The sequence below is a fragment of the Phyllostomus hastatus genome, unplaced genomic scaffold (assembly GCF_019186645.2).
Source record: "Phyllostomus hastatus isolate PE091 unplaced genomic scaffold, TTU_PhHast_1.1 phas_scaffold_585, whole genome shotgun sequence".
Lineage (NCBI taxonomy): Eukaryota > Metazoa > Chordata > Mammalia > Chiroptera > Phyllostomidae > Phyllostomus > Phyllostomus hastatus.
The window spans coordinates 7742893-7887071 of NW_025334037.1; the positions used below are offsets into that span (position 1 = coordinate 7742893).

General features: G+C 38.5%; 2 protein-coding genes and 2 non-coding genes across 13 annotated transcripts in view; 1 reads left to right on the forward strand and 3 right to left on the reverse strand.

The window, feature by feature from the left end:
• Positions 1-301: 301 nt before the first annotated feature.
• Positions 302-83751, reverse strand: PIK3C2A (phosphatidylinositol-4-phosphate 3-kinase catalytic subunit type 2 alpha). Its single transcript, XM_045825234.1, has 33 exons — positions 83623-83751; positions 66395-67527; positions 55157-55260; positions 49918-50075; positions 47146-47266; positions 46299-46410; positions 45052-45131; positions 44861-44924; positions 36663-36806; positions 33533-33578; positions 33239-33449; positions 31157-31279; positions 30016-30183; positions 25488-25599; positions 24952-25097; positions 23183-23371; positions 22602-22695; positions 21824-21918; positions 21323-21503; positions 20113-20217; positions 18573-18665; positions 18116-18245; positions 15521-15657; positions 12837-13006; positions 12120-12276; positions 11358-11467; positions 8885-9092; positions 7323-7447; positions 6188-6305; positions 6028-6100; positions 5343-5446; positions 5130-5255; positions 302-3367 (listed from the first exon to the last, which is right to left on the reverse strand). The coding sequence occupies exons 2-33, from the start codon at positions 67463-67465 to the stop codon at positions 3185-3187; spliced, it is 5058 nt and encodes a 1685-aa protein (XP_045681190.1). The 5' UTR covers positions 67466-67527; positions 83623-83751; the 3' UTR covers positions 302-3184.
• Positions 27154-27316, reverse strand: LOC123810231. The gene has a single exon (XR_006784200.1). It is a non-coding gene; the product is annotated as a U1 spliceosomal RNA (small nuclear RNA).
• Positions 83752-104198: 20447 nt separating the features above from the next.
• LOC123810234 lies at positions 104199-104367 on the reverse strand. Its single transcript, XR_006784203.1, has one exon. It is a non-coding gene; the product is annotated as a U1 spliceosomal RNA (small nuclear RNA).
• A 23024-nt stretch (positions 104368-127391) lies between these two features.
• LOC123809956 (nucleobindin-2) overlaps positions 127392-144179 on the forward strand; it is a 40399-nt gene continuing 23611 nt past the window's right edge. For 2 of the 10 annotated variants that reach the window (XM_045825194.1, XM_045825193.1), the window contains exons 1-5: positions 127394-127542; positions 129292-129342; positions 132417-132572; positions 139467-139610; positions 140206-140313. In XM_045825194.1, the coding sequence (XP_045681150.1) occupies positions 139467-139610; positions 140206-140313 (252 nt within the window). In that variant the 5' untranslated portion in view covers positions 127394-127542; positions 129292-129342; positions 132417-132572. Of the gene's footprint in view, positions 127543-127696; positions 127785-128083; positions 128218-128580; positions 128686-129291; positions 129360-132416; positions 132573-135355; positions 135430-139466; positions 139611-140205; positions 140314-144179 lie in introns of those variants that run through there. The other 8 variants (XM_045825195.1, XM_045825201.1, XM_045825196.1 and 5 more) reach the window with 8 other exon arrangements.

Sequence of the window (144179 nt, forward strand, 5' to 3'; positions counted from 1 at the left end):
ACTACACTATTTGATATTTAAATAAACTACCAAAGGCCAGGGACTACACTCACAGAAGCATTTCAATTCTATGAAGTGGTGACAGGGCTCTAGGAGAGAGGCAGTCCAGACTTTGTTCAGAGAACTTAGAAGAAATCAAGCACACTGTATTTGAACATTGTTAGGAGCAACCAACAGGTCAGTTCTAAAATTCTGGATTATTTGAACCTAATAAACTCCTGAATGAAATGCAAAGAATAGCAACAGCTCAAAGTTTGGAACCAAAAACATTAATATGTTGATGAGGAAAGAAATGATAGCAGAATTCTTTTATTCCAGAAATATTTTAATACAATCATAGTACAATTATGAAGTCATATCCAATCCACTGAATATATTCAAGGAATTAATAAAAATATTATACATCTTTACTTACTACCTTAATATAATTAAAGTATTTGGTTCTTATAGATCAGACTAAATGCCACGTTCATATTTGCACTGCTAGTAAACAGCATGTAAGTCCACCTATGAATTAAAGTGTGGCTTTACTCCTTATTGAGCTGAAGTCTAAGTATCAAAATTGAATGTTTTCTTTTTTAAATACCACAACATTTGAATCCTAGAAAAGAACGGTTAACCAATTTAAGGCAAGATATTGAAACTTATACAACTTCAATTTGAAAAGATAAAAGAATACTTTTATCAAAGATCATACATGCCTTAACATTTAGATACCTATTGATTCTTAAAAAGGCAGTAATAAAAATGTCAGTGCAAGTTCTACATTGGGTTCCTCAGTAGAGAAAACAATAGGTTTTTTGGAGCAAACCATTATTTTCAAATCCCAAAATACTCCAAGAGGAAAGAATTCTGGTGCAGGACTTACATACAGCATAACTATATTTACTCAATAAAGATAGATATAAAACATGATTATTCATAAAAATTAGTGTCTTGGCCAGTTTGTTTAAACTTTAGTTAGATTTACTTGAATGCAGGCTTTAAAAAAATGATTTGAAAACCAACTGATTTAAAATTTATCGATAGTAGTAGTGCAAAAAGAGGTGTTTCTGTCCCCACCCCCCACTTTTTTTGGTAAGGGCTGAAGATTAGCATCTCACAAAGAAATAACTTATATTAAAATACATGTAAAGTGTTTATGTGTGGTGTTTTAATGACCAAAAAAGGCACAAAATTAGTTAAATTAAGAGAAAACATTACCATTTGTTCTGAACTCTGGTTAACTATAAAATATTAATCATAATATACACTTTTAGATAAGAACCCAGCTTTCTTGTAACTGAAGAGTGACACCACATTTTCTAGCTCTATTACCTGTGCTAACAGACACTGCAGTAAGACTGCAGACAGGCCGTCTATATTACTGACCACACTGTGACAGTGGCTAAGTGACAACTCGTGGAATGGAATTAGGTCTCAAAAACTCAAGTGAAAGTATTTAGTACTTTTACATTTGCAAAGCTACTTACACACTTGAAGAAAATGTTAACAGTATGTGAAAAAAGAAAATAAATGGTGGTGATTGACCTGTATTTTAATTAATGTATTAAATAGACAACACATTTTAACATAAAAAGAAAAGACATTCATATATCATATGGGGTTTCTTACAAATGGACCATTAGTGTTAGGCACCAAAAATTTCAAGTTTTTCTCATTTTTTTTTATTAGCCTGTCTCACCAATACATCCTCAACTATCTATTTCTACTCTGCAGGCATCACCGTGTGCATGAAACATTTCACGCAGTTCACAAAAGTTCTGTCCTGGACCACTGAGCTGCAAACGGCCCTTTCTCTCTTGGTATTTGCATTGCATATTTTGTCAGTTATCTCACAGCACCTAGATTGTTACAATCTCTATTATCATTTAAAAAGTGAATTTCTATTTTAGCCATGAGAATATATATACACATATCTGCCCAAACTAAACATGAAACTATGTGAACTTGAACAACAAATAAAAATGAATCTTACTCTTAATTCTTAATGGTTACTGTAAATAATTTTAATGTCCCTTATGATTCAGAGTCACATTATATTAAGGAAAATAACTTTTGAATGTATGTTTACAAATGTAAGACAGATTACAAGACCAACTTTGCCATAAAGCCTATATAAAAATTCAGTCTGGACCCTAGAATCGTGTCCTGGGCCTGTTGTGAACAGTCGGCCCTCCCACTACACTTCTACCAACCAGGAATGGGGACACAGGTAAACAATTTTCACTTGTTTAATGAGGGAGTGGAGTACAGATACATGGAAGTGAAATTACCAAACTTCAACTCATGCTCCTGGGAATAAAGGTAGGATTATAATGGAATGATAAAATTTAGTGTATTGCTACATTGATGAATCTTAGTTACCAGGTAACAAAAACATAAATGGCTGACTTTAAATAAGTCACATGTCAGAAGTAGAGAAAATGATTCTTTCTGTGTGAAAAACACTAGTAAATGTACATAATGTCTTGAGTAAGTTGAAAGTGAGTGAAAACTATTTACTATTGACTGAGTCAGGAAAAACAATCAGAATGAAGTGCCAGGGAAGCATGTGAAGTCAAGGCACCATTATTTACAACTTCAGTAACTGGCACTTAATTCTGAAAAAGGCTTCAAAGACATGAAAAATAAAAAGCAGTATTATTTCTCCCTACTTCTATAAACTACTTAGTAGTTCTTAACTATCTATAATCTGTGCTTTACTTCTTGGCCCTGTGCATAGCAGCTGCATTGACGGTGACACCCCGCACCTGCCCTGTCCTTTGGTGTCTGCAGACACGACCGTGCTGAAGGCTGCAGAAGGTGCAAACCAGCAAAACAAACACGTGGTGTCTGTGTAAGAAACAGTGAAAAACAGACCAAACTGCAGCTAGTTCTCTGAATTACTCGAGAGGGTTAAACTGTTCACCAGCTAAGTCTTTTTCAGACTTACTATATATTAAGTTTAGGGTTTACAGCATTCTATATAATGACTTTAAAACAGCAATGGCTTCAACAAATTCATAAAAGTTAATTACGTGACAGTTGGTCCAACACGGATGTTGAATCCAGCACGTACATTTTACTTAATAAATTCTGTCCAAGTTTAAAAAGAGTATAAAGAGTTCTCGTGTGTGTGTGTGTGCGCGCGCGCACATGTTTATAACCTTTTTTTGCTTCCAAAGCTCAGAAATTCACTAGCTTACAAATAGGTTGCTGCAGCCAGTTGATACCACTTAACCGTCTCTTTGCTCAAGTTGAAATCTTTCAGAGGCAGGGTTATTCCACCCAAGAAAAAATTCTCCCGGAGAGATTCTGCACTGAGTACACTTAGTTGAAGTTCTCTCTGTCTTAGGGTTTCTTTGTTATATCCACTGTACACAAGCTACAGCAAAGACAAAAAGAAAACAGAAAGGTACACATTATTTGGTTTCTTGGATTATTCTAAGTAGTAACACATAAGTGGTTACTGGTTACAGAGTGACAACAGTTAATAACATTGGTTAGACACATCCTCCGGTGGAATCTGTCTCATGCTTTGGATGCACACTTGGTACTTCAGGGGTCCTGGACTGTATCATCAGTCCTCTGAATGTCTGACACGGGAATGCACAAAGTAGAAAGTTACTATGGCATAAAACCAAAAACATGGTTTTTCTGAAATGGAGGTGTGGGGAAGGGAAAAGGAATTACAAGGCAGCATGCAGTAAGATGATCTAACAGCTAGGAAAAAGGGAATAGAAGGAAGCAAGTTGAGAAAGCATAATTAAAATTATTTTATAAAAAATGACATTAAAATTTTCTTGTTACCTTTTTTCTGTTGAATTTTATCTACCATAAAGTGATACTCTGATTACCTATAATCCAATGCAAACTCACCAACTACAAATGTAATTTATGGCAAATCTGGAATGTCGAAAGCTACCCTCTTTCAAATACTACATTCAACACTTAGAAATTCTTTTTTTCAATAACATCTCACCATAATTTCTGAAAAACATCTCCCTTATGTAGCCCTTCTCACTGTAAGAACTAAAAAACTGACATTTCATTTTCTTGAAAGCACAACACTAACTAGGAAAAAGCCAATACTGCTTTTTGAGAATGATACGAATTGGTCTTCGCCAAACATTTTTTATGCTTTTAATGACTGAAAGGATATTTTATGGTTTTAATAAATTTATAGCCTTGATGAAAATTCAGGACTCTGCTTTCAAATCTCTATCCAGACATTTTTGTTCGAATGTAATGTTAATGTGAAAGAATAAAGTGTTTATCCTAAAGAAGTAGTTGACGAAGAATCAGTGGTTTTCCACAGATGAGCAGGTTTGTAAGTTGCCCGTGACCAGCGGGTCAAAGTCACGGTCCTGCTGCCCACTGCTCAGCTGATGCCCTGCGTGCTGCTTTCCGTTTGGAGCCCTTTATTTCAAGAGGGCTGCTGACAGACTAAAACGAGCTAGAAGGAAAGTGATTTTGAAACTACATTTTATCAAGTGACAGTAAAAGTACTGTAGATATTTTTTTTTAATCCTTACCTGAGGATATATTTATTGATCTGAGAGAGAAAAACATTGATTGGTTGCCTCCTATATGCACGCAGGGACTGAACCTGCAATCCTTTTGGTGTACAGGACAACGCTCCAACCAAGTCACCTTGCCAGGCAGTGCTGAAGATATCTTAAAAGAATGAACTGAAGGGAATTTAAACTTCAATTATGTGAAAGGCTGCTACATAAGTTCCAAGAAGTTCTGTGTGGTTCCAAGAAGTACAACTGAGACCCACCAGTGCAAACTATAGGGAGCGAAGATTTCAGCTCAGTGTAAAAAGTAATCTAAGAGTTGCAGCTGCCCAAAACAAACCAGATGGCCTGGAGGGATTTCAGCACAGATTGACTATCCCCTTTTTGAAAATGTAGAAGGGCTTCAAGCACTGGAAGGATAGTTGAATAATGGCCCCTAAGATCTTTTTAAAACCTAAGGTCTATGATTGCAGGTTCAATTCTACGTCACTTTGTTAAATAGCATTGGACTGCTATTGATTTGTTTTACCAATAAAACCGATATCTAAAAATTTTTTATTTAAAGTGTTTGAAATTTAAAATCTCAAAACAAATCTAGGAAATTTTTAGAGATGATTTTTAACTTACCATTTCATTGAATGTTGGGTTCCTAGTTTTTCGTGAAACTTTGGTTTTACGTTTGGATGTTTTGTGGGGATCTGGAAGTAGGTATGTTTTGACATATGGATTTGGGTCAGCCCCATCTTCAGTGACCTACAAAGAAAAACAGTCCCTTAACGGTGATACTCCCTACCGAGGCATGGGTTTTCTCTGCAATCGCCATTATCCGTAGCCACTCACAAGATCTTTGATGTGCATCACCATGATGAAAAGAGTACCATTTCGGTAAGAGACAGAGAGTTTCACCGATCCTCCTATTTGGCCTGGAGTAGGACTGAAGGGACCTGCATGTAAAAATATAAATATGTTCATCTTCATTTGATCTTGTTTGCAGTGATTCAAGCTACAACAACAACAACAGCAGCAGCAGTAGCAGCAGCAGCAATTTGCTTTAACTCCAGTATCATCACATGCACAGTAAAAAAGGGTAAAGAGCCCTGGCTGGTGTGGCTCAGTGGTTGAGTGCCAGCCTGTGTATCAAAAGGTCACCTGTTTGATTCCTGGTCTAGGGCACATGCCTGGGTTGCAGGCCAGGTTCCCAGTAGAGGGCATGGGAGAGACAACTACACAGTGATGTTTCTCTCTCTTTCTTTCTCTTTTCCTTCCCCTCTCTAGAAAATAAAAACTTTTAAAAAAGGGTAAAGAACCTGGTTGGCCACTAGATATATACTTCTTTAGTAATCACATTCTATCAGGAAAATTATGTTTATCTAGAAATAGACCAGCTTAGAAAGAACACCTCCTCTCATTTCACTGAACCACAGCCAGTAACCTCGCTGTAATCCTACAACATCCACTGAGAAGCTCCGGACTTGCAGGCCGTGCAGAAACCATGAACTATCAATAAAGAGGAAAAAAATCTCACCTGCAGATCTAGCTATTCCTTCAGCTTTCTCATCACGAAGTAAAGGGTGAAAAAAAGTACAAACAAGATCACACTAAGATAGAAGAGGAAAAAGATCCATTAGTTTAACTATTATATAGCACAAAAAAACAGTATGTTATTTTTCGAAGAGGACAGTCACCTCTGCTACATCCGTTGAAGCACTCATCAAACTCTGTAAATAACTATTTAACTCAATTTTTCTTTTGGCTGCTACATCTTTTATGTGTGTTCTTCCTAGAACCATCCTATTAGGAAAGCTACAAAAGAAAAACAAGAACAAGTAGGATTTAAATTATTTCATCTGGAAGTATTTATAGAATCGAGTACAATATTTACTTAGAAACATTTTTTTATTATCTTAAATATAAACTAGAGTCTTAATGCACTACAAAGTAAATTTTGTGATTTTTCTTCTAGTTAGTAGAGATGAAATAGTTCCAGTATCCACTATCCTTTTATGAAACCAGGTTAAAAAAGGTACATAGTTTTGCTAACTTGCTATAATTTTTACTTATTTTCTACTTATCTCTTCTCAAGATTAATCATTCACAGATCTTATGTGCAAGTCTTATCCTCCAAAATAATCATTAAACAGCCATAGCTATTATAGATACCAGTACAATCTGCAAATGACATAGGGCCCAAATCAAGATAATCATAGCTCTGCTTATTTTGGTGGCAGTGGGAAAATGAGAATGCACATTGAAATAACCTCTGATACCCACTCTGCTGCCCCTTGACTGTTCGTATCTAGTTTGAGAAGAATACGAGCAACCTGATGTAAGAAATCTACTGGTCATCAACTACACTGAAACTGAGGCTTTCCAATGGGTATCAGATACAAAACTAAGCACTAAGCTTCTGATTAACAATCTCAATGCCTCAGCTTTTTATTTTTGAGAGGAGCTCAGTGTGATCATAATAGATTATTTCTGCAGTGATTAAAAATCTGAATTTTTAAAACCAAGATTCCAAATTTTATCTTGTGTTGCTTACTGTGGTAGAGACAACAAATTTAAAGCTTCAACTAAAATCAGGAAGCTATGAAATCCCAAAATTTAAGGTTTTGATCATTTGTTCATTAACTCATTCAGCAAACTTACAGCTTCTTGTCTAAGTCTAGTACTGTATTAGGCCCTTGTGTTACAAAGGAAAGTAAGTCACATATGGTCCACAGTATCTTACTAAGTGTTAAGACAAAACTTTTGACCAAAACTTAATAATAAAAACGATTTCCTATAAAAAAGTATTAATGAGTATGAATAGGAACATACCCTGGTAACTTCCAAAGTGGAAAAATAATACTGAGCTTGTTGTGAAGTTCCTGAAACTCGTCAAATGTCCGGAACACAAATGATGGCTCAAGCTGTCCTTCCCTCAAAATTCGGACTACGTAAATCTGAAGAAATCACACCCATACACGTTAGATTCATAATAAGACCTTTCCTGACAGAAAATTTACAGCTCGACTGTTATACGTAATCTGAGTGCTTTTAACTTGGTAATATAGTCACCAACAGGAAAGAGCAAATATAAAACTCATTTATAGCATGTCTAACTACATTCTAAGAGTGATCTTAACCACTGTACAATATAAAAACAAGAACTGGCAAGTGAAAGTCATTTTAGTTCCAGGACTAAATAAAATAACATACTTCCCAAATTTATAAATGTAGTACATTTCCAATGAAAATATTAATCAGTAAGTTCATTAAAGAGAATCAATAAGAGGCAAAATTTATGGCAGCTGTGGCAGGAGAGAAAACTTCCTTGATATTTAAACTATTATAAAGTCAAAGTACTTTAAAGAGCAAAATACTGATGCAGAGCAGAGTCAGATATCTCTACGGAAGGGATAAATTCAGGGATACGGATAAACTTAAGTGTATGTAAAGGTGGCATAATCAATCATTGGGGGAAGACAGATTGCTCCATAAAATGGTGTTAGGATAAAATGATCAGTAAACATACAAAAATGTATTATTAAAATAGGTGAAAATATTTGAAAATAATAGTAAAGTCTCTTTCTAAAATTTATCAATTTGTCAAAAATTTAAAGACTCACAGTGCCACAAAGTATTATTCAACAAAAATATTAGCCCAAGGTTGAAAAGGAACAGCAAAAATGATGATCATGCTGTACTACCAGGGGGCAGGGAGTACACTGAAGACCCTGTTTTTAAAGAACAAACTTTAGATGTCTATGTGTGTGTGTGTTACATACTTCATCATCCCTAGAGAGATTAAGAATTTAGACTTTTGCCCTGGCTGGTGTGGCTCAGTGGATTGAGTGCCAGACTGAGAAGCAAAGGGTCACCGGTTGATTCCCAGTCAGAACATACGCCTGCGTTATGGGCCAGGTCGCCAGGAGGGGGCATGTGAGACGCAACCACACATTGATGTTTCTCTCCCTTTCTTTCTCCTTCCATTCCCCACTCTCTAAAAATAATAAAATCTTAAAAAAAAAAACAAAAACAAAAACTTAGACTGTCACTTTATCTGCTTCTCTACTGGTTGAATTTGTTACAATGAGCAAGCTTTACCTTTGAAATTAAGAACGAACTGAAGATAAGGAAGAAAAAGCACTACCCTTTTAGTCTTGTGTCTGAAAAGAAGAATATCATTAGTCCCTCATGGTTTTGGAGCAAATCTACCAAAAACTAAATACCAAAACACAATTAGGGATGCTCCAAGTACATTTACTTATTTTTGGACCACCCCTGGAAGAAAAGAGGTGTGACAAGAATGAGTGCTTGGAACTGCAGCAGAGTCAGTGAAGGAAGCAGGAAAAGGCGACAACAATGCAGGTGTGTCTCCAAAATCAAACCAAACTTACGTAATGTTTATCCGGGTTGTATTTCTTATGATAAGTGAAAACAGAGACTTCCTTGATTCGGCCATCTTGCTTAAAGGAGTATGTTTTCGGTGAAAATGAAAGGATGGGCTCATCATTGGAAGGAAGACCAGAAAAACGCAGCTGAGCAAGGTTGTGAATGAAGAAGTTAAACTTTGTGGCAATGCTTCCCAAACTTGATTCGATCAACCTACAAAATAATGAGAAAATGTGTTAACAGTAAATGTCCATGAGAACACGTTCAATTCTTTTAACATAATAAAAGATGAAAATACTTGTATTACCTTTAAAATATTAAGCAGATTCTCACTTACCAAAGGATTCCCTTTTTTCTGTAGACCAAAAACTCATTAAAATACATTCAACCCCAGCAAAATATTTTAGCACAAGATTCTCCATTCCATCCCATTCTGCTATCTCAAAAAAAATAATGCTCTGATTTCTTAAGCCCTCTGGAGTCCAATACTAACTAAAAGCTTTTAGGGATAGAAGATGACTGGTATAATGGCAAAAAGATGATTTCATTATTGTACTGCCTTGTAATAAATGGGGGCAGAAACAACTAAACAGGTATAGAAGGAAGCCATCCAGAGTAATTAAAATTTTTAAAAATCTCTCTTATCAAATAGTAAAATAGTAGAACCTGGTATCAAAGTCCTTCAGATAATTATAACTTCCCTCAGTTGAAAAATAAGTTTTGACAGAACGGGAAATTTGGTGAGAATCAATTCGGAAGGCAGGCCTGGATAAAACATTTTCAGCAAGCAAAAGAAATGAGAAGTTTTAGAAACAGGATAAACAAATCCAGAAAATGAAAGGAGATTCAGAAAGAGAATGAGAGAACCTCACACAAAGATGCTTGCCTTGCTATGAACCAAACGTTTGTATCTCCCAAAATTCATGTGCTGAAGCCCCAATAGGCAGGGCCTTTATGAACTTAGCAATTAAGGTTAAAAGTAGAGCCCTGATCCAATAGGATTAGTGTCCTTAAAAGAAGAGACAGGAGCCCTGGCTGGCATAGCTCCCTGGATTGAGTGTGGGCTGTGAACCAAAGGGCTGCTGATTCAATTCCCAGTCAGGGCACATGCCTGGGTTGCAGCCAGGTGCCCAGTGGGAGCCATGTGAAAGGCAACCACACACTGATGTTTCTCGCCACCCCCCCCCGCCCCCACTACTCCCTTCTCCTCTCTCTAAAAATAAATTTTTTTTTTTAAAGAGAGAGGCTAGAAAGCTCATGATTTCTTGTTCCATCTCCCTCTTTCATGAGAAAACATCAGTGAGAAGGCAGTAGCCTGCTTCCTTCCCTCACCAGGAAGCAAACTGGCTAGCACTTTGACTTGGATTTCCCAGCCTCCAGCACTATGAGAAAATAAACTTCTGTTGTTTAAACCACTTCATCTGTGGTATTTTGTTACGGCAGATCAAGCAGACTTAATATATACCTGCTTTACAGCCTTACCCAGAGGAGCTAACGAATCTCTTAAAAAAAGCAAAACAAAACCCAACAATACCTAAATTATCAGGATTAGTTTGAAAGGCTATATAATAGTCAGCTTCCTTCAATGCAATTCAGCCCAGGCTCTCGAGACTAGGGAAATCCAGCCCAGTGGTTCCTACTTCTTCCCCAGGGAGAGAAGAAGGCAAGACAAAAAGGAGAGAAAAAGCATGAGCTCACATAACCCTCCCTGCTATGGCACTGTAGTAAGGTGGTACCACTAGTCACTGACCAATCTGGTCACCAGACATTTAGAACATATTTGCCTTTACCGCAATGACAAGTTCAAATGCAATCGTTGTGTGTTTCAAGTACTACATCATATCATAGCTTACTAGAGCAGTGCTGCAGTTTGCTGTTTTAATCACATACGTATCCATGAAAATTTTTATAGCAGAACCCTCAAAAATAGATTAGGAAAAAAAACCTTGTACTTAGCACTATAGAATATATACTTCACAAAAATAGTTCATACATAGGCCTTTTTAATTGAAATCATATACTAAATAAAATGAGATCATGAGAGAGAGAATAAATATATATATTTTTATTTTTCTTTTTACAGATTTTATTTATTTTTAGAGAGAGAGGAAAGAAGAGAGACAGAGAGGGAGAGAAACATCAATGTATGGTTGCCTCTCACACGCCCCCTACTGGGGACCTGGCCCACAATGCAGGAATGTGCCCTGACTGGGAATTGAACCAGCAACCCTCTGGTTTGCAGGCTGGCACTCAATCCACCGAGCCACACCAGGCAGGGCTAAATTTATTTTCTTTTTAATGTTGCAAATCCTTTATATTTATTCAGCAAATAAACTTTTTACAACCTACTCTTTGCTAATATTCTGAATCAATTTTTTTCTTATAAGAATTTTGATATATGGCATTTGTTTACATGAAAGAAAATAAATCAAAGCTAAACTGTATGTGCCTTCTCTAATATATTTCAGCATGCCTTACCTAGTAAAGAAAATTGTAGCTTCTGCATCTGTAGTTTGGGGTTGAAGTGCATCTCTAACATATTTCAAATCTTGAATGCTTGTAAGTTCTGGTAGCCCTGAGGGAATCATCTATAGAAAGAGAAAAAAAGTTTATGAGTTAATTTTTTTAAAAAGATCTGTTCCCCATCCTTCCCTAAAAGCTGTCCAGGTAATCAGAACTAAAATAAAAATAATCACAGTTTTGGGGGAGTTTGTGCTTTAGAAACCTAAGTGATTCTCTATAAATGAAAAAAGCTGAGGCAAATGAAGGCAATTATTGGAAGTTACAAAGTCAGTTTATGGAATATAAACTATAAAATCCACTTATTTTTGACTAGTACTCTTTTTTTTAAAATACTAATTTCAGTCACAATAATCATAGTGTGTTTTTTTGGTTTGTTTTTACTTTTTATTTTATGTACTTCCAGAAAATACAGAAACCTTCAGCATACAGCTTATTGAATGTACACAATCTGAACACACGCAGGTTAAGACACAATACATCTGCCAGCATCCCAGGTGACCCAGGGTCCCTTCCAGTTACTATCACTCCTCCCCACAGGGTACCCAGCCTCCTGACTGATTTTTTTATGTTTTCTAAGAATGATGCTGGTAACAATACATCTGACATTTGAGAATATAGTAAATCTTATTCCAAAATTACAGAATATCCTTTTTTCATTATTGAAACACAGAAGCATTAATATAAAATCAATTAAATGCTTGTAAAGAACAGCATTACCAGTGAAAGGAGGTTAAGAAAGAGGTTGGTCTGCTTCCTGATCAGATTGTAGGCCTGACAGCACAGGTCCACAAATAACTGGAAACGAATGGTGGGCTTTTCACCCCCGTTGATGACATACGCCATGTCAGAGGTCAGCACGAAAGGAGCCCGATCCCTATGTAAAAGAAAAGTACATACAAAGTATTACTTACGGAAGATATTCAAATAGTGCAATTGTTATCACATGGTTACTGAACTAAACTACAGCAATTTCCAATTGGAAAACTGAGTATCAGACAGTTTTGAATTTGCATTAATTCTTAAAAATTCACATTTTCACGGAAGTAATTGCAAAATCTCATCATTTAGATAGAACTTATACATAAACTTTTCCCCAAGGTAATATTTATAAACCCACACTCTCAAACAGAGACCAAACATAGTTACAGTTACAAACACACAGAGAGAAAAACTTTGTACTTGTTGACATAATACAAATGGGAACATCTGCAGTCAGATACCACTAACTAGACAAAATACCCCTAATTCACCTCAGCAGAGGTTACACACACACACTTATTCTTGTGGTAAGGTCATCTCTTAGGGCTTTTTTCATCCCCATTTATTCCCAAAAGGAACTACCAGGCAAAGAACAGCAAGGAAAAGGAGGAGGCTTGGGAAATTAATTTGTGAAATTGGAAGTGCCTCTCTTTTCTTCAACAACAACATCAGTACCTCTTAAAGCTACCAAACATCTGTGCATGGCCCAAGAACTTCCCAAAGTCGATGTGAAACATGTGTCCTGTGCTTCGAAGCATTATGTTATCATTGTGTCGATCACAGATGCCTAAAACATAGGTAGCCACACAACATCCAGCACAAGAGTAGATAAAATTCTCAGAAGCCTGCAATAAAGATATAAAATGATTTGGGGGAAAAAATTATTTCTAAAGGAGGCAAGATTACAAAGATTAACATAGTTCATCACTCTTTGAAATCACTATTGTAATCCATTTTCTAAACAGCTAATAAGTTGGATTATGGTAACAATCCAGATTATGGTGAAAGCCAGCCCTTTCACAATTCAAAAACAAAAATACCCTTCTAAAGGTGGTTATATTGCCCCTTCTCTCCAGCTTTGTCCTTTAATAAGCAGAGATGCCGCCAAGCCCTGTGTGGGGGGTGTGCTGCCTTTGAGCATCTTTAAGCATCATGTTTGTGGAGCTCTGCTCCTCACAGGCTCTGCTGTTACCACAAGCAGTTACAGTGAGACAAAGACAAATCTGAATAAAAGAATATTATTGTTTTAGTTTTTTGACTTGTAGGGAGGGCATGTGTAAAGAAAATCAGCTTGTATCTTGAAACATCCAATAATAAAATTAATGTATTGTGTTGCCAATTTCATAACTCCTTATGTGTTATCTGTTAAATGTCTCAAAGCTGGAGACATTAGTCCTGCCTGTTCTGGGATTAAGTTACTAACATAGTATATCATACAGAAGGACACAGCAAGATGCATACGATGAAAATTTTAATCTAAAACATGTGCATTTAGTTTATTCTCAAGATACTACACTTCTGAATGAAGCAGTCTTATGGTTCTATCTATTCCATATGGCTCATTTTATTCCGTAAGCTCCCAAAAATTGTTACTGACGGTGATGACATACCAAATGTTTGGCCCTGGCCAAGTAGCTCAGTTGGTTAGATCGTCATCCCCACAAGCCAAGGCTGTGGGTTTGATCCCCAGTCAGGGCACATACAACAATCAACCAATGAATGCATAAATGAATGAAACAAATAACTGACACTTTTCTCCTTCTCTCTCTCTTTCTTTCTCTCAAAAAAAAAAAAAGAGAAAACAATAAATAATTTTAAAATGCATCTTAAAAAGTGTTTACACAGCACTTATCAAAACTCAGATACTGCACTACTCTGTTTCTCTCCCCCTCACACACTCATGGTATAGGAATGTGTATGCATATGTTGTGTGTCTGGATGGATGGATATATATATTAACTCATTTAAAATCTCATACCAAACCAATGATGTAGGTACTATCATTGTCATTTTACATATGAAACTGAAACACAGAGACATTATTTGCCCAGGATCACATAATTGTTAAGAGGCAGAGCCAACACTCAAACCGAAGCAATGTGACTCCTCTGTATCGTATTTCCCACATACAAAAGCCAAGTGCATGAAAGGCTATGTGTGTTTCTTCACCATCATTTTGTGTCAAACAGCTTACCCGGAATCACAAAAAAGCCAGCACTACTATAAACAAGTATTGGCTTCTGCTGCATCGCTTTCCCCAAACCACATAATAAGAAAAGGAAGTGTTTTTAAACATTTTAAAAGACCAATGAAATTCCTCTACTTTACTTTCTTAGGTCAATTGGTAGCATTTGCACATACCCATATGCAATGTGATACATTAATGATTTGACATAAACTAGGCAGGCAAATGACATTGAAACTGGGATCTCTTAGACCACCATTGAAAGTATTCTTGAGTCTCCCTTAGGCCAATTTCAGATCACTGCAGGTCTTATGTCCTAGAGATTTCCCTTTCCTCTTGTGTAATACAAAAGTATTCTAAAACAAAAAAGTGATGTCTCCAATAATAACAACAGCTATCAATTATAGAATTTACTATATTATATATTAATTCCTTCTCTCACACATTATTATATGTTAATATATAATTAATATATTAATGCACATATTGATTATGGTATGTGTGTGTGTGTGTGTATATATATATATATATATATACTCCTGCCATTAACATGTAATATCAATATATTGATTATAATATTGACATTACATGTTAATTACTGTATTGTATACAATTAATTATAGAAAGACATAAATATATTCATTTACTTCTCACTATAACCTACAGTACTTTTTACAGCCATAATATATACTGTAATACCATAAAAATATAATACTATAACATTTTATAACAGACGTCACTGAAGCACAAAGAAGTTAAATAATTTGCCCGAGGTCGTATAGCTGGCAAGTGACTTTGGACCTGAATTCAAGCCCAGAAAGTCTGGCCCGTAGTCTTTGCTCTTAACTACCACACAACATAGCCACTGTACTTATTTCCTTAACTTTTTCCAAGACCTTTGTGAAATATAACATTCTGGGTTATAAAAATACCGGTTTTGCTGGCCTCTAAATACATGTTTGGAAAGTTTTTTTTGTAATTTGACACTGGTTTCACTTAGATTCCTGCCATTAAATGCATTCTGTTTTTACATTCTTTCCTTTACTTGGAGAAAGACACTGCTTTCACAACTTAAGACTAAATAGCTGAAACAGAGCTGGAAAATAAAAGCACTAAAGATCTATGTAATACATTTTTAACCAAGTTATTTAGAATAAGGACACATGCTAGTCACCTTTTCATATTCCTCCTCAGAAGGATTGTACTTCCTCAGCCACTCTGCAAGTGGTTTATCTTTAAAGGACCCGGTTACACCATATTCCACTTGGATTTTCCTGAGGGTATCTGAAGCGGGAACTAGCTCCACCATGCCTTTAACAACAAAATATTAAGCTATGTGAAAATGTCTTCCAAAAATAAGCCTTTAAAAAAATGTGCAGTTTTCAAGCTTTGACATAAGACACCAGCTAGCAATCATCATTTTTTAAAAAATCAACGCTGGCAGCTCATGCTAGAAAATGTGAGCAACCAAAATTGTTTTTTATTTTTGGAAGATCCACAATGTAAAAGTTAATTTAACTATTTGAGACTCTATAATCCGTACATCCATGTGCTATCCATCCCTCAAATAACAGTTTTAACTACAAAATAAACAATATGACCTCCTTAATAAAACTACTTACAGGGTACATGCTGTCACATAGTATTTTCTCATGCTTTCATGAATAGTTTCTCTAGTCATGTATTTGTTGAAGATAAGAGTGTTTTAGAGTAAATTAAGCCCTTTCAAAGGGAAGAGCATATTAAGATTGTCCTTGTCATATGCTTAAGTCTCGTGTTTTTTCTTCCTACTGAAATATATATGTCTGGCTGAACAAATAATTTTTTTTGCTCTACTTATAGTTCCCTTAAAACAAATATCAAACAAATAAATTATGGGACATCTACATAGTGTAATAAAATGGGGTAGATGTCTATGTGTTTATGTAGAAAGATCTAAAAAATCTGTTTTTAAAGACAAAATGCAGATGGAGAGCTGTACACTTTGTGTTTTAAAAAAAAGACTATTATGTCCTGGCTGGTGGGTTCAGTGGTTTGAGCATCTACCTACGAATCAAAAGGTCACCAGACTGGTTCCCAGTCAAGACACATGCCTGGATTGTGGGCCAGGTCCCCAGATGCGGGCACAACTGATTGATGTATCTCTCGCACATCGATGTTTCCCTCTCTTTCTCCCTCCTTTCCCTCTATCTAAAGAAAAGTAAATAAATTTTAAAAAGACTATGATGTATATTGGGATATACACAAAATATTCCTAGAAGGCTATGTGAGTGATTATATTTTGGGAGCAGGATGCATAGGATTAAGGACGGAGGTGTAAGAGGAAACTAAGATTTATTTTTCAATTACATGCTATACAGACATTTTACAGTGTACATATATTATTTATATAATTTAAAAATTAGCTTTATATTTTTTAAAAATCAAGGAAATGAACTGGCATCAAAATAAGATAGGGGTACAAAGACCTGCTTTGGACAAAGAACTGGAAGAAACCAAGCAAGCCAAGGCCTCCAGGCCATCCCAAAAGAAAGTGCACAGGGCTAGGTTGTACTCCTAGTCATCTGGTCACACGTGGCAGAATGAACTCATCTGGATCTTTTTTTTGTTCTGGTTGCATCATCTGATTTATAGTTCATGGTGACATCCTTTTGCAATGAGTACCTGCATCCTGATTCTATGATTACATTTAATCAAACTGTTAACATATATATAAATTTCTAATTTCATAATCAAACATGCATATGTACAAATTACTCAGGATCACAACAGGTCATCATGAAGAAGGATTTGACTTAACTCTGATAATCTCTGAAGAGAACTGGAACTGATGGTTGGAAGAAACCAGAAGTCAGTTCCCATTCACCTGGATACAAGAAAGAATTCTACAGCCATGAGAAGCCGGAACATGAGGGACTACCTTGGAATACACTGAATTTCCTTCACTATAAGCATTTAAGCATAAGTTGAATGGCAAATATTAGAAGGATGATTAGATAAGATAATCTTTTGGGTGACTTCCTACTATGATTATAATCTAGAAAGCATTTCTCATCTTCACTAACTGTAGGTGATCTTTCTGTCCTTTAAAACCCACAGCACTGCTGTTGTCTTCTTAGAACTTTCAGCTTAATAAAGCATTTTCTAATTATTTACATATGTCTTCAATTGCTTCTCTCTAAAATATAAGCACTATATGCTATTAGCATTTTGCAGATGTAGGTACACAACAAACGTGCTGAGTAACAATAATTGGTTGTGATTTACTGAGTGGCTAATATGTATCAGACACTAGGGTGTTTTATATTTATTATCTCATTTAATTATCACAGTGTTTCTATGAGTATAGTACTGTTATTATTCACACTTAACATGTGGAAATGAAAAAAAATATTCCATAAATAGTAAGATGAAGTTTGTTCTTACTGGAAAAAAGCTTTATAACCATTATTTCATTTTGCTGTAATGAAATTTTATATTGGTTTAACTTAGAAATGGCCTTAGTTGTAAGTCAAAAGCCAAAGACCATAAAGTCTTTGTTAGGTCAATAATGGACACCTCTGGTTACTGCAAAGCACTATCAGGGCTACTCACTGAGTTATTTAATCATGAGCAAATGAATCGGTAAAGTAACACTAAGTTAAAAGACAAAATAACTGAGATCACAGTGTGTCAGCATCAGGATCCTTATGGCAGTCATACTCTGAGCTAAGTTCACGAAAAAAATACAAATAAAAATAAGACACCAAGACACAGCTAACAAGGTTACCTCTATCTCTGCCAGTTGAGAGACATTTGAAAATCACCATCCTCAGATCCAGTCCTTCTTTAAGCCAGATTTTGTCCATTATCTTTATCATCTGTAAAGCTAACATATCTTGCCGAAGATCTTCACCAACCTTGAAATCAAGAAAACAAAATGAAACTTGTACCCTTCCCAAACACTGCGTGGATCACACGCCATAAAGCGGGGAAGGGGAGCAGTCTGTGTGGGAGGCTCTGCCTGGAGTCAGGATGTGCTCAGCCAGCACAGCAGCAGGTCAAGCCCAGAGTTACATTCACTCCCAAATCTGTTTGGGAGCAGTGTATGCCAGTGATAATACTTCCCATAATTATTCAATTTAACTAAATACCAAATAAAATTACTTTTGCAATTTTGGAAAAGAAATTTGAAAAAAGAATTTTTAAACTACCATTTAAAAACAAAGTAACCTTATTTCGCTCACCTTAAACATGACATTAATTTCTTCCCCCATTGGATCCGCATTCACCATTGTGACCTTTAGGGGCACAGCATTAGAACTGAAGAAGGAACATGACTACAAATACAACACATTAAGTATTAGAAAGACAACACTGCAATAAAAATGGGTTTAATTTTTTTTTTGTCCTAAGCATTCCTCCTTTCACTTGCTTCTCTAAACTATGGCAAATGGAGTAACACAGGAAAACTGTTTTTTAGATTATCTGGCACATAAAAGGTGTATAAACATACTTTCTGAAACTTAAACATAGTATATGAGTAAAATATCATCTATTATTCTGAGCAGTGAAGCAAAAGCTTAAAAACTTGAGACAAAACTACTAAAAGTTTGAGATTTAAGTATCATAACTCTTCAACAGAGGACAAAAATTTTGTATACTCTTATCTTTCCTCTAAATCAGTGTAATCTGAGATGAGATCTCTACTTCTCTGATTTATAGTACTATTATAATTAGTAATTAGTCATGCAATCAAATAGCAACACTGAATTTAACAATTACATTAGCAAAGACATAATTAATGATTACATCTTCTTTTAAATGAAACTGGTTAAAAAACTAATTTAAGACTGTGAGACTAACTTAAAGGTAAACAACAAACCAAAGAAGACAATGTAATCACTTTGTCCCCCAATGACATATGCATACAAGTCAGGCCCCCACGGCTCAATTTCAAGGAAAAGTAGCTATGTCAACTTAAAAAAAAAATCAAATCTGAAACTCCATTATGAATAGCTATACCCTGGCCTTTCAAAACCACAAACTTAAATGGATGAATTAATTGGTTGCTTTTGCTGAACTCATGATAGAGAAAAATCCCTATTTGTATCACTATTAGTCCAGTTCAAAATAAAATTACACAATGATTATGATCACTCACTATGTTTTGATTCCTCGAAAAAGTGCTATCAGCCCCAACTGGTGTGCCTCAGTGGACTGAGTGCTGGCCTGCGAACCAAAGGGTCGTTGGTTCGATTACCATCTGGGGCATATGCCTGGGTTGCCAGCCTGGTCTCCAATGGGAGGGTGGGGGCATGTAAGAGGCAACCACACATTGATGTTTCTCTCCTTCTCTTTCTCCCTCCCTTCCCCTCTCTCTAAAAATAAATAAAATATTAAAAAAAAAAAAAGAAAAAAGCATGGTATAAATGCAGGAAGAGTTTACCCGACTACTCCCAAGGAAGGGAAAAGTGTCTACCTGTGAGTGGGTAGTTTTACCATCAGAATTAAGAACACATGCCTCTCATGTAACTATTTATACTGCAGTAAAGTATAGTTTAATTTGAGGTAGTAAGTAATTTTACACTTTTTTCTTTCAGGAATGGTGATTAGTAACAATGTTGTAACATAAATATGGGCCTTATACCATAGACATCTACAAATACTTATAAGCAACTTAGGTGGGTTTGATCCTTTTTTGCTTTAAGCATGCCTGACCATTTCCTTTCTTTCTGCACATTATTTTGAAATGTTATATGAACTTAAAAGTATTTTATGCGTAACCTTAATATTTAATTCTTTTGCCACAAGACTTGGATTAAGAGGGAGACGACATTTATTTCTTAGAAAAAAGGACTGTACTCGTTCCATACTCCGTTGGAGGACAACCTAGGAAAAGAGAATGATACTGTAAGTACATAATGGAAATGAATACGTATTTTTAAGACAACAAAATTACACTGTGGACCTGATTTTTTAAATGCCCAATTGTCAAATGTTGCTAAAAACAGTTCATTTTTACTGTAAAAATTAAAGAATAAGCAAAGGCTATAAACACAGGAGGGGACAGTATATGTATGTTCATATTTAACATTTGTTAAAACTCACATTCAAATAAACAAACTGAATAAAAATTAGGTATAACTTTTCATCAGATGAAAAATTTAAGATAATATCCAGTGCTGGCTACAGGGTGGGAAACAGATAATTTCATAATGTATTAGTGGGGAGAAGGATGTATACCAGTCCATATATAAATACATAATTTATTTTTTGGTAGAGCAATCTAATAGAAACTACAACTAAAAATGTACACAGTTCTTAACTCAACTGTTTCACCTGTAGGAATATCCTATTAAGAAATGAGGGGAAAAAACATACACACTGCAGTTCATTGCAGGACTGTTTGAGAAAAGAAAAATATATAAACAATCTATATAGAGGTAATTAATGGTTCATAATTTATGCTACAATTACCTTGTAATATTATGTACCTATTAAGAAATATGAATTGTAGCTATATGTGTACTGACATGAATTCTCCAAGTTAAAAAAAAAAGCAATTTGCAAAAAACAAAAAGTGTATGTGTAAAATCATAAAAAATGATCAAGAAGGAAAGACAATAAACTGTAAGAGATTTATTCTATAAACTTCTTCATTATTTAGATTTTTTTAAACATTGGCATCCAGTCATAGTTTTATTATTCTTACAGTTACAAAAGTTAAAAAGCAAAATAATGAAAGAAATTCAAGATAACAACTTTAACCAGAAAAGAATGAATAAACATGGGAATTAAAGCACTGATTTTCTGTGTTAGGTTGTGAAATCTTTCCCTAAAGATTTTAAGTAACCTTTAAATTCATCTGTCCAAAATGGCATAGGTGTAGTGAGAATTCTATTGGCTATTTATTGACAAAGAATAACGACTTCACTTGTCAGCACTGTAAAGATCCTTTATCAACATGTTTATGTTCCCTCTTATGGGTACATACCTGTCTGGCTGATCCACTAGCCTGCTTGACTTTTTCTGCTACTCCTCCTAAAAGCTGTACAAGCTTTGACTGCTTCAAGAGTTCTTCTCGGAGCCCTTTTCCTCCCACTGACAGGAGAGCCCCCAAAACATGTTCATATCGGGCCCCGAACTGTGCATCATGCAGGGCATCCTTGAGGAGCCTAACAGAGCAAAATATTTGTCAGCCACTTCTGAAAACTGGATGAACATCTCCCAAAAATCAATTTTACAAGTTTAATTGTAGGTCTCCAGAAATTTATTTTAAGTCATATAGGCAAGTAAAAATTCATTATTATAGAGCTCTAACATGCCAAATAGAGAGTTTTGTTATTTTTTGTTTTATTTCTAAGGACATAAAAATTTAAGTTCTTAAAAATAATGCCTTTATAAAACATCTGGTATCCACAGTAAGTGGTCTGGGTGTACCATTTAGACTTTCAGAGAATGTCAAATACAGTACTGAAGAAAATTTAAATCTTACCAATATAAATTGTGCGCTATCTGTATATTTCCCAGTGCCCTGGACAGAAGGAAGCGTACTAATGAACTGTTCAAATAAATTTCATATTTCAAAGCCTACACATAAAAGAAAATAAAGAATTACTAGTGGTCAAACCCATAGGACACTGTTAGGATAAAATTATCAAAAAAAGAAATTATATAAAGCTCACTCCTATTGGTGAAAGATGATACTGATAAAAATGAAATAGATAAATTAACTTAGGCTAAATTAATGAAATCAGGCAGGAAAGCATAGACCTGGGAATAACATTCATTAGCTACATTTAAATGGCCAGTAAAGAAAAATAAAAGCTCAAGTCTGACTTATTCGGAGAATCTAAAAAGTCAAAGAATTAAAAATTCAGATTTATATCTATATACACACACACACGCACGCACACATGAGGCCTGCCCAGAAAGAGTCCAACCATTGTTAATATAACGAGAACGGTTTGCGCGATATCAATGTAACACAGCAGCTGAGGAGAGCAGACTGGAATGTGCATGCGTGAACAATGACGTCTTCACTGTACTAGTCAGTGGGGGTGGTAGATGCCCTTGAGTAAGCATGTGTGCTGTGTGGTCATCACATTCAAAATGACTGAATGACTACAGCAACAAATCTGCATCAAATCTTGTGTTAAGCCTGAACATTCCTCTGCAGAAACTATTCAGATGATTCAGAAGGCGACAGCTATGTGCAAGTGGTGACTGCAACTCCATCACGACAATGCGCCCGCCCATGCATCAAATCTCACCTGGACAAACTGTGGGAGAAGATCTGTCAGCTCATCATCACTAATAGCCTCGATCCAGGTCACAGCTTGGGACCTCACTTCCTGATCAGCAAATCTACAAAAGTATCACAAAAATCAAGATTTGATGGTGACTTCTTTTTAATGAAACTATATTTCCTGAAAACATAATCTAAATTTATTCCTAACAATGAACACTCATATAGCTCTTTATTCAAATGCAATGGGCGTCACCTTCTTTTTTAGGAAGAAAATCTTCCTGTGCTATACAAATTCTGGTAGGGGACTGGTTTATTGGAAATCTTAAGCTTATGAAAATTAATTTTGGCCCACATCATAAAAATATAGCAAATTATTCAAAATTTACAACCTAATTCCGTATTTAGGCTAATTTTCAGTATCACATGTCCTTTTAATAACCTTAATGAAAAGGTATATTAGTAGAAACATACATTTACACATTTATATTGCATCGAATTGCTTTCATGTTAAAGCAAAGGGAAGTACTCCTACAATATAACACCTTACTGGAAAAAATTAACAACAATAAAAAGAGCAAATAAACTCCATCTTAATCGACTTACTTTGAATCAAGAAGCTCCAGTGCAGTCAGTGAGTCTAATGGAGGCCACTGGTGAAGCAATGAGTAAATTTTGGCAAGATTAACCCATTTCCAGTTTGGGGCACTTGCTAGTATTTTAGGAAGACAATTTGTGTGTTTGAGGCAATAATAACGTTTCTCCCACAAAAAGGCTTTGTCTTCTTTAGAAAGTCTGCATACATAACAGGAGCTAAATTACTTCTCAATGCTATAATAACAGTTATGGTCTCAATGATTAAAAATACAAAGAAAAAATGTATTCATTTTAGGACAGCCACTTGTTGGCAGAATCATTAATACTAATTTGGAACAGAAAAACGCAATGTACAGCAAACACCACTAATTTACCCTAATTTGGGGAATAGAAAGAAATCATTTTGCCTTGATAAAAGTCTTAGTTATGAAAATGAAGGATAATTCAGTACAATAAAAATTTATTGAGCTCTAACCAGATGCCATGCACTAGAATCAAAGTTGAATAAGCAAAATCCACCCTAAGAGCAAGGATTTTATTCATTTTACACAAGTAAAATCAAATGTTATGTAATGCACAATTGCTATTACAAAATTTTAGAAGATGATTGTTTATATAGCTCAATTGAGTATATTTAAAGAGAAAAGAACTTGTTTTGGAGATTCTAATTTAGTCTTAATGAGAAATGTTTATGTGAATGAAAGATTTCACTCTTTTACTACCCACCCATGTACTTCTGTTTATGTAATACACACACTGAAATGTATTCATCTCATGTGGAATACTGAAAAAAATTCAAATACTGAAAAAAGTGCACAGTGAGGTCCCTATTCTTCTAATTCCCCTACCAGAGGCAACTGCCTGAGCTCATTTATTCCTCCAGACTCCATGTGTATAGAAGCACATACACAGACATATGTAGAAATTTTTCCTTTAGTGGGGATATACTAATACACTATTCTGCTCTTTGCTTTCTTCATTTAATGTATCTGACATATTGGTACATGGCTATAACTTCATTTTTAATAGTTATATAGGACTCTGTTGGATAAATGTACCATAATCTGACCCCCATCAATGGATATTCCCTATGAGTTTTACAATAATCCAAACTCATACTGCAATGAGTCTCCATAAGCAAATACAAAAGGGCTTCTTTCCTCTAAGACATGTAACAGCCTGGAAGTGGAATTGCTAGGTCAGACTGTACACATTCTGACCTTTATAGATTTTGCAAAATTGTTCTCCAAAGCTTTTTAGAATTCCGCCAACAATATAATCCCCCCTCTTCTGTATTAACACTTTCTATGACGAAACATTCTAGTTTTCAACAATCTGATGTTTATGAAATGGTATCTTGTATCAATTTACATTTCCTTAATTACTGAGAGGCTGACATCTTTTCAAATGTTTAAAAGACATTGCATTCTTTTCCAAAGAATTATGTATTAATATTCTTTGTCTAATTTTACTACTGAGTAAATTAGACCAAGTAAATGAGTAAATGTTGGTTTTTCTACCAATAAGGTTCTTTGTACCTTAAGGAAATTTTCTATAGCTATCTACTGTCCATACAGTTCCCTTTTGAGTATGTGAAAACTTTGACCTGTACAAATTTCTGAACTTTTATGTAGTTGTATAGTCTTTATATATAAAACTTTCCACACCAAGAACATTGCTAAATCATGAACTAAATAAATCAGGGTATTTAATAAACCACTAACTTGAGCTTTACATTGTAAGAGATAAATAGGCAAAACAGAATCAAAGGAGCATACCCAAGTGATGAGTCTTTGTGAAGAATATGGAGCAGTTTCCCTTTTGTATCATTTTCCAATGTTTCCAAGTTGTATTGTTGTACAATACTTCTGTCAACTTGAGGAGTGGTGTAAATGATATCGAATGTGGGAGAAGGAAAGTCGACCTTAAAAATTTAACAGAAGTTGATCAAATTACAGTTGAACAGGCCACATACTGTCCACATTAATTTCTTTCTCTTTGAGAACATTGATTTTTCTTAGTCACCAGGGTAAATTTTAGATTGTATATTAAATTAATGTCCTTTTGCTGAAAGTAATTGCATTATTGGTAATTCACAATAGCACATACATTGCTTGGGATGGGTACAAAGGCATACTTTACTGTTTCTCAGATACAGGAAATGGTTCATTGGCATTTAAATTGAAAACAGACCCTAAAATTGAAACAAGATTGACCAGGCCTCTTTAATAACAACCCAAATCATGGTATACACATACATTTTTATAAAGAAATTTACATATAACCATCCCCATGTGTCAAGAAGTACCTTTACCTGTAACACTATTCTTTCCATCACATATCCTTTTTTGGGGATTGTTCCAGGAATAGGGGTTATATGTGATGAAGTCCAAAGATATAGAAGCTTAGTTCCACATGTTAAAAACCTTCATAATGTAAACAGAAAAATACTGTGGTTTTTATTTTAAAAATCAATCAAAACTTACAACACATAGTAATGAATTTGAAATGTTAGTATTCAAACATTTATGAAATATCCTCTTTCTAAAAAGAATGTCATCTTTAAAAACCTAAAGGGAAGAGTCACTCTCCATAGTGTACTGATCTTTAGGTAACTGGACTGAAGAGCGGGGGTTGGAACAAAGGGAGAGAGAGGAGGGATCATATCTAAGGAGGAATGGGGTTGAGGACAGAACAGAACACACTGCTCCCAGAACAAAGCAAGTCTGGATTACAGAACTGCTCTCTGACTTTTACCATAAGAACAAAAATACATGCCCCCAAAAAACAGAACCTGCTTTATGACTTCTTAAATGATTATTTAAGAAGTTTTATCTGTGCCCTGGGCCAGGGGTCAGTAAACTTTATCTCTGAAGGGACAGACAACCTTTGTTGCAGAGACTCAAATCTGCTATTATAGTGCAAAAGCAGCCATGAACAATACATAAGTAAATTTGTGTGCTGTATTTAACAAAACTGTACTTACAAAACACAGGCAGCAGACTGTAGTATGCTGACCCTTGCCCTAGACAACCAGTTTATGGCCTACTTGCATTAAACACATGTATCAGTAAACACAGAAGAAATTTCTGAAAACATGAGATATTTATAAAAGCACAAAACTATAAACTTCATTAAACTTTGTTCATTTTAGTAAAATATCAAGTATCCTTTCCAAAGCTAGACTCTAGTCCTACTGTTTTTTCTTACAGGTTAACAGCCTTTAAATCTCTGATACATTAAATTCTGTCTTTTTTAGAACCATTCTCACCCCCAAATAGATTATTTTTAAGGTAAATTCCTATCACATTTCATCTATCGATACTTTTATATGCCTCAAAATGGTCAAGTTTTATTTTAAAATAAGTACAATGTCATTACCACTCCTACAGTAATTACTTAAAATCACCAGCTATCTAATTAATATTCAAATTTCCTGGATTGTCTCAAAAAAAATTTTTTAGTTGGTTTGTTCAATAAGGATCCAAGCAAGGTCCAACATTTTCATTTGGTTGATATGTCTTTTAAGTATCTTTAATTTAAGGGTCAACAAGACTCCAGCCTATTACCTGGTTTTGTAAATAAACTTCTGTTAAACCAAACCACACATTGATTTACATACTGTCAATCACTGCTTTTGCTTGTGTGATGGAGACACATGATCCGCAAAGCCTAAACTACTTCCCTCTGTTCTTCTTTACAAAGTCTGCCAACTCTTGTTTTGTTGTTGTTGTTTGTTTGTTTGTTTGTTTTTAACAGCGAGACTATTCTTTTTTAATGATTTTATTCATTCATTCATTTATTTATTTATTATTTTTAGAGAGAGTGGAAGGGAGGAAGAAAGAGGGAGAGAAACATCAATGTGTGGCTGCCTCTAGTGTATGCCCTATTAGGGACATGGCCCAAGGGTTAACAAGCCGGCACTCAATCACTGAGCCACAGCAGCTAGGGAAGACAACTACTCTTGCAATGCAAGTTATCAGGGGAGAGCGCAGACGCAGTCCCTCACTACCACAAACTATGCAGCTGAGTTTCTCACACAGGGGAAATCGCAGGGGTCAGCACACCCAAAGTGCAATGGGTGAGCCTCACCCTGGGAAAACCATCTTCCTGACCATGGTATCTCCCCTGCCAGGTAAGTATCGCCAACTCTTGTTTTAATCTATACATTCTTCCTATCTTTTCCCCCTGCCATTTGTTGAAGAAGTCAATTCTTTTGTTCTGAGAATTTTCCTTACCCTGGATTTTACTTATTGCATCCCTCTGGTCACTCAGCACACCCCTCTATCTCCTGTATTTTCTGTAGTAAAGTAGTAGTTAGATCTGGAGACTTGATCTGATTTGGGTTTAGTTATCTGGCAAGAATACTTACTACTTTTAGGGGGTACTGTATACTACTTTCTTCGGCAGTACATAAAGAGGCACACATTGCTTGGTTTATCTCTCTTTCTGAGGTGTAAACATAGTTTATGTAGGTGCAATCTAAACGTCCATATTATAACAAAGTTCCAGACACAATAATTGCTTAGTGGTTTTAAGCAGGTATTGGTAATCACTATGTTTCAATGGTTCTCAAACAGGAGTGATTTTGCCCCCAGTAGACATTTGGAGATGTCTGGAGACATTCTGGGTTGGTAACTGGGGTGTCAGTGTCATGCAGCAGGCAGAAGGCAGGGACACGGCCAGGCATCCTACAAGGCGCAGGGCAGTCTCCCACAGCAAACCATCATCCAGTACAAAATATCAATAGTGCCAAGACTGGGAAACTCTGGCCTAAATCTAACGCTGACATAAATTATTTCAGTAGAAGCTGCAACCTTGGGATATTCTATCATTTCATCTGCATCTGTTAGCTGAAATTTTTCTATAAAATACTTTCTCACACCAATTATTTGGTAACCCTGAGATGCACCTGTAAGGGGAAAGCAAGGTAAATGCTTGATCCTGTTTGTTGAAAAATGAGCTAAGAACTCACATGTGACCGAGACTGACTGCAGAGCCTTGAGTCATCTGGCTGCCACAGCAGTGACTTCTTCAGGCTGTATGCGAGTTGCACTTTGACATAAATTATTTTACAAGTAATTTCAGGGCCAGGAATTCTGATTACTATGAGATAGTACATTAACTGAACTAAATAATTAACACTTTGTTTCTCTGTATGAATTAATGTAAAATCATCTCCCTCTTAACACCTGAGTATTTTTTTGAATGTTAAGTACTAACATTACCCAGATTAATTGCATTACTTGGCAAAGTCTCAAACTGAATGCCACCTGCTCACTGTTTTAACAGCAGAGTGTTGGACATGAAGTATTTAATCACTACTTACTCAGTAAGTGTCTAAAATCACTTACTCTGTTGAATTCTGAAAGAATGTTAAGTGCTTCACCTAAAAAACAATTCTACTACCACTAATTAGCACAGTGCCGTAGTGCAAGTCACATAAGCTCTCTGTGACAAGTAAGGGCTAGTAACAACCTTCACAGGATTGCTGTGAAGAATACAAGGATGTACACAGCACTCAGACTAATAACACCTAGCACACAGTGAATGCTAGGGGTTTATTACAGAGTGATATGTTATTAAACACAATAGGCTTCTTGGCTGCAAAACTTTAGAGATACTTTAACATGCTAATGTGCATAATCACTCTAAAAAATGTTACCGTGAGCCCTGGCTGGCGTAGCTCAGTGGATTGAGCGCGGGCTGCGAACCAAAGCATCGCAGGTTCGATTCCCAGCCAGGGCACATGCCTGGGTTGCAGGCCATGGCCCCCAGCAACCGCACATTGATGTTTCTCTCTCTCTTTCTCCCTCTCTTCCCTCTCTAAAAATAAATAAATAAATCTTTAAAAAAATGTTACCATGTGTTGAATGAATATCCCAAACTTAATTCAACTGATTTTTTTTATTTAGGAAGACTTTTTTAAATATATTTATTGATTATGCTATTACAGTTGTCCCATTACCCCCTCTTCATTCCCTTCCACCCTACACACCCTCTCCCACCCACATTCCCCCCCTCTGGTTCATGTCCATGTGTCATAAGTTCTTTAGTTTCTACATTTCCCATACTATTCTTGCCTTCTCCCTGTCTATTTTCTACTACCATCTATGCCACTTATTCTCCATACCTTTTCCCCCTCCCTCCTCCTCCCAACTCCCCTGTTGATAACCCTCCATGTGTTCTCCATTTCTGTGGAAGACTCTTGATGGTCTCATGGAACATACTGTTACTAAAAACATAACTAAACCTGTCGGCTAAAAGGTCAGATAGATTACTGGCTACTAGTAGACAAAAGCTTGAAAGGAATTTCTTTATCCCTAAGGATCATTAAGTTTTTGTACTCATGTAGAACCTTTGGCAATTAAAGGCCAGGGGCCCATAGCTGTAAGGGTAGATGAATCAGGTAGCCAGGTAAGGAGAAAGGAATAATGTTCAGTTGCAGATTCCCTGAAACTTGAGAAGTATGGGATAGAGATAAGAAGAGGAAAAATGGAGTTGTTTTAGTAATGCCAAGGGCACCTATAAGACTAAATATTATATCAATAAAATAGTGCTTGAAGACAATGACAGTTTTATAAGTGAACTGAATGCTGCTTTTCTCCTGAAACAGAGGGGCAAACAATCCTTCGACTACCCATACAGATACATTCTAACTAGAGCAGAATAACTGGTTTCCTCTGATCTGTGTCCCTGAAAACTTCCTTTTATCACACTGAAAAAAGCTGAGGCAGCTCATTACCTCATGCTTGCCACCATTCCCTACCCTGTTCTCCAGCCAATTTGGACGCTGAAGACATGTCCATAGAAACTCACCATCACAACTCAGTAACACTTACCGTTTAAAATCAAAAAGAGGTAAAGAAACTTTGCCCAAAGCTTCTGGCCTCTTTCTCTGCTTGTTAGAATCAGGGGAACTTCCACTGCTCTGATTTAAAATCCCAAAAAGAGTAAGGTGAAGAAGAGATTCTAATGGCAATTGTGATATCTGGATGGGAAAAATAATTCTATAAGGGAAAAAAATGTATTAATAGAAAAAACAAATTGGATAGAATATATTAATCCTTTAATGAAACAGACAGTTGTAGGTATTTTAATTGACCCATCAAATAATCTTTAATCCTGAATAACCTTTACTTAAGTAGCCAAGTTTGGCTAACATGTACTATAAAATATCTTAGAAAAATTTTATTGAAATTTCAAATATAAAACATTTCTTTAAAATTTGTTAGTGCATTTACTCAAGACTTGCAATGCCTATTTCTAGACAAAATAATAGTAGTCATTTTTATTTCCTTTAGGAAGAACTAGACGTTTATGAGTATGAGTACTTTTGATTTGGTACATATGTGTGCTCATATACACACAGACATGTGTATGTGTTTGCCAGTGTTCTGCTTTAGGACACAGGAGGTCAGCAGTGGTCACTCTGAGGAGCCATGAGATGGCTAAGTGTTGAAAAGAAAGTGACATTTTCCCTCTTATATGCATTTTATATTATATGATTAGTTCCACAGACAAGTGTTATTTTTGTAATTTAAAAAATAAAAGAATAGGATATCACTCAATAAACGCAGAATAAAAAAGTAAAAAGTTCTGCAATGTCCTACCTGCCTAAATAATGAAAGCATTCCCTTACTGTAAGAATAGTATTTAAAAACACTAAACTAAGCAATGTTACAACATACTACCTTTCTACAATTACATGAATTTATATATTTAACTTGACAAAGTCTAGGAAGAACAGCATATTTCTGCAATTTAACAACATGTAGATTTAAAAGAGCATTTTAGGTTTTTTAAATCAGAATTTCAGTCTGTTCTACAGCATCATATCTAAAAGAGACCTGAAGATGTCAGTAAGAATTTAATGGATTTTAATGGAAACTGTAATAAAAATAAAAAGCAGGATGCATACATGGAGAGAAGTAAACAGGGCATACTGAAAAAAAAAAATAAAAAGCCAGAAACTTCACTTACAGCTCATCCCATTTAATAAGGTAGAAGAAATTCTTATAGGTGCCAACCTTCTTTGATTGAATAGGCTTAAAAAGATCCTTTCCATTGTGAGACAGGGAACATATCAAATAGTATTTTTCATAACTGAGAAAAGAAAGAGTTCAATTTTTATTTGATAATAGAATTTAGTTAACACAAATATATGTCATTAGCCATCCTTCCTAAAAGTGACTAATATCTGAAATAATTGGGTTATCAATCATATGAACTTAAGGAAAAGCACCTGAAACTTAACTATTGCTAATTCTATAAAATAAAGAGGCACAGCAAAGGGAATGCAGAAGTAAACATGTTATCCCCAGCTGTCAGTCTAAGGTGGCAAAATGATACCAGCTGGAGAATTTACCTCAATGTTATTCTCAGCTAGTTTCTTGCTTTAGATTTTAGTTGAATGACACTGAGTAATTATTCATTTTTAGGTAAATTCTAGGAAGAAAGAATACAAACATTATCATCCCTAGGTGCTATTGTCCTTTGCAAAGCCACTGAAACAAGAGTTAGTGAAGCATACAGATAGTGCATCAGTCTGACTTGCACGGAGTCAGTCTTCATTGGGGGGACAGATGCTGTTACATTGTCATTAGACAGCAATAACAGCTCCGAATTGCCCTAAGCACAGAGATGGTCAGATACAATCAGGCAACCTTGTTCGACAGGAGTCTTAGGTTCAGTAAAACTGTATTCTACTAGTATTCTAACTTACTGCTAGGTTTACGTATTAATCACTTTGTTCATATACATAAGTATATTATAAATATTGTTTTAAATCTAATGTCACTGGTTCACAAACACCCCTAGCCAATGATTTGATTGCTTTTCTCAATTATCCCTCTTTATTTAGGCATTTTACTAACTTTATTTCCATCTTAATTAATTATCACTGTAGTTTTCTGTATTGTCTTCTAAGTATTTGTTCCCCTTATTAGTATCCCTAAATTTATTTCTGTGTGTATGGAAGACATGGGGGGTATTATCCCTGCAACTTGCTAAAAGAATGAAACACCTTCAGACAGCAGCAGTACCCATTTAAATGCAAGTTCCAGGGGCAGAGTTTTGCTGCCTTTGGGCAGAGTTTTGCTGCCTTTGTTTACTGCCGAATCCCCAGAGGCACGAAGAACATACCCCACAGATGGTGCTCACTAAATATTTCTTGAATGAATTAATATACCACATTCAACTCATTTTGTTATTTTTTATATTTCATTTGTTTTATATAAAGGTCAATTTAGGCAGAATTTACATTTGATATCTTTTTACTGGACATTACCTTCTTTTATAGCATTAAGCTATTATTATAATACTGCTTACTTGAAAATACTCAACTCAGACTTTTCAGTTTATATTACTTACTTGCAAATAAGTTGAAATTGGCAAACTTTATGGCATTGATGAAACAATCCAACAGGAAAAACCCATATTAAAAATTATAGAAGAGGCTGGTGTGGCTCAGTAGATTGAGCACCGGCCTGTGAACTAAAGGGCTGCCAGTTGGATTCCCAGTCAGGGCACATTCCTGGGTTGCAGGCTAGGTCCCCAGTGGGGTGCATGTTAAGGGCAACCACATGCTGATGTTTCTCTCCCTCTCTTTCTCCCTCTTTCCTCCCTCCCCAAAAATAAATAAAATCTTTAAAAAAAATTATAGAAGAAATCTGCTCTTGCACACTGGAAAGCCTAGCAAGCAGTAAACTATTGTACTAAAAGGGGAAAAAATGTGCTAATGTCAAGTCCCGTTATACTATTTCAAATTACCCTGGTTCTAAAGGAAAGCCAAAAGAATAGCAGTCATAAATTGACTAATTTATTAATCAACATTTGCCCTTTTAATTTTAAATATATTTTCCTGCCTTTTCCCCACGTAGTAGGAGTGATAGTTGTTACTGGAACAGCTTCAAAAATCTCCGTAATTTTTATGAAAACCACCAAGGTATCTGTGATCTTTATCATCCACTAAAATACCAAGATAACAGTGGGTGCTGACATTTTACAAGATCAAAATAACTTCTATGTAAAGCTGTACATATTTTATTTTGAACAGCTGCTTACTTTGATACCCAATTACTTGAAATTCCATGTGCAGCAAAAATAGTAAACTGAAGCTGTTCTGCTGTGGTCCATGCTTCCTTGATGCTCCTGTCACTTTGGACACAGTCTGCAGGACTCCTACCAGAATTCCCATGGAGTCGGAGAAGATCATAAATTGCTGCAGTTAACTGGTCCATGCTTACTTGAACAGGATTTTCAGGATGCAGTGAGCCTGGATGTAAAGAAATAGTTACCACGATTCTCTGAAAAAGCAACAATTAGTGGTAAAATTTAAAAAACTGAAGACATACACACCCCTAGTCAAACTGCTAGCGTCCCCCTCTCCGGACAGGGAAGTCACCTGCATACATATACAAATTTGTCAAAAAATGGCCCATGACAAAACATAAAATGTTAAGCTTTCATTTCAAAACTTTCCCAGGGGAAACTTCCCCAAAAGTATCTGTAGAACCAATAAAACAATAAAAAAGTAACTCCCCCACCAAGTAAACAGATGATTTTTAGTAAAGAAAATCATAATACTATAATTTTATTAACCAATGTCACTCCCCAAAATTTCAACTATTTCAATAATTTTCAAAAGAAAATCATGAAGTAACTGAAAATTACTGCAAAATATACTAACTCAACAAAATCTGCCTCATTAAACTAAATTAAGATTTGATACACAAAGTGATAAACATGCTAATACAGCATTTTATTTTCCACTAGTTGCTCTACTATTTAGCATGGTAAGAATGGCCTTAAAGAAACTAGAACTCCTTTACCATTTAGTGTCTCAACACAGCACTGAGCTCTCCTCCTACTTTCTACTTTACCCAGCAAATTAACATAACGAATGGGGCAAGATGGAGGAATAGGTGGACGCACCGTACCTCCTCGCACAACCAAGATTAGAACAACAATAAAATACAGTCAGCATAACACCCAGAACCGACAGGGGATTCATCTGAATGGAAGTCGGACAGCCAAGAAGTTGAAGTAGACCCGTACATCCAGACTGGTAGGAGACAACGAGCCGAGCAGGCGCGGGGCTGGCGCGGGTCGGCAGCGCACGGAGGTCGGGGGAAATTTGGCGGGGAATCGGCGCGACAGCCATCGGGGCACAGGAACGCAGCGGTGGACCCTGAGTACGCAAGCTGCGGCTGCCGGACCCAGTGGGGCAGCGATTGTGGACCAGGGCAGAGCTCGCAGCCCAGGAGCCCGGGGAAAGGTCTGGGCCCAGGAGAATTGAACTGCCAACATTGATTCCCTCCCGCCCCCGCCCCGCCCCCACATATAACGTCACAATCTAGCGACCGGGCGCCCAGCCCCGGTGAACACCCTAAGGCTCCGCCCCCCACCTTAACAAGAGCGACCAGACCGGAAAAAGGAGACAGGGAAAGACATAAGACATGTGTGCAACAGAGCAGATCAGTCCCCCCAGGACTCATCCTTTTGAGCGACCAAGAAATAGCCAATCTATCAGATGCACAGTTCAAAACACTGGTGATCAGAAAGCTCATGGAATTGGTTGATTTTGGGCGCAATTTAGATGAAAGGATGCAGGTTACCATAAAAGAGATGCAGGAAGATACGCGGAGGAGAGCCAATAGAGAAAGGAAGGAATCTGAGTCTCAAAACAATACAGTGGACCAGAAGGAAGATAGAATCAACCAAGCAGGAAAGCATGATGAAATAAGAATTAAAAAAATCGAGGAGAGCCTTGGGAACATCCAGGACACCTTTAAACGTTCCAACATTCGAATTATAGGGGGTACCAGAAGGGGAGGAGCAACAAGTGGAAAAGTTATTTGAACAAATAATAAAGGAGAACTTCCCCAATATGGCAAAGGAAACAGTCTTCCAAGAAATCCAAGAAGCTCAGAGAGCCCCCAAAGAAGTTGGACCCAAGAAGAAACACACCAAGGCACATCATAATTACATTAGCCAAGGTAAAAACGAAGGAGAGAATCCTAGAAGCAGCAAGAGATAAGGGGACAGTAACCTACAAAGGAGTTCCCATCAGACTGTCAGCTGATTTCTCCAAAGAGACCTTACAGGCAAGAAGGGGCTGGAAAGAAATATTCCAAGTCATGAAAGACAAGGACCTATATCCCAGATTGCTCTATCCAGCAAAGCTGTCATTTAGAATGGAAGGGAAGATAAAGTGCTTTTCAGATAAGGTCAAATTAAAGGAGTTCATCATCACCAAGCCCTTATTTTATGAAATGCTAAAGGGACTTATCTAAGAAAAGAAGATAAAGAAAATACATGTATAGTAAAAGGACAGCAAACTCACAATTATTAACAATTACACCTAAAGCAAAACCAAAAGAAACTAAGTAAACAACTAGAACAGGAACAGAACCACAGAAATGGAGGGCACATGGAGGGCTAGCAACAGGGGGGGGTGGGAGGAGGGGAGGGGGGGAAAGGTATAGAGAATAAGTAGCATAGAATGTAGGTTGAAAATAGATAGGGGGAGGGCAAGAATAGTACGGGAAAGGTAGAAGCTAAAGAACTCATAAGAATTGCACATGGAAGTGAACTAAAGGGGGGGAACGTGGGTGGGAGAGGGGGTACAGGGTGGAGGGAAGGGGGGGAAAGGGACAAATGTAATAGCATAATCAATAAATTAAAAAAAAAAAACATAACGAATGAAACCTCAAACATTAGGACCATGGTAGTTGATCACTTCCAAATGATTTCATATGTATTTTTAAATTTTCAAAAACAAGCACATAGTAAGAACAAAAAGAGAGACCCAAACTTCTATATACCATATGGACAGGTTTTCTAAGAATAAATGGATTGAGCTTTCACCAAGATATTTGTTGAGGGGCACACCATCGACATAGCTTTAAATTTATCGTGTCTTGCAATCCACTTTCTCTCATCCTTCCACTAAGAGCTATGAACACCCCTGTGAACAGAATCAATTAAATGCCCATGGAAAAACCACAGGCAGAGCTTTCACTAAAAGCTATGCTATCAGAAGAGGGCTTTTACCCTGGTTTCCACTTCAGTAGTAAGTCAGTCACTGTTACTAAGGCATTTGGGTCTTCTCAACAAGAAGGAGGTATGGTCCAAAAGAGAACCCCCTGTTATCAGCAGTCCTGGACGCTTCCATCCAGAGGGAGAAACAGTACCTACTACCACCCAGGTCCTTCAAGCCAGCCAACTCATTTATGCCCGAGTTCCTGCTCTATACACAAAAGGTTCACGCTTTGGCATCCACCTGTTCAACATCAATTCTCAGAAAGCTATTCCAACCTCCTCTTAGGAATCCCCCACCTTACCAAGTAAGTTACCCAATCAACTCAAGAATAAAAGCCAAAATAACATTTTGTCCAGAAGCAAAAATCTGTCCGTTTCAGTGACAGATGCTCACTTCAGTATGTAGCTGCATGTAATGAAACGCTAATTACTCAAAAATACTCACATCAGCACTTTTACTCCTTGGAAGATTAACAGCTCTCTTTAGCTTCTTGACTGATTCTGTAATGGCAGGAGTCTCTACACCATCTAAAGTACTGCAGATTTTTCTTACAGCTTTAATAACTTGATCTACTGCGCGGTGCTGGTTCTTTAAAAATAAAAGGTAAAATAAATGTAAGCATTTAGAATTTAAAGGATCAATTTCAGGAATGAAGTCAGAAACTAGACATTTCAGATGTGCCTAAGAACAGATGTACTTTACTCTTTTGTGATGAAAAACAAAAGAGATAAGATTGCATTTCAGCCCTGGCTGGTGTAGCTCAGTGGATTGAGCGTGGGCTGCGAATAGCTGGTTCAATTCCCAGTCAGGGCACATGCCTGGGTTGCAGGCCAGGTCCCCAGTGGGGGCTACATGAGAGGCAACCACACACTGATGTTTCTCTTCCTCCCTTTCTTCCTCCCTTCCCCCCTCTAAATAAATAAATAAAATCTTATTTAAAGAAACATTCTTATATAACGCATTAATCCATCAAACATTTATGCCAAACTTACACGCCAAGTACTGTTAAAATGGGTTGAAACTCAGTACTGTACCATCCTTTAAAAATTTAAATTTTTCCACCGTGAGGCTTGGCTACCAGAAACTGAATGTTCCCTTCATCTTCATGCCTAAATGAAACCACCTCATTTTCTCAAATACCCAATTACCCTGCTGTCCTCCGAGCCTGAAGGTTTATTATCTAGTTCCCCATTTTTGCTTCCTTATATCTATGCTTACTTTTATTCCTCTACCTTCTTGCAAAACCTTTCCAGTTTTAAGGCTCATGCCATTTTTCCTATACTATTCTCCTCATTTTTATGTGCCAATTATCAAATTATTATGTATCAGTTAAAATCTACCCTTTTTTGCTCTACTTTGTGTTACTGGAGCTACTAGACATTTCTCCTTTGCCAGCAGGCAAAGTGCTAGGATCTGTCATTAGAGGGCACCAAAGGGACACTCAATGGCAAAGGCAGCAAGAAGGTAACTCTCATCAGGGTTCCAGTCCTCTATTTTTTAATTCAGGGTAGGAGCCCCGTGGTCCTCAAACACCAGTGCCAGCTGCATGTTCAGGACAGGCTCTCCCTATCTGACAGCTCTGGCAAGTTTCTTTGCCACAGGCAACCTGTGTGCCCCTTCTGTGAGAGCCATAAATTTCAGCATGGTGGGAGAAAAGTGTTTCTTCACTCTCTACTGTTCCTCAGCCCGGAGCTGATAGCTGCTTGGTTGCACCTGTCACTCCGGGACTCCTTTGAGCAGGGGTAGTAAACTTTTTTTTTAAGGCCAAATAGTAAATGTTTCAGACTCTGTGGGCCATACAGTCTGTCACAAGTCAACTCTGCCATGAAGGATGAAAACTGACATGGATAATTCATAAATGAATGAGCATAGTTATCTTCCAAAAAAACTTTATTTACAAAAACACACAACAGGCTTGATCTGACTGTCAATAATATGCAAATTTCTGCCTTAGAGTCCTCTTTAACCCCTTATAGTAATTAACTACCTTTTACTAATTAATGACTCTTCAAATGTCCCTGTTCAAATAACTAGTGTTATAATTTCTGTCTCCTGAGTTGGCCCCTGGCTGAGTGATCTGCCTTGCTACTTACACGTGCTCACCTCCCCCACGGCACGCCACATTTTTGCTCTGGTTATTTATCCGACTTTCTACCCTACATCCTATGATAATCCTCAGTTACATCAATGTCTATGTGGAGAACACAGGATCTCCAATCCCTGAACTGTACCCCACCAGAATCTCATCTACAAATCATACTCTGATCACAATCTCCTTTGCTTGTAGCCCTCACACCCTCAGTCTAACAAAACCTGCTCTTTGAGCTCAGAAACTTTTCTGCTGCTTCTACTGACAGCTGGTTACTTCTAACAAACCTCACAACCATACAGATTCAACAGTCCCCAATTTTAGCAGGAGCCTACCTGCCACTTAACATTCCTTTTACCTGCTCTTGGTCAGCTCTCTTTCCCATTCCCCTTAGAATATGTAGCCAAACCATTATTCCTTGCCTCAAAACCCCTATTGCAACCCTACTTTCATTTTATTAAAATAATTAACATCTTATCTCTAGAAAGCAAAGATGAAGAGGAATTAAAACTTCTGCAACTTCCTGACCTCCCTGCACTCCTACAACCTACCTCATGAGAAATTAAAACATATATCCACACAAAGAATTATATATGAATAATTATAGCAACACTATGTATAAGCAAAAACTATAAATGGTCTAAATGTCATTATTTATTGACTGGATAAACAAAAAGTGGTATATCCACACAAAGTATTCAGCAATAAAAAAGGAACAAACTATGACTACATCCTACAATTTAACTACTACAACATGGACAGAGTTTAAAAACAGTCCAGTATGAGAAAGAAATCAGATATAAAAGACTACATGGGGTATGTTTTCATTTACATGAAATCTCAAAGGCAAATCTATCAAGACGGGAACCAGAAGAGCAGTTGTCTGAGGCTGGGAGCGGGGAGTGGCTGCAAAGTAGCACACGGGAGTGATAAAAATGTTCTAAAACTGGATTGTGGTAACAATTATACAATGCTATGCATTTCCTAAAAGAATCACTGAATTGTACACATCCAGTGGGTAAATTTTATGGTATATAAATTATATCTCAATAAAGCTATAAAATATGAGGAGTAAATATGATAGAGTCACTATTTTAATAAGATGGTCAGTGAAGAGCTCTCAGATAAAGACACATGAGCACAGACCTTGAAGACCTGAAAGATAAGCAATGCAAGCATCTGGGGCAAGAGCACTAAAAGAGGGAAAAAGCACGAGGGTCCCGGTTGGGGAGCACGCCTACTGATCGCCTAAGACAGAGGGGGAAATGGGTAGGAGGCCAGATCAGAGAGGTGGTGGCTCAGAATGTGTAGGGGGCTTGAAGCCACAAGTAGGGCTTTGAATTTTACTAAGGTAGCAAATATTTTTGTGAGCAAAAGAGTGACATAACTTACCATTTTAAAAGGGTTTAAGATGGAGAGATAAAGAAACAGGAAATTGTTGGAGCAGTGGTCAGATTAAGGAACTTGGCAATATTCATAAAAATTAAAGAGAGGGTATTTAACATGAAGAGGGTGTAGTACTGAGGACTCACTATTTTGACATTAGAAATCTGTTTGGGTTCCAATGACCCTGTCTGGTCAATAAATATATTAAATAAATAAATAAATAAAATATATTTAAAGAAAAAACAAGGGTAGAAGCTGAGAGACCAGTGAGAAACTATTGCAACTATTGTAACTAACGAGGACTATAGCCTTGACAGTGACAAAAAGTGGTCACATTCTTAGTATTTTCAGGGCAGAGCAGATAGGAATTAGAGTGAATGTGGGATGTGAAAGAGCCATTTCTTGAGAAATCAAATATGATGCCAAGGTTTTAGCCTGAGCAAATGGAAGGCCAGAGTTGCCATTTATTCAGAAAGGGAATTATAATAAATAAATATGAAGGGTAGTATAAAAAATCAGTTTTCTGCCCTGGCTGGTATAGCTCAGTGGATTGAACATGGGCCTATGAACCAAAGGGTCCCCAGTTGGGGGTGTATGAGAGGCAACCACACTTTGATGTTTCTCTCTTCCTCTTTCTCCCTCCCTTCCCCTCTGTCTAAAAAGAAATAAAATCTTTTTAAAAAGGACTAAGTTACTCTTTAAAAAAATAATAATTAATTTTAAAAAATCAGTTTTCTAAATCTAAATTTGAGATGTCAGGTAGTAAGATACCTGAATGTGGAGTTGAGGGAGGAGTTAAGTCTGGAGATACAAATTGGAACCATGAGTACATGCAGGGTATTTAAAGACATGAGATTAAGTGAGGTCACCTAGGCTGTGAAATAGAGAGAAGAGAAGAGGTCCTAGATCTGGGCATTCTAATGTTAGAAAGTCAGGAAGATAAGGAGTTCAGAGGGAAGCTACAGGTGACAGTGAGGACAGAACAGACAGTGGATGTAGGAGAACCAAGAAAGTGGTAGCCCAGAGGCCATGTGAGTGTTTTAAGGAGGAAACAGTCAACTCTATCAAACACTATAGAAAAATTGAGAAAAATAAAGACTAAGAACTTACTACTGGAAACATGATCATGGAAGTCCTTCATGATGTTCATAAGTGCAGTTTTAGGAAAGTGCTGAGACTGAAATCTTAGCTGGAGAGGGTTCATAAGAGAATGAGAAGAGGAAGTGGGAGCCGCAAAACTTTCAAGAGTTCTGCAGCGAGAGGAATAAAGAAGTGGAGTGGTTGCTGCAGGAAAATGTAGATTTTTTTATTTAGTGTGGGAGCTATATCCAGGGCTCAGTCCTTGAGCTCTTTTTCTCTACCTGCAATGGTGATCTCACCCAGTCTTATGGCTGAAAAATACCATTCATATTTTGATGATTCCCAAGTTTATCATCATCTCCAGCCTGGACCTCCTCCATTAAATTCCAGATTCATATCCAACTGTTTACTCAACATCACTATTTGGATGAATAATAGTCATACCAAACATAATGTCCAACACTGAGTACAGATCTTCCCCCAAAACCTGCTCTTCTTACAATTTTTCCATATCTCACTAAAAGGCAACTCCAAAGTTCCAAATGCTGTTAGAAAATCTTAGAGTTACACGTAACTCCTCTCTCTCTCCTCTCTCTCTCTCTCATGCTCTACATCAGATCTAAATCAATCAGGAGTAAATCTCCCTAGCATAAACTTGAAAATATTCACAGAATTCAACCCCTTCTCATCACTTATACGGTAACCATCCTAGTCCAAGCCATCATCGTTTCTCCTGTAGCAAAACACCTGAATTCATTTGTTTCTACTCTCGCCCCGTCCTTCATTCTATTCCAGCTACAAAGACCTAGTGGACCTTAAATATACCAAGCACACTCCTCCCCCAGATAACCAGTAACATCTTCCTCTCCTTCAGTTCCTGAATCAAATTAATCTGCTTAATGAGGCCTTCTCTGACTACCTCATTTGAAATTGCAACATTACTCTCCTCTTTCATTTTTCTCTATAGCACTTTCCACGTGATATCACATACATTTCCCTACTATATTTTGTTGTCTATCTCCTCCAACTAAAATTTAAACTAAGGGCAGCGATTACCGTTTCTTTTGTTCACTCTTATATCCTCAGCACTTACAACAGTGCCTCACAATGAGGAGATATTCCGTAAACATTTATTGAATAAATGAAGACATGTATGTGCTGGTAAGAATGTATTCATAGCTAGAAATACAGAAGTTATCTTACACTATTTCTTCTTCTCTTACCTCATTACCCATCAAATGTTACCAATTTCACCTCCTAAGTATTGTTAATCAATTCTCTCCTTTTTAACCTTTACCACAGCCATTATCTTTTACTTGGACTACTATTCAAAAAAACCTTCCTGCCCTGGCTGGTATAGCTCAGTGGATTGAGCGCAGGCCTGCAAACCAAAGGGTCGCTAGTTCGATTCCCAGTTAGGGCCTCGGTTGCAGGCCAGGTCCCCAGAGAGGGCCACGTGAGAGGCAACCACACACTGATGTTTCTCCCCCTTTCTTTTTCCTTCCCTTTTCCTCTAAAAACTAATAAATAAAAATCTAGAAGAAAAAAAAGATTAACCTGCACAAACATATTTAAAAAAAAAACAAAAAAAACCCTTCCTAGTCTTCCTAAATCCAATCTTGCCAACCCTAAACCTTACTTCCAGGGTATAGCCAAAGTGATTTCAGAGCTCAGGATTACCCATGTTACCCACCCTACCCCACCCCACCCCACACCACTCCACTTCCCACTCTCAACTAAAAACACTTCAAATGGCTAGAGCAGGCAATCAGCAAACTTTTTCTGTAAGACGGCAAAGAGTAAATAGTTTAGGATATATGCTGTCTTAATTACTCAAATGCAAGCACAAAAAATTATATAAACAAATGGGTATGGCTGTGTTTAAAAAAAGTATTTACAAGAATAGAAAGCAGACTGGAAAGTGCCCTTATGAGAGTCAGGACAGCCCTGGCCTTCCCTCTGCTCTCGGCCACATGATACAAGTCAAGATGTTCAGTCTGCAACTAGAAAGAGGGCTCTCACTGGAACTTGGCCGTGCTCATACCCTGATCTCAGACTTTCAGTCTCCAGAACTGAACTCTATTTTAACGACCTTTCAAAAAGAAAAAAACAAGTCACAGAGAAGAATGGGAATAACTGAAAGCTTCGAGTTTGTGTTGCTACTTGCAACTGTGCTGATTATTCTAAACTCACACCAATAATGTCTGACATTAAAAAAGAACCTGAATTCTTCGACTTTGACATGGTGGTCCTTGGCTCTCACCTGATACGAGTATGGGTAAAACGAAAACAATTTCTTATGATATTCTTCACTGCAACGTGCTGTACTGGAGGGAGAATGGGTCTAGGAACTATGCAGACCTATGTTCTACTTAGTTGTTATGTGGCCTTTGAGAACTTGCTTAGCATCTCTGGGCCTCAGACTCCTCAATCATAGAATGCAGTGAAAACCTATGCTGTATACTATGGTGAAGAATGGAGATGGTGACAGGGAGGATTCATCACAGTGATGCTGCTCAAGAGATGGCTGATAAATGATAGCTATTAATATTATTATTTTTATTACATTCCAGAGAAATGGCACTCATATATTGTATGATATAATAATGTGGTTCCATATAATCTGTTTGTGAGTTCTAATGGTAATTCTACATTAAAACTGGTATACAGATCAATAGCATATAAAGTAGTAAGTATGAAACAAGATGTCAAAAATCTAATTGGTTTACAAGATGAAGTGGAATGTTATATTATCATTACTATTGATATTTATTTATTCTGATGAGATTAGATTTGTAATTGATCAGAGCCAAAATATGAAATGTGAAAGTTGGGAAATCTTTGAGGGAGAAGAACGTATAAATCAAAGATGAATATTCATTTGTTTTATGTAACAAAGTGACAGTTAGTGCACCTTTGTGGCATGAAAATGTTAATGCAACCTCCAAACAAAGCTGAAAACACAATATCAAATATGCAAAAAAGGAAAAAAGTGGACGGGAGGTGCACTCTCCCTCCTAGGAGCATGCACGTCTTTCTCCTCCTCCTATATCCCAGCCCCCACCCCCCACCGCCCCAAAGCATTGCCTTTAACTTTCTCTCCTAAGCTCCAAAAGAAGGGCCCTTCTTTTGTTTCTGTAACTTTCTAAATAAACTTCCTCTTATAGTTTGAAAAGGGGGTGGGGCGCTCCTGGATGTGGCCTCCTAATGTAGAGAATAAAATAAAACTCTTTAACATGAATTATGAGGTGATAACTTAGGTCTGCCTTCACTTCACACTTTGTACTCTATCATATAAGTGCTTATACGTCCACCACATGTTATACAGTTGTGTATTTTCCTTCCCATGTCCTTCCCAACTACCTTCTTCTAGCTACTGTTTAATACTGTTTAAGATGTCACTCAGGCAACATCCCTTCTTAGAAGCCTTTCTTGAACACTTAAGTTGAGAGAAGTGTCCTTTGATCTCCCAAAGAACCTCAATGCATACCTCTACTTTGCATTAAACACTGAAATTTTTTTTAAATCCCCCGTCACTAGTTTTAAATTCTTGGTAGATGAGTACTAGTTCATTCATTTTTGTAACTCCAATAAGTAGCATATAGTAAGCATTCAATAAATGCTTTTTTGAATTGAACTGAAGGTTCTCAGTAATAAAGCTGAAGTGAGAGTACACATGCTGACTAAACATTACTGACAACTTCTGTTAATAAGTTGGGTCAGAAAACAAGTCATCAAACATGAACATCAAGAATATAGTTTGGCCCTGACTGGTATGGCTCAGTGGGTTGGGCACCATCCTGCAAACTAAAGGGCTGCTGGCTCGATTCCTGGTCAGGGCACATGCCAGGGTTGCAGGCCAGTTCCTCAGTTGGTAGTATGACAGGAGACCAACGCTGTTTCTCTTCCTCTCTTTTTCCCTCCCTTTCCCCTCTCTCTAAATGAATAAAATCTTAAAAAAAAAAAAAAAAAAGAATATAGTTTAAATAGCCCATCAATATTTTATCCAATACCAACACTAGTATTTAAAATAGGACAGAGACAAGAATCTTTAAGTCATCATGTCAAAATGTGAATTAAGACTTACTTCAACTTGAAGAGCCAACTCCACTTGGTTGTGATAAGAATCTAAGAGTTCTTCAATAGGGTGTCTGAAATAAAGAACAGTTATTGTGGCTGAAGGATACTATATACAAAAATGACTGTTTTACTTGCCAAAATAAATGTATTTACACTCAAAAGTATGAAAAGCTGCAATTAATGCTTTAGATGCCACACCTTGTCATGACTTCTTTATAAGGTTTTTCTATTTGATGCAGGTGTTTGTTTAAATCCACTGGTGTTTCATCATCTTCCGCCTAAACAAACATATATACACAAATGTTTACCAAAAAAATCAAATCTATTCTTTGGTCTTTCTATTGCCAAATTAAATATGGTTAAGTGTATGATAAATTCTTAAAGCTAAAGTGATTTTTCAGAACAAAGGAAAATATCAGAATTATGTTATTTATAATTGACTCTAAAAAAGTGAATAGTCTGAAAATTTTTAAGTGGAAAACATAATACTTTTAAGTCTAGTTTCTAATATATAAACAGCTCCCAATGCCAAAATTACTTCTGTTTTATATAGAGACTGGGAAGCTAAAAATACTTTTAAAGATGGCTGACAGCCAAATGAAGGTGGGGTGGGAACCAGATGGGGAAGAAATCATTTGAATTTCCGCATTTTCTTTCTAATGATAATCAAGTTTCTCTATATCCTTAACACCAATACATGAGGCACTAGTCTCTCCCACCATAAGTCCTTACTATGTAAATATATTCAGGAAGATCATTCCTCAAGAAATGAAAAGAGAAGTTACTAATGACTGCTAAAATATACTGAATTTTGTGAAATAGTTTCCACTACCTAACATAGCATCAAAACCTAAAAAAATTGAGAGTAGAAATGACTGATATTTTCCCACCCAAAATTCTACCATGTGAAGAATAATTTTCTTCAGAGATTAAAATTCAAGTGTGTATACAGTAATAAAATGGCCTCATTTCCTGAATGCTATTTTGTTTTAAACTCAAAAAAAGGACTGTACTTTTAAAACACAGAATTAGTTTTCACTTGGTGAGAAGTAATGTATTTTTCTCAGTTTGGTACAAAGATCAGTGTAGACACCTCCCCCCCGGGCAAAAAAACTGGATTAGTGTTCAAAATCTTTCCTTCTTCCTCATTTCTCCTTGACTAGGAACTGACGTTTTCATTCTTGTGTAAAACTATTACAAATCAAAATTTTCATTCCTCCACTTTGATTTTCAAATAGGCCTCTTGCTCTGAGTAGTATGCTACCTAACCTTCTTTGATTAAAAATCTCCCGGCATCTGCTAAAAGGACTCCTTTTGAGAAAAAGAGTCCATCACTTCCAGTCCAACCCAGAAATCTTACAGAACATAACAAACTGCCAATCAGCTCCTTAGCAGAATTATTCAAATTTGAACAAAAGCAATTCAATTATAAGGCAAACACTTACTGTTCGGGCTAGATTTTGACACATTGCGCTTAAGGGCAAAAGTTGTAGTTTAATCTCCATGTCCCATTTTCGGCAGTTTTGAATATGTTCATGACTTCCAAGGCAATGATTACTGTTAAAATATGGTAATTGTTCATCAATGTTTTGTTTTTTTAAAAATAGAAATTATAGAGGTAAGAGTAAAATATAAATTGCATTGGCATCAGAAATGGAAGAAAATGGTAAAATACAGAGATTTTTTTTTTTTTTACCAAATATGAGTAGAGGACTAAGTCCACATGAGAAGAGTCAAAACAAAGGAGAAAGAAGATGAAGAAAATTTTAAAATAGGGACAGGACATTTTCAGTGGCCTAAGAAAATGAAATCTGTAACAAGACTAAATGCCAGATGCAATAATTATTGGGTTCAGAAAAAGTCATATAACGATTATGTCAGGTAAATAAAAGGAAATCACAACTGACCCCTTTGTATAAAATAACAGTGCATGCTACAAAAGGAAAATGAAGGCTGTGATGATGTCAGTCACTATTGACCCTTTGCAAAAACAAAAAAACCTTCAAGTTCAAAAATCAACCAATTGCCCACCATTCTTCCCATCTGAGACTATAAGCTTTTTAAGGGAAATATTAATACCATGTCTTAATTATCTCTCAAATCCCTCCACTGTCTGAGACGTGACTTCTTTGACAAAGTATGACCCAATACAATTTTATTGATACAATGAATCAATTCAGTAGGACCCAGTATATTCTTGGATTACAAATTGAACTTAAAATTTTTCTAATTTAAACTGTTAAAAATAAAATTTCCAAAGACATTGCTCAGTAGTTAAATGAATAAACTTACTTCTGTAGCACTTCCTCTTGACCACAAACTTTCAAAACATAGCTGCCAACATCTACTTCATTCAAGTCATCATGTACCCAGCAAAGGGCTTGCATGATAATGATTTCTACAGTAGAACTCACTGTAAAAGAGTTAGTCATCATTTGCATTTTGCTCACTTAACTCTAAGTATACATTTATTCAGATTATATTTCTTATATCTAACATAGTACTATACAATAAATATATAATGCAGGTCACATGTATAATTTAAAAATTTCTAGTAGCCACAATGAAAAAAGTAAAAAGAAACAGGTGAAGCTAATTTTAAAGTTTTACTTAACCTAATATATCTAAAATATCATTTCAACATATAATCAGGATTTTAAAATTACTGGTATCTTATATTCTCTTCAAACTAAGTCTTTGAAATCCAGTGTGTATTTTATATTTATACCACGTCTCAATCTACATTCGTCACATTTCTGGTGGTTACTGTATCAGGGTAAATCTAAGCTAAGAAAGCCACCTCCCTATTGCAGATGCTTCCAAAAAGGATGACATTTAGCAGTTTCTAGCAAATAATGACCTAAACCACTTCAGAAGGACAAAGAATCACCATCTTAAATGTTTGAAGTTTGCCTAGTATATTTTATGATAAACAATAAAAATCTAGCAAGTAAGAAGTATTGTTTAATTATCATTCTTGGCAATAGCTGGATACTAAGATTACAACGAATTAAAAACTAAGGAAACCTTTAAAGTACACTATTTCTATATTTCAAGGTCCTAAGTTCAATTTAGAAAGCAAGTTTACATTCAAACTTCATGAAAGTTAACAGCTTGGCAGTAAAGGCCATAAAACCTCTGTCTAATACAATGGCTACATTTCTGAATAGTCAAATGAATGGTGACATTTATCATTTGAACATATAAAAACCATGTGTACCACAATATGGTTACATTTCTTAACAGAGATGTTCATTATAATTGTACACATTTATGAAGAACCAAATAGGTATTTGAAATATTTTTAAGCTATTAGATTTTGATATTAGATATTAAGCAATTAGATCTTTAGAGCAAGTCAAAATTTGACACAAATTAAAATATTTGTTATCAATGTATAAGCACTGGTACTCATGCTTATTTCAATCAAGAGACCTATTATCTTTTTTTCCTTCAATTTTAGTATTAATTCTTACAGCATACTTAGATTGAAATGATACCTCAACCCAAAATGTGTGAGGTTATTTTTTAAAACAACCCTTTCTTTAGAAACTAAAAGAATGACTCTTTATAACTGGCTAACATTTTTGTTTCAGATCATATTTTTTCAAAGGGCCTTGAAAAGTTCAAAGCTACAAAGAAAGTATCCAAATACTGAGCATATTCCTAGTTATAACCATTAAAGAAAAAAAATGGCAAAATTTTTAGGCCAAAGTACTGTAGAAATATAGGATATTATTTTACTGTTAGAAACCCATTACAGCCCTGGCTGGCGTAGCTCAGTGAATTGAGCGCGGACTGCAAACCAAAGTGTCACAGGTTCGATTCCAAGTCAGGGCACATGCCTGGGTTGCAGGCCACAGCCCCCAGCAACCGCACATTGATGTTTCTCTTTCTCTCTCTCTTTCTCCCTCCCTTCCTTCTCTAAAAATAAATAAATAAAATATTTTTTAAAAAAGAAACCAATTACAATAATAAAAATTGTGAAAAGCAATAAACTATGAAAGAAAATAAGAGTAGTTTTTAAAATTATAACAAAAAATTCCCACAGACTTGGGGATATATCTCTAGAAAGGATAGCCACATCAAGTTTCAAAGGAAGACTTAGAACCAAAGGACAGCCCTGGCTGGTGTGGCTCAGTGGACTGGGGGCCAGCCTGCAAACCAAAGGGTTGCCAGTTTGATTCCCAGTCTAGGGCACATGCCTGGGTTGTGGGCCAGATCCCCAGTGGGGGCGCCGTGCAAGGCAACCACACATTGATGTTTCTCTCCCTCTCTTTCTAAAAAATAAATAAATAAAATTAAAAAAAAAAAGAACCAAAAGAGAAATATCTTCTCCTTAGAAGAGCGATTTTCAACCAGTGTGCCACAAGAATTTTTAAAACACGCAATACCTGACTCTTTAGTAAGAGGCACCTAACCTCTACTCCCTTAGATGATCAAGTTTTAAAAAAGATGACAGCCATCAGTGTGAATGAATCAAAATTATACCTATTTTTCTGTCAGATCAGCAAAATATACATATTTTTTGGTGTGCTGCAGAATTTTAGTAATTAGTTTATATGTGCCATGAGATGAAAAAGGTTGAAAATCTCTGCCTTAGAGGAGCTTAGCAAGATAACTAGAATTTCTATTTTACTGACGGGTTTTAACATAAACAAGCATTCTTCTTGCCATTAAACAAACAAAAAAAGAAAAGAAAGAACTGGGTTTTCTATTTAATTAGCTATCTTTTTATTAGACTTTTTATATAATGTTTTGGGGCCTTGGCCAAGAGCCACTGATTAACCAAAATTCCTCAGCCTTCTTCAGAGAAATATGTACAGCAGTTAAAGATAAAATGCTTTCCCACTTGCCCTACCCAGGAAAGTATCCAAATGAGATGCCAAGTTTTAAAAGAGGATAACTAATGAATGTTAAGTGTTCAGCCACACTCACGCACACACATTTTTTAAAAGGATACTAATAAGAGTCAGTTTATAAAGAAAATAATAATTATTAACATTTTAAACATTTTCTCTCTTACCAGAGCAAAACAGGACAGTTGGGGAACTACAAACCTACCATCACATGTGAAAGTAACTGGTAGTTGAAATCCTTCTATTTCAATGGAGACCTTCACGCTAGCATTTTCTCCACATATGTTTCTTTGCACTGTGACTGGACTTAACAAATAGCCTGGATTTGTGTGGTGATTGGTGTATGGAAAGCTGGTCTTCAATCTGTTCCCAAGAAAGAAGAAATTAAATTCTTTTTTTAAAAGCTGCATTTATTTGAGCCCTGAAATAGACTGTGCATGCTTATAGCCATTCAATTCTGTGCCTTTGTTCAGTCCTAGAGCAGCTCATGAAAACTGCAATGGACCCCTGCCAATACTACAAATACCAGCATTTGCCTTTTAAATACAAGGAATCCAAGGGAAGAGACTAAGCACTGCCAGGACCTCTTCGGTAGCCTTATCAACGTTAACCAGGCACACACCGGGCACACGGCCGTTTACGTGAGGTGCTCTGCTTCAGATTCTTTTGCTACACAGTGTAATTACACAAAATGGTACATTTTTAATCATTCACTGATAATATAGGTAATGTAGCCATAAACTCTAACTGCCAGAGGAATAAAATATTTGTTGTTTTTTCGAAACCTTTTTTCAAAACTTTTTTTTTCCTACACATTGCTTCTGGTCATCAGACAATGATTTCTTAAAAAACAAAACAAAATGTAGAAAATAGGTTTTTACCCAGTGCTATGAGGCCTTTATTCCCTCAAAGTGATTTCTGAAACTTAGGGAATGGTAATAACTGCCTGGGAAAGTATTCCTAGTGTTCACAGATATTCAGACAAGCATTATAGTTTAAATTTAAATACAAGAGCACGGTGCCTGGCTGGCTCATCTCCAGACAGTACTTTGTTATCAGAGACAAGGGAGGACTTGATCCTTCTCAAACTTAGGAGCTTCCTTTAACTTTTTTCTGGAGGCTAGAAGACAAGTTCCAATCTTCACATCTGCTTTTCACAGGGCTATAAATGGAATGAATACTGGAAAGTGCTGTGCATATGCTTCTGTAGAGATTAAAATAATGAAGTCACAGGAATAGAATAAAACAGTTTGAGATGACAGAAAGAAAGGTTCTAGAGAGAGAGCAAGTACCAAACTATACCAAACTACCTGAGTTTAAATCCTGATTTTACAACTTCCTAGCTGTGTGACCTTAGGCAAGTTATTGAAACTCCTTTTTTTTCTTGATTTCCTGCTCTGTAAACTGATGATTATACTAAGACTCACATCACAGGGTTGTTGTGAGAATCATATGAATTAAGTAATTAAAGCACGCAGGACAGGGCCTATCTAGTACAGTGTAAGCACTGTAAGGATCTTGTCAAATAAATGAAAGAGTGAATGAGTAAGTCTGGTTTCTGCACTGTGATTGTAAGTGTCACAAAGGATCTGCCATTAAAGAGAAATGTAATTGAAAAGGGGGTATCATAAGTAATAAAATCAAATTCACACTGAAAATTCAATTCGGACACATTATCTTCAGATCTGTTGTCAGGCCTATCCCTCTGGCAACACAATGACATCTTCATAGGACCCAGCCCAAGATTCTTATTGTTTTACACATACTTGATATTCTCTTGTTTTCTACAGTATGAATGAAACAGATACAGCAAATCATATAATTAACTAATATATGAAATGGTACAGAATTTTGTCTACAGCTAAGCAAGCTTTCAATTTTCAGACAACAAATATTTTAAGGATAATGAAAGAAAAATCAGAAATCCTGATGATAGCTCAGAAAACAAGAATTTATTGGATGAAAATTCCAGTGATAAAAGTTGCATTCAATGAACTTGACTTTGGGGGGAAAAAATCTTTATTTCCCTTTCCTAAAATAAGACCCTTCTTTTACACGACAATGTGAATATATTTAATGTCACAGAATTGTATGTGTAAAAATGGTTAAAATAGTAAATACTATGTTATATATATTTTATCACAATAAAGCCAGTTTATTTTCCAGTAAGTCCTTTTTCTCTCTGCTTGACACCATGAAAGATAGTTTACTCCAGCCCTGGCTAGGTAGCTAAATTGGTCCATTAAGAGTGTCTCCCTAATACATCAAGGTTGAAGGTTTAATCCTGTCAGGACACATACAAGAAGCAACCAGTGAATGCATAAATAAGAGGAACAACAATTGATGTTTCTTTCTCTCTCTCTCAAACCAATCAATACATTTTTTTAAGTTTAAAAAAAGATGGTCCAGAAAAATACAGTAATTATTTTTCTTTTTTAATTGTATTTGGTGACATTGGTTAATAAAATTATATAGGTTTCAGGGGTACAATTCTATAACACATTATCTGTATACTATATTGTGTATTTACCACCCCAAGTGAAGTCTCCTTCCATCACCATTTACCCCAATGCACAGTAATTTTCTTTGTTTTTCTATAAAATTGATAATTTCTTCTATTCTCATGGCTTTGTTTGCTTTACAAAAACTGGGGGGGGAACCAAGATGGTAAAGATTCCTTAAAGTTGGACATTTTTTTCTTTGTAAGTAAATATATGAAATCAAATTAAATGAATAAATTGGTAATTGCCAAGTAAATTATTCACTTCAATGTAATAGACCATATAAAATGTTTTTATGGATACTTTAAGCCAACATAGTGTGATGTTCTTAATTACCTGTAAAGAGTATTTTTTAACTTTAATTTTCTTCTTCTCTAAAATTTCCATTTTCCTATCACCACCAAAGAAAGACATAGCTTTGGTTGTTTGTTTAATGTGGTGCTTGATCCAGCTAAAGTTATATATAGACAGAGCCAAATCATGCAAAATCAGGACAGAAGACATAAAAATGAGGATTTTTAAATTAAAGATAAAAATGAGGGTTGTAATCGAATGCTATTTTACAGGAAAGTATAGATTCAGCATTGTTTAAAATAAAATGAACTAAATGCAGAGGTGAAATCCTTGCTTGGGGTCAAGACATATTATAGGATATAAATATTAGATCTGAACCATATATAAAGAAAAGAAATACAAAGTTTTTCAGAATGAAAAGTCTAAAGTGTAGTTTCTTATCTTATCCCCTAGGAAACCACACACACACAAAAAACGCAGCAAAAACTTATACTGGTACCGAACATTCTTCTAAGAACTTTCTCTGAACTGACAGCTAGTAGAAACAGCAGGTTTTGCCAATTAACACTGAGTGTGAAAGGAAAGAAATGCAGTAACAATGAAAGGTCCTGAATCAAAGCACTACAGGGCCTGAAACAAAGCAACCTTTGAGATCAACAGCCCAACTCCCTAACGTCGCGGAAGAAAAGACCAAGAACTGGCACTAAATTCTAAGGCTGTTATACACTAATGTTAACTGTAAGCAGTTATCATCCTGGCAGTCTTATAATAATTTTATAGCAGAATGTAAATGACTCTGTAAGAATATAAATACTTGTTTTTAAAATGCACTGCAGGTATTAGCATATTGAAAAAAATAGAGTCATTAATTTCTTCAAGGGACATTTCCTCCTGATCTTACTCGCCAAGGTCACAGGGGAATGAGAGAAGTTCCTAAAGCATGATTCAAAAACACCTCTGAAATACCTGTTGCAATCATACTCTACTAATGAAAATAAAATTACAAAAAGAACTCTGGGGTTTCTTTCATATTACATAAGCCATTGTGTGTGTGTGTGTGTGTGTGTGTGTGTGTGTGTGTGTGTGTAAAAAATAATCTTTTTAGCTTATGGCAGTCTTTGTTAATAACTTAAAGATTCAAATACAGAGAAAGGGCAGATCACAGACAGCCTAATTTCTCAAATTAAATGCAATAGTCACTCAACGGTTTAACAGAAAACATACAGGGCTTTGAGAGAAAATTAAATAGAACTAGATGAACACATAACGGATTATTTCCAAACCATTAAAGTAAAAGATTATTTCCAAATTGTTAACCACACACACACAATGATATAACGGCATAGGTTATTTCTTATACATGCAATTTATATACTAAGTCATCTAAATTATCTCTTCTATTTTAGTAACAAACTGTAGAAATTCCCTGAAAGTATGGTCTTTGTCTCTTCTACTTTAAATGCCTACTAAAAAACCTGAGTTTTAAAAATCCAATTAAGAGTAACTTTTGCTGGGAAGAAAAAGTAGCTCTACTGATATTTTTTCTTCTTTTTTCCCCCTAGGGTACTCTGCAGAACAATTCTGGTTAAAAAGGGTAATGTAAAGAGTGACAGCTTTAATGAAATATTACCAACAGTCTAGAAAAGATAACATATCCCGTTGTCTTAGCCACAATGTTTTTTGTCCACTTTTTCCTTCCGTGAGGTTTTTTCTGTCTGGTGCTGGCTGAGAGGCCTCCCTTTTGTCTTTGTTAGCATAACCATTAGAATATGAAATCTAAGCTATCAGTGGCTACATTTCCTGCCATCGATACCCTATCTGCAGTAGAAGAAAATGAGGCCAACATGCATGGAGTGAGAGAAGGGACAGAAGTGGGAAAAGAGAGCCCAAAGGGAGGTGGGACCCCTACAGTGTAAGGATTCCAGGATCTGGCTGTCACTGAGCTCTGTCCCATCCTTCCTCTTTCTGCTGTAGGGGTTTGTGAGCCAACACATAACCACGCTTGATTAAACTAGTTTAAGATGGGTCTCTAGTCCTCAAAATGGAAGTCCGGCTAGTAGAGCAATATAATGGAAAGAAAACACACTGAACTAGGGGCAAAGGAAACCTGGCTGACTATAGCTGAGTAAGCTTTGGAGGGTAACTTCTCTGAGTCTCAATTTCCTCAATTTAAAAATATTAGACACATTTAAGATTAAAAGATCATTTTAGAATTGCATTTGCCTAACCTTCAGAAAATACATTTGCTTCTCTAATTGTACTTGTTATCTCTTAAATAAGCACATTATTTTGAATGCTCAAAAAGAATATAGCAAAATTAAGTGTCCCTAAAACAACAGGCATTATTTAAGTGTACTGAAACTTGAACGTTTAAGCCATATTTTCACTGGTTAACAGAAGTTAACTGTTTAAGCCATATAACTGGTTATCAGAAGTCTGCTGTCTGACCTCAGTCCTTCTGCTAAGTACTCAGAAACCTAACAGGTTCACCTCCAGTTTGTTAATGTGCCGACTTAAGTTTTAAGCCACAGGGAGAAAAAAAATAAAAAGTTAAAAACTTTAGAATAATTAGCACTAAGCTAATTTTCAATAAATTTTTAAACAAGCATTTAATAAAAAATATTTAATTTATAAAGAAAAATTCCTTACTTTGTAATGGATTGAGAAAAAGCTGCCACTTCTTCATTTTGTACTTCAATTTCTTGTAGAAGAGAACTTCCAGTTGGCAAACTACTGGTCCCATTTGGGTCTTTCTGTAATCAAAAAAGTGTTTTTATTTTAAAAGTAAAAGATCCCCAAAATGCTAAATAGCACCATAGCATGAACACACTTTTACAAAAATATGTACAAAGATATGAAGGTAAAATTAATTACATCAGTAACAAAGTTTGAAATTATGGACTCTATCTGTAAAAGTAATGCCAACTAAGCCTCATTTTAAAGTTCACTGGTTCTCTTGGCTCGAAAGTAGAAATATCCTATTCTTTGTATTGGTCAGTCAGAATGGAATGCTAAAGACATTTCCATTCAAAATCTTCCCAAAATGAACACCAAAGTAACAGCTGAAAGAAATTCAAGGACTAGCCCTTTATTTTAAGAAAATGAAGAGATAAGTACAATTAGGAATCCTCTAATAAACCAGGAATTCTATACACAGGGTCAGACAAAAGTAGATTTACAGTTGTGAGAAATGTGAAACAGAATTTATTCTTGTATTATAATTTATTACTGTATTATTTTCCATACAAACAACTGTGAGCCTACTTTTGCCCCGCACTGGACTTAACTTAGGCTTCAAATTCCAACACAGCAGCTGGTTCTTTACATAAGAGACTGAGTTCTGGGAGTTAGTGAACATGCTCTATGTTAATAAAGTTATACAAACAACTGACAGTCCTCCAGTAATTAAGTTTATGATCAAAACTTGTGTTGAACATTTAGAAAATAAATTCACCACACAAGCAAAGCCAAACAGTATAGTCCATATTTAGAGGTACTGTGGTTACTACACAAAAATACTTAATTTGGCACAAATTTCAAATGTAAGTTTCCATTAAAATTAGAATCGGAACACTCACAATTCAAAACTAAGTGAATCAGAACACAATATGTAAATTTCAAGAGCTGTAATGGATTTCAATGAACACTTTGTCAGAAAACTAAACTGGAAACTTAGGGCAATAATTCCTTTATGAATTGTCTTCTTTTAAAGTATGGCAGAGCCCTTTCTGCTAGACTGTGATATGCACATTTGGGGAAGAAAACAAAGTCTTGAGATCCAGAAAACTGCAACTAAAAATAACAAAGCTTATGGAAAAAACAGGATTAAGGCAGGTTACTCAAAATCAGTGTAACTTTATCATCAAACCCCAGCTAACACAATAAAAACACCTTATTAAAATATTAGCACAGTTAAGTCGGCACTTAAATTTTCACCTAGCATTATGGTCTATGAACCTTTTTTAAAACCCTGGAGCTCCTGCTTCATTTGTGATATGGATTCTTGAGTGCATTTGTTTCTAGTCTACCAATTTCAGTGGAATTAAAAATATCATCTAAGATATAGATTTCTCCAACAAAGTTCTTAATGCAAAGGAAATGTCTTCACATGTTCTTTGTGCTAACTGCTTCACCAGGGAGCTTAACACTGTGGATTATGAAACCATTCTTGAAGCTACTCATCCAACAGCATTTTTACTAAATAAGATGTCTGCAGGATTTTCAGTGTTTTCCTTAACATTTTCTTATATTACTAATACTTTCTCTTTAACTGTGAGAAAGTTTGTTCTTGATTGCTTTAAAACGTTAATATGCACCCTGGCTAGTGTGCTGGCCTGCAGACAAAAAGGTCACCAGTTCAATTCCTGGTCAGGGCACATGCCTGGGTTTAGGACCAGCAAGAGGCAACCTAACGACTGTTCTCTTTCTCTTTCTCCCTCCTTTCCTCTTTGTCTAAAAATAAATAAATAAAATATTTCTTTAAAAAATGTTGATATGCTGGTAAAGATTATGTGTGATCTAATGCTATTTCCCCATTATACTGACGTCAATCTCATATTTACCAATTACAACAGTTAATTTGTGTTATAGAAACAAGTACTAGAGCAAATAGACCATACTACCCTATTGGGATTGGATGTTTCTAACAAATCCTTTGGTCTGACACTTAAGGTTTGTCACAATCTAATCCAATCAAATTTCTGAGAACTTTCCAAATGATTTCTACATTCCAGTTAGCTTGAATCATATTCTGTTCCTAATAAAACAAATGAGCTATCCCACTCTGAAATTTTGTCTTCAATGTCTTCCTCCTAAATTCCCCTCATAAGTCAAAAATCTATCAATTTTTTAAGGCTCAACAGGATGCCATTTCATCTATAATGTCTTTTGATAATTACTCAGTATGAAGCAATTCTTCCCTCCTAGCACTTCCAAGTACTTGTGAACAAACACCATTATCATTATATCCTTTTTAATATTTGTCCAAATGGGAGTGCTCCTTGAAGGTAAAAATCAAGTTTTATTGAATTTTATATTTTTGTAGAACTTTAGATCCAGTTCAGGAGGCATTCAACCACTGATTCAATTTGTTGAATATTTTACTCCCTCTAAAAACAAGTTAAAACTCACCACCTCACACGCATTAGGATGGTTACTATTAAAAACAACAAAAGAACCCTGGCTGGTGTAGCTCAGTGGATTGAGTGCTGGCCTGCAGACTGAAAGGTTGCCAGTTCAATTCCCAGTCAGGGCACATGTCTGGGTTTCCGGCCAGGTCTCCACTTGGGGGCGTCCAAAAGGCAACCAGTCGATGTTTCTCTTCCTCTCTTTCTCTTTTCCTTCCCTCTAAGAGTAAATAAATTAAATCTTTAAAAAAAATAATAAACCCAAAGACCAATGTTGGTGAGAATGTGAAGATAACAGAATCCTTATTTACTGTTGGTACTAATGTACAATGGTAACCCTTATGCACTGTTGATAGTAATGTACAATGGTACAGCCACTGTGGGAAGAAAAACAATATGGTAGTTCCTCATACAGTTAAAAATACAAGGACCAAAAAACCCAGCAATTTCATTCTTGGGTACATACTAAAAAAAATTGAGAGCAATTCTTGAAGAGATGTTAGTACATCCATGTTCATAGCAGCATTATTTGCAATAGCTAAAACATGGAAGCAACCCAAGTGTCCATCAACAGATGATGAATGGATAAGCAAAATGAGATGTATACATACAATGGAGTATTATTTAGCCTTAAAAAGGAAGAAAATTCTGCAATATGCTACATCATGGATGGACCTTGAGTACGTTATGCTAAGTGAAATAAGCCAGTCACAAAAAACAAATACTATGTGGTTCAACTTACACGAGGTACTTAGAGTATTCAAAATCACAGACAAAATGTAGAAAGGCGGCTGCCAGGAGCGTGGGGGAAGGGAGAACGGGGAGTTGTTCTGTGACAGGTGTAGAGTTTCAGTTTTACAGGCTAACAAAGTTCCATGGATAAAGGGTGTTTGGTGGGGGCTGCACAGCAATGTGAATGTATTTCATACTACTGAACTCTCACCTTTAAAAAGGCTAAAATGGTCAATTTTGTTAGGTATATTTTACCACAATCGAAAAACTAGAAATTATTGAGCACTGATTACATGTCAGGCTCTGCTCTTAGAAATTTACTGGTAGGTATGCATGTATTATTTATTTCTAACAAAACCCTAATAGGTGGGCACTATTACTATTCCCATTTGCAGACTAAAGAAATCTGTAAATTGCACTGAGAAGTTTATTTAACTCATACAATGTCATATAATTAATATATTCAAGTTAGGATTTCAACCCAGGTAGCCTAACTTCAGAAATCACATGCTTAACCACCTTGCCATTAACCTCTCAAAAGTCTCTTTACAAAAAACAACAGATACTTCTGGTCAAATGGCAGCATAGGCAGACATGGCTCACTTCTGCACACAGCCACATCAAAATTACAACTAAAATGTAGAACAACCATCACTCTGGACCATCAGAAATCAAGCTGAATGGATGTCTACAGAACTACAGAATTAAAGAAACCACATCCATCCAGATTGAGCTGGCAAGCTGATGCCATATCTGACACTCCATCAACCTGGCTAACACTGTGTTACCCACCTCGGAGACCCCAGGAGACTCCGCCCCACCCAACTTAGAGGACCATCCAAGCTGCTTTTCCATTTGAACAGCTGGTCTTGGCCTATACTTTACAACTTCCTACATCCTATCAATCAAAAACTGGCCTCTATGAGTCTGAGGCCCAGCACTAGCAGCAGCCACCCTAGATTCACAGCTTGGCTGCTACTGGTACTGCAATGGGAATCTCCAAGCCCAACACAAGTAACAGCCATCTCAGATTGCTCTATAGCTCATGCAGAGTAGCTGCAGGCAGCACACAGGAAGGGGCTGACCTCGGCCTGCACCTCCAGGAAAATGCCAGGGCCAGCACACCCAATGACAGGTACAGACCATGTTGTAGCACCACCCCCCTACCCCTGTATAGCTGATCCTTCACAGAGGGCAGAGGTTGGTAGTCAGTGGTCACAGTCAATCTTTGCAGCTGACTGGTGTGGGTGAATCCCTCCCATTGACCTGCCAACAGCAATCAAGGCTCAACTACAAGAGGAGGGTACACTCAGCCCACACAAAAGGTGCACCCCAAGTACCCAGCTTGGGTGATAGGGGAGGCTGTGCCACTGGACCCTACAGGACAACTACTATATTAGGCCCATTAACAAGACATGGAGTCAAAGCAGCTCTAATATGTAGTTTTACATTGAATATGTAGTAATACGTAGAATACATTGTTTCTAATACGTAGAAACAGGCACAGGGAGGCTGCCAAGTTGAGGAGACAAAGAAACATTGCCCAAATGAAAGAACAGAACAAAACTCAAGAAAGAGCTAAACGAAATGGAGAAAACCAACCTACGAGATGCAGAGTTCAAAGCACTGGTTATAAGGATACTCAATGAACTTAGTGAGGACTTCAACAGCATAAAAAAGATCCAATCAGAAATGAAGGACACACTAACTGAAATAAAAAACAAATTCCAGGGAAACAACAGCAGAGTGGATGATGCCAAAATCAAATCAATGATATGGAAAATAAAGAAGCAAAAAAAAAAAAAAAAAAAACCAATCAGAACAATAAGAAGAAAAGAGAATCCAAAAGTATGAGGATAGTATAAGCAGCCTCTGGGACAACTTCAAGAGGTCCAACATTCACATCATAGGGGTGCCAGAAAGAGAAGAGAAAGAGCAAGAAATTAGAAGTCTATTTGAAAAAAAATAATGAAAGGGAACTTCCATAATTTGGTGAAGGAAATAGACATGCAAACCCAGGAAGCACAGAGAGTCCCAGACAAGATCGATGCAAAGAGGCCCACTCCAAGACACATCTTAAGTAAAAAGTCAAATGTTAAAGAGAGAATCTTAAAAGCAGCAAGAGAAAAGCAGCTAATTACCTACAGGAGAATTCTCATAAGACTGTCACCTGATTTCTCAAAAGAAATTTCACGGACTAGAAGAAATTGGCAAGAAATATTCAAAGTCATGAAAAGCAGGGAGCTACAGCCAAGGCTGTTTTACCCAGCAAAGCTATCACTTAGAATCAAAGGGCAAATAAAGAGCTTCCCAGACAAGAAATAACTAAAGGAGTTCATCATTACCAAACCATTATTGTATGAAATGTTAAAGGGACTTATTTAAGAAAAAGGAGATAAAAACTATGAACAATAAAATGGCAAAAAGTACAAATCTACAATAATTGAGTCTAAAAAAGAAGCTAGCAAACAAGAATCACGGCTACAGAGAGTGTTTTTATGGTTGCCAGATGAGACAGAGGTGTGGGAATGGGTGAAAAGGTGAAGGCATTAAGAAGTACAAATAGGTAGTTACAGAAGAGCCATGAAGATGTAAAGTACATTGTAGGAAATGTAGTAGCCAAAGAACTTATACGCATGACCCATGGACATGACTCATGACTGGGGAATTGCCTAAGGAGTGGAGTGGTGTGAGTTAGGAGGAGGGCAAAGGGGGAAAGGTCAGATAACTGTAATAGCATAATCAATAAAATATAATTAAAAAAAAAAACCTTAAAAATGCAATGAGAAAAATGACATGTGACCTTTGCTGGAGCAACATGAATAGAAAACCTGTTTTACTCTGACTGACGTGGCTCAGCTGGTTGAGTTTGGTCCTACAAACAAAAATATGTTGGTTTGAATCCCAGTCAGTGCACATGCCTGGGTTGTGGGCCTGATCCCAGGTTGGGGCACGTGAAATCAATGTTTCTCTCTCACATAGATGTTTCTCTCCCTCTCTCTCTCCCCTCACCTCTCTCTAAAAATAGATACGTAAAGTCATTTTTAAAAAAAGAAAACCTGTTTTTTTTTGCTTGACCCAATAATCATCTTTCCTTCTTGAACTATTTTTCATGTTTTACTTATTAACAGATTTTGAATATCCTTAGTGATATTTCTAGATTTCTAAAATCAAAATGTTGCATTTTTTTACAGTGCCATTCATGAACTTAGGTCCTTCCTTTCAAGCAGGTTTTATGTTTCAATTGACAGTGACATAAATAGGATATAATAACTAATTCTCTAGTCATACAGTAAGGTAATAACAGAATCTGGAAAGTTAACACAGTATTCTGTCCACAAAGTAAAAAATACTGGGCTACCAATTTTTTTGTCTCACTTGTTAATATTAGCATTTTTTTGTTTTTTGTTTTTGTCCACTATTTCTTAAACAAAAATTTTAAAAAGTTTTACACCCAGTCACTCAGCTCTTGCCCCCAATCTCTCTCAACTCCACCCGAACAACCTAAACATCAAAGCCTCTCTTTTCTCCATTGATCTTGTACTTTCATGGCATTCAAGGCTCTTTATTTTATATTGCAATTATGTGCACACACATCCTGTCTCCCTCTTCTAACTCAGGTTCTTTAAGAATGAGGTCTGCAAATGATTAATTTTTACAGCCCTCACCTTGTATAGTCTCAAATATGTTTCAGTGAATGAAAGAGACAATGATGATCAGTAAGAAAAATTGCTAATGCCATTATCCAATAGATTGAACAAAGAAAAGTTTGTTGTGGAAGTTACTGCGTTCTCTAGTAAATATATTGGATTGGAAATCCTCATAGATGTTTGATCATCATCTAGAAATATTGTATTCCTGAAATTCTATTCCAGAGCTAAAGACCTAGACTTGGGGATCATCCATCCAATTTCAGCAATTTTCTATAGGGAAATTTATCTCTACTAATTGCTGTCAGCATTCATCAGGATCACTGAGAGGGCAGTATCCCATCCAAAGGGGTTTTGGGTCCAAGTTTCAATCAGTAAGAGACAGTGTCTTTAGCAAACTAAGGGACACATAAGGGGCTGTACCCATTGGGAATGAAGCTGGGACACACACATACACACACAGAGTTATAACAAATTAGATCATGTGATTATAGAGATTGACAAGTCTCAAGGTCTGCAGTTGGCAAGCTGAATAACCAAGAGGGTCAATGGTGTAGTTCCAGTCTGAATAGGTAAGGCTCAAAACCTGATAAGAGCTGATGTTTCAGTTTGAGTCTGAAGGCAGGAAAAATCCATGTTCCAGTTCAAAGGCTGACAGGCAGGAGTTACTCATTGGCAGTAGGGTCAGTCTTTTTGTTCTATTCAGGCCTTCAACTGATTTGACAAGGCCCACCCATATTAGAGAAGGCAATCTGCCTTTACACAGGCTACTGATTCAAATAGTAGTCTCCTCCAGAAACACCCTTACAAACAGACACTCCTATGGCATTTGTTTGACCAAATGTCTGAGCACCCTATGGCCCAGTCAAGTAGACACAAAGATGAATCATCACAGTCTCACAACCATAAAGAGTCATAGAGTTACATACTACTGGAAAAGTCTACACCAGTAGTTTTCAAATTCTGTATCTTGGAGTCTCAAGAATGAAGCACTGAAAAAGAAAGAAGAGGTAACAGATATTAAACACAACCAAGAACAAAAGTTTGGGTGAATGCCTATGTTTAGAAGCTAGACAAAGGAAAAGGAGTCAAGATCACAGGAGAAAACCTAGGAAGTATGTTTGGACAACAGAAGAGACATTTCAAAAAAAGAATGCAGTTAATTGTTCATACGGAGCAAAAGGGGTGGAAAGTGAATATGGTCACGAGATTGGCAATTAGTATACCTGTTACCAGAAGTAAGTTTCTCTGCAATGTGACGGGAATAGAGTACAGTGAGAGACTGGAAAGGCTATTAAGAACAAATTCTCTTTTAAAGAGTAAGGGTAGAAAATACTTTAGGAAGACAGAAATAAGAAAAGAGATGAAAGAATTAAGTTCGGGAAAAGGGAAAGAATATTTCTTCCCCCAAACCAGAAATAAAGGCAAATCTGAGGTGGACAAGTGCATACAAAGGATGACCTTGACCTCAACATAAAAAAAGAAAAAAGAAAAGGTAATGAGGACATCTACACGGTAGAAAGGATAGATTAGGGGTCTACGGAAAGCAGTGAAGATTTGAAATGATTCACAAGATTTTATCAGCACATACTCAATAAAGCAGTTATAAGAATGTGGGAAAGCTTTAAGCCTACACAAGTCCAAGTTCCATGCCACGTTACCCAGAAATTAGATGGGACACAACACGAAGCTTTCAATTAATATTCTATAAGCATTAAATACATGTATCAGTTACTATTAAGGACAAAGTTGGTTACTTCCATACCTGAATTCCTAAAAAATTTCACAAAAAGACTTCAGTAACCTATCCAAATAATGTACTACATTCAGCCAATGAAAACACATTTTGTTAATTTCCTCCATCTTTAAAATTAAGACATTCTGTCAATGGGGATATAAATGTTTATAACATTAATATAATTAACTTTTAGAAAGAGTAAATATCCACAGAACTTTGCAAAACCACTTCTATGAAAATAATTGGATTCATTACTGAAATGTTTGAAATCTGCTCAAAGTATCTAGATATATAGCTATTAACTCAAAGTCTCATTTCAATTTAAATTGCCAGAACAGTTTCGAGTAGTACTCCTTTTCCTGGTTTTGTTCACAAAACATCTGAACTAAAGTATTTAGATTATTATTAACAAAAATGAGACACTAGAAGAAACAGGAAGTAAGCTTGCTGAGTGTGTAGAAAAATACCCTTCTGAGTTTTTACCACAAAGCATAAAGTTCTTACAGAAAATGAATACTTAAGTACATATAGTAATTACAAACAACAGACATTGCAATCTTATTTTTCAACAAAAAAAATAAACCTTAGGGTTTAAACCTAAGGTTTAAACCTTAGCTTTTAAATAGAGATGAATGGAATGTGAAAAATTAAAAGCTCCATTTAATGTTGGTGCCACGAACTTCCAATAAATACTACTAGTGTTGTTTACCTTCCCCCTTCTGGCCTAAATGAAACCAAACTTTATCTTCTTGTACACAAAGAAAATGATGAAATTTTGTGTTAATAAAAGGGCTTAGAACTTTCTTTGAATATAAAAATCCTTTTACAGTATTTGTAACAAGTGCACACCTCTAACTGAAGACCTTCAATAATTATGCACTGACAAACAACAGGCTATTTTTATAAATTCCTTTGCTGACATTTGACCATAATAACACTTGCTTTAATACTTGCTTCCCTAAATTTTCTTTCTCCTTGTTCTACTTTTTGGGACAATGAATTTTAAAATTAAGTTACTAAATAATACATATATGCATCTCTATCCTAAACAAATACACATCTAATAATAATACAATAAATATATGTCTATCCACAAATGAATCTAAAAGGAAGCTAAGCAAAGAAGAACAGAGACAGAATCATGGACACGGAGAGTCCATGGACATGATTTTGATGGTTGCCAGATGGTAGGGGTGTGTGGGGAATGGGTGAAGAGGTGAGGGGATTGGCTGTGGGAATGTGAAGTACAGTATAGGAAATGGAATAGCCAAAGAACTTATACGCATGACCCGTGAACATGAACAAATCTACTCCTAGGTATATCCTACCCCCTACTTTTTTTTTTAATGATTCTTGACTTAGAATTTCCACTTCTCCCTTCAAATACTCCCGGAAATGATTATTTTATAAAAACAAAACCCAAACCACGACAAGACATGGATTATTTTTTTTTTAAATCTGATATTACATTTGTGATTCAATTTAAAATGTGTAATTAGCTTGTGGTTTCTTTTTTAATTGAAAGATGTCCAGAGATTATGTACTAAACTTGTAAATGGTATTGAAAAGCTTAAGAGAACTTAATAACATGTTTCTTTGTGTGAGCTGCAGACAAAATACATTTGGGAACAGTAACACTGGTTAAGATTTCCCTGATCATGTCATCAAAAACATCCTCATCTTTTCTTCTGAGCCTTCTTAATACCTGCTTATTTCATCCCTGACATCCAAAATGGCTTTTTAAAGTCAACAATTCAACATAAATCCATCCAAATCATGAGAAATTCACTTCTTCCCTAAATGCTAATTGATTCCAATGCTTAAATTAAAGAGAAGCTAGGCACTGAACAATGTAACTCACATTAAGGTGAGAATAAAGCTTAACATTTCCAGGATCCACAGATGCTTTAAAAGCATAACACAAATCTGCAATTAGGTATGCTATATTTGGAAAGGCAAAGTCTACACCTTGCTGCCTCTCTTCTGAGAGCCACCCTTAACTAAATTTTCCAGATAGTAAGACGGTAAGAAATCAACAACTACATCCTATAGATACAGAGTTCCATTCCTCAATTTTATCAATACAGGTGATTACAGAGAATTATTTGAATGGCCTTCTCCTGTCTCTCTGGGGTTACCCTCCCTTCCTTACATTCATTCACGGTTAAAAACAACAAAACAATATAATGAGGAACACTAAAACAATATAAAAAATAAAATGAGAATTTCTATAATGGTGTAAAAAACAGTAATTCCTTGTATACCTTGAAAAAATGAGATAAAGAAGAAAAAAAGTAGGACCATATTATAAGACATGGAGAGACAGATAAATATTATTTAAAAATTATTTTAAAAGTAAGTGCCTATCAGTGATAGCCAGATTCTTAATTAGAGGTTTTTTGAATTTATAATCCTTAAAAAGATAACATTAATAGCAAGCAATTTTTCAAATGGCCTAAAAACATTTAATCCTTCACCATATATTCTAAGAGTTACAGCACACTTAAGAACAAAGAAGAGTCAAAATAAAAAATATTTGTATCTAATAAATTATGCCCACAAAAATCAATTGTATTACTACTAAGTTTAAGAAGTCAGTTTAAAAAAACAAACAAACAAACAAACAAAAAGAAAACTGTACCTGAGATATTTGGCCCTGGACTTTTGTAAGCTGAGTTGTTCGAATATTTAAAGACTGGCTTCTTGTTACCATTGCCCCAGAAAGAGATTTTCCATTCACCTTTCTTTCAAGGTGACAACTTGCCGGTGCTCTCTCTTCAAGAAGAACAGCATCCCAAGGATCCTCTACTAGCAAACCTGGAACAGTTTTCTCTTCTTCATGCTCTAAAACCTCTACATTGTCCACCCTAGGCTTACTCAGAGGATCCAAGTCTAGCCAGTCGAATTTACTGATACCTTCAGACTTTGGAGATACCTGTAGATTGCTGATTGTAGCTTTGGAATTTGTTATCTCCAAATCAGTCCTTGCTTTTCCATTTTTTAAAAATGCTGATGTACTAGCTATTTTGTCAAACAGCTTTGCCATGTCAGGACTGACTACTGGAGGATAGACAGGTAAGCTTCCTTGTGGATGAAACGGTGTGGCAGGTGTCAAAGGATACGAAAAATATGGAGACTGTCCTGGAAGACTTAAATATATAGGGTCTGTGGGTTGAAAGGTAGTCATTCTTGGATTAAAGCCATTTTGGAATGTAGTCTGTTTACTACTGTAAGTTGACTGATAAATAGAAGGTAAAGTGTAAGCAGAAGGCCCAGGCAAACCAGTTGGCCACTGTCCTCGCTGAACAGTAGGTCTAAGACACAGCTGTGTCGAAAACGAAGGGCTCAGAACAGGAGTAACTGGCAACACAGGTGTTTTCCTTGGCTCGAAACTGTCGTCTAGCAATAGTTTCTCCAGTTCAGCCTGAGTGAGCTTTTCGACATCAATATCTACTGCTCTTTTGTGGGTATCTGATTCAGGAAACACCATGAGATCATAGTCCTGTTTGTTATAAACTTGTGCTTTTTGTCTGGTGCTGCTTGACAACTCAAGGCCTCGCTGATCATCAGTTGCTCGTTTATCTTTTTGCAGCTTTGCTAAAGCCTCTGCTTCCATCTGTAACGCTTCTTCTTTGTCCACATCTTTTCTTGCTGGATCCAGAGATGAAGATGAACACTGTTTAAATCCATTGTTGCTGGATATCTGAGCCATGTCCACTTAAAAGACCAACCTTCCTCTAATCTATTTTTTCTTGTAGTTCCCAATAGCAAGACCTATGCACAAAAATAAACATAACACTCAATTAGATTTTTTTAAACACAAATTTTGTTTTTAACCTACCTCGTATATTTTTAGTTAGGATTCAAAGTCACTTACAAACATACTACCAAATAAAATAAAATGAACATTTGAGGGAAATCTGGGTGAAGGGAACACTTTTAAAATATCTTACACACTCACTGTTAGGTTAAGGAAGATGTTTACACATACATGACTATCTTATTCTCTGCCCAACCAGGAAAGCTAGAACAGTAAATGAACTCAACAAGCTTTCACTTCAGCTGTCACACTGGCTACTGTAACCAGCGGCCTTCTGCCAGAATTCTTGGCATAAAATGGCTTAAATACTAGTCACTCTTTCCAAGAGTTCCAACTGGGTTTACTGTTATGCAAATAGCAAGTCAAAAAGAAAGGATTTCTATCGTTTGCTATTTGTTACACTGCTCATTTTATTCACCCCCTACTCTCAAACCTACTGTAGTTGTTGAATGAACGTGTCATTGACTAGAGAACTTAAAACACAATTCCTTTAACAAAGATGTTCAAATTCTGAAACAAAAATAAACACACTTAAAGAGCTCATTTATTAATAATTCAAATAAAATGGAAAAATCACATGGTTGAGTTTAATATAACAAGTGGTGAGAGAAAATATTACCTTGAAAGCTAGAAGGAAGATGGCAACGGACAACTAAAAATGCAAGAGAGTACTCCATCTGTGCAAAAAAGGAAAACTGCAGTAGACAAGAAGACAATATTCTCCCATCTCTACCCATTCATGGAGGGGGAAAAACTCATTTGACAAAAGAAACCAAGCAGTTTGGGGTTAGGCACTGTACAAATTTGTCAGAAAGACAAAATGGAACACTGCCCAGGTGTTGGGTGGGATTAGGTTAGAGCAGCACTGTTCAATAGACTAGAACAGAAGGCATGCCACATATGAAATTAAAAATTTCTTGTCCTGACTGGTATGGCTCAGTGGATTGAACATTGGCCTGTGAACTGAAAGGTCACCAGTTCCATTCCTGGTCAGGGCATATGCCAGGGTAGTAGGCCAGGGCCCCAGTTAGGGGAGTAGAAGAGGCAACCAATAGACGTTTCTCCCTCTCTTTCTCCCTCTCTTTCTCCCTCCCTCCCCCTCTTTCTAGAAGTAATCAAATAAAATCTTTAAAAACTTTTTCACTCTGGCTGGTGTGGTTCAGTGGGTTGAGCACCGGCCTGCAAACCACTGGTTTGAATCCTGGTCAGGGCACACACCTGGGCTGCTGGGCAAGTTCCCAGTTGGCAGCATGAGAGAGGCAGCCAATTGATGTTTCTCTCACACTTCCCCCTCCCCCTAAAAATCAGTAAATAAAACCTTAAAAGAAAATGTTCTTATATTAATGAAAAAAGATAAAATTAATTTTAAAATATTTGATTTACTCCAATATATCCAAAAGTATTATCATTTTAACAGGTAATCAATATTAAGAAATATGAAAGGGATATTTTACATTCTTTTTTTTTTATACTAAGTCTTCAAAATCTGCCATACATTTATTCTTACTACATTTCAACTTAGAGTAGTCACATTTCAGGTGATTAGTGGACAACATAAGTTATTTTTCAGGAGAAAAATTTTTACTTTTTAAGTCCCATAAACCTCACACAGCCTTTTAACTAAAGTCTATCTTATCATCTTTTATAACCTTTTTATTTTTAAAGTATATAATTCCCAATTACTGGTAATCTTCTACAATTAGAAAACTGTTAACATTTTACAGAGAAATGTGTTGAAAATCAGCCAAATAGGGTAAATTATAAAAAGATTAAATATTTAAATGTAAAAAAAATAAAAATCAAAAGAAAACAATTCCTATGTAACCTCAGCATTAAAAAGGCCACGCTAATATGGTTCAAAAGCTAGAAGCCATGACAAATTATTCAAGCACATAAACATTAAAAAAAATAATTGGGGGGGAGAGAATTTCAGGAGGAAAGGGGAAGGGTTTGCAGGAACAACTATAAAGGACATATGGACAATAACAAAAGGGAGTGGAAATGGAAGGGAGGTGGGGAGGGCTGGGGGAAGGGTTGGGATGGTGGTAAAAGGCAGAAAACTGTACTTGAACAATTAAAATTGAAAAAATAAAATAAATTTAAAAATATATTTTTTGGCCCTGGCTGGTGTGACTCAGTGGATTGAATGCTGGCCTATGTATGAATCAAAGGATCACCAGTTTAATTCCCAGTCTAGGGCACAGGCCTAGGTTGTGGGCCTGGTCCCCGGGGGGTGCACCACATGAGAGGCAACCACATATTGATGTTTCTCTCCCTCTCTTTCTCCTGCCCTTGCCCTCTCTAAAAATAAATAAATAAAATTTTTAAAACTAATTTAAAAAATAAAATAAAAAGTAAAAGTAATAATTTTTGTTTGGCAAACAAGTACCATTGAATGTATTCATTTCTTCAATAAATATTCATTGGGTGTATACACTATAAGCCAGGCACTGTTCTAGGTGCTGAAAAGTAAAATAAAAATAACCAGTAAAAATATCAACAAGAAAAAAAACAATAAACTGGGAAAAAATATTTGCTACTCAGATCACAGAGGAAGAGCTAATTTACTAACACATAAGAAGGATCTCATACAGAAAAACAACCATACAGGAAAAGGGATAAAGATTATGAATAAGCAGTTCACAATAAAGTAAAAATGTTTATTTTACTCTTACCCATATTGAGGCAATAGCAATTTAAAAGTTATACTAGTAGATATGGAATTGCTAACAAACTCACAGAGAAAGGGAAAAACAGTCATCATACCAACAAATATTAGATACATAAAACAGTAAAGAAATATTTACAATAATATTTAATGATGCTGGAAAAGTGGAAAGGTTAAAAAATTAATGAACTAAGAATCCATCTTATGAATTAGCAATAACAGCAAAAGAAAAGTAGGAGAGAATGAAGACCAGAGAAGAAATTAGTTTTAGGAAATATGCAACAGAGAAAATCAACAAAGGCGAAAGTTGGCTCTTGTGAAAATACTAGTATGTTATCGGGTGATGCTGATCAAGGAAAAATATAGGGGAATAAACAATATCAAGAACAAAAAAGGGACATCCAACCCATGCAGCAGACATTAGAAAGATAATAAAGATATTCTTATTAAGTTTAAGCAAATAAAATTTTAAATGTAGACAAATTCCTAGAAGATAGTAACTTACTCAAATAGAAGCATGAAGTTGAATAATCTTATAAGTAATAAAGAAACTGAATTAGTAGTCAAAAATAGTTTCCTCAAAGAAAACTGCAGGGCAATATGGCTTCACTGCCTTCCTATAAGGAAGAAACAATCTTTCACAAACCCTTCCAGAGAACATACAGGAAGGCATGTCCCCCAAATCTTTTATGAAACTACTGTAACCTTACTAACAAAACCAGGCAAGGATGAGAAAAGAAAATAACAAATCAATCTTACTCATAAACATAAATACAGAAAATCCTAAGCAAAACTCAGCTGTAAATACAAAATGCAATTTACCACATCAATAACTAAAGAATTAAAATAGAAAAAGCATATGTTCATCTCAATACATAGCCTCAGTCAACTATGAACAGAAGGGGAGTTCCTTGTTTGACCAAGGGTATCACAAATATACTCCGTGGTAAAACTTTGACAACTTTCCTTTTGACCATCAACAAAAACCAGGATGCCCATCACCACTTGTATGCAACATCTTATAGAATCCTAGACACCCAGAAAGGCAACAAAAAGAAATAAACAGTAGGATAAAATAGGAAGAAACAGGATATTACTTGATAAAGTAAAAAATCCAAAGAATATTCATATAATAGAATTACATACCAGAGTTTAGCAAGGTTATTAAATATGATACTAATATACAAAAATCAACTGTATTTCTGTATACAATGGTCAGAAAATAAATTTTGAAAAGGTAATTTGCAATAACACACACACAAAACTCACCAACTAACAATACACATAACAAAAAGTTGTAGGGAAATTACAAAACTTTACTAATACTAGAACTATGCAAATATAATGGATATTTTTCCATATTAACAAATTTGAAGATTTAATTTTATAACTATGCAACTTCTCCTGATAAATCTATAGGTTTAATGCAATTCCAATCAAAATTCAAACATAGACCAAGGTGAGAGGACTTTCTCTACACAATAAAGACTTACTTTATAAAGCTAACTTTACTTAAGATGGTATGTGTGCAGAAAGAGATAAATCTAAAGAACAGGGTAAGCCCTGACCAGTGTGGCTCAGTTGGTTGAGCATCGTTCCAAAAAGCAAAAATGTCATGAGTTCAATTCCGATCAGGGCACATGTCTGGGTGAGGGACCAAGTCCCAGGCTGGGGCACTTACAAGAAGAAACCGATCGATGTTTTCTCTCACACTGATGTTTCTCTTCCTCTCTTTCCCCTCCCTACCCTGCTCTCTAAAAATAATTAATTAATTAATTAATTAAAAAAAAAAAAGCCTAAGAGCCCAGAAACAGATACACACCTACATAGATACCTGATTTAAGACAAAAATGACATATATATCAGAGCACAGGAAAGAACTTTTTCAATAAATGGTACTAGAACAAATGCAGAGGAAATGAAATAGATTTCTATTCGCACCTTAAGCAAAAATCAACTCAAGACAAACAAAATGCCTAGTCATGAAAGAAAAAACTATTAAGCTTTTAGAATTAGAGAAGGAAAAATTTTCTTAACATACAGAAAGCACTAACCATAAGAGAAAACATTAATAAAATTTTATTCATCAAAAGACACCAACAGAATAAAAAAAAAAAGACAGAAAGGAAGATATTTTAACACATAAACAAAAGACTCAAATTCTAGATAAATAACTGCCACAAATTAAAAAGACAGTCAATCTAAAAGAAAAGTGAGCAGAGACACTAACCTCACAAAAGAGAAATCCAACAGCCAAAAAGTATAAGAAAAAAGGCTCAATCTCACTAGCAATCAAGGAAATGCATGTTAAAACCATAGTGAGATACCACTACATATACAATACTGGGAAAAATTTAAAATTTCACAACACTGATAGCAAGGATATGAAACAATGGGAAAACACACACTGCTGAGATAAACGTGGATAAACTATCACAGTCTGTTTCTAGTCACAACTCTGCTGACACCAAATGTGGGAGTTCCACTCCAACATCCAGTTCAACTCTCCAGAAACCAACTAAGTGTCCTAGTTCAAGCTAATTCTGACAATGAGACTCCACAGGTTTAGAGGTTCAGTCCCCTAAGACTATCCTCACTTCAGATGCCAGTTGCAGGTATTGGGTACTCAGGTTACCCACACTTCTGTCCAACTTAGGTACTAATTGAGGATTCCCACAATCCCTACTCAAGTTTGATAATTTGTTAAATACTTCACAGGTAATCAGCTCACTTATTATTACGAGTTTATTATAGAGGATACAATTCAAGAACAGCCAGTGGAAGAGATGCACAGGGCAAGGCTCGGGGGTGGGGGAATGCGTGGAGGTCCCATGCCTCTCTGGAGGTGCCGCCCTCCCAGCACCTCAGTGTGTTCATTAACCTGGAAGCTCCCAAACCCTGACATTAAGGAGTTTTTATGGAGATTTCTTTACACAGGCATGGTTGATTAAATCATTGGCCAATTAGCTCAATTTCCAGCTCCTCTCTCCTCCCTAGGGGTCACAGGGCAGGGTTAAAAGTTCCAACCCTCTAATAAAACCTTGGTCTCTCTGGTGATCAGTCCCCATCCGGAAGCTATTATCTAGGGGTCCGGGACAATAGTCATCTCATTAGCGTACAAAAGACTCTCTTATCATGTTGGTGATTCCCAGGGTTTTAAAAGTTGCATTAAAGGAACAGGAGACTAAGGCCAATTTTTAAAAATTATATCACAGTTCATTTAATGAAATTCCGCACAGCAATGCCAATGAGATAACTAAAGTTATATTTTAAAAATGAATAAAACTTTGAAACAATGTTAAGCAAATGGAGACAAAAATATACACGATTCCCTTCGCAATAAAGTTCAAAAACATAAAAAACTACATTGCTTAAGAATGCTTGTATAATAGTAAAACTGAAGGAAAAGAAAGGATCACCAAAAGTTACTATAATGGTTACTTCACAGAGGGAGGAAGAGAGATATTTATGACCAGGGAGAAGTACCCTGGGGACTTCGGAATATCAGCAATGTTCTAGTTCCTGACTTAGCAACTGGTTATACAAGTGTTTACTTGACAAGTATGTGTTCAATAATCATATACACTTTATAAACTTTTCTGTGTGTTATTTCACAATAAAAAAACACTCCCTACATATTTTAAACACATTCTCATACCTACATTATGAAATGTGAAAAATAAAAAAGGAATACCTGCATTATAAATAGCATGTGGGTTTTCTTTACCTATGTGTGGCAAATTACATGAACACAAGTTTAGCTTTTTAGTGATACCATAAAAAAATACAAATCAGAGCTGTACTGTCCCTGTCCCTTTTCATTGGTCAATCTATAGGCTAAATTAAGGACACCACCCTTACTAAGAGATGGGAGCGGGTGTAAGTAAGACTGCAAAAGCCCTGGCCAGGTAGCTCAGTAGGTTACAATGTCGTCCTGATACGCCAAGGTTGCAAGTTTAATCCCCAGGTAGGGCATGTACGTGAAACAACCAATGAATTCATAAATAAGTGGAATAACAAATTGATGACTCTCTCACAAAATTGATAAAAAGATTTAAAATAGAATAAAAAAGAATGCAGAAGAAAACTATAAAATATGGTTTCTCAAATTTTCACCATCTGTGAATCATTTCATGGGCATTGCATATAACATGACCAATTTAATATTCACTGCATTTTAAAATGCAAGTAAAACATTTTTTATTTTTTTAATTTAATTTTAATTGTTGTTCACAAGTAAAACATTTTTAAATGGGTAGTAAGATATTCCTATCAGTAAGAGATGACTGTACACTATCACCATCCTACATATATTCAGTAAATTTTACTTCTCACTTGAATTAAATTAAAAAATACTAATTCCAATATAGCTCATCAGGAAGGCAGCAATGTTTCCTGATGGCTATTAGACAGTTATGGATATGTACATAAAATATTATAAGGTCTACCTTAAAATATTTCTGAATCTGCGTGTTTCTTCATTATATCCCTGCTACTACTCTAAACCTACCAACCATGATGTCTTGCCTGGACCGTCGAAATAGCCTGCTAGTCTGTCTCTGCCATCCTTCTACCTCCCACCTTCAGACTACTCTCAATACAGTAGCCAGAGTAATTCTGAAAAACTTAAATCTTCTTAGCCCTTTGCTGGGAACTTTCAACAGCTCCTGTTTTGCTCAGAGAAAACGTAAAATCCTGACAATAAGCCCACCAACCACTCTAATATCCAAGCACTCTAACATCTGGCCCCCTATGACCTCTCTCTTGTCAACTCTCCTCTCTGCTACTGTCACATGGGCCTCCTTGCTCCTCAAGTACATGATGCTCTTCTATTCCCTGTGACTGGACTGACCTTCCTGTGGAGAGATGCATGGCTCACTCTCCAGCCTTCTTCAGGTTTTCATTGAGTTGACTTTTGAGTCAAGCCCTCACTACCAACCTAGTTAAAACCATAACCATCTCTAACTCCATTGCCTATGCACTTTATTTTCCCCTTAGCATTTAGTACTATCCAGTATACAATACATTTTACTTACTTATTTTATTGTCCATTGTTCCCTTTAGAATATAAATTCTGTGAAGCTGGATTTTTCTGTTGGGTTCACTCCTATATCCCCAGCACCTAGAACATCCTGAAATAAGCAATCTTTTCATTCAGCTGTGTCTTAAATAAATGAAATTAAGTCTAATATGGACCAGATCAGGAAGCAATTCTTAACTGTAGAGCAGGGGTGTCAAACTCATTTTCACCAGGTGCCACATCAGCCTCATGGTTGTCTTCAAAGAGCCGAAATAATTTTATGACTGTATAAATGGAACTACTCCTTAACAGTTAAGGAGGTGAAATTACATTCAGCCCTTTGAAGCCAACCACAAGGCTGATGTGGCCCCCGGGGGAAATTAGTTTGACACCCCTGCTGTAGTGTCTTCATTCTGTAAGACACTTAAGAGCAGACAAAAATATCATATTTAAAATGAGTATTTTAACCTAAGAGATACAATATTTTTAATCCACTCTTGTTGCATTCATTTCCATTTAAAGTATTTGGAAGTCATCTCAACTGTGTCAAATAAGCCATTAATTTCTTTCTGTGAGAAAAGAAAACTATGTGTATATATTCTTGGAACTGTTTTTCAGAGACCCATAGTCCTTTTTGGTCAGACCAAAACACTATTTTGAAGTACAAGTACAGACAAGAAATACTGGACCTTGGGCTCAACATACCAATTTAGCAAGAGATGAATATTAGATGTTATCCATGTAATAGTGAAGACTTGAAACCATGCGAGTAGTTGAGGCTGCCTTGGGAGAATGTTAGGACGAAGAAAGGAAAGAGACAAGGAAGAAATCATGAGGGCCACTAAAACTTAAGGAAACAAAAGGTCAGAAGACAATCACTGGTAGGTGTGAAGGCTGGTATTAGAGAAATGAGGGAACTCGGCATCCTAAGAAGGTAATCAGTATTGTCAGAAACTACAGGGAGGTGACAGAATGAGGATGGAAAAATACTCTAGATCTAAGAGCTCATTTGTGACTATTTTTAAAATAGCTTTATTGAGATATAATTCACTTATAAAATTCACCCACTTAAGGCAAACGACTCAGTTGTTTTAAGTATATTCAGAGCTGTGTGATCATCACTACCAAATTTCAAAACATTTCTATCATCCCCAAAGAAACCCTTCATCACTCCTCATTTCCCCTCCCCCACAGGCCCTCATTAGTGATTTTCAAAGAGGGGAATTTATACAAGTGTGAGAAACTGAAAAAGGAAAGAATTACAAAGAACAAGGGCATATCATCCTTTCAATTCTTTGGCAGTTAAGAGAACTAGGAGAGCAAGTGGAGGAGGTGTCAGAAAGTGCTATTAAAAGCCCAGGAAAGGATTTCAGTATGTGGTAGGTTGAAGAGAAGGATTCAGGGAACAAAGACTGAAAGGGACAAGAGCTAGGAGATAAACAATAGCTCAGAGATCCTGGGTACAGCTGAGTAAGATAGAACCAAAGCACAGATGGAAGGGTCTGACTTGGTAAGGAAGAGATGCCTTAGGAGACTGAGGTGATAAAGGTAAGAAACTAGTAACTCAATACTGAAAAATGGATGGCTGGGGGAGGGGAGAAGCAGCTGATGGTAGAAATCAGATTTACTTTTCATTATCTAAACTTTCAAAGAACTTTAAACATTTAATCACTAGTAAGCCTTGCTATTTTAAAACAAAGGTGATAAATATGTAATAGAGAGATTTTTTTCTATTAATCAGGGAAAAGATGAAATTGGAGCCATAACCTGGACATAAGAGTGCATCACACAGGAACAGCCAAGAGAACAGCCTCCCCCAGTTTCTTTACAAATTTGAAGATGGATGAGCCTAGCCCATCTCCCACATTCTTTAGCCTCCATACCACACTTAAAATTATGCTTTGCCCAAGTACTATAAACAATTAATAAAAGGCTTAATTCTCCCATTTTGACAAAAACCAATGGCTGCACTGTAGTCTAATAAGCACTGGCAGTCATTGTACTTAACTACCTTTGGCCCCTGGAAGCAACATTCCACACATAAAAGATTCACAACCAGGGCATTCATCCAGAATGACTTTCTGTGTCTGCATATGTGTAACTGCATGTGTTTGGGAGGGAGACAAGGAAAGGGGGGGAATATAGTCACAGCAAGAGGCTCCTACTGAAAGACATTTTACTGACAAAGCAGTTTTCAATCTAACTCAGAATCCCAACAGTAGTACTGCTTTGTGGAGATAATTGTTGAACTTTGGACTGCTTTATTGTTCATTCATTTAACACTAATAATTAAATATACACTAACATCAGCCATTTCCAACATGACAACAGAAAGCCTTTGTGCTCAATCTTTGGTATATGCCTCCATTCCAACTTGGATTATAGTAATAAAATTGGCATTACAACTGAGAACCCCCATATAGGTAATACTAATGATGAAAAACTGATTATGACTACTTCTGGAATTTTGCCCCCAAACTCCATTGATTTCTATGGCTAACAACATCTTGATCTCACATGACACCAATTGCATGAAATTGTGTTTCCTAGAAGAGTGATAAGAGGAGAAAATGATGGACTCCAGCTCAAATATCACACCTCCCTCTGACTGTGTAATCTTAAGCAAGCTCTGTTACCGGCCTTTGTCTTAGTTTTCTCACCTGTAAAACATACATCACATGTCACAGCATTGTACAGTTAAATAAAACTATATATCATGCCTACTACATAATGGCCTTAAAAAATACACCTGTCCAATTATTGGAACAACCTAGTAATATGTTCCTACCATTAAAAACTGCAGCTCACTGCCATTAAGTACATGGAAAGATGCTCAACATCATTACTCATTAGGGAAATGAAAATCAAAACCACAGTGAGATACCACTTCACACCTACTGAAATGGCTATAATTTTTTTTAAAAAGGAAAAGACACAGAAATAAAATACCAAATATTGACAAGGATGTGTAGAAACTGGAACCCTCATACTTTGCTGATGGGAATGTAAAATAGTAGTCACTTTGGTAAACAGTTTGGTGTTTCCTCAGAAATTAAACAGAATTACTGTATGACCACTCCTAGATATATACCCAAAAGAATTAAAAACAGGGCATTACAGACAGCATTTGATATCTTGCTTCCTAGGGCATGTCATCAGTGTAGCTCAAATAAACACACAAATTAAAAACAAACAAACAAACAAACAAAACCCCAGGACTTACATATCTGTACACACATACATGACAGCATTCTTCACAATAGTTAAAAGGTGGCAACAACCCAAGTATCCATCAACAGAAGGACACACAAAATGTAGTATATTACCTACAATGGAATATTTAGTCAACCATTAACAGGAATAAAGCTCTGATACATGCTATAACATGTATGAAAACATCCTACAAGGTTAAATAAGCCAGACACCAAAGGACAAATGTTGCATGATTCCACCTACATGAAATATCTAGAATGGGTAAATTCATACAGACAGAAGGAAGATTGGCAGATACCAGGAGCTGGAAAGAGGGGGAATAGGTAATTACAGCTAAGTGGGTAGAATTTCTGTGTGGGATGATGAAATATTTTGAAAATAGCCCTGGCTGATGTGACTCAGTGGATCGAATGTTGGCCTGTGAACGAAGGGGTTGAGAGTTTAATTCCTGGTCAGGGCACATGCCTGGGTTGAGGGCCTGGTGCCCAGTTTGGGATATGCAAAGGGCAACCAATCGATGTTTCCCTCCCTCCCTCCCTCCCTCTCTTTCTCCCTTTCCCACTCCATAAAAATAAGAAAACTTAAAATAAAAAGAATACAAAGAAGAAAAATTTATGCTAAAAAAAAGATAAAGAAAAAAATGTTAGAAATAGTGATGATGGTTGCTCAGCTTGTAAATATAATTAATGTCACTGTGTTGTACACTTAAAAATGGTTAAAATAACAAATTTCATGTAGAATTTACAATAAGTCATCTTGACAGAAACGTCCACACAATTTTCCACCTACAAAAACGTAATTCTAGAATCTTGTTTTTGACAAGTAGCAAATATCAATAGTTCACATACATTAAAATAATAGGGGAAACTAGTTCTCTGTATTATTTTAATTTTTCTATTATCTAAAACTGTTCTAAAAATTAGTTTAATTTTTTTAAGGAAGCTTAATGAATCTCAAAATCATTAAGCTAAGTGAAAGAAGCCAGACTCAAAAGGTTGTGGTATACCGTATGGTGCCATTTTACTTGACATTCTGGAAAACCACAATTACAGGAACAACAACAAATATACCAGTTATTGCAAGAGACTAGAAAAAGGGTGAGTGGAAGGGACTGATTACAAAGGGTCATAATGACACTTTTTGGAGTGATGGAAATATCCTGTGTCTTAATTGTAGTGGTAGCAGTTAAACACTGTTGCTATTTCTTATAATTTATAAAGAAATATACCTAAAGCACATAAATTTTATTGTAAGTAAATTATATCTCAATAAATCTAATTTTTTAAAAAACCTAAACAGTTACAGTATCATGTCATGCATGCATTGCAACACAGGCAGAATTCCAATCTGGTGTCATTATGAGGTTTAATCAGATAAAACCAGGCTATGAAACCTGGAGCCGAAGAGCACCTTTCCCAGCTCAGCACTGTGATCTAAAAAAACACACACTAAACCAAAAAGAGGAGTCAGAACAGTTATACATTACATTAGGAACACATATAAAGTGACTTAATAAATCAGTTTGGTTATGGCTGTTCATAGAACTATGGTTTTGTTTATAAGTATAATTAGGTCTCATCTTATCTTGGAGGGAAAATTCATGCTTCACATAATTCCCAAAACTGCAAACAGAACATCTGAAAAAGTATTTTCCTGTTCCCTAATTAGACAGGTATTTTCCTAAGTCCGTCTATCTCTCCCATTGACATCCATGTTTTTCCCCACCTCCCCAGGACTGATTTCTCTCTATTGTCTCCTCTCATTTTCTGCACCCTTTTATCTTGAAAGAGAATTCTGTCTGCTTTTTCCTCTCATTCCACAGCAGAATTTCAACAATACTTAATCTCTTCCTGCTTCTTCTGTTATTTCCTGAAGGTAAACTGCCAGTTTCTGTTTTTATAGGAAAATACTTTTCTAAAAAAATAGGCTGCTTCAGTACTGTAAAACTTTTAACCAATTCTCTTAACACTGCCCATTCCTTTCTCTTTCTCTCCTTGTAGTCAAATTTCTTACCAAATCCATACTCGGTTTCACAGGGGGAACAAGCATTCCTCTGCTGCTCATTTATAGACATGGCCCTCTCCTTCAGTCCTCTTCACTCTGACTTCCATACTATTTAAGCCACCAGTTCACAGCCTGTACTAAGATTTCCTGAATCATCCAAATAATGTAAAATTTGACCATTGGTCTCTAAATTCTTTATAGCAGATGTCTATTTATTCTCATCTCTTATCTCACCTATGTCCTGTCCTTATCTTTTCAAACAAACCTTGCAAATCCTTCCTTAAACCTATACTTTATTTTCTCTTATCTAAGTTTTCCCCCAAGTTCTTCTCTGTGCATTGAAATAACTATGTCCCTGACACCTCATCACTTTTTACTACAGCAACAGTTTATGATCTAAATACGTTATTCAGAAAACTTGCCTCATTAACTCTCATCTATTTAAAAAGTACCCATACTATCCCTTAAGGGGTAGTTTTACCATAAACAAGTTTTTATAATTACTTTCTGCTATATGTATTGTAGTTGGTCTCTCCTAAGTGGAATATAAACACCCTAAAGGCAGGAAGTACTCATTCTTTAATAAACACTCCAAAATCTGGCAAATGCTATGTATCTAAACACTGAAGTACTATCCGAAGAGATGCATGAAAAAAATACTAGGCTTAGCATTGTAAGACATTATAAGTTCAAGTAATGCCTCTAATGTATTATGCTAAACAAGTCACAAACTCACTGGGCCTCATTTTCCTCTTTAAGAAAATGAGAAAAATTTTTTCCGTTTACTCCACAGAAAATAAGATCAGTGCAGGGGGAAAACGCTCAATTTGAGCACCATCTTCCTTGTCAGATGTATTCATTCCTTCTCCATCTGCCAGCCCAAGTGATCATATCCTTTTTAATACTATTTGGATCCACTTCTGCCCGTATAACCATATTGTTCCAATTTGTGTATTTGTCTCCCTACACAAACTAGAGAACTTCTTGAGGACAAGCACTGTCTCATTCATTTTTCTATCCCTGGAACCTCTGTAATGCCAGGCATTCTTGTAGGGATGCTGAAAACAGAAAGATCTTTCAGAGGGTAAGTTTTTGCCCTACTGAGGTACAACTAATAAATTAAATCATGTACTAAGTAAATGCACGGCACTGAAACATTCACCTTTATCATTTACCTGCCTTAAATTCTTTTTTGAATATGGCAAATATATAATCAAATGGTAAATTTATGTTATCGAAGCAATACAAGTTACAAAGCAAAGGGCTTTTGCACTGTTGCTCTGCAGTTTGCTCTGATGCTCTAATAAGAACTCTGAGCTCTTGAAAAATCCAACACTCTCATTAAGTTCACTTACTGAAGAATGTGCTTACTAAGTAAGAAAGCCTTCTGCAAGATGAAAGAAAGATTCCTGGACATGAGAATTGATTCTGCCATCTTCAACTAATTGAAAATTTTGAAACCATTCATGGCTAAAGGGAGAAATAATCGTGTTAACATACAGCTAATTACATAAAGTTATAGTTTCTAAAATTCCTAAATGCAAGCATGCCAACTTCCATATTCTATAAAACACAAAAAAACTGTGTGAAACCTATAGATGAAAATATTAAAATATATTGCTTCCAAGAAAAACTGCAAGCAACATGCATAGAAAACAGCAGAGATTTTCATCAGAAAAAAATTGCTCCGGAATTTGTTAATTTAGGCAAAATAACTTGTGGAAGCTCTCAAAGTACTTTGTACCTACATAAAAATCACTTTTGAATTAAGACTGAGTTAAACAATAAAATGTCCCTGTTCTCATTCAGTCATAATGCTTTTCAGTACTCAAAGACTGTCTTAATGTTAAAGAAGACGTTATCTTAAATTGTATAGACCTTAACTAAGGCACTGTGTTCTAATTTGCTACCGTGAATAAGAGCACCAACCCCAACTACCTCAGAAGTCTCCTGGTGAGACCGCCACAAGCCAAGGGGGCAAAGGTACAAAGTCTCTCCCGGAATCAAATCAGTGTTCCTGGACCTCCTAACCTGCCGTCTTTCCCCTTTAAATTACGCCCTCACCACTTCTAATAATAGCTTTCTTTTTTCCGCAACTCTTCTAATCCATGACTTTGATACTCCAATCTATTAAACAATCTTCTCAACAGAGCTTTTCTGCCTGACACCCCCCCCCCGGGAAGATTTTAGGGTATCTCTTTAACAGATAATCTTGTTCAAAGAGGAAGGCCTCCTTCCTTACACTCAATTCAACACCCACTTTTAAAAATATAATTACAACCTCAACTTCTATCAGGAGAATACAGGGGAAGAACTACTACAGGTTCTTCCACGTTCTTTATCTCTAGACTTTCCTCTTCACTTAGTTTTCTTCGTCCTCACTTCCCTTCTCAATCCCTGCTCCCCACTCTCGAAAAAAAAATTCCACAGCTAGAGAATGCCCTTTTTAAAGCCAAACCATTTAGTGAGGAAAATAAGTATGTACTGCTTTTATCTTCAATTATTTATTGTTCCTCGGTCACTCAGGAAGTTAATATGACCGCCCTCCCAGGAAGATGATGAGCTAAATACACACTGTAATAAGTCTTCCCCAAGCAAGTGGATTCGCGACAAAAAGGAAACCGCGGGGAAGTGGGATGAAAAAAGGACCACTAGCCCCAAAGCTTGAGATGGGAGGGACGAGGAAGTGAAAAGAGAATGGGGAGGAAAAAAATAAGTGAGAAGTGCAACACACACTCGATGGACTTAATAACGTAACATTTCGTCAAGAAAATAGGACCAGGCAATGCAGTTCCAGTCCGGTCCCGCGGGACAAGGGGGTGGCCTCTCCTCCCCCTTGGGGACAAAACTATCGCCCAGCACCCTCCGCCCAGTCCCCGACAAGAGGGCCTGGTTGAGGCGCAGGCCCCTGCACCTTCGGCGGGGCAGTCAGCAACTGCCTGGGTGGAAGTAAGGCCCGGAAGGAGGTGAGTCGGGATGGGGCAGCGCCAAGAGTACGTACGGGATGGAGGGTCAGAGACTGGCACCCGCGGGACCGGGGGCCCGGACCAGAGACCCTTACATCCTTGAACCCCTGAGGCCCCTCTCTGGCCTTACAGAGCTAGGTTCCAGGTACCGGCCCCGGCCGCATCCACCACTCCTTACCTCACGCTGCCTGAGCTTCCGTGTCTGTCACAACCCGAGCCGCAAAAGCTACCCCTGTCTGAGCCATTTTCCTCTCAGCAGTCTCCGCGATCGCGGGGAGCTTCGGCGGACTCTGCAGCTGGCCAAGCATATACGTCACTTCCGGTCTGGGAGCTCCGCCTTCCGCGCCCAGGCTTCTTGCGGATAGGCTGACTCAGATGGCCTACCTGAAGTAGTGGGCGGGGCTTGGGCGCGTCCAGTGAGGCGCCAGCTGGGATGGTGGGTGCTAGGGTCAGGCTCTCACTTGGGGAGTGTCGAAAGAGCGCTGGACGTCTCTCACTGCAGGCTCTGGCTGGCGAGTGGGGCCTCCCTGGACTCTGGCTGGGCCTCCGAAGCGCCGCCAACCACTGAAGCGCTCTATTGTTTTCGTACCCTCTCCGGGAACTCCGCGCTCGCGCCTCCATCCCAGCTTTGGCTCCCAGATTCGTGGTCTCCGCCTCAGGCCGCGCCGACAATAGTTTGTGATTGGAAGACTGAAAGAACACGAGAGTTAACAAAAATCTTTCACTCCAACCATCATTTACCGATTCTTCAACGCGCATCGGGTGCTGTGGGATGTGTGGTTAGTGACCCATAATGTGGACTGGATAAAGCGCTTTCCGAAGCGCTCACTTAATCTCCAGGAGAAGAGACTGGATGAAGTGGCTCGTCTATGAGTGGCTCAGAAGCAACTGTATTATCCCTTGTAGCTGTGGCTACCAACTCTTGTCCACTCGCCCTTCCTACTCCTAACTTCCCAGCCCCATCCAGGCACACACCCTTCCAGGCAGGCTTTACACACCCTAGAAGAATGTCCCTTAAGAATTCCCTTAGTTTCACACCATTGTTCTACTTTATCTTCTCATCAAAGGAGGAATTTCTAGAATTGGCAGCCCCTTCATAAGATTAAAAGGAGAGAGGAAACCAGATTCACTTGAGGCTGGTTTCCTAGCTTCTGCTCTTGAACTGAGTGTGCCTTCAGAAAAGAAGGAAGGGGCCTCGAGAGGACACTGTGTCTTGGGGGAAGATTAACTTTGACCTACTTGTATTTTTTTCTACTTTTCTTATGAGAAATATTTTCCCTGGGTTCCAGCAGCAGAGCACCCTTGCTCGAATTCTTTGTTGCAGTTCCAACTTCATTATTTTCATGGCTCTTTTTTTTTTTAAATTTGTTTTTTTAGAGAGAGGGGAAGGAAGGGATAAAGAGAGGGAGAGAAACATCGATGGGAGGGCGAAACATCAACTGATTGCCTCTCACAAGCACCTGGACCAAGACCAAACCTGAAACCCAGGCATGTGCCCTGACTGGGAATCAAATCCGCTGGTGGGCCTTTCCCTTTGAGGGGCAGTCCCTTAGGAACTGGTCATTTGTGGCCACCATAGCTCAATGCCCTTGTATACTAGCCTGCGTGCTTTATTGGGGGGTGGGGGGCGCTATGGAGTTTAAAGAGCTAGCAGGACTGCCAGCAGCCCTCCCTGGGAAGAAAGTGAATTACATCCAACTGCTTCTTCCTACACAGCTCCTGGATGTACTTATAAACCTGTCTTCGCTTACCTGATGGGTCTGGCCAAATGGAAAGGAAAGACCAATCTGGCACTTTTTAAAAGTGACATTATCATATCTTGGCAATATTTTTAATATGTCTTCTTTCAATAATGTCAGCTCATAAGTTCCTTCATTTAATTTGAGTCCACCTTAAATGTACTGTGATGCCTGAGGAAAGTAACAACTGAAAAATAGGTTTTGCCAGGGAGCTTTAAAGAACTGAGAGACTGTTTTGGATTTCCCATAGTCCTGACTATTCATTTAATTTACAAATATTGTATACCCATACAGTATACCATAGAAGGTTTTTATTGTTTACTTTACAATGCTGTCCATGCGATTTAACATAAAAGAAATATGTTGAGGTGTTCCAGAGATCCTTCTAGACCACCGCTAAGTTATTCCTACATATATTAAGATTTTTAACCCTTAAAACCTCAATTTTTAACAAAAACTAAGAAGTCAAATTTATGAAGACATTTTAAAATCTTTGTAAACATAGGCTCTTTTACTGGCAATACATTTCATAATTTTAGAAACATGCTTTCTCAACAAAATTCAAGGAATTTCATTAACAGATAAGCCAAAAGTAGGAAAACCTGTGTTCAGTAATTAATGATTTTTTCTGTAAACCCAGGTAAAATAAAGACATGTCTGTTTTACTTAAACCAACAAACTTAAGTTAGCTTTTTATTTATTAAGCATTAATCTTAGATCACATGAATTGAAGAGCGTTTAGGCCCTGGCCAGATAGGTTAGTTGTTTAGAGCTACATCCCAATAAACTAAGTTTGTGGGTTCAATCCCTGGTCAGTACACATACAAGAATCAACCAATAAATGCATAAATAAGTAGAACAACAAATCAGTGTTTCTCTCTCCCCTGCTTCCTCTCTATCTCTAATATCTAATAAATTTAAAAAGAAAAGAAAAACATTTGGGTTAGTTTCCATATTTCTGAGAATTTAAGAATACCCAAATTTTTATAAGTGTTTGCCTTAAATTAATTTTAACAAAACAATCCAGAGGCAGAAATTTTTTTCACATTTAAAACATGCATATATAGTATAAACAGATCAACAAACAAGTGTTGGAGAGAATGTGTAGAAAAGGGAACCCTAGTGCACTGTTGGGAATGTAGACTGATGCAGCCACTGTGGGAAACAGTATGAAATTTCCTCAGAAAACTAAAAATGGAACTGCCTTTTGACCCAGCAATTCCACTGTTGGGATTATACCCTAGGAGCCCTGAAACACCAATCCAAAGGAACCTATGCACCCCAATGTTCATAGCAGCACAATTTACAATAGCCAAGAGCTGGAAGCAACCTAGTACCCATCAGCAAATGAGTGGATCAAAAATCTATGGCATATTTACACAATGGAATTCTACGCAGCAGAGAGAAGGAAGGAGCTTATAGCCTTTGCGATAGCATGGATGGATGGAACTGGAGAATATTATGCTAAGTGAAATAAGCCAGGCCGTGAGGGACAAATACCATATGATCTCACCTTTAACTGGAACATAATCCACAAAAGAAAAAAGCAAACAAAATATAACCAGAGTCATTGAAATGAAGAACAATCTAACAATAGCCAGAGGGAAGGGGGAGGGGAGAGTGGGGAGAAGGGTTTTCAGGAACTACTATAAAGGACACATGGACAAAACCAAGGGGGAGGATGGAAGTAAGGGAGGGAGGGGGGTTTGGAGGGGTGGGGGGAGGGGTGGGAAGAAAATACAGGTAACTGTAATTTAACGACAATAAAATCATTTAAATTAAAAAACATGCATATATAAGCAAACATAGACAAGCATGTCAAACAGAACTGTTAGCCATGAGAAAAACTCTATAGCTTATAAAAGAACAGTTGGATCTGAATTTTGCCCTGGAGGCATTTACAATTTATATCTGTTCTTGATGAGTGGAGTTTCAAATGAACTTCCCCCTTTTAAGATAAGGATAGCTATTTTTAATACCACAAAGAATTGACATCTAAATGACACCACAGGTTGATCTATTTATACAAATCCTCGTTTTGAAGCCTCAAGGGACCAATTAAATATATGCTTTCCATTCATTCTGCCTAATTTTATTTAATTTTTTAAAACAGGGACTTTTCTCATTTTTTTAAAGATTTTATTTATTTCTTTTTTAATGAGAGGGGAAGGAAGGGAGAGAGGGAGAAACATCGATGTGCAAGAGATACATCAATTGGTTTCCTCTCATACACCCCCACAACCCAGGGCCCACAACCCAAGCATGTGCCCTGAGTGGGCATTGAACCAGCAACCTTTTAGTTTTTAGGCCAGCATTCAATCCACTGAGCCACACCAGCCAGGGCATTCTGCCTAATTTTATACCTGGCTTTTTCTAATTGCACGTGAGAGGTTAAAAGTATCAAAGGATCCTAGTTTTGGACATCTTAGTATTAATGGGGGCTGAGTGTTGTGGGGCTTGTCAGGCACAATATCCCATTTTAAGTTTAAGTTTTTCTTTGAGATCTTGTAGAATCTGAACAAACTTCTAGGGAACACCAGCCTTTATGTGCTCATCTGTGGATAAGCTAAATGTAGTGGCTATCCCCGTAGGCCTGCTCCATGCCCTAGAGGAAATTTTTCTGCAGGCAACCCCACAGATTCTTAGTCACCTAAGAATACCTGAGCAAAGGCCAGAAAGAGCCTACCTGATGCTGATACAGGTAGACCTGACCCAATAGAAGGAAGCTGCCTGAGGTAAACAAGCTAGCATAGCACATGATGACAGTTTTCCCTACCCTCAGGCAGAGACGTGACAGAAGGAGCCTTGTACAGAGCCTGCGCGAGGCCAATAAAATGTTTGGATAAGGGAAAAACCCTCTTACTCACTTCTGGTACATGGTGAAAGGGGGAGGTGCTGTGCTGGGAAAAACCTGTCAGTCTAGCTTGGGAAAAGGACAGGATTGGCTGGGGAGGTGGACCCCTCCAGATGCAAGGGAGTTTGTGCCAGGAGACTTAAACCAAGGGAAAGGAGAAACATGTGCTTCTTTCTCTCTGTGACCTATGGAATGGACATGTGGGCCAGCTTTGTGGGACCAGCGGGCCCTGGAAACTGTGCGTCTGGGCATCAGGTTCCGGGCCCTGTAGCTAGCATGGTGGAGCTCTCGCTCAGCTGGCCACACCAGTTGGCAGCCTCCCTTGGCTCCTGGCACAGGAAACAGCAGTGGCGGCATGGCTGCACAGGCCCAACACGCAGACTCCAGGAAGAAGCCTGAAGCCACTCTGCAAACAGGAACAAGCTAAGCCGCCTGATGTTTGTGCCGCCTGTGGTTCCCAGAGAATGGTATTTTTAAATGGGAGAAGGAACTCGGCACAGCCTTGGACTGACCTAGCAGGGGGTGGTAGGGTTTCCTCTGAGTGTTCTGGAGGGGATGGGCCCTGAGGCCTGCCATTTTTCCAAATTGTGCAGTTTTTAAATAAAAGGCCTCTTTACTTTTCTCACCAAACCTCTGCCTCCGGATTTTACCTATGGGTGGTGGTGAATAGTCAAACCCCACTTTCTATTTGGTAACTGCCACTGGAACCGTGACACTTCCCAAGACATAAGCCCTTCTTGGAAGGTGAACCCATTACAGATGCCATGCCCTTCAAATTGAAAAGAGAACTCTCCCCAGGGTCCCTGCCACTTTCTCTTGGACTGGTTGCATGGGCACACTGGATGCTTGCAGCACCCATCTGCCACTCCAGATTCAGGGACAACCATTGTCACCCCACTAGCTGGTTGGGTGGGAAAGCAAGTGTCCTTTCTCTTCCACAGCTAAAGAGAGTTCTCTCTCCTTTAACCAGCAAAGATTTTGTTTAAATTCTCCATAAGCAATCCAATTAAAAAGCTGAAATTGAATGCAGCAACCTATTTTTCCCCTTTCCCTGGGTTATTTCAACTTTTATCTACCTTGAGGATTTTCTAAGAACAGCCCAAATAAAGTCATGGACCTGTTACTTAAAGCAAGAAGGCCCAGGATCCCAAGAAAATACTTATCAAGTTCATTCCATGCAAAGTGGACAGCCAGTGGGGCACAATGGGCCCACGCCTGTACCTAGCACTAAGTCTGGGTCCACGAGGTAGTCCTAGGGGGCTCCTTTAAATCCTGTTGGCAATGCCAAGTAAATATCAATGTAAGAAGTGTTCAAACCTGTAGAAAGTTTTTATAAAAGTTTATTTGTGCCAAGAAGCAAGATATCAAATACTTCTAGTGGATGACAGTTTCATAGTTTCTTTCATACATTTGAAATTAAGGAGGAAACTAAGAAACATCATGTGAGTGTGGGAGAAGGCAATGTAAGGATTGGATTGCAATTAAAGGATACTTAACACAATTATGTGCTTTCTTGTTTATTGCAAAGGTTTTTGTTGTTGTTGTTTTTTTTAACCTAGATGCACAAAAACAATGGGCTGGGCTTGCTCAAGGCAAGGATAAACCTTTTACTAAAGACGTTATGTGCCTGGGACTTGCCAGGCTACCTACCATTGTTAATAGGACAAAGGTCTCAAGCTCTGGGAGAGTCTAAGGTCTAACCAAGGTCTGGGACATTATTCTTGCTAAATGTTAAAATGTAGCACAGTATTTTGCAGAAGCAGATATAAACAGGATGAGCTTGATAGGAATCCAACTGGATAAGTATAGCCAACTGAAAAGAAGAAATCAACATATAATTAAACAGTGTATTGAAACAATGGATAAACCTCCCTTGAAGGAGACAGAGCTTTGGATATGAATCCCCTGTTTCCTTTACTTGCTGCAAGTAAATAAAACTACCTAATAACAACCACATCTCATCCATGAATGGAACACCCTAAGCAGTGAACCCCTTGAGTTTGCCAACACCATGGCCTGCCCAGTTAGGAATTTATGGTCAGATCACCCTGTGAAGTTACTTTCGTAGAGCCCCTTTTTTCATCCACAACACTTCAAGCCTAAGATTTAAAGGGAGAGGAAAGAACTGAGGAGGAGGTATTATATATATTTTTAAGATTTTATTTATTTATTTTTAGAGATAGGGGAAGGGAAGGAGCCAGAGAGGGAGAGGAATATTGTAATGTGAGATATCAGTTGCCTCTCACATGTCCCTAACCTGGGACCTGGCCTGCAACCCAGACATGTGCCCTGTCTGGGAATTGAACTGGCAACCTCCCTATTCGCAGGCTGGCACTCAATGCACTGAGCCACACCAGCCAGGGCAAGTATTATATTTTTAAGTGTTCCAATCCTAACCTCCCTCAGAGAACTTTACAGCACCACAAATATTTACAAACTTCTTCTAGTACCGAATGAGAAATGGGCAATTTTGTTCTACCTCAGGTAAAAATAGTGGCTGACATTTATTTAGCACTTGCTAAGGCTAGGCCCTATCCTTGATGCCTGACACCTCACAGAATCCTTCAAACAACCTTATAACATTATACCATCATTATACCATTATTTCATAGCTGAGGAATTGGAGGAACAGAGAGCATTAGTAATTTGCCCAAAGTCACACAGCTCCTAAGTAGTATAGCTGGGATCCAAACCTGGCTCTGATTGAATGTTCCATGCTTATTTTTATTTTAAAGAATTTTTTATTTATTGAGTGTTAGAAAAGGAAGGAGAGAAAGAGGAACATCAATTTGTTGCTCCACTTATTTGTGCATCCCTTGTATGTGATCCAATTGGGAATTGAACCTGCAACCTTGGTGTATCCGTACAATGTTCAAACCAACTGAGCTACCCTGCCAGGGTGACCCATGTTCTTTCAACTTCACACTGCCCGCAACAGGCCAAGGAGATTTTAACAGCAAGAAAGTAGCTACAAAAGGACATTAATAAATAGACCTATCCCTCTGTTTCCTTTCCCAATGCTGTATCCCCACCTCAGTCAGAGAGCTCTGCTGAGTCCTATAGCACACAACTTAAAAGCTGTGGTCTCTACATCCTGGAGATCATTATCTAAGGTAGACAACAGCATACTGGAGAAATGGCACTCAGAACATTAAATGTGTAGATGATGAAACGATGTGAAGTTTATAGAAGGAACAGGAAATTTCTGCCTTGTAATTCATTTTGGAAAAAATAATTAAAAAGTATTGAGCCCCTATTTTCTATGTCAGGCACTATGGTCTGTGCTAGGGACACAGTCGTGAACAAGACAACATGTAAAGCTTAGTGTCCAACAGGGGAGACAAAAAATATTAGACAATTGAACAATCACTTAATCCCAATTTGTGATAAAGGGGATGAGGAAACTACAGGGTTATTTTATTTTTAAGGAAGGCAGAACGGCTTTCCCTGAAGATGTGACATTGAGCTGAGATCCAAAGGGCGAGTAGAAATTAAGTGAAGATGAGGGAAAAAGCATCCTAGGCAAAGCGAATTGTGTACAAAGACACTGAGGTAGGAAGGAGCGTAGTTCAACTGAGGAACCGAAAGGCCAACGTTGCTGTTGCACTAGGAACAAGGGGGAACTGGCTGTAGATGCAGTGGTGAGGCTGTGGCAGGTCATGCCATGCCTGGAAGGCTCTGGGTATTGAGGAGTTGGGTCTTTAGCCTACGAATGAGGAGGAAAATTTTAATCTCTCAAGTGACCCAAGTTGCATTTTTAGAAGATGGCTTAGAAAGAGGCTAGAGAAGATTTGGGCAGCCCAGTTTGGAGGGTATTACAACGATGGAGGGAAGTGATGATGGTGGCTTAAAATTTGAGTGAGACACAGTAAATATAAAGCTGACTGTGCCAAGGGTTCCTGTGCTTGGAGATAGCCAAGTAGGAGAAGAAGATTTAGAAGTAAGTATGATGTGGTGTGATGCTAAGAGCATTACTAGACATATGTTTAAGTAACTTTGGAAGCTTAGGGTAAAGAAGAGGGGAAGATGGGAGTTATATTCGTTATCTACTGCTGTTTTTCAAATTATCCCAAAACTTAGCAGCTTAAAGCAACAAAAATGTACTATTTCACAGCTTCTTTGGTCAGGAATCCAGGCATGGCATAGGTGGGTACTTCTGCCTAAAGGTTTTTCATGAGGTTGCTATCTGCTGCCAGTCTCATCTAAAGGCTTGGCTGGGGAGTGACCCACTTCCATTTTCACTCACATGTAATTAGAAAGTTTTGATCTCTTGAAATATGGGCCTCTCCGCAGGGCTGCCTCACAACATGGCAGCCGGCTTCCTCCAACGTCACTGACCAAAACAAGCAAGAAAGAACAAGAGTGTGTGAGAGGAAGCACCCATGGACAAAAGCCACATTCTGTTTGTAACCTAAACACAGAAGCGACATCCCATCCCTTCTGCCTTACTCTTTTTGTTAGAAGTGAGACAACAAGTCCAGTCCGTGTTCAAGGGGAGGGGAATACACAAAGGTGAGAAATACGTAAAGGCTTGAATACTGGCAGGTGGGGGGGCTTAGGGGCCATTCTGGAGGATAATCGCCACAGACGCTTTCACAGAGGAGGAGGCAGCACTTGAAGTGGTTACATTGCAGTTTTTCAGGAGCACCCCAGGAGGAAGGACCTTCTAGGAAGAGCAAGGGGTGTGTGCAAAGAGACAGAGGTATGAAAGAATTGCATGTGTTCAGGGGTCTGTTGTTGGCTGTTCCATGACCAGGTGAGGGGGACGTGGGAAATATCACTGATTCAGCTGAGAAAACACTGAAGAGGTAAAATGTCATTGGTTGAAAGATGATAAATTTACTTTTATGAATTCTACCAATATACTTGCATCTTTGGGAAAAAACACAAGGATATGCATTGAAGTATTATTGTATTAGTTTACTAGGGCTGCCATAACAAAGTACTACAAACTGAGCGGCTTAAACAATGAATTCGTTGTCTCTTAGTACTCGAAGCTGGAAGTCAGATCGGTGTGCTGGCAGGACTGGTTCCTTGTGATAGCTGTGAGGGAAATTGCCTGGTGGAGAGCTGTTTCCTCTATGTCTTCATATCTTCATCCCTGCTGAGTGTCTCTGTCTAAATTTCTTCTTCTTATAAGGACACCAGTCATTTGGGGTTAGGCCCCAGTGTGATTTCATTTTAACTTGATTGTAACAACCCTATCTTCAAATAAGGTCACATTCCAATTTACTAAGTTGAGACTTCAACATATGAACTTCAGGAGTAACCTAATTTAATTTGTAATAATGATATAGCAGGAAAAGGGTACAAGCAACCTAAATTTCTTTGTATTTATTTTTAGGGAGAAGGGAAGGGAGGGACAAAGAGAGAGAAACATCCATGTGTGGTTGCCTCTTGAGTGCCCTCTACTGGGGACCTGGCCTATAATCCAGGCATGTATGTGCCCGGCTGACTGGAAAAATTTTTTTAGAGATTTTATTTATTTATTTTTTAAGATTTTATTTATTTATTTTTAGAGAGAGGGTAAAGGGAGGGAAAAAAAGAGGGAGAGAAACATCAATGTGTGGTTGCCTCTCACTTGGTCCTCACTGGGGACCTGGCCCACAACCCAGACATGTGCTCCCTTATTGGGAATCGAACCAAACTTCGCAGCCCGAGCTCAATCCACTGAGCTACACCAGCAGGGACTGACTGGGGATTGAACTGGCAACACTTTAAATTCGCAGGCTGGAGCTCAATTCACTGAGCCACACCAGCCATGGCTAAATTTTTGTCAATAGGAAATGGGTTAAATAGATAATGAAATATCATAAAATGGGAAATGGAATCCTATACAGCTGTTAAAATATGCACTGATAAGGAAAAATCTCCAATATGGACTAATATTCAGTATATTCTGTTAAAAGAACAAGTCAAGTTGCCAAATAATCTGTGGAATGTTGGTATTTATGTTAAAAAAATGAAGTATGTTGTAACATGATAGGATACCTCTGGAAGGATACACCAGAAACTGATAGCAGTGACCATGTCTATAAGGAGGACCTGAGAGGCTGGGGTCAGCAACAGGAGGGAACCTTCCTTTTTACTATGTACTCCTTTTCTGCAGGTTGAGTTTGTTACCAGGAGCATGTCATACTTTCAAACTAAAAAAGAAAATAATGTAAGAGTGTGGCGGGGGGGGGGTGCTCTGCCCACAGGGCCTCCCCCCACTCCAGCCACCACGGATGAGAATAAGACATGATCTGCTTGGGGAGGAAAGATGGCCGAGCTCTCAAAGGAGAAGGGCCAAGAGCCTTTTCCTTGGCCCTCAATGGGCTTTTATTAGGTTCGTTTTGCACAGGAATTCAGGTAAAGCTCATTAATCATTATCAGGCAGTAAGGATCAAACAATAGATAACAAGGAACTCTGAGGGCCTATTTTGAGTCAGGGTCAGATAGCTAAAGAGCTATAAAACTTTGAGGAACAAACTCACTTCTTGCTTGGACCCTTATTTAATTGAGAGCATTCTAAACAAAGCAGGTTTCACAGCATTTTACATATTCTTTCTTAGGCCTGATCACCCAGGGAACCTGCCTTTTCCAGCACATGGCTGCACCACCCTCTGTCATTGTTTCAGGCTTAAGTCAGGCAGAGGAAGTAATGCATGCAAGAGATTAGGAGACTTCTCGAAGACAGAATGAGGACTCAGGCTATGTCAAAGCTGAGGGACGAGGGTCCATCACCCCCTTTCTCCATAGCCCCCCAAGTCCTTCTCTGAGGCCTCCAGGTGAACATGCCTGTCTTAGGTCGTTTCCCCTTTGGGGAATCTTACTCGTCATTGGCTAACTGACCAAGCATTGGGGGCCAGTTATAGATGAAGTAAAAGGAGCAGAAGCGGCGCCCCTGCCAAGGAGATAAGCTTTGTCTCCCTAGTGGTTTATGATCCAAAAGTTGCTCACTCAGCCTTAGCCATGGGGGGTTACAGCTTCTGAAACCAGGCAGGGCGGTTCCCAACATAAGAGAGTTTAGTCATTTGTATTTAGACTGCGCTGATGCTAATACATTTTGATTAGAAACTGAATATGCTTTGATGATTAAAAGGTAAAAAACAAGTTTTTTGGGGGGAGGGGATGATATAAAACAGCTCCACAATGATGTAATGAAAGATGGGTCCTAATTATGTCACCTGTTATAAACCTGTTGTAAAGTTGTAGTGAGGTGTATAAGTTATCAGTCTGTTATAGATGGGGAGAGAGTGACCCAAGTCAGGAGGCCTTCCTCCCCAGCCTCGGTTCTTGTCTTGCTTGCAAGAGAATAATTCAAGCAAGAGACAAATGCACATAGTGGAAATGAAGTAGCAAGTTTATTTGTGAAACACATATAAGCATGGAGCAGCAGGCAGGTGCCCGGCAGGTCTAAATGCCCCACATGTAGAGGAAAGAGAGTTGTTAGTAAGTTTGTGAGTTTGTTCTATACACTTGAGCTGAGGCTACAGGTGGGTACTTGGCTAATCTAAGTATGAGGACGATTGGGGCTCAGGGGTTATATACCTCAGCTGGCTTCTAGTTTCTCTCTCCTTCCCCCTTGGGAATAATGTGCAGCTACAAAGGCTTTCTTTCTCAGTTAGTAAAGGCTCTTTGTCTTAGTGAAATTGTTACAGAAGCTGTTTTCCCAGCATAGGCCCCTCTCTTCTCCCTGTGCTACTCCTGCTTGTGATGTTCAGAACCCGCTATCTTAGTAAGATTGTTACAGAAGCCCCTTTTCTCAGCACAGTCTCAAGGACTCTCCCCTCCTCCTGTGCTATTTTGCTTGCTCAGGACACCCGACAGTTTTATCAAGCCGAGCTCAGGACTGCTGAGTGAATTGCTGAAACGGCTCTTTCTTTTGCTTCCAGCCTCCTGCACTAAGTTCTCTGTTAGATTGTAGCGGCAAGGGCCCTGCCTTTATTTCTCCTCTGGCTGCTCATTCCTAGCTGCTACCTAACAAGTCCATTCAAAGACCTGTGTCCAGGATTTTTTTTTTAAGATTTTATTTATTTATTTATTTATTTATTTATTTTTAGAGAGGGAAGGGAGGGAGATAGAGAAAGAGAGAGAGAAACATCAATGTGTGGTTGCTGGGGACCTGGCCTGCAACCCAGGCATGTACCCTGACTGGGAATCGAACCTGCAACACTTTGGTTCGCAGCCCGCGCTCAATCCACTGAGCTATGCCAGCCAGGGCTCAGGATTTTCTAGCACAACTTTACTATTAGATTCAGGTGGGTTTCACAAACATTGACTGAGATCAGCCAGGAACTGGGCTGGGTACATGGCAAACAAAATGGATATAATCTGACCCTGCCATGAAAAAGCTTATGGTATAGAAAACCCAAAGATGGAACAGGAAAAAAGCAAAGGATGCACAAGTAGAAAATGTCAATACATTGTATTAAAACCTATGGTAAATTGCCCTGGCTGGTGTGGCTCAATGGATTGAGCTCTGGACTGTGAACCAAAGGGTCACTGGTTCGATTCCCAGTCAAGGCACATGCCTGGGTTTCAGGCCAGGTCCCCAGTAGGGAGCACGTGAGAGGCAACCACACATTGATGTTTCCCTCCCTTCTCTCTCTAAAAATAAATAAATAAAATCTTTAAAAAAAAGCCATGGTAAAATTGAGCACCAAGTGACAACAAAGGAGCACCTAGCCCCACTGGAAGGGAGGGTGGGGCCAGAGGAGGTGGCCCTGAACACGGAGCAGGGGTTTACTGGGTGAAGGTGGCCAATGCTCCAGGCAGAAGGAAAAGCATGAGCACAGGTAGAGAGGGCTCAAAATGGCTTGGATATTTGGGAAGATATGGATTTTAAATGTTTCCAATAAAGACAGTTGTTTAAGTAGGTGGCTAAAGTTTTTAAATCTGTAGGCTCTATAAGTTTTTTTCACACAAATGTATGAACAGATGTTTTTAAAACCATCGTCTTATGAAGGGCCCTAACTTTTAATTGGAAAGTATGGTCAATGTGACAATAGTCTCTCTATTTTCTGAAATCCTAACATCTAATTACTCAGTTTAGTCCTTAATTAACTCCTATGTTAGCATGTTTTCAACTTGTTTTGTAATTATAGCTTCCTTCCATCTTGAATTTTTACTGTTAGGCATTGTACTCAGCATTAAGCTACTGTCTTATTTAATCCAAAGCCTAATTTTTTTTTATCACTGCTGTCCCCAACTTCTCCCAGACAAGATCATAAACTCCCCGACGTCAGAAACCAAAGTAAATCTATACTTTCCCTTCCCACAGCTTCCCTACCCAGTCTTTCCCCATCTAATCCTCCTACAGTGTAACTTCCTACCCTCCCTTGACCTTATACCCTCTCCAGCTTCTGTCTAATTTCTCTGCTTCCTGTTACAGCAGAGCTCAAAAGCACGGTCTGCACTTGCTGACTCTACTTTCTCACCCCACTGGGCTTTGACCCCCTCAATATACTGAAGTATCCCCAGTCAAGTCAGTATTGACCCACATTTGCCAAGTCAGGGCAACTGTCTGTCCTCATCCCCTGGACCACCAAGCAGTTTTTGACCTTAGTGATTGCTCCCTCCTGGAAGCGCCTCGTGCTCTAGGCTTCTGTGACACCACGTGCACTTTATTTTCCTTCTACCTTCCTGCTTACCTCTTAGTCTCTTACCAGCAACTTCCCCGTTCTCAGACTTTCTAAGGTAAGAGTGCTCCAAGACTTAGTCTTCAACTTTTTTTTCTTTATTTATAGTGTCTAACGAGGTGAGCTCATCAAGTCTTATGGTTTTAAATGCCATTCCTAGACCAACGATTCTCGAATTTATATCTCCATCCCCAACTTCTCCCCTGAATGCTGGACTCATGTAACTTGGTATCTCCATTCGGACGTTTGCTAGGCAACTCGAAATGAAGATGAGCACAAATGGAGAACTCTCAGCTGATGACCCCGCATCTGTTCTTCACTCCCCAACCCTCATCGCCCCCAGGATTTATCCATCTCAGTAACTGGTACCATCAGCCCAGTTACAATACACAGGCCAAAAAGTCAGGAGTTACCTTGATTTCTCTCATTCTTACATCCCAATCAGTAAGTTCTATTGGCTTTACCTCCAAAATATAGCCTAATGCCTAAGGTGGCCTTCCTTGTTATCCCGCTGCTGTCATCCCGGCCCCAGCCACAGTCTAACCAGTCATTAAGTATCCAGTGTTGCCCCCCACATTCATCTCCATGTGGCAGAGCGGTTTTAAATGGGAAATCGGATAACTTTACACCTGAGACTTATACTGAGAATAAACTTTGCACTTTACTTACAAAGCCTCACACTGTTTGATCCCCGTTTACCTCTCCTTTATGGCTCTGCTCTTTGCCTACTATGTTCTAGCAATGGGGGCCTTCTGTCCATTGCTAAACAGATGGGAACAGGTAAGCTAAGCTCAGTCTTGCTCTTAACAACTTTGCACTATTCCCTTTGCTAGGAATGCTGTTCCCTTGGACAAAAAAAGAAAGACAGAAGGAGCCCTGGCTGGTGTGGCTCAGTGGGTTGAGCACCTGGCCTGCAAACTGAAAGGTCACCAGTTTGATTCCCAGTTGAGCCACATGTCTGGGTTGCAGGCCAGGCCTCCAGTTGCGGGCATGAGAGAGGCAACCGATGGATGCATCTTTCTCTCACACATCAATATTTCCCTCCCTCTTTTTCCCCTCCCTCCCCTGTCCTCTAAGAAATAAATAAATAAAATCTTAAAAAAAGAAAGAAAAAGAGCGGCTCCTTTTTGCCATTCAGATCTCTTAAATGCTTAAATGTCACCTCCTTAGGGAGAACTACCCAATTTAAAATAGTCTCTGGTCCTTGTGTATATAACATCACCTTATTTTAATAATCTATGAAGTATCAGTTACTCCTGATGCTTTTAAAAAATTATTTTAGTTTATAGTTTGTCTTCAACACTAGAACGTAAGCTCAATGACAGCAGAGACTTGGTTCTGTTCACCACAAGTTCCTCTGAGCTTAGAGCAGTACCCATCACAGAGCAGGAACTTAATAATTGTTGAATGAAAGAATAAATGTACTTCCATTTATATTTACTACCCTCTCCTCCTCAGTTAAAATGATATAGCCAAGATTCAACTCTTAAAGGTCTCAGAAATGAGCATGAAAATTATTTCAATGGGAGCCCTGCTTTGTGAACCAAGGGTGGGGAGCCCTTGCACTGCCACGGAAGTGTTGTTACTACATAAAACATAAAATTAAGTTGGGAACTTTTCAAGGAAGAACCATCAAACGTTTCTTCAATGTGCTTTTAAAAAGGATATCAATTTTGCGCCATATGGATATCAAATATTGCACCAAATATTGCAATTTTGCACCAAAGGATATCAAATATTGTGCACCATAGAAGTAATGTATAAGATATGATTCAAAAGAAAAAGCCAACCTACTCTTTTTCTCTTTTCCTCTCCCCTCTCCATAAACATCATAATAACAGAACAGCTGTGACACGCACTTGAAAAAGAAGCCAACATTTTCTGAGAGCTTACTATGGGACAGAGCCTAAGAGATTTAACGGATTAACTCATTCCTGCTGCACAACAGCCCTATGAGGAAGGAGCAGCTGTAATCCCATTTTACAGCTGTGAAACAGAGGGAATTTAGGTAACTCGCCTGGACCACACAGCTAGTAAGTGACAGAGCAGGCAAGCTGACTCCAGTGCCCAAGCTCTTCATCGTCTACCCTGCTGACCTGGGGGTGGCATTCCAATGAGTCTGAATGCTTGTCACCACTGTGAGAGGAGGGTGAGAAAGGAAAGACACATGCAGTGCGGAGTTATGTGTCAAACCAGATAACCTACAGGTTTTTCTTTTCTGTACCATGGATTTTTTGGGCAGCCACGTGAAGTCGATAGCCTCCTTTTTCAAAACATTATTTTTTACATACAAAGCTAAAATACAATTGGAAGTTAATTACAATGAAATATAGTTCTCAAAATATTAAATCAGCATTTCCTATAGTATCATGCATGCTTCTTTATTAATATATTAAATAAGATATAATGATATATCTAGTTGAGGCAGGAGATAGTCAGGAAGGAAGCTCCCGAGGCCCCTCAGGGCTGAGGTAGAAAACATCTATACATGACAAAGACCCCCTAAGACGGGTTGTTCCTGTTTTCTGGGATAACTCTGAATCATAGAATGCGCCTGCGCGCTACCCCTGATTCCTTATAATATCATTACAATGAAATAACTTTGTGGGACTCCCTTCTCCAGTAGCCAGTCAAGAAAGTCATGGGAAACCACGCATGCGCAGTAGCTTTGAAATCCAACTCCTTGTACCTGCGCAGGAAAAGCCCGCCAAAGACTAGCAGGGGGCTTCTGCCCCTATAAGAATAGAATCCCCCCAGCCCACGTGCCCTTTTTTTTTCCTCTGCTCAGAGCTGGCTCACTCCCGTGTCCTGTGGTGTGTACTATCACTTAATAAACCTCCCCTCTTTCTTTATGCTATAAACTTTGTGTGTTCGGTTCAATTCTTTGTTCTCGATCACTAAGAACCTGGTTACCTGTGCACACCTGTGCACACCTGTGACATAGTGAATGCCATAATTTCAGAGTAGTATGAGCATAAATGATATTTCAAGATATTTGTAATTGCTGTAATATGATATAGAAATACCTATTGGCACATCTATTGATGACAAAGTCACGGATACTGCTAATACTGCTAAGGACTGTTGCCTACATCAGTAATGGAAGAAATTGCTAAATTGCTGTTAGAGGTTACTAAAAACAAAGATGTAAACTTTTTTTCCCTATTCAAGTTCATAGGCTTCCTGAATTCTATTCCTGGATTTCTTGGGGTTACTTGGAGAGGGAGAGGTCTACGGACCTGAGGTTAAGAATTCCTTTCAGTCAAACTTAGGAGCAGTTGCTGGGCATGCTGTGGTGGCCCAGTGTATGGACAAGATGTGGGTGAAGAAGAGGCCTAAGCAACTGACCAGGAGTTCCTGGATTCAACAGAACGGACTGATGATCCTTTCCCATATGCCCATTGATTGACAATGGGAAATTAAATGAATTAAAACTCGTTCTGTGCTATCTAAGAATAATCCCTTAAATGTGTTTCTAACATTTAGTAAAATGCGGTGAAATATTATGCAAATTTAAAAAATTAAAGCAAATTCAGAAAAATACATACAAATGTGTAGGAGTCTATTTTGGCATCTTGAGGGTTTACAGCTCTGGAACAAGTGAGAGGTGCCCCCTTGGGCAGGATCAGCACAGTTGGTGGCAAGCCTTGCTCATTCTGCCACCGCCTGTCCCCAGTGATTTCCCAAGTGGCTAACAGTCAGCGACATGGAGATCAGAGAAGAACAATTTCAGAGCATCTGTGGGACGACTCAGGATGCCCAGAAATGTACCGGAGCCCTACAGTGATGCTGCGCAGATCAGCACAGTGCAGATGGTAACATAAATGTGGCATCATTTGTTACTAGAATCTAAATAGTCAGAGGAAATCGGAGTTACATGTATATGGGAACTGCATCTTAGTGCTGTTAGGAAGGTTTGTAATAATAACAATAATAACTAACATCAGTGAGTGTTTACTCTGTGCCAGGTACTCTTTGAAGCCTTAACTTGTTCAATTTGTAGAGTAAACTTATAAGGTAAGTGCTATTAATATCTCCATTTCACAGTTGAAATTGAGGTACAGTATATTCTTGATGACTTGAATGCTGTATTGACTGTATAAAGCTGTTGTAACAATAAACTTTGAAATCTCAGTGGCTTAACACAATCGAAAGTATTTCTCCTTTGCATAAACCCAATAAGAAGTTCGGTGTTTAGAAACCAAGACTGATGGAAAGGTCTACCATTTTCAGTACATTGCATCCAAGGTCACACTGTGGTTCTTACACCAGCCTGAGGTGAAATGCATACAATTTCAGTGGCCAGAACTCACTTGCCCACACCTCACTGCAAGGGAAGCTGGAAAATGTAGTTGAACTGCGGGCCCAGAGGGAAAGGAAACTGATTTGTTAACTAGCAGCCAGTCTGTCATCAGAAAACTGTTGGATAAAGCAGAAAGCTTCCCACTCTTCTACTCCCCCACCCCAAAATTTGCTTATTAATGGCCTAAAACCACTCTTAGATAAGCTTAGTGCCTGACTTTTTTTTAAGAAGGGAAAGCTAATTATTTACTTCTGTGTTGAGGATATGATGTTATTACCACTCAGCAGGCTCTGGATTTTTCTGTACAATTATTGTCAGAAAGCATGGCTCAAAGCATGGCTCAGTATTAGCTCTTGTTACATTCAGATATTGTTTTTGATAGCTGTCCTCCAACATTTAATTAATTAATTAATTAAGTTATTTATTTATTTTTAGAGAGGGAAGGGAGGGAGAAAGAGAGAGAGAGAGAGAGAAACATCAATGTGCGGTTGCTGGGGGCTGTGGCCTGCAACCCAGGCATGTGCCTTGAACCTGCAATGCTTTGGTTCGCAGCCTGTGCTCAATCCCCTGAGCTACGCCAGCCAGGGCTCTAATTGATTTATTGACAAAAGATTTATACAGCACATAAACTACGCAGTTATCTGGAAATTTTAAAACTAATTCATTAATTAAGGTATGCTCTTAACTAAAAAAAAGGCTAGAATGATCTTGACCACATGTATGTGGAAGTATGTGGAGCCTAAATAATTATCTGTCCATGCATCTAGGTCTATTTTTTTGAGGAAAGTCTTAGGCACACTTCCAAGTGGCAATAGGGCAATCTCCCTTTTAAGTTATCACACTGTTAAACTCTTTTCTTCTTTCAATATCAGTCCTGCCTTTAGCTCCATTGATTGTCAAGACAACTATTAATTAACAGCAAAGATAATTTACATTCTAGTTTCTTGCCAGAGAAATAACTTCAAACTCTGTACTGCATATTCATCAAAAGCTCAGGTGATCCCTGGCTGGTGTGGCTCAGTGAATGGAGTGCTGACCTGCAAACCAAAGGGCCACTGGTTTGATTCCCAGTCAGGACACATGCCTGTGTTGCAGGCCAGATCCCCAGCAGGGGGCATGCAATCGGCAACTACACATTGATGTTTCTCTCCCTGTTTCTCTTTCCCTTCCCCTATCTAAAAATAAATAAATAAATAAATTTTTTTAAAGCTCAGGTGAAAGAAGAACTATTCATTGAGGATTACTTGAAGGATATGTGATGTATCCATTTCTCTAGACATTCTAAGGGTTACCCCTGATTTACAGCTACTAGAATAAGCTCTGTAGCTGGATTGCTTCTAGACCCTTGCAGAGTTGCTGTTACTGAGTTGCACTTTGGCTTTATGCATTGAAGTTATTTTAGGAGATGGCCCTAGGAATCTTGCTTTTGTGATTACTGCAGAGATATATTGTTGAGGACTTTGACCATTACAGCATAGAGTAACTTAATAAAGGAACATTTTTCTCAGATCTTAATACCAGGAAGCTACATTTCTCTTAAAAACTACTTCATTTTTATCATTTTTATCATTGAATTTCATAATTGTTGATATTTCCATGTTGTAGCCCAGATATAGTTATTTTCTTTCTCCTGTTTGCTTTTACTTCTGACCTTCACCACAATTATTTTATTTATTTATTTATTTATTATTTACTTTTACATAGAGGGAAAGGGAGGGAGAAAGAGAGGGAGAGAAGCATTAATGTGTGAGATACATCAATTGGTTGCCTCTTGCACCCCCCAACTGGGGACCTGGTCCATAACCCAGGCATGTGCCCTGACTGGGAATCAAACTGGCAACCTTTTGGTTTGCAGGCAGGCACTCAATCCAGTGAGCCACACCAGCCAGGGCTCATTTATTTCTTGTTATTTTATATTTCTATTAGTGGCTTCAAATCATTCTGGGAACTTATAAACTTTATATGTTTGAGAATGTATTTGCATGTATATGTTTAAAGTAATGCTCAAGTATTTGGAATAACAAACAAAATATTTTGAGCTAAGTGTTTACTTAAGCACTATTATTGAATATGTTTCATAAAAGTAAATTTTGCATTGGAATTTATGTTTGTTTCTTTCCTTACACTCCACTGCTTGTAACATTCGTCCAACCTATGCTGCAACCCCTCTCCACACTTGCTTTTTCTCAAGCTCTTCTCTCTGCCTGGAATGCTTTTTTTTTTTTTTTTTTTTGCCAGGGGAGAGCAGAATGCAGTCCCCCACTACCACAGATTATGCAGGCAGGCAAGTTTGCCACATTTGGGGAAATAGCAGCGGTCAGCACATCCGGAGCACAATGAATAAGCCTTGCCCTGGGAAAACCACCTTCTGTGATTGTGGTATCGCCCCTGCCAGGTTAAGTACTTGGGATGGTCTTCCCGAGGAGCTCCTTCTGCAAGGCTCCTCAGAGAGGCTTCCTGACCCCCCATTGTCTCTGAAGCCGGTGTTCATCTCCAACACACCCCACCTCATCACTCTCCCTCACAGAGCCCCGCTTTTTTCCTTCACAGCACCACCTTCTGTTTTCACTTTATTAGTTTACTTGTTATTTATCTGTCTCCTTCCTTAGAGGATGAACACATAACGGAAAGTACTGTGCTTCATCTAGGCCTCAAGATGAATGACTAAATATTCTAGCCCAGGAACCACAAAAAATTTCTTCCATACCCTAAAGACAGTTCCCTTTTCTGAACTTCTGAATTTATTCCTATCTGACCACAGTCACTCATCACATTTAAAGGCTTTGATTTCTCTTTCTTCATGTTTCAGGATGGATTTTCTGAGTAACATTGTGAGTTTTTTTTCATTATTTGGCTAACGGTTAGACAAACATTGATGGTATAGCCAATACCGTCTGGATTTCAGCGGTAATGAGTAGCATTGTTATGCCCTTAACACAAGAGGTAAAATAAAAATTAATAATAACATGAAAAAACAGACTTATTTGCCAGAGGCCACTTTTTGCAGTTGTCATCAAAGCTGGATTTATACCCAGAACTTTCTGGCCTGTAGTCCTGGACTTAGATTTCAAAGCCATACCTCTCCCTCCATATACGTGAGGTAACTGTAATTGTTATATAGCCAGTCATTATAGGAGTTCTGGAATGTCATGGCTACAACTATGCCATCTGTAATAAGAACAGTATCAAGCTACAAGCTTTGTTTCTTCTTTTTCACGTAAATGGATTTTTGAAGCAGCATTTTGCTTTATCTCCAGGAGGGGGAGCAAGATCCATGTTGACCAAAGGCACCAAAAACAAAACAAAAGAAAAAAAAACACACACACACTTCAAACATACCCTCTAATTTCCAACACATTCTAATTCCACCTTTCTTTAGTGTCCCTGAACTACTCTTTATTTCCTCTCTATCTAGACCTTAGGGCATAAAAATGAAGTTAAACATGTTACAACAGAAAACTTTTATTTATTTTTTTTTAGTTCCTTTCAAGGCACAAAACCTCAGTATTCCATTTACCCGTTTATCCAGACAAGCATGAGTTGTTGCCTGCCTTGTGTGCTGGTCTGGGGCAGGAGGGGACACAGACAGAATAGAGACCAGTGAGACCAGTGATGGGGCAGCTAATAGGAGAGAACAGCCACACTCAGGGAGAAAGAAATCTTTGAATTGGATCTTGAGGACAGTTACATTCCTCAGTCAGTCCTAGTTGGAATTGGCATTCCAGACTATGGGAATAATATGAGCAAATGAGAAGCTGGTAGCCTTCTTATGCCCTTAACACAAGAAGTAAAATAAAATTTTTACCTATTTTTTTGTAGAATTCATAGAATTTGTGTATTTGTACAATTATGGATAGGAGAAGAGCATGGTTATGGGTAGGTAAGGTCATATGGGAAAGGTAACTTGACTAAATGTGGTTTATTTCAGCAATGTTGGTTAATAGCTAACCATAATAACTAGTATTTATATTAAACCAATAAATACCTAATATTCCACAAACATTGATATAGCACCTAATATGTTCCAAATACAGTTTTAAGCAGTTTACAAGTATTAACTAATTCAATCTCCACACAGTTTGATTATTTTCCCCATTTCCAAATGAAAAAATGGAGGAAAAATGAGGATCAATAACCTGTCCAAGGTCATGCGACTTGAAAGAGGTGGAGACAGAATCTGAACCCTGGCAGTCTGGCTCCAGGGCCTCTGCTCCTGATCTCAGTAAATGACCTGCATCATCCCCTTGGTTCTCGCAGCAATTCTGAGGTTGGTGATAGCATCGTGCCCATTTTGTAGCTGAGGAAAATAACCCCAAGTTTAAGTAATTTGCCTAAGGTCACACGACTAGCACACAACAGTGAAAGGTTTAACCCAAGCAGTCTGACACCAGAGCCCATGTTTTTATGACTGGTTTCCTTTCTTTCTTTCTTTCTTTCTTTCTTTCTTTCTTTCTTTCTTTCTTTCTTTCTTTCTTTCTTTCCTTTCAAAATTTGATATCCATTCAAAATGGTTCAAAATTCAAAAGGTCTACAATGATATACAATGAAAAAAGCCTCTTTTCATATCTGGGTTACCAGCTACCCAGTTTTCTCCCCCAAAACCAATGCTATTGTTTTTTTATGTTCCCTTTTATTAAATAAAAATATATACATGTTGTTTTCTCTGCACAATCATGCAAACTGTGCATTCGTAGTACACGCGCCCTTCTGTGTTTGCTCTTAAACCCTAATGATGCACATTCTGAAGGGCTGCATAGGATTTCTGGGTATGGATGTACCATAGTTTGTTTAACCAGTCCCTTGCTGCTAGGTGGTTTCCAATCTTTTGCTATTATACAGAAATAAATAGCAAAGAATTTATGTGTATGACCCATAAATATGAACTAAAGGGGAGAAATGAGGCTGGGAGGGGGTGTGCAGGGCAGAAGGGAATAAAAGGGGGAAATGGGACAACTGTAAATAGCATAACAATAAAATATATTTAAAAATGAAATAAACAGCAAGAAATAAAACACTCTTGTGTCCATGTTACTCACCATATGTGTGAGCCCATCTACAGGGTAAATTCTTAGAATACATTTGCTGGTCAAAGATCTCTGAATCCATCATTTTGATGGGAGCAAACTGCTCTCTGTAGAGGCAGTTATTCATGTATACACCCTCCTGCTATATAAGAAATTGTCTGTTTCTCCCTTCCTTTACTATCCCAGTGCGTTTAGTGAAACATTGTTATCTCAGTGCAGGTTTATTTGCATTTCTCTTATTATGAGTGAGACCGAACATCATTCCATGGATTTAAGAATTTAGGAATCAACTCTTTTCTTGTGGACCTTTTGTTCACAACCTTGGTCCATTTTTGTGTTGGGGTTGTTGAGTATGTTTGCGTGTGTGTATTTTTGTATTTCATCTCCTGGCCAAAAGCCTACATGTGATTTTTCAGGCCCAGCTGCAGCCAGTTACAAAGGCTTATCTGGCAGGCCTCACGGGGCTTTGCGAAGCTGCCCCCACAAACCTTGCTGCACACACACTGCACCCTCTGCGGGAGCTCCAGTCAAGGGCTTGCCCCGCAGCAGGCCACTGTCCTCAGCATACTTGCACTTCTAGACCGCATCCTTAAAGTCTCTTTTTAGGACTTTCCTCAGGGGCCTCTCCTGAAGCCACCTTACTGGTGGGGGAGAAGGGAGGAAGAAACCTCCAAGATACTTTTCTGCCTTTTTAGTGAGTACTCAGTACTTTTTTACTCCTAGCCTTCCTTTCAACGCCACCACGTCCCAGCCCCCACATCTATGCTAATCCCCCGGAATTGTGATATTCCTTGGGGAAGATGCAACAGGAGGAGTCAGAAGCTTTGTTTGAAATTGTATCAGTGCAAAGGAAACACCTTACTTTTGCCAAGAGGTTTTTAAGTCACTTTGACATAGGGAAGCTACCTGGGTTTCCAGTCTAGGTGAGGAGTTTCAGATAAGTTCTGGATATAACATTCCATATCTGTATTAACTGTAGTATTTAAGGAAACAGGCCCTTTGGTCCATTAGCAGTCAAAATTTGATGGAAACCCACTACACATAGCCCTGTTTCACTGTGAACCTATCAAAACTGCTCTCCTCGATTACACCTAAAATTTCACCCTTTCCTCAAATCCTTTAAGATTTATGTATTTTCAGACAGAGGGGGAGGGAGAGAGAAAAGAGAGGGAAAGAAACATCAGTGTGCAAGAGAAACATTGATTGGGTTGCCTCTCGCATGTCCTGAACCTGGGACCTGGCCTGCAACCCAGGCATGTGCCCTGATCGGGAAACAAACTAGAGACCTTTTGCTTCGCAGGACGATGCCCAACCCACTGAGCCATGCCGGTCAGGGTTCAAACCCTATAATGATTCTATATTTTCCTCTGCTTTTGAGACACCCCGTAGGTCCTTTAGTGTGCAGTCTTCCTCAGAGTAAGGAGTCTATTAACCTTTGTCACTCACAGGATTGTCCCTGCTGGTCTCTGGCTGACTGGGCTAGGAGAGATTCAAATCAAAGGTTGTCTACAGCAGAGTCTAGTGTTTAAGTGCAAAGCTTAACTGGAAATTATCTAACTTTTATGTCATATATATTCTCAATGACCTTCAGCCAAAGACCACCAGGAACGCTCTTGTATTTGAAAAAGCTTGGTCTATAGCTCATTGCAGTAGGAGAGAGAACATATACCACAAAGAACCACAGAGCATTTCAGTAAGACAGTGTTAGGGCTCATTTAGGACTTGAGCCTTGGTTGGGTGATTTTGAGGAGGGTACAAAGAAGAGGGGGTACACTCTAGATTGGGTGCTGTTAGAAAGTGGGGAAACTCTGTCATCAAGTATCTCAATAAATTTTTTAAAGAGAGAGAATGAAAGAGAGAGAAACATCTCTTTGTTTTTTTCACTTTATTTATGCATTCATTGGTTGTTTCTTGTATGTGCCCTGACAGGGGATTGAACGCACAACCTTAGTGTTTTGGGATGGTATTCTAACCAACTGAGCTAATAGGCCAGGGCTTTCAATAAATCTTATCTGTAGGAAGGTGATAGACTAAAGTGAGGCTAAAGCTACAGTTGGTAAAGAAACATCAGTCACAGTAGCCAGGATAGCAAGATGTGTGGTATTTTATGGCTTGAAAAATATTCATGATTCATGTTTTGTCTTTGTTCAGGCATGATTATAGAGTGGTCTTGTTTTTGTCTTGATCCACTGTGGTCACAGAGTGGCCTTGTGTGATGTTGATGTTCTGTGAAATAGTTCATGTGAAATAGAACATCAGGACCCAGCTGTGAGCACCAGGCCAGCTCATAGCAACTCCAAGGCCAGCAGCTGGTAGTGCCAGGTCAGCTTCCGGGTGTCAGGGGCTGCTTTTTGTCTTTCTCAATACCTAATCATATGCCTCTGTGCATGTGCATATATGCATATCTCTATTAAATTTACTGAAAATGTCAACTCTGTAATCGAATGCAGGTCCAGCTACCTGACACTACAAAAGCCAATACTTGAGAGGCAGGTGCTGATGTAAAGGATAGTAGTTTATTGAGATGCCAGCCCTCTGGAAGATGGGGGACTCGTGCCACAAAGCCCCTTTCCTGGGAAGACGGGGGGTCATGTCTCAAAGCCATCTCCCAGGAAGATGGTGCACTTGTCACAAAGCCCATCTCCACCTTTTGGTGGAGGCAGGGGCTTTTATAAATAGGGAACAGAACAAAGAGATCAAGGAAGGGGACTGAGGAGTTCTTTAGGTACAGACTAGCATAGTCCATTCCAATAAGGGAAGTGGTGGTTCAGTGTGTGTCAGCCTGGTTTAGTCATCCTGGATTTACATCATCCTGGCTCCATGGTTGAAGGTCAGCAAGACTTCCAGAGCTGGGATGCCTGAAGGTTGGAGTCTGTATCTTTTTAAGTTAGTTCCTTGCCCTGGCTGGTGTAACTCAGTGGATTGAGTGCCAGCCTGCAAACTGAAGGGTCGCTGTTTAGATTCCCAGTCAAAGCACATGCCTGGGTTGTAGGTCAGGTCCCCAGTAGGGAGTGAGTGAGAAGCAACCACACATTGATGTTTCTCTCCCTCTCTTTCTCCCTCCCTTCCCCTCTGTCTAAAAATAAATAAAATATTAAAAAAAATTGTTAGTTCCTAGGATTCTTATACAAGAATGCTGTTCACCTACAAGCTACATATGAGTCAGAGCCAGCACTTACCAGAAACAATGTCAGAAGAATGGTGAAGTGGGTTACAATTTCCCACTGTTACCACTCCAAACTTCAAACAAAAGCGAACTGATACAGTATTGGATGTGTTTTCCATTTAATTAGAAGTACATATATATTTATGGCTTGGGCATGGGCTATATTTTGTTTTGTTGGTGAGTATGTACTTATATATTTACTTTATTGAATATGAAATATATTCACTTGTCTTAAAATTCTTTTAAGTGTACAGAGAAACGTCTCCTTTCTGTTCCTCATCTGTTCCGTTCCCACATTCTCTGATAGGTAACTATTATTAGTTTCTTATGTATCCTTATATAGACCATACATAGGAATGTAATTATATTCTCCTTTTTGTTTCTTTTTTTTTTAAAGATTTTATTTATTTATTTTTAGAGAGGGAAGGGAGGGAGAAAGAGAGAGAGAGAGAGAGCGACATCAATGGGTGGTTGCTGGGGGTCATGGCCTGCAACCCAGGCATGTGCCCTGACTGGGAATCGAACTTGTGACACTTTGGTTTGCAGCCCGCACTCAATCCACTGAGCTACGGCAGCCAGGGCTTGTGTTTCTTTTATAAAGTTAAAGAAAACATAAAATGGAATTTTGCATCCTACTTTTACATGAACACGTCTAGGAGATCTTTCTGTTTCAGTACACAGAGAACTCACCCTCATTCTTAGAGCACTTTTATTTGAACTGTAATTTATTTAATGGTGTATATTTTATCTGTTTTCAATCATTTGCTACCACAAATATCATAGCAATGAATACCTTTTATGTGCATCTTTTCACACATGAAGGGCACATCTTTAGGCTAGTTCCCCAAAATGAAGTTGTTGAGATAAAGGAGGCATGCATTTGTAACTCTGAGAGACATTGTCAAACTGTCCTCCACTGAGGTTATAAAACTGGACAGTCTTGTCAGTGGAGTAAGCAAGTATCTGTTAGACCACTTCCTCACCAACACTATGTCATCAAACTGTCTGATATTTGCAATCAGATGGTGAAAGACAACATTTCTGTAGTTAGAATTTGTATGTTTGTGAGTCAGAATAAGATTTTTTAAAGGTCTTTACAATCCTTACTTTTTAAAAAAATTATTTATTTATTTATTTTTAGAGAGAGGGGAAGGGAAGGAGAAGGAGAGGAAGAGAAACATCATGTGTGGTTGGTTGCCTCTCACGTGGCCCCCACTAGGGACCCGGCCTGCAACCCAGGCATGTGCCCTGACCGGGAATCGAATTGGTGACCCTTTGGTTCACAGCCTGAGCTCAATCCACTGAACTACACCAACTAGGACAGAACAAAATGTTTTTAATAGGCTTATCTTGTAGAGCAGCTTTAGGTTCACAGTAAAGTTGACAAGCAGGTACAGAGTTCCCGTATACCACCAGCCCCAACACTCAAAATCCTGCATGACAGCAGTACACTCATTGCAACTGATGTACCTACAATGACACATCATCACCACCCAAAGTCTGCCATTTACAGTAGAGTTTACTCTTGGTGTTGGATATTCTGTGAGTTCGAACAACTTCACGATGACATGCATATATCATTATAGTATCATACAGAATAGTTTTACTGCTCTAGAAGTCCTTTGTGCTCTGCAACTTCTTCTCTCCTGCCCCTTGATCCCCTGATAACTGTTGATTTGTTTTACTCTCTCCACGTATCCGAACCACTGGCTTGTATTGTTCTGGCTTCTATTGCCCACCACTGATAAGAACTATAACTCCCAATGCCAAAGTCTTATGAAAAGGAAAGGAACTATTTATTCAAAAGTTATACAGGTTTAGAATAATGGCAGAACTCTGCTATTAAATCTCACACCCTTTAGAAACACACACACACACACACACACACACACACACACGGAGTCCTGACTCCCTTGCCAAACCAGGGCAGTCAGAGCCACTGTCTCTCAGGAAAAGAAATAGAAACCCCAGCTCAGCTGGGCAGATTCCCATCTGTATTCCACTTTCTTCCAGTTGTCTGTACTCGGCTGGGCTCCTGCTCTTAATCGAAAACATCCTCATGGTGGGCCAGTGGGGGTTCTTCTGCATCCTTTCAAACCTTGTGGCCAAGACCTCTCAGGCTGCTACATCTTGCTTTTCTGCTTTTCTGCTCCTTTCTAAGCTTCGTGGTCCAGAGCCACTTCTTCTTCACAAGTCTCATGGTAAAGTGCAGGAGGCAGGGAGAGAGAGTGCCTCTTGTGGCTCTCCTATTCTCCTTCCCACATGGACCAGAGCTCTCTCATGGCTGCCACACTTGTGTTTAAATTCTGGGATGGACTGTCCTTTGTAACCCCATTTCCAACTCCTCCCACAGAGGGTTACACCTGCCGGTACTCTGGTTTCCTCTGCCTTTCCCGGCTGCCATTGTTAGTTGGGGTAAGCATGGCCCAGTGATGTAGGAGCCACCTTCAAGCCTCTCTCACAGTCTCAGCAAACCCCTAGTTAGGATCACATGCCTCTCCCTGGCTTCCAGCACAGCAGGCAAAGCTACTTGATGTTACTAAAACACAGTTTCTTCAGATATGCAAAGTAATGCTCAGTGGCCCTGCTCTACTTCCCTTTCCCCAGGCAGATTAGTGGGGGAACTTCCCCATTTTGGGGGTCTCTGACATTCCCTGTTACATCCATAGCTTTGCCTTTTCCAAAAAGTCATATAGTTGAAATCATTCTGTATGTAGCCTTTCAATTTTATTTTTTTGATTTATTCCTTATTATATATTTTTCTATTACCATTTAGTCCCCCTATACCCCTCCCCCAGCACTGTTGTACATGTCCATCAGTCCTTTTTCCTTTTTTCCTCAATCCGTCCACCCACTTACCTCTAGCTACCATCTGTTCTCCATCTTTGAGTCTGTCTCTCGCTTCTTAGTTCAGTTTGTTCATTAGGTTCCACATATGAGTGAAATCATATGGTATTTGTCTTTCTCTGACTGGCTTCTTTCATTTAGCATAGTGTCATCCAGATCCATCCATGCTGTTGCAAAGGGGAAAATTTCTTCTTTTTTATGGCCAAGTAGTATTTCATTGCATAGAAGTCCTACAGTTGTTTTATACACTCATCTACTGATGGACTCTCAGGCTGCTTCCATATCTTGGCCATTGTAAATAATGCTGCAATGAGCATAGGGGCTTTCATGTTCTTTTGAATTAGTGTTTTGGGTTCCTTCAGATATATTCCCAGAAATGGGATCACTGGGTCAAAAGGCAGATCCATTTTTAATTGTTTGAGGTATCTTCATACTGCTTTCCACAGTGTGGCTGCACCAATCTGCATTCCCACCAACAGTGCACAAGTGTTCCCCTTTCTCCACATCCTCACCAGCACTTGTTCATTTATCGAGGATAGCCATTCTGACAGATGTGAGATGGTAACTTATTGTGGTTTTAATTTGTATATCTCTGATGATTTGTGATGCTGAGCATATTTTTACATGTCTATTGGCCCTCTGTATGTAATATTTGGAGAAGTGTCTATTCAGGTCCTTTGCCTATTTTTTAAGAATCTATTTCTTTTAAATATTTTATTTATTTATTTATTTTTAGAGAGAGGGAAAGGGAGGGAGAAAGAGAGGGAGAGAAACATCAATGTGTGGTTACCTTTCACAAGTCCCCAACTGGGGACCTGGCCTGCAACCCAGGCATGTGCCCTAACTGGGAACTGAACAGGCAACCCTTTTGTTTGCAGGCCTGTGCTCAATCCACTAAGCTATACCAGCCAGGGTGGCTTTATCTTCATCTTTGAAGGCATTAAGCATGAAGTATGAAAGCAGGGCATCAACTGTTGTAATTTTGTGCATGGTGAATAACTGAGCAAAGGTTGTTTTCTTTTTTTCCTAGCTTTTGCACGAAAACAAATACATCACCTGCTTGTAGTCTGTCAGATTTTCAAAAGGAAATACTATATTCCTAGCAAAGTGATTATTTACAAAGGAAGAGTATGCAGGTAGAAACTGCCTATAGGAAATTAAAATTGTGGTGCCTAGCACCACAAGGGCTTTCGACAAACATTAGGATGATGAAAATGACAGTAACCACAATGAAAAGGTTGACAGGTGACATATGAACCACATAAAGGAGCAGGAAAATGAGCCAGTTATTCATGTGTAAATAACAGCTTGCAGAGCAGCTTTGAAGCTTTCCTGAGGAGAAAGCCACAGTGGTGTAGTATGTATTGGGAACTTAAAACCGCAAAACAACAGGCTTGGGAGCCAGCCAGAATTCTGACCCCCTACTACGAGACGTGTGACCTTGAACACATTACTTAGCATCTCAATTTTTGCTTTTGTAAAATGGAGGAAGAGTACTTACTGCATAGTGTTGTTATGAGGACTCGATGAGTTCATGTGCCTGATTGAGGATTTTATCAATATTACTTGTGAGTTACCAGGAGATGTCCCCCAAGCTTGAGAAAATGTGGAAAGTAAGATTGCCTTTCAGAAGCAAAGGAAGAAGACTGAAGAGTTCTCAGGCTGGCATTCACGTACCTTGAGAAACTCTGGTCACTTAGGAGAGAGAATAGACATTCCAGGCTCACCTGGTAACCTGATGAGGATCTAGCCTCCTGGCTTAAGTTTGCCAGCGGGGAGAAAAGTGCTGTAGGTCAGCCTTCGTGTATGCAAGTCCTGCAGCAGCGAGGTCTCTCTGCGGATGAGTGGATTAGCGTTTGGTTTCTGTGCCTTTTGGGTAGCTCAAGTCTGTCTCTCGGGCCCTGGTCACTCAGAGGCCCGTCGTAGAAAAGAGCAGATAAAGCCAGACTTACCCTTGGTCAGCATGCACACGATGAACCTAGAGGTCTTACTAAAACGCAGATTTGCATTCTCGGGTCTGGGGTGGGGGCCGAGGGGCTCCCAGGCGATGCTGGTTCAGCTGGTCCCCAGACCACACTTTGAGGAACAAAACTGCAGACAATATACCACCACTTCCAGTTTCGCCTCTATTTTTAAAAAGATTTTATTAATTTTTAGAGAAGGGGGAAGGGGGGAAAATTTAATAAAAATTTTATTAATTTTTGGGCAGGGGGAGAGAGACAGAAGGAAACATTGATGTGTAAAAGAAACATCAACAGGTTTCCTCTCACATTTCCCCAGCTGGGGACCTGGCCCACAACCCAGGTAAGTGCCCCCTGGTCACCTGACTAGTGACCTTTTGGTTTGCAGGCCAGCGCTCCACCCACTGAGCCCCACGAGCCAGGGCTACACCTCTATTTTTAAAAAAGATTCATCAATAATGTTTGTTATCCTTGTTTTTTCTTTTGGGAGGTCATAAGTGTCCAGGTCAGAACCTAATGCTTGCTGCCCAAGCACTCTGTATCTAGGGACTGGGTCGAGGCTTTGACTTTATTCCCTTGTTTTGTTCCCTTATACCTGGACAGAGGTCATGGTGGGGCAAAGATGCGTGTCTAAACTTCCCTCTCTCTAGTCCAGAGCAGGTCCGGCAAGGGCACCGGCTAACCGGCTGCTTTAGCTAGGTATCCTGTCCCAGGTAGAGCAGCTGAGAGAGAGGAAAGGGTGGTTAACATGGGTCCTCGGGGAAGCCCAAAGGCAAAACAGGGGAAGCTGAAGTGCCCTTGGCTGGGAGAATGGGAAGAGAACCGGAGAAGGTGATAACAAGATGGTGATAGGTGATTGCTCTGGGGCTAGGAGACCTTGTCTTATCTTGCAGACACTGAACTGGTGGCTAGCACGATGGTATCATCAGTTCTGTTTGAATCAGAGGCTATTTACAAGCCGCATTCGACTTGAATTTGCTGAAAGAAGAAACAGGCAATGCAGAGCTTTTGAAAGAATCTTATTTCTGAAAATCTTATTCTTTTTTCTTTATTATTTCTGAACATTTTGATTTGCTTATCTGAAAACAAAAATAAAAATAAATGAATTGTATGAAACTTATAGATAAGATTTAATCTTATCTATAATCTTTAGATAAGTGGTATTATACAAGAATGACATGCAATGTGTTACAAGAAAATTAAATAAAACTGTGTTAATTATTTAAAAAGATCTTTGAGAACATTTGAGATCTTGTTCCTCAGCCTATGTCATCAGTTTGGGAGGAAAAAACCCTTCAAGTTGAAAACTTGTCCCTGTTGCTTTTCTCTCAAAAGGAAATCCTGTTGTAATTTTTAACAACAAGTAAAGGCACGTTAATATTCCCCCCTTTTTCCTGTATGCTAAGTGTCCTGTTCAATTATAAAATTATAAATTTTCATCTTTCACAAAGTTTTACTTTTTTTGTATCCCACAAATAATGTTTAAAGCTGTTCAAAGTTTTAATTATTACAACCAACAGCAAGAGATAAAAGTTTGTAATCCCTCAAAGGAAATCACAATAAATGCCAAGACTTTATTTCCTTCAAAGTGAACTGTGTGAATAAAGGAAGAAAACTGTGTATTAAGCTAAGCCTAATACTGCTTGCTGCTACTTATAACCAACAGGCACACAAAGGCTTGGGGTGGAACAAACACTGCCTTGACTTTGATCTCAGCTGGATGTCTGTCCTTGGTAAGCCACTTCATCACTATTAGCCTCATTTTCTTCTCTGTAAAATGAGGGATTAGACTGCCTGGTATCCAGTCCCAATGTTCCATTGATGCAGTAGAAGTGTACTTTTGATTTTGAGAGCATTAAAAAGTATTTGTCATTTCCCACACCACTGACTGTCTTAGAAAAGGGAGACTCTGAAAGGTGAAGCAACTTGCCCCCAGTGCCCTAAGGGCAGAGCTAGGATTAAACTCCCACGGTGCCTGACTGTCCAGCTAAGGATACTTTCTACAATATCATGCAGTTTAAAATTCTTTTCAGAGATGATCTTCCTTGCTATCAAAATGAAAATGTACCAGAATAAACCATGGGAGATGTTGGCTTAACATAATTTCCTCTAAGGAAATAATTATTTTTCTTGGTTTCTTAATACAAGTCATAACTGACATTATGGTTAGAGGCATGGTTGTAAATTATGTTAGAGAACCACCAGAAAGCAGGTCAAGTTTTCATATATAACCAAAAGTAGTGGTTTCAAGATTTCACAGTACTGATCCTCTTGGCCTGTGAATGGCTTGGGGTAGATGCCATGCCTGGCTGATCTGTGCTGTTAGCAAGCCAGGCATCGGGCAGCTAGGAAATCTGCCCACTGGTGCAGGGCTGTGGGGGTGTAACAGAGCTACTCGGGGTTCTATTTATCTGGGTTCTATTGCCCGCTGACAGTAAGAATCTTGACTCCCAATGCCAGAATCTTATGAAAAGGAAAGGAACCATTTATTCAAAAGTTACACAAGTTTAGAATAATGGCAGAATTCTGTCTTTAAATCCACACCCGTTGGAAGCAAAAAACACCCACAAACATACAGTCCTGTCTCCCTTTGCCAAACCAGGCCAGTCAGAGGTACTGTGTCTTGAGAAAAAAAGTCTGCAGCTTAGCAGGGCAGATTCCTGTCTGTATTCCAGCTTCTTCCAGTCATCTGTGTTTGGCTAGGCTCCCTGCTCTTGATCCAAAACCTCATCCTCATGGTGGGCCAGTGGAGATCCTTCTGCATCCTTTCAAACTGTGTGGCCAAGCCCTGGCCAAGCTACTACATCCTGCTTTTCTTCTCCTTTCTAACATTCATGGCTAAGAGAATGAGAAACAGGGCACCTCTCATAGTTCTCCTACTCTCCTTCCCACGTGGTCGAGAGCACTAGCATGGCTAACATGCTTGTGTTTAAAACCCAGGGCAGATCTTCCTCTGTAACATCATTTCCAACTCCTCCCACACTGGGTTACACCTGCCAGTAGTCTGGTCTCTTCTGCCTTTCTCGGCTGCCATCGTTAGTCTGGGCAGGTGTGGGCCTGTGATGCAGGAACTGCCTCTAAGCTCCTCCCACAGGTGCAGCAACCAGAGACCACCTCCCAACTGCATCACCAATTAGAGTCCCACCCATCTCCCTGGCTTCCAGCACAGCAGGCGCAGCTACTTAACATTACTAAAACATTGGCTGAGTTTTTTTAGATATGCAAAGTAACTCTCAGTGACTCTGCTCTGCTTCCCCTTCCCCCAGCCAGGTTATGGAGGCTTTGGTATTTTTTTTTCCTTTTTCTATGTTCCCAAGGGGATCTTCTCTGGTTCAGGGAGAACCCTAGCTCAAACACCCCAAGTTCTGGACCTCGTTCTACACCTGTTACACTCCCCTCTTTCAGATATAGACCTTTTATATTCTTATAAAGGACAACAGGCAAAGGTCTCATTATCTTCTCGTAGCTACTTCCTGCGGGACATGGTTGCTGTCCCACCTACCCTTGGGTCCAGGGATCCCTAAAAGAGTGGGGGTGTGGAGCAGAGGGTGGCCTTCATATGGGGAAGGTCCTTGTAGAGTCCAGGTCAGTTGGCTGTTCCTGGGGAGTGGCATGCCTGGTGTCCAAACACTGGCACTACTGGGCAGTTGGCATCCTTGTTGTATTCTGGAGGCAACAGGTTTGGCAAGAGAGTTAGAAGGCACAATTAAAACCATACCACTAAGTGACAAAAGCAGGGACCGATTCTTCAGTGTTCCATATTAGGAAAAGGGTGGCTTGTTCGGAGGAAGGTGTGCAAAGCATGTCACACCTGTCCAAAGCCCTTTTGCCCCCTATACTTAGCTTGGCTGAGGGAAATATTTTAGGATTTCCCCCTTTCAGATTTCTGGGCCCCTTCTGTCCAAACTATTAGGGCAGAAAAAGGAAAATCAATTTTTAAGTGAAGTAAGCTGCTGCTTGTTTGAGAGGATTTAGGAAATTGTGGAAAATGAGCCGAGACCAGCCATTCATGTGGAAATGCAACTTGGGTGGGCCCATAAGTTGGGTGGGGTGGAGTCTCTGGGGTGGGAGGTCAAACAGTGTTAGCCAGGTTGATGGAATCTTAGATACAGCACCAGCCCATTCTGCCAGCTCAGTCAGGATGGGTGTGGTTTCTTTAATTCCATAGTTGTCACACTTCCATTCAACTCAATTTCTGTCAGATCTGAGCAAGGATTGTTCTATGTTTTAGTTGTAATTTTGTTGTGGTTGTGCAGAAGCGAGCCAAGTCTGCCTATGCCACCATCTTGGCTGGAAGTCTCAATTGAATTTTGTTGCTTGTGAGGAACTTGACTAATTCAGAGTATATTGCAAAAGGAATCCAAGGGTCAAAAGGTAGTTTTGCTAACCTTGTCTATGGCCTTCCCACATCCCTTCCAAGTCTATGAATTGAAGTAACTTGCCCAAATTCATATAGCTGGTGGTATAGCTATGACTAACCCCTCCAACACCCTTCCAACAGACCTCCTGACTCTTAGCCTAGTTGATCTCCTTGTGAAAATGCTTGGGGCCTCTACATCTCCCTTACTCCTAGGACTCAGTTTACACTTTCCTTAATCTGTAATCTATAGTATGTGCTTTCTTATCATTCTCAGTTTCTTTAATTCGCTGGATCTCAAATTCCATTTAATGGGTCTAAGTCCAACCAGTTAAGTAAGAAAAGGTGAGAGCCATCATGCAAAAGGAAGGGCCAGCCTTAGATGGGAGCTTGGAGGACGTATCCCCTGTTAATGGGGAAGATCAAGCATATAGGTACACGGCGATGTAGGTCAGTTAGTAATTTTATTGGTGAGAGGATGTGGAAATTCTTTTCCGTTTTCTCAGTGAAATAAAAGACATTGTCATCAGCAAAAAGCATTGTCACCAGAGTAGGAGTGGCAAAGGGTATTACAGGTTTGAGGAGGATGAATTAAATGATATGTTAAGGGAGAGTGAGGATGACTTGTCTAGGGAAATTAGCAGGGTTGCTGGATACCATTGAGGGTCCACTTGAGGACTGTGGTCAGAATTTTAAAATCAGATCAATTAGCAGGATTGTATATTTTTCTCTAGCCATGTTCATGTAAGGTAATTATAGTTTGAGAAATCAAGGAACTGAGAAACTAAGTTGTTGAATATATTGTCATGCATGTGTGTACTCACAAATAGGAACATATCATGTGTACTTTTCTGCTTCTTTCTTTTTTCATTTAATGACATATATTAGAGATTATTACACATCAGACTGCCTTATACTTTTTATTGGCTGCGGAGTGTGTGGGTAAGCTCATCTGTGGAGGAAATGAAGGCCCAATGGTGAATAAAATTCACTGGTAATGTCTTACTTACCTTCCTCTCACACATACATGAAGTGTCTAGTATAGGATCTAACACAGAGTAAGTTCTCATAAGATTTAAAAAAATATTTGACACACATATTTCCCTAAATCTTCTGAGGGTCATGTAATGACTTTGAAGTCTAAGACAGAATCTACTCTGCCAGAAAGCACAGCTTGGTGCCTTTCAGATTAAGGGTGTTTTCCGTCCCTTGCCAGGAACTCTGAGGGCCAGTTGCCTTTGCAAATGGGAGCTTTCCCAGGCTCACAAATCGAGCCTTGTCCTTCTCTCCAAAGATAAAGCAGTGTTCTGGGGCCTACGCCTATATGCCAGCTGCTGCCTTTCTTGATCATAGCCTCTCATATTTACCAAGTCTATGGATTCTCTTACCTAACACAGGGAAAAGATCAAGCCAGACACTATAGAGCTTCCGTAATTTTAAGGAACTAGGTTTTTTGTGCTGACACAGTCGCTCTGCCCTTCAACTCACCTGACTCCAGGGATAGCTCCCGAGGCTGGGTGCCTGGAGTCTCATATGTCCACATCCTCTGGCTGAGTGACCATTCAAGAGTCTTTGAAGGTCTGGATTATTGGATTTCTGGGAAGTTGGGGCAGCATCCAAGTGGTCCATTTGGGGTGATGGGGTTCTGGACACATTATCCCAAAATATGGCACCATGGCATATTAAATAATTTAAACTGAAGGAGTTTTGAGAAAATAGCAAAAGTAGGAAGGTCATTCTGACTTTCCCTTTGCCCTTTTCCCCTGAAATAAGCCATAACACCCTCATGTGTGAGGTGCCCTCTCTGTACCCCTCATCCTGAACCCAAAGGGATGCCGAGAAGAGTCCTAACAAACAGGCCTCACTAAGTTTCTCTCAGTTTCCTGCACGTACCTCATACCCTTAACTTGTCATGTTTCTCCACAATTGCTCACTCTCCATCAAACCTAGCATAAAATACTCAGCTCTAACCATTTCTTTGGGCCTTCATTTCCTGATGAAGTCTTCTGTGTCACATAAAACTTGCATTAAATAAATTAGTATGCTTTTCTCCTATTAACCTGTCTTTGCCATCTAATTCTCAGGCCCAGCCAGGGACCCTAGGAAACGTTTTCCTCCCCTACGAAGGCTGTGCTCACCCCATGGGCCACTCACTGTACACCACGCCGCAGCCCTGACCGCGGCTGCCAAAACGTGTGGGCCTCGGGGCTCACGTGGAGGCCTATGTTTGCTCTTAGCTGGCCGCTTGCCTTGTCAGGTGAGTATGATGAACACTAGGAATAGTGCAAATACCGCAAGGGAGCTGAGACAGGTGCCAGGCACCGTGGATAAATAAGTCTGTTCAGCCCATGGAAATCATCGGAGATTAGAGTGCCCATCTCACGTCTGCTGTTTTTTGAGTGACTTTAGCTCAAAACAATCAGTATGTGAAATCAGCAGATTTTGAGGTGGCATGTTCCAAACCCCTTCAAGACTCATTTCACAACTTCGTTTTTAGGAAATAGCTATCTCTTTTCCCTAATTTGCCAGTGTTCAGTATAATACAAATGTACATCTTTGTTTTACTTGGATTTGTTTTCCCTAAATATGTGGAAGTTTACTAAATAAGCTAACATTACTGCTACATAATGTTAATAATAATAATAATAATAATAATAATAATAATAATAATTAAAAAAGCCTTCCTTGCCCAGGCCGGTGTGGCTCACCGGGCTGGGTGTCACCCCGCAAAGTGAAAGGTCCCAGCACAGGCCTGGGTTCTGGTTTCAGCTCCCAGTTGGGGGCATGTTTGAGGGGCAACCAATCGATGTTTCTCTCCCACATTGATATTTCTCTCCCTGTCTTTCTCCCTCCCTTATCTTCTCTCTAAAAACAAATAAATAAAATCTTTTTTTAGAAAAAGGAAAGAAAACAGTCCTTGACATCCAGGAGCTGACCTGGTGCTACCAGCTGGTGGGCCTTGGATTTGCTGGGAGCTGGCCTGGCACTCATAGCTGGGTCTCGATGTTCCAGCAACATCAGACACGGCCAGTCTGTGACCACGGTAGATAAAGAAAAGAATAAACTCGTTCCAATTATATCTGAAAACAGACAAAACAAGAACACTGTCCAAGCTGTAAAATACCAACTATCTCCCTAAACCAGCCAGTATGAGTGACTGGTGCTGTTTAAATAATTATAGCTTTAGGCTTGCTTTGGTTTGTCCTCCCTGCGAATAAGATTTATTGAGATACTCATAGAATTCTCTCCACTTTCTGACAACATCCAACCTATAGTGAACCCTCTCGTCCTATACCTTCTTCAAAATCACTCAATCAAATCTCAATTCCTATAAGTCCTTTCTAATACTTTTTGCTGAGCTGCCCCACAGTTCCCCATGGTATATGTTCTCTCCTACTGCAATGAGTTATAAACTAAACTTGTTCAGGCTACAGGAGTGTTCCTGGTGGCCTTTGGCTGGAAAACACTTCAAATGCTAAAGATTATGAAATATAAATTTGTGTCCAACTGAATTGAATCATTATACTGACAAAGTTCTTATTTCAATAGTAATTACATTTATGGTACGCATGTTTTGTAGTAATCTGGGATTAATTTCCAAATTCTTTAACATAAAACATTGGATTGATATTGATAATTAATGGATAATCACTGAATACCTAGTTCACTTCTAAGTAATGTTGAATATTGAATCGCTGATTATTACTAAGCATGGTTTTAAGTGTATATAGTTTTAATTTTATTTTCATATGCTATAGAGAGGCGATAACTTTGGGTCATGTTAATAAACATGTTCACTTTTGCTACTTTAAAGGAAGTTGAATAAAAGATATATGGCCATAGAAAATTGCATGTATGTATTAATGAGCTTTGCTAGTCTGCTAGCATCTTAATGCTCCTGTACAACAGGCAATTTTCTTTTACCCACCCCTCTAGTTTTCTCTGGGCAATAGAAGTTAATTATTTTGGTTAAAAGTTAGTCAATATAGCCCTGGCTAGTGTGGCTCAGTGGATTGAGCACAGGCTTGCGAACCAAAGGGTCACCAGTTCAAAGCCCAGTCAGGGCACATGCCTGGGTTGTGGGCCAGGTTCCCAGTGGGAGGTGTGTGAGGGGCAACCACATATTGATGTTTCCCTATTTCTCCTTCCTTTGCCCTCTCTCTAAAAATGAATAAATAAAATCTTTTTAAAAAGTTAGTCAATATAAATACTTGAGACCATTCTAGAAGCAATAGTAACAGAGAAATACAACTGTGTATGTCTTTTTGTTTTTCAGGAAAAGAAAAATAGTTTTTGTCCAAAGCAGAATTTCTCAGGTTTTTGGTCTCCAGATTCCTTTACACTTAAACTTCTATATTGGAAATTGAAACAAGAAAACTTTAAAGACTTTTTTATTGATTTATTTAAAGTTAGCAATGATAAATCCATTGCATGTTAACATAAATAACATCTTGGTATTATTATAATTTTGGTCTCATTTACCCAAGAGAGAACCACTGCCCTAAACATTTGTAAGGTGTTAGTTTGTTCCAAAATATTAAAGAGCACAGTACAGGATAAAAACTCAAAAAATTAATTTTATTTGACTTGTATTTTCTTAGTCCATTTTGGCTACCATAACAAAATACCACAGACTGGGTAGCTTATAAACAACACTTATTGCTTACAGTTCTGGAGGTTGGAAAGTCCAAGGTCAAGATACCAGAGTGTTAGTTTCTTTTATCTTTGAATTTTGATTGTACTCTGTGGTTTGACTTAGCTCATGATTTCACTTAAGGGCTAATTCCATAGCGAAGGAAAATGCCAATCCAATTCATAGTCCTGGAACCCACATCTAAGATGACACCTGTTGACCAGTCCAAGCATGTCAGTTCAGTCAGAATCCCAGCCAGCACCATCTTGGTAATATGCGGTAACCAAAGCTGAATTGACACAGATAGACAGACATGTTGTCTTCAGCGAAGAGACTGACCCAACTCAGCACATGGTTATGTGCCAGTCCAGCTCATCATAGAAACAAAACCTCTTCTGACTCACCCAGGTTATAACCAAAGGCTGGTTTAGTTTGGCTTTGGAGCCCAGAATATGCTAGCCTATTCCCAGACCTACTCAGTCCTTAATTTATGCAACAAATATAATACTTCTTGGAGGCCTTCTAGGTTCCAGGCACTGTAGTAGATGTGAATGCTTATCTGAATATGGGAGGATTCCCCAGGCTTGTGTCACCCTAGTGACCCATTTTAAATGCAGGTCCAGCTTCTCTTCCTATTATAGTCAATACTTCCAGGCTAGTATCATTAGATAGATTTTCGAAGATTTTTCTCATGACAACATAATCTGTTCTATCCCCTTGGGACAACTTTTTATTGTATCACAATGTATCCTGTCATGGCCCCACCCCATAACCGTTTGACCTGGCCCATTTCTGTACCTGCTTATGACCATTCATGCAACAAATATTCATCGCAGGCCCTGGATGCACAAAAATGCTGCCTTTAAGAAACTCACATTCTTGAATTCTACCAAAGGAGGTTAGTAAATTAAAAAAGAAAACCTACTGCAGTTTTGGAATAAAGGTATGCATATGAGTTCTGTAATAAACATATATTTAAAATTTTATGAGAGCCTAGTGGAGGAGTTGTTTGAAATTTGGAAGGTGAGGCATGGGGTTATGCTGTGTTTGGTCAAAAACTGCTGAACACTCAGAGTGGTGTGGGCTCATAACTCACCCTTAATGAAGTGGGCAAATGGATTGAAAGGGTCTTAAAAAAAAATCACTGAAGTCTAGTGCCGCCTCTCACATCAGTGCCAGTTGGTACACTGATATAGATGGGTTTCTAGAGCACCACCCCCCCCACCCCCCCGCCAGGGGGGGAAGCTTGTACTACAGGGGACTCGTCCTCCAGAAGATAATTCCAGTGGGTTTTTTTGGATCCCTCCTGTTCACACATACACACACATACTAATTATTAGGGAGAATAATGGAAAGGAGTGGAGGGAAATGACAGCAGATTGAGTGGGTTTTTCTTAAGCAATGGCACTGAGTTCTAATGAATTTCCCAGCCATGTAAAATACAGGGGAAATGGTGTCTACTGAAGTAAGCACAGCTTGGGCAAAGGCCTTGGCTGAGGATGGTTTCTAAGAAGCTATAAGGAGAAGGGTGGTTTTTTTTTAAGGTTTATTTTATTCTCCTTTTTAAAGGTCTATTTTAAAGGTTTATTTGAGAGAGAGAGGAATAGGGAAAGAGAGAGAAAGGAAGAAACATTAGTCAGTTGCCTCCTGCATATGTCGGAACAGGGTGGCAGCTGCATCCTACACATATGCGCCCTGACCAGGAAGTGAAACTAAGAAGTGAAATGGTGAGGTGTACGGGATGATGCACCAACTAACTGAGCCATGCCAGGCAGGGCAAGCCAGGGCGAGCCAGGGCGAGCCAGAGTGGGCAGGGTGGTTGATGCGGGCCCCGGCTCATGGGGTCTGCAACATTGTGGATGGGGGAGAAACATTCACATGGACTACCGAGTCCTGTGGAGGAAAAGGGCAGGTGGCTTCACTCTCAAGAGGAGCCAAAATCCGTGGCCTCCGCCATGACAGGCCTTTATTTCTTTTTCTGGGCACATTACATGATGGTCCTCATATACTATGCACAGGTTCTCTTTAGGTGGATACCTTTTACAGAAAAACAAAGGAACTGATGCCACTAATCACATCATAGAAGGATATTTGCAAATGGAAAGGAAAAAGTAGTTGAACCGGTTACACTCATCCTTGGAAGGTATAGCATGGATTTTAGGGAGTTACTTTGCAGTAAGTGTCGTCAATTCAGGGTGAGGGAGATTTTTAGCAAGAGCAAGACTCAAAGCAGCCTAGGCACATTGCAGGCCTGATTCCCCACGGAGAACCTATCCGTGGGCATGGGACCTGTGCATCTCCGAGTGGGAGGTGGGCTCATGCCATGTAGAACAGTCTCCTACAGGTGGTATTTTAAAGATTTATTTGTAGAGAGAGAGGAAGGGAGGGAGGGAGAGAAACATCCATTGGCTGCCATTTGCATATGCCCCAACTGGAGCCCTGCCACAACCCAGGCAAGTGCCATGACCAGAAATTGAGCCAGCGACCTCTTGGTTTGCAGGATGATGCTCAACCAAGCCACATATGTTAGGGCTGAGGAGGGTGGTATTTCAATCCTCGTATTAGAGACAAGGAAACCAAGGTACAGAGTTGGTTTGAAAAAGACTCCAGTTTTGCAACACAGGCAGTCTGGTTCCAAAATGGTGCACTGGGCTACTACTACCTTCTATTACTTCTTGATGAGAAGCTACCATTACTAACATATGCAACAGGTTCTACACTGGTTTTTCTGGAATATTATCTCATGTAATCTTCAATAACAACTGTGAAATAGATGACACCATTTCACAAAGGAGAAAACTAAGGCTCAGAGAAGTGCTATTATTTAGCAGACTTAAGCTTTGATACCAGCCTCAGGGCTCCGAAAGTTTCTCGAACCCTCAAGCCACTGAAATCTTTGAGCCTCAATTTCCCCATCTTTAAAATGAGGGTTGTGGAGTAGATGTTTCAGTTCTATGAGGGTGTAGAGATAAGAGCTATGTCCGCAGATGGGTGTGAAAGAAGGTGGAAGGCACCTGTGCCTTTTATTAATGCCAAAAATTGTCAAGCCACAGTGGCCGAAGGCGTAAAGGGGGTGAGTGTGGAAGAGGTCTGGGGCGTTAGACCCAAACAGGGCCTGTGGGCGAAAATCGGCCTGAGAGCCCGTCTCTGACCTGCTTGGACGCAGCCGGCGCGAGTCAGCAACCAAGGAAGGCCCGCAGAGAACAGCACCTTACCCGCCCAAATCTTGCTCAAAATAGCCAACGAAGGAAGGGGCGCGGCCTCCCCGCTGGCGTAGCAGAGCGCCACGTCCCTCTTGGCTGAACCTCCCCCGGGCTCCCAGGCAGCTCGCCCGCCTCCAGCCCAATCTTTTCTTGGTCTCCGCCAATGAGCGCCTTCCGAGATCCAGTATAACCAATCATCGGCTTCCTGGGGGCGGGGGCTGTCGCCATGGCAGCGAGGAGGCGGGAGCGCATCTTGGGCAAGGGTACTAAGCTGAGCTGAGAATTGGGAGCTGGCTAGACAGGTCTGTGTGCAGCAGGCCCTGCGGACTTTCGGCGGGCGGAACCTCACGCGTCGAGACTGGGGCTCAGGAAGGCCGGTGACCTCGAGGTGGGTGCAGATCAGTACCGCGGGAGGCTGGGGCGGGTCCTGAGATCAAAGCTTAGATCTGCTCTGTTTGCCCGGGCGGTGAAGGTGGCTGGGGCTGTACTGTGGGCGGGCATGTGTTGGAGGGGGTTCCAGCTCCATCCCGAGGGCGGGGGGGGCGGTCCTTTCTTTCACTCGCTGCGGGGCACCCAAGCTTTCTCAGGGGTCGGTGAGGATGACTGGCTCTAGGCGAGGAGCTGGCGAGGGTGAGTGCAGCACTGAGACCCGGGTGGGGTTACAGCCTGGTTTTGGCAGGTCGATGGGCAAAGGAGTTGCCAACTGTTGAGGAGGGCGTACCCACCAATTCCTGGCTGATATTCACCCCCTCACCCCTTATCCCCCACCCGCGCTGCCAAGCAAAGCTCGGCCGGTGAATCCTGCTTTGCTCATTCTGTTAAGCTGGCAACCCCTGACACTGAGAAGAGGTGAAAGTTCGTGCCAGCTGTTATTGTTTTCCCTTAAGTAACAAATCATTGAGTGTGAAGGTGAGCTTTTTCGATTTCAGAGTTTAAGAAACGGAAAGAGCTCATCTATTTGCAACTGCTAAGTGGTAACTCAGTGAGCAATTGTGGTTATTGTGGCTGGTGCTGCCCACTAAACCCCTACATTGGATAATGTACGTTTTACACAACTGATTAAGTAAGTGCTGCCTGCCATCTGTGCCTATTATTAAGGCTGTTAAATCCATGGGTGAATATGAACACCAAATGATAAATACCTTGTTTTAAAAAACGTGGAGGGACTACAGCATTTGAGATCTTGCTTCCTGGTTATGGCACTCAGTTTGGCTCAAAAAAATTCATAAACATTTTAAAAACTGTGGAGGGAGTGCAAGTTTAAATGCCAATATTTCTGATAGGTTGGAAGGAGGTTGTGGATTTAGAATTGATGAGACAGTTGCTTAAAGGAATTCTTAAAGTAATATGACCAGTGGTATTACAGATTTACATCAGAATATCTATAGTTTCTTTTACAACTTGCATAAATTATTTGTTTCTTAAGGCCTTCTCTGGTCAATTCGGTTGAATGGAGTCAGGCAATATCCAGATTCTAGCATCTTGCCTCTCATAGAAATTGTCCCAGGATTCATCCTACTTTAAGCTAAGTGTGAGTTCTTGTTTTATAAAATTTGAACAAGTTCAACAAAGTTGAACAAAAACAAATGTTTCAACAAACATTCCACAATTAATAGGGTTGACAATGAAAAAAAATGGACATTTAGAATTAGAAATGAAATCTCAAATAACATCACTCTTATTATTAGGGTGCACATTAAACTTATATTTCTCATTTTGGTCTTTAAACTCTCAGTGATCTGGTCCAACTTTGTAATATGAGTGAAAAATTTATTTCTGTCTCCTTGTGCTTAACTCATGCTGTCCTCCAGCATCTATGCTAATGTTACCCATCTTGCAAGGGTTGGGCCCATGCTGTGTTTACCTTTCTCTGATTTCCTTGAGATAGGTATTATTCATATCACACATTTTGTGTATACCTATTCAGTATGCTTTTTGCCAAGATTGTTTGTGGTTTTCAAAGACTAGTTAAAATGTAACACACAATTAAAGCAATGAGGGTCCCTTTCAAAACACTGGTTATTGATTATGGGCATTAATATAGAGTATCAGTAACATGATTAACAACAGTGTTTTTTTGTTTTGGGATATGTTTGTATATTTCTATACTAATTTTGTGTTATTTTGTGTTATTTAGAATAATATCTAAATTGCTTTCAACTTTTTGAGGATCCTTTGGATGACTTAGGTGTGTATAATACCCTTGTAAGTATTGGGTAACTACAGGAATCAAGTGTAGGATTTAAAAATGTATTTAAAATAATCCTTAAAGTAGGTAATCTTTTAAGTATTTTGAGTAATTAAGTTGACTATATTTAGCATGATAGATGATTAACTTTTTCTAAATAATGAAAGGTCTAGAAGGGGGAAGTTTGTTATTTTTATGTTTAATACATGCAACTAGTTTATAGACAAAAAAAAAACAGGCTCCTAACAATTGCAGATAATTTATTAGGAAAAATAAAAATGTCAATCACTTTAACATTTTCATTGTAAAAAAAAAAGCTTAAAAAAAAGCCACCATGATATGGCGAAAGTATACTTAATTAGAATTCTATGGCCAGATTTCAATCCTGGCTCTACCAAATAATCTTGGCCAAATCAGTTAACTTCCCTGTGTTTTATAAACTTTTATAAAAGTAGGGTCTCAACCAAGCTACCTCTAAGGTCGTTTCTGGTCCCAGAATTCTCTTGATTTAAAAATTTCAAAGCAACCTAAGGGAAACTGAGAAAGCAGTTGCATGCCTCTTGTATTTTTGGCAGAGCTTTTTGACATGTTGTATTTTAGTTATCTGAAGTAAGTATATATAAATAATGAAGACATTGTGATTTTTTAAAAAGATTTTATTTATTTTTAGGGAGAAGGGAAGGGAGGGAGAAAGAGGGAGAGAAACATCAGTGTGTGGTTGCCACTTGTGTGGCCCCTACAGGGGACCTGGCCTGCAACCCGTGCCCTGACTGGAAATCAAATCAATGACCCTTTGGTTCGTAGGTGAGCACTCAATCCACTGAGCTACACCAGCCAGGGCTGAAGACATTGTAATTTTAATAAATTTGTTTATTGAGTGATACAGATGAACAACAGTATCTGCTTTTCTTAAGCCTATTACTGGTTTTGCCATTTACTGGTTTTCTTGACTGATGTTTTTTTCTACAGATATAAGCATCAGAAACACTAACATCCATACTGATGTCTTGATACAGGGAGGGGTTGAAGTTCAACTCAGCTGGTATTCTCTTTTGAATCTCACTTTCCCATTGACTCTCATTTTCACAGGGAAAAATGAACTGGCATGTCAGGTTACCAGTTGTTGCTACCACTGCAGTTGAGAAACCTGGAAGTCGTTATTTTTCTCCACCCCACTCCTTTTTACTGTTAGGATTACGACACCAATAGCACGAAGCAGCAACCCATGTTTCTTGGCTCAGGACAGTGCCTTGGAGAAAGAAACCTGAGCCTCTTGGAAAAGATCTGTCTTAATGCCAGGGTGGAAGAGACTGTGTTCCTCTTTGGTTGGATGTATTCTTTTCATTGGCTTGTAGCTGTGTGAGGACTTTGGTTGTGGCTGTGCTCAGAGAAGAGCTCTAATGTGGCCCTTCATAAAATGAAATTTAGCCCTGTCGGGGTTGCTCAGTTGGTTGGAGCGGCGTCCCCATACACCAAAAGGTTGCAGGTTGCATCCCGGGCCAGAGCACGTATGAGAGGCAGCCAGCTGATGTTTCTCTCTCATATCCACTTCTCTCTCTCTCTCTCAAGTCAATAAAAGATCAATAAAAGCATATCCTCAGATAAAGGTTTTTTTAAAAAAAGCTATTAAAAAAGACATTTAAAGGTTGTATGTCAAACTGGTTTATTGCTTTCTAACTTTGGATGTTTACTGAACAGATTTTCATTATTTCGATATTTATAGCTATTTCATTTTCAAGACAGGAAGGACATGACTGTTTATCGAGCATTTACTATTGCCATGTACTGTGTTACTCACATTCTATTTATTCTTATTTTCATCTAATCAGAAACTTATGAGGAAGTATTAGTTTAATTTTACAGGTAGGGAAATTGAGACTCAGAGAGGCAAGTAAGGTTCTAGTAAACAGATGTGGTTAGGACTCAAGCTAATGTTTACTTTTGGCCATGCTCTGTTAATAAAAGTCATATGCCTTTCCTGCATATAACATGTATACAATCACTCTCCTACTATTTTTTATGTTAAATATACAATAAAAGGAAATAAATAAATCTGTTCTTAAAATTTGAAGATATTTTATTTGCTTATTTCCTTACAGACTGCTTAGAAATACTGGTAATTGATTACGTTCACCAGTGAGTTTGGACATGAGCTAACTGCCATGTATTTTATACTGAGGTAGTGGGCTTTCAAAAAAGAATCTGAGATGCTTTGCTTTATTACTAATCTCTGAGACTGAAACTGAGACTGATGTGACAGACTGGGGCCAAGGTTAATTAATTTTTTTCATCCTTACCTGAGAATATGTTTATTGATTTTAGAGAGAGAGGAAGGGGGATGGAGACAGAGAGAGAGAGAGAGAGATTCATTGGGTGCTTCCTGTACATACCTCGACCTGGGATTGCACCTACAATCTTTAGATGTATGTGCCAATGCTCCAAGCGAGCCACCCAGCAGCCAGGGTGCCAAGGTTAATTTTAAAAGTAGTGGTACGGGCGAAGAAAGATTCCAGTTAAGGATTTAATGGGAAGCCCTGGTTGGTGTGGCTCAGTGGATTGAGTGCTGGACTGCGAACCAAAAGGTCGCCGGTTTGATCCCTAGCCAGGGCACGTGCCTGGGATGCAGGCCAAGTGCAACCGATCAATGTCTCTCACACATTGATGTTACTCTCCCTCTCTTTCTCCTTCCCTTCCCCTTCTCTCTAGAAATAAATAAATAAAATCTTTAAGAAAAAAAGGATTTAATGGTACATTTCACCCTATATCTTGAAGTCTTATTGTTGAGCAAAATAAGTGTTTAGTTGGAATTCTTCTTATTTACTTAAAAGGGGAGCAACAATAAAACCTGGGCACAACAATCAATATCTTTGTTCTGGCTTTTTATTCTGTTTATTTAATATTTCTCTCTCCCCTCACTACTAGAATATGATATAATTTTGTTTTCTTCCACATCGTAAAAACTCGGTAGTTTTTCACAGGATGTGACAAATTCATACACTGTCATGTGCCATTACCAATATAATAAGCTTACATTTATGTTTATATTTAATGTTTTTATTTTTGTTTACATTTAGAACCCATTGAGAGTCCAGTTTTTAGTGAAAAAGCATTGAGCTCAGAGCCAAGACCTACCTCCTTATCAATTTGATATTGTGCAAGTCATCTTACCTCTCTGGATCTCAGCTGCCTCATCTGTAAAAAGAAGATAAAAAATTTTAACCTATCTGAAGGTAAGTAATTAGGTAAAAAAGAACAAAACAACTTAATGATGGCTTAAACACACAATATTTATTTTCTCAGGTGAAATAATTCCTGAAGTAGGCAGTCTCAGTTAGGTGTGGTAGCTTCATAAAGTCATCATGGACCTGAGCTTTTTTTAGTTCTTTGCTCTGTTATCTGAAAGGTGTGCCCCTGGTCCTTGTAGTCCAAGAGAGCTGCCAGAGCTCTAACCATCACAGCCAAGTTGCAGGCAGCAAGGCAAAGATAAAGGATGTATTCTCTCCTTTTAGGGAGGTGTCCTGACCCAAAGTTCAGGTTACCGGGGAAGCAGGAAAATGTAATTGGAGGCATGGTTGCCCTGAATAAAATTGAGCTTTTGTTATTGAGGAGGAAGGGAAGATTTGGATGTTGGCAAATAGAATTCTCTGTCACAGTACAGATATTTTTCTCTGTCCTCTCTGAGAACTCTATGCCATGATAACCACTCATAGAAGCTTTCCTACTTTTCCAGAGTAGAGCTTTACGTCTGATCATGTCTATAGAAGAAAATAACTTTCATTTAATAAAAGGTTTTTTTTTTACCTTTATCCCATGATTCATTATACAAGCCTTTCTGTCTTGATTGGTTATTCTGGTTATTTTTTAAATTACTCATAAATGCTAATAGATTTTATTGTACAATTTATGGATATATTAAAATAGAGCTACTTTTTTTTTTAAGCCATTTGCTTTATGCTAGGGACTAAAAAGACAGAGATAAGTTATCCCTGAGTATTATATAATAAATCATCAGGAAGTAAAATTTTAATGACAAGTATAATCCATCTCAAGATAATTGAAGTTCAGCATGCTCATATGAGCCACACCTTTCCTTCCTTATAAGTCAGAAGTTGTGGGGTTTTTTTAACCAGTTAACTGTTACTTGTCTTGAAATTTCTTTTTACTTAACAACTAGTCCTTGCTTAACTTACTTAGGTATATCAGTATTTTATTTCATTCCAGACTTTTACTTGCAAATATTATATGAATATACCCTCTACTTGTTGTGTGAAATGGTTCAGCTGGCTATTCTGTCTGTGAAGAAAGTAATCTGAAACAATGTTTGAGAAAAGAAAACGGAAATTCAGCGAATGTAAATTGGACGGGGGCAGAATCGAAAGATTCAGTCAGTCTTTTAGGGATGTTAGAAGGAAGATTAGAAGCAAATTCACATTTTCTTCTACAAAGTATATATGTGTTTTTGCAAGGTTTTGAATTTTTCCTTGTATCACTTAGGGACAAAGTATAATGATTCTGTTGCTACTAGTACTTTGGTTCCCTTTTTTTCCAGTTGAGAACCATTGACCTCAAATAAACAAAATGATCAAGAGCCTTATGAGTTTTTCAGAGGTATTTAGTGTTATGAGTCAGCTGACTGAAGTATCTCTTTGCTGAATACCATGTTAATGCCTTTAAAGATTTTTTAATTAACAGAGAAAGTATCATGCTCTATGCATTGTTTCATAAGCAGCTTTTATCAAGTTGCAGTTGTTTATTTCACAGGCTGCCTTGAACACTACACTGAGAGTCCTGTGAGGGTGTGAGGGTAGGGACTATGTCCTTCCCACTTAACTTCATGTCTTGCCTAATAGCTGGTACACCATGGATATGTACTAAACATGTGTTAAATGAACAAGTACATAACCTAGATGAAAGGAAACATACTTTAGTTTTAAATTTAAAAGGAAGAGGAGTCAAAGAACAGGAATGAAGGAGGGAGTAAAAGATAGATGCAGGAGGAATAGAAACTACGGCAAGGAGGGATGAACTACCGTATTTGGCTGTGTGTAAAGTGCATTTTGTTGCCCAGATTTGTGAGGGAAAAATAAGGATGCGCATCACATGTGGGCAGTGCCTGAAATACCTTGTATCTGTTCTTGTGCTTTGTAATTATTTGTTCCATAAAGTTTCCTATACCATAATATGTTCCAAATTAAATGCTAAAATTCCCTTATAATACAAAAAACAAGTATATAAATATAAATAAATAGAAAATTGAATTAAAGTAAAATTAAAGATTTCCCCTGAAAGCTTGGGCCAAAAACTCAGGTGTACATTACACACAGGAGCACATTATACATAGCAAAATATGGTAGTTTCAGTTTTCTATACTCCATTTTTCTCACCCATGACCATTATATATTTTTTTGAAGATTTTATTTATTTATTTTTAGAGAGAGGGGAAGAGAGGGAGAAAGCGAGGGAATGTGGTTGCCTCTCACACTCTGCCCAATGGGGACCTGGCCTACAACCCAGACACCTGCAAGGACTGGAGATGGAACCCATGACCTTCGGGTTTGGAGGCCAGAGCTCAAACCGCTGAGCCACACCAGCCCCAGCGACCTTTCTTTTTAACCACTTCCAGGATATCTCTCTTTACAGTCAAAACAGGAAACTGATAAACACACTCACCCATGCACCTACTCACCAAGTAAAAACTTAATCTGGGTAACTCTTGGTATGAATCAATAATTAAGAAATCTGCCTTTGTGTGTAAGTGGGGGTTTTGATTTGGTGGAGACAGGGGAAAAGAGATAAACTTCCTCTGGGACTTGGAAATTATTGTGCATCTATGGAATACTAGGAAAGGCTAAGAACTCGGCTTACTTTGTAATTTTGCCTGAAGCTCCGAGGCCCTTGGGATCAGTGATTTCCATGTAGTCTTGGGATCGCTGCCTGATTTGGAATTTCAGATCATCCTAGTTAGGATCAGAATACTGTTTCAGCCAAGTTCAGCCCAGTGTCTCCTCTTTAGGTCTCTGCCCTTATGGAAGAAGAGGGTGATAAAAGAAAGAAGGCCATTCTTATTGACCCCATTATGGAAGAAAAGTAAGCTAGTCTTCCCTTTGCCTTATCCCCCTGCTTCCTTTTGTATGGATATTTATTTTTATATTCCTGGGCTTATGAAAACCTATAAACCTTTGACACATTTGACATATCTTGTTTTTTTTTTTTATATCTTGGTATTTGAAGAGATTTTTATGTCATTACTTTTCTACCTAATGTGCTAGAACCTTTCCATTTCTTTTATAAGTTAACTTTTATTGAGGCCTTATTAAGGAGTACAGTAACTGTTTTACTTAACTTTAGACTTCAATAAGTTGTTTTAATTATTTCTAGAACAAACAATAAAAGATTAGAAACAAGTAGAGGGGGAAATATGTTTTAAAAATTCTCCATCAATCAAAAAATGAAACAAAAAAAGGCAAGAAAGGAGAGGAAGTAAATATAAAAAAGGCAGGATAAAGAGAAAGCCCAAACAAAGATGGTACATTTAAAACTCAGTGTAAGGTATTTCACTGACTCTAAAAACTTCAGATTTTTTACACTCTGACCTTAAGACACATCATTATATACCACACGGAAAAAAATATTGCCAATTAAACTATGACACTATGCTTAAACTTACAGTTTCATTTTGTGTTTACTGAAAGTGCTTTTTAAGATGCATTTAGACATACAGATTTTTCTCACATCACTTTTGTGTATACATAAGTGAATTACAAGTAAAATACATTCATTAAGGTATTTCTAAAAATGAGAAAACAAGCAGGAAAAGTCAGCTGATTTGTAGTCACATAGCAAGGGAATGGTGAAATGAAAATGTAGACCTAAATTTAATTTTGCCTTATTCTTAGGTATGACACTTGTTTTCTTTTCCTTGAGGATTTCAATCTACTTTTCAGATAAGCATTCTTTTTGTCTCTTATTGTGTAGAGGACGTTCATGAATAATAGAGCAAAGGAAGACATGTTTTCAAGTGTTAGCGTGCATCAGAGTCACCTACAGCGCTGGTTAGTACAGATCATGCCCCCATCTCCCCTGCACCCCAAAGAGACTCTGATTTAGAAGGTCTGGAGGAAGCCTTGAGAATTAGCGTTTCCACCACATTTCCAGGGGATGCTGAGGCTGCTGGCCAAGGGACCACACTTGGAGAACCACTGCTTAAACACAGACACAGGCTTTGGGTTGTCACTCCCAGGACTGAACTCTGGCTTTACGACCCAGATCAAGTTTTTTAACTGTGATGCCTCAATTTCCTGCGCTTTAAATTGGAGATAATAATATGTGTTTCACAGAATTAAAAATTAAATTAGTTAATATATAAAAGCAGGTTTAGCATGCTGCTTTCTTCATAGTAAACACTCAATAGATCTTTTCTGTTGTTATTGATAATAAACCGGGGGCCCAGTTAAAAGTGTATGAGCCATAAATTTAGTCCGTGTTTTAGAGTAGACATCCGGAGACTTTTTGTAACTTTGTCACTTGGACATGCTTTCGGGACCCACACACATGCACACTCCTGATTCTTGATTTGCCTTCCTGTTTATGGTGGGCATGGCAGAAGAGTGAGAGAGTAAAGCAACAAATTAGTAAAGCAATTCCACTTCCAAAATTGGATTTAACTGTACTAGTTTACTTTTATTGATCTCAGGCTTCTATTGTGTACTAAAGGAGAGGTGGACCCTGTAAGAAAGCATGTTTTAAAATATGTGACATAGCTGCCAATGGCTGAGACAGAATGCCTATTAATTGCCCTACATATGTGTGTTGTCTGGTGTGAGGAGAGCTGAAGGGATATTGGAAATAACTTGGGATGGAGGGGAGGACGCTATGTGAAAGATTCTCTGAATCTCTGGATGGCCCATTTCAAGGGATAGTCACAGTTTCTGATGAGGTCTGCTGTGAAGTTACAGAGGTACATCCCTGGGCTGACCTTCTGTGTGCACATCGTAGAAAGATTGTTCAAATCATTTTAACACTTATTCATTTTCTAACCACATGTGTACCACAGTAGGAGCCTGGAAGGAAACACAATCTACAGAAGTATGTGTAGAAGACATCAAAAGTGATTTGAACAGTTGTCATAACTTGGGCTTTTCGGCCATGGCTGCACTTAAAACTATTATCCTTCATGGGCATGAAGCATGAATGAGTAATAAATGTTTGTTGTCATAAAAAATAGTTGTGGAACAGGAGGTGATTCACAATGGGAAGACATTCTGTGCACAAACAAACAATGCATTAGAGATTCATAATTCGTAGTAGCCCACCACAAGTGCAGGAAGTCTTGCAAAAATGAAAACCTACTTAGCGTCATTGAGCCATTGTCTCTTGTATACATATTTCATCCTGAGAAGTATTTAACAACAACCAGGGTGAGGAACCACTGTCCTAGATAAGAGTGAACCTTGGGCTTGAGCTTATGTAGCTTATGTAGGTGGGACCCACCTGGAAAGTTTATTAAAACAGGTTCCTGGGCTCCACCTTGGAGATTTCTGATTCAGGAGGTCTGTCTTGGGTGCAGCCTGAGAATTTGTATTTTTGGATAAGCTGTTAGGTGATTTGGTTCTTTAAGTTTGAGAACTAAACTCTGAAAACTATCTTTATAGAATAGACACATCCTCTACCTTCATTAGGTGAATTTTACACAAGTTATATCTCAAAAAAGGTGTTAAAATTTTGATAGGCTAGAAATAGCACTAAAATGTGAGTTCTAGTGATTTTGTTAATGCATGAAAATGCTCTGTGAGTGAACTATTTTGATTAAAAATTTCTTCATCTGTAAAATGTATCACTGAACCATATACTATCTAGGGTTGTGTTAAAAATGAGGGAGTGTACTTTTTTCCAAATTGTGTTCTGGGGATAAAAACATTATTTTTTTTAAAAAAGTTCATGGCCAGGTAAGTTGTGGAGACACTGAATTAAATAATGTGTTTTCCAGGTTGATGGTCAGACTATTCTTTTTTTTTAATTTAAAAGACTTCATTTATTTATTTTTAGAAAGAGGGGAGGGAGGGAGAAAGAGAGGGAGAGACACATCAATGTGTGGTTGCCTCTTGCACACCCTCTACTGGGGACCAGGCATGTGCCCTGACTGGGAATTAAACCAGTGACCCTTTGGTGTGAAGGCTGGCTCTCCATCCACTGAGCCACACCAGCCAGGGCTCAGACCATTATTCTTGATGCAGACCCTAACATGAGTCCATATGCATAAAATCAATGAAACATGAGGTTTTTATTCATATCAGTTCTTGTAGTAGATCCTCTGGTGCTACTAATATCCGTATGGAGTGGAAATTGCATAGGCAAAGTTGAATCATACTGTGGTTGGAAGCAGTGGTAGTTGCTCCTTGTTTGTTTCAACCCTGTTACATCCTGCGTGATATTTATTGACCTATTTATTTGAAAAATCATTGACCCCCAAAATTTTGGCAAATGACTATTGGCTATGATAATGTTTAATAAGTTAAGAGAATATTTGTAGCTAGTCATTTCTCTATTTTAATCAACTTTTATCCATAGAACACCTTACTTTCAAAATTAAGTTGAAGCTAATTAAATATTATATCTGGAACTAATTTTGGCTCTCTAATATTTTAATTGAGAAAAAATACATAGTTTTTTTCTTATTCTCCATTTCTTAAACTTGGGCCATTTATTTAAAAAAATTTTGAGTCCTTCATTGTCATCCTTATTTGAAGCTCTTATGATAAACCAAATGTTTTCTTATACTATACAAACTTTTAAATTTTATTTCCTTGTCTTTTTAATTTTAGCTAAACAGGATTTCTCCCCTGCTTTTCTTTGTTTAAAAAATATATAGCCTTTATTATATTTTTTCCATTACTATTTAGTCCCCTTATGCCCCCCTCCCCTCAGCAATCACCACCCCCTCCTGATTTTCTTCAGTGACACATTGTTTCTGTGTTATGATCTACTTTAACTCTTTTCCTAGAATTCTTTTGCTGTATTAAACTTCCTGAAATTTAATATATTATTAATGTGGCTTTGGGAATGCATATATGTATAGTTTGATAAAATCTTTTCAGTACTTCGCTATAATGCTACCTCTGTTTCAGATGAGGTGGAGGACTGTGCTACTGCGGCATTGTTTTCTCTTGGTTACGTGTCTACTCACTGCTCTCGAAGCTGTGCCTATCGACATAGACAAGACAAAAGTAAAAAATCCTCACCCTGTGGATAGTGCAAAGATAGATCCACCAGTAAGTCCAATGGGGAATATAACGTTGTGGGAAGAATTTTAACTAAAATATTGCTAATATTTATTATTATAAAATTGGACATTTCAAAACTATTTCTGAAATAGCAGTGAAAATAATGTAGGATAAGCATATGTTGTTTAATATTAGACAATATGTATTTAATGTAGTTAGTGTATTAGATAGTATATAGAAGAATTGATCACAATACATTTCCAGTGTAGAGCTAACCAGCACTGCCTCCCCACCACCCCAAAATTGTATTATATTCAAAGGAGAGAGAGATAGTAATGAGGAGAAACAGGTAACAATGGGGTAAAACCAATTAATATTTTTAAAGTCTTCATTGTCTAAGCCATATAGAAAATCTACCTACTTTTGTGTAACAGTAAAACAGGACTTCGGTGTGATCCCTAAACCATGATTTCTACAATACAGCCCTTCATTTGAGCTTTTTAACTTTGACAGTCTAAACTATCAAAGTATATATGTCTCAGTACCATTTTGCTAGACATTTTACTTTTTTAAGAATTGAGATCTTTAGATGCAGGGAAGGAAAAACAATCAGAAGCTTTACTGTTTGTTTCTTAATTTGAAGGACACTGGACTTTATTATGATGAATATCTCAAGCAAGTGATTGATGTGTTGGAAACAGATAATCATTTCAGAGAAAAGCTCCAGAAAGCAGACATAGAGGAAATAAAGGTAATTAAATTAAATTATTTAAAAAAGCACTTGAGCATGCCAGACACTGATCTCTCAAGGGAGATTAACCCCCAGAAGAAGATTATTAACATGCACATATGGTGAATATATAATATATTTTGGATATACAGAGGGTGGACTCGTAATTTGGTAAGAAGCAGTGGGGGAAGGTGGGAAGTTGTTCTTTTTGGTAGAGATTATGTCAGTGCTTGACGACGTGACTGAGAAAAGGAGAGAGACTGGGAGGCATCTGAGGTGACTGTGCGAGGGTTCCGAGACAAGAGATATACAGGAAACTGGAATTAGTAACTGTTGCTGGAACCTAGACTGGGAAGTGGAGGCCATGACTGGCTAAAGGATGGGGTTGGAAAGAGCCATGGGGATGGAGGGCCTGGATCATGATGTGAGGACAGAAGGAAGCTACTCAGAGGTTTAGAACAGGTTACGTTCTGGTGTTTTAACCAGGTCTGGATGAACAGAAGAGGTAACAGGCTATATCTTATGTGAATCGGAGAGATTTAACTATTTGCCTCTGTCTTAAGAGCCCCGTAGATATATAATCTTAGCCGTGGACATCTCCTCCGTCCTCATGATAAAGAAAGAGATTTGTGAATGATCTGACCAGAGAGATCTTTTAGTGTTCACCGTTGAAGGGCAATGCATCTGCTTAGTTGGGTTTATCCAGAGTCAGTGGTAAACATTTCCAATGAGTTAATTTTAAAATTTTAGTTATACCTCTCAAGACACTATTATTTGCTTATGCTATTTTTGTTTATTTTTTAAACTTTTCCTAAAAAATTTCTCACCCATTTCTAGAATCAGAATTAGAGAGCTTTGTTAGAAAGAACCTTTCTGGGTCAAGCATCCTTCTTATTTTAGTCTCTGTCCCTCATGTGGGCCTTTTTGAAAGACCGACCGCATCGCGTTGAGGCAACTCTCAGAGCCTGTGTGTGGCTTTTAGTTCACAGTTCTCTCTCTGGGAGGCAGTGACCTGTTCTGGGCCAGTAATTCCCCTGAATTGTCTTGAGGATAGTCATGCCTTTACTTTGAAGAATTAATTAATTAATTTTTAAAACAATTTTTATTTACTGATTTTTGACACACACACACACACACAGAAACAGAAGCATCGTTTTGTTGTTCTACTTATTATGCATTCATTGGTTGATTCTTGTATGTGCCTTGACTAGGGATCGAACCCACAACTTCGGCATATCGGGACAATGCTCTAACCAACTGAGCTACCTATCCAGGGCTCCTTTAAATAATTAATTTAATCTTTGGAACTAATTTCCTGGGGTGAATGGTATTTAATATAGAACTTTGAATGTCTCTTATCTACTTAAATTAATATTAAGAGCGTTATTTGGGGGTCACAGAAAATGTGGATAATGGGAGATACTATACAGGGCAGGCCAAAAGTAGGTTTGCAGTTGTTTTTATGGAAAACAATACAATAATTAATAAATAATAATACAAGAATATACTGTGTGTTTTGCATACTCATAACTGTAAAGCTACTTTTGCCCACCCTGAACAGAGATAATTAGGGAAAAGAAGACAGCAGCTGCCTGGTTTGGCGTAGGGAACACCTTTGTAACTGTCTTCCTTTCACAGCCCATTCCTATTCCCTATTGGGGGTGTAGAAAGTCAAACTGAAGTAAGTTACACAGTTATTCAATGAAAAAGAGGAAAATAGACAATAAAACCCATTTTTCAAAATAGCTTAGCAAAGACTCTTTTCTCAGATAGAGCTGGAAAAAAAAGTTAGAATTTATCCTTTCCCTGTCAGCCAAGCATATTGAAAGAGGAATCATGCTACATCTTTTTACTAAGACTTGTCTTTTTTAATTTTATTTTTTGATCACAGTTTATATTTAACACATTTTGTATTAGTTTCATGGGCACAGTGGATATTCCTATAGGTTGTAAAGTGTTCCTTCTAATAATTCAAGTGCCCACCTGGCCCCATACATAGTTTTTACAAAACTGTTGGCTCTATTCCCCATGCTTTACCTCCCACGTCCATGCCTATTCTGTAACTACCAGTTAGTACCCCTTAATCCCATCACCTTTCCCACCCTGCCCCCAGCAATCCTCCCCTCTGGCATTCATCCATCTCTCTGTATCTATAAGTCTGTTTCTACTTTGTTTCCTCATTTATTTTCTTCTTTAGATTCCACATAGAAGGGAGATCATATGGTATTCACCTCTCTCTGTCTGACTTACTTCATTTAGCATAATGCCCTCTAGTCCATCCATGCTGTTGCAAATAGTAAGATTTCATTCTTTTTTATAGCCGAGTAATATTCCATTGTATGGTCCATTGAGAAATTAGCTGACCGTCTACAGAAGCTCCCAAACAGTTAGTAGGTAACTAACTGTTTTTCTCTTGCTGCTTTTAAATTCTCTCTCTCTTCAACCTTGTCATTTTAATTATGATATGTGTTGGTGTGGACCTCTTAGGGTTCATCTTGTTTGGGACTCACTCTGTGGGCTTCCTGGACTTGTGTGTCTTTTTCCTTCACCAGGTTAGGGAAGTTTTCCATCATTATTTCTTCAAGTATTATCTCAATCCCTGCTCTCTCTTCTTCTGGCACCCTTAGCATGTGGATGTTGTTATGCTTTATGTTGTACCTGATGTCCCTTAAACTATCCTCAGTTTTAAAATTCCTTTTATCTGGGGATTTCTCCTCTTCTTTCATTTGGGGCATGTTTCTTTGTCTCCACACTTTGGCAGCCTCTCTATATTTGTTTCTGTGTATCAGGTACATTTGCTCTGTTTCTCAGTCTTGGTAGGGTGGTTGTATGTAGAAGGTGTCCTGTGGGGCTCAGTAGTGCAGTCTCCCCAATCCCCTGAGCTAGGTGCTCCAGGAATGTCCCTTGTGTTTGTTATGTGAGCCCTACTGTTGCATTTGCATATAGATGGCTGTTGGCCCATCTTTGTGTGGGATTGACCCTGAGGCTGGCTGACTATGAGGATTGACTCCAACCATAGTGTGTGAGCTCCTGTGTGGGGACTGACCCCACAAAGCAGAATTCCCCCTGGCATGGTCGGGTAACTGTCAGGATCTCCCTTTGGGCATGCTGCTTGTGGAGCTAAATGGGTCATGTTCTTACGTGGTCTGAAGTCTGCTACCAAATGTGATGTTTTGGGGCCCCTTGTGAGAGATTCCAGGGAAGGTCAATGTCAGAGGCTGCCTGTGACTGGCCCTGGGCTACCTACTTGGAGCTACAAAGTGATCTACTATTTGTGGCTATCTCTGCTGGGCCTGGGTATGTATAGCAGGGGACAAGCTGCACACCAAGTCTGTCTTTCACCAGTACTGAGTCTGGGGACAGGTCAGCACAAGTCCCAAGACACCCTGAGGGCTGCCTCCACCTGCTGGCTGCCTGTTAAGCTTAGTCACTGAAAGAGCCTCTGGCCATATACATGTTGTGTGAGGTAAGTTCTCAGTGGGTCACCAGGTAGCGGGGAGTGCCGTTCACCAGGCTGATACAGATTGAAACTCAGTGCCAGTGCTGAGTCTGAGGCCATTCAGCAAAACTCTCAGGGTACACCAGGCCCAGCCCCACCTGCCTGGAGCCTTCAGAACTTTGCGGTGGGGTGTGTTCTCAGGGTGTCATCAGAGCAAGGCCAGCAGAGTCATTAGGCCAGCAGAGTCATCAGGCTAAAACAGACCAAATTTGGCTGTGTGGAGGGATGGCTCTGCATAGCAGCAGTGGTGCTGGTTCAGAGTGTGAGAGAAAAGTGGCCCTCACCCTAGAACCACACAGCTCAGTCTCTTCCTTTGCATTTCTGCCATGTCCTGAGTCTCTCTGGGCCTCCTGGAGAGCCCTCCATAAAAGTCTGTACCATGGACCCA

Excerpts from the sequence above, each read along its gene's own strand:
- PIK3C2A (XM_045825234.1), bottom strand. The coding sequence starts at position 67,465 with ATGGCTCAGATATCCAGCAACAATGGATTTAAACAGTGTTCATCTTCA. Across the intron at positions 23,372-24,951 it reads CACAAAGACTCATCACTTGG|ACTTTCTAAAGAAGACAAAG; the intron begins GTATGCTCCTTT and ends TTATGTATGCAG. Across the intron at positions 21,919-22,601 it reads TTCTCCCACAGTTTGTCCAG|GCTTTGAAATATGAAATTTA; the intron begins GTGAGATTTGAT and ends TTTTATGTGTAG.